Here is a 130,386-nt window from a genome sequence, read left to right as displayed (position 1 = left end):
CTCGGCAAAATGTAACTTGATGTCAAGTTTTGGACATGTTTGATAATGACCTAGTTGCCACACTTGGGATTATGGTTGCTCACTGTTGTTTCAAGCGTTGCTCACCGACTTTGTGCTAACGCTCAGACCGGTGAAAAATGACAGGGAACATTAGTGTTTAGACTTGCCTACCAGCCCCACACTGTTTATCAGCATCTCGCCTAGCTTCCCCTCTCCCCTCCCGCCGTAAACAACGCGAGCGATGCGCGGTCTCGCCGAACATTTTACGAAATGACGCGTTTGAGCGGCACGTCGGCGCGCGCCTCTTTGATTCATTCCCTTTAATGACTTTGCTGATGTAGACTGTCATGCTGTAATGAAAAGGTAAAGACGAGCAAGCGGCGGCCTCGTAAATAAGTCTCGGCCGCATGAGGAATAATGACAGGAGTTTAATGTCCAATTAGATTAAAAGGCTCTCCGACAGGAAAAAAACCCGGGATGCTGAGTGCACTGCTCAATGAGCCCGCGCCAGACATTGATTAACGCTAAACAGATCTATTATTCCCGCGCTAGGCAGTGAACAACAGCTCTACCTGCCACCCGTCCACACCTCGTAAAACGCCGGCCCGGCGGGTTTGATAAAGATTAACCGGGCATTGTTCGGACATGCCAAGGACGTCCCGCGTAGAACGCGGACCCCGTGTTTCTCCTTTCGGCTAAAGTTTCCGGTAAACGCTCCCGCGGGAAATCTCGGCGGTTACAGGTCGTTTGGTCTTACGGAGGAAAACAGCGTGCCGAACTCTACGGTATCGTCGGCGACTTTCACGCCTCGCTCTGCCCACGTTTGACGGCGTTAGCCAGTGGTCGCCAAACTACGGCCCGCGGGCCGGATGCGGCCCGCCTGCAAATTTGGTCCGGCCCCTTGAACAATACCAGAAAGCATTTTGATTTTTTTTTTCATATATGTGTATTTGTATTTGATAATAAAGTTGGACTTTTGCAATAAAATGTTCCTTAGTTATGAACTATTTTCATAGATAGATAGATAGATAGATAGATAGATTGATAGATAGATAGATGGATAAATAGATTCATAGATGAATAGATACATGGATAAATGAATGAAAGAATAAATGAATGAATGAATGAATTTAATTCAAATAGATGAATAGATAAATGCATAGATAAACAGATCGATAGATCGATAGATCGATCGATAGATATATAGATAGATAGATAAATGCATAGATAGATAGATAGATAGATAGATAGATAGATAGATGATCAATAGATAGATAGATAGATAGATAGATAGATAGATAGATAGATAGATAGATAGATAGATAGATAGATAGATAGATAGATAGATAGATAGATAGATGGATAAATAGATTCATAGATGAATAGATACATGGATAAATGAATGAAAGAATAAATGAATGAATGAATGAATTTAATTCAAATAGATGAATAGATAAATGCATAGATAAACAGATCGATAGATCGATAGATCGATCGATAGATATATAGATAGATAGATAAATGCATAGATAGATAGATAGATAGATAGATAGATAGATAGATGATCAATAGATAGATAGATAGATAGATAGATAGATAGATAGATAGATAGATAGATAGATAGATAGATAGATAGATAGATAGATAGATAGATAGATAGATAGATAGATGGATAAATAGATTCATAGATGAATAGATACATGGATAAATGAATGAAAGAATAAATGAATGAATGAATGAATTTAATTCAAATAGATGAATAGATAAATGCATAGATAAACAGATCGATAGATCGATAGATCGATAGATAGATAGATACTTTATTCACCCCCGTAGGGAAATTCACACTTCCAGCAGTCTACCCCGTTGTTTATTAACAGATGAACATGATGCCCTAGGGGTGCTTGTAGCGGAGTGGATGACGTCACGCCAGTCCAAAAGTTCGACATCCCTGCGGCAGATGGAAATCTTTTTTTTGTGAAAATCCAGGGATACACCAACTCGTGTTGGCAAGTCCGCCTCCTCTCCCTAAAATGAAGACTCACAACACGTGGTAAGCTTTCTCTCCTGGCTTTGATCTCTTTGATCTCCGGCAAAACTAACATAAAATGCAACAGAAACAAAATGAAAATCAATCCAAACAGCTTGCCGACATAGTTTTTGCCGTTCCATGTATTCCGTTACTCCCCAAGCCTGCACAAAATTGAGTCATTTTATTCATATTTAGTTTCTTTATTCTTTTATTAGCATATTTGGTATTGGAGTCATCCAAAAGTAATTGAAAGTAATCCAGTTAAAGTAACCCTATCCAACCCTGCCCGCGTATAACGCGGACCCCGTGTTTCTCGTTTCGGCTATAGTTTCCGGTAAAAGCTCCCGCGGGAAATCTCGTCGGTTACAGGTCGTTTGGTCTTACGGAGGAAAACAGCGTGCCGAACTCTACGGTATTATCGGCGACTTTCACGCCTCGCTCTGCCCACGTTTGATGGCGTTAGCGAAAAACTCGGGGAGTTAGCCGGTGCTCAAAATGGCTGACTTTGTTTGATGCAGGGGTCTCAAACTCAGTCGGGGGCCGCCGAAGCTAGCGTCCGGGTAAGGTTGGGCCGAATGGGATTTTCCACACGGCGCTAAGAAAAAAATTTCGTTGTTGTCAGGACCAGGACAGGAAGCAGGAAGCAGAACCCACTCGTGTAACGTACTCACAGTTCATTGGGGAGAAGAGAAATGAGAGCCCACTCAATCCGGGGAAGTAGATTGCTCTGAACCAGGAAGTGGTCAAAGTCAAAGATATCGGGGCGAGAACAAAACAGGAGCAAACCACAGGCAAAAACCCAGATTCTCAGGGCTTGGCAAAACAAGAGCAAAAACACAGGAAAAATGGGGATTCACAGGGTTCGGCAAAACAAGAGAAAAAACACAGGAAAAACGGAGATTCTCAGGGCTTGACGTGTCAAAACAGAGTTTCGCAGACGCTCCGACAAAAAGCGACTCACAAGACAGCGTTTAAGTAGTGACAGGGAGCAATCTGTCAACGCGTTTCAGCTGGTGTCCATGGGCGGGGCCAATTGGGCGCCGTGGCAACCGTGACAGAACCTGGCAGGGACCAATTGGGTGCCATAGCAACAGTGACAGCTGTTGTAAAAGAGACAGTGTTATATAGTTGTCCACTAGATGTCGCTGTGATACGTGCAACCAAAAATGAGTCCAAGGAAGACTACAAACTACGGAGACTGGAAGTGAGCAAAAAGGACCCTGTATTTTCCAATTTTCACACAGCCTTTCTAAAAAAAAAAGACAAATATAACCCAATAGCGTTTGTTTAACTCAGTTTTATTGAAAAAGAGAGCAGCGCTTGCATCCACGATACGATGATCGTCAGACACAGGTAGTTGATGACAGCACTTCCTGTCGAGCGGGGATAGTCGTGGGTGGCAGGAAAGCTGGTCGGTAGCCGAGACAGAAGGACAGGGCAGAAACGGGTCCAAAAACAGGTCGGCAACAGGTAATCAGGAATGAGAAAACAGAGCAGGAGATTGTCAGAGGGTACGGTGCTTGCCTAGCAAAAGCGTAGGTTCGCAAGACGGTCTGACGCCAGTAGCAGGGAGCCAGGGGGTTTAAAAAGTGGCAAGGAGCCAATCAGCAACCAGGGCTGTAAGGCGCCAACGGGGCAGCCGCAGGTGCCCCGAATCAGTAATCATGAGAATTTCGGGTTCCAGTTTTATTTTCCGTTTTTTGTCCTGTTTATAATTTTCTCCAGTTTTTGTTCCTGTCTAGTTCCTCCTGTTAATTTTTGATATGCTGATTTGTTATCTATCCTGTCTGTTTCCTTGCCCTGTCTGATATCGGACTCCAGTCTCCAGTATCGGGTATTGTTTCCGTCTATCTCGTCCTGTTTAATATCTGACTCCAGTCTCCTGGCTTCCGGTCTTTCCACGCCAGACCGGCTACCTAACGTGCATGACTCCCCATTTCCCATAAAATAAAGGCTTTATTTATTTATTATTATTCAGCCAGTGTCAACCATCAACATGATATCTACCGGAAATCATTTTGTCACGCGAAGCTATCGACGTGACTCGTCGCCTTCGAACGGCGCCGGGTTTTTAGACCCAACTGCTGTGTTGGGAGTCATTAGGTGACCAAACCCCCCAATTCCAACCCTTAATGCCGAGCGCCTAGCAGGGAGGCAACGGGTACCAATGTTGTAAGTCTTAGGTATGACTCGGCCGAGGCTTGAACCAGCGTCCTCCCAGTCTCGGAGCAGGCGCCCTACCATCTAGGCTACCGAGCTGGTCTTGTGTGAGAACGTCACGCGATTGGGTCCTGTATCTGTTCTGGTTCTGTCATACGCCTATTAGACATTTAAAGTAGAAGCCTGTTTCATGCCTAATTGGAGTTTTATTCCATCGAATTTTCAGTGAGATTTACAGTACACACTTAAAAGACGACGTCTGAAGTTCTCTTATACCTAGCCACTCCTTCGCACATCTGTTCTCCTCTGCACTATCGTACTCCAGTGTTATTGTTATTGTATAGTGACTTGTTTACCTGACTGCCCATTTTGCACATCTGGTTAGCTGCTCCTCTTGCACTCTTTGCACTACTGTATAATACTATACATGTCAGGAAACGGACTGGTATATGCGTAGACGATCTTTCACTTTAATTTAGGAAAGAAAAGTTGTCCAACACACAAACGGACCAAAAACAAAACAAAACAGGTTCAAAGGCAATCAAAATGACAAACTAGGCATTACTCGGATCAAACAGGCATGAACAGGTCTTCAATAAGGTAAAGCAATGGTCTGGCCACGGGCAGTCTCAAGTTTAAGTTTAAGACGGAGCAAAAGAAAAAGGCTGCCAGTCGGGTCTGGCTAAGAAGGCGACTACACAGACCAGCGCTCCCAAGCATGCTCCTAACCAACGCCAGATCCATCGTTCACAATGAGAAAATTTGAGCTGCGGATCGCCACCAACAATGTCCGGAATTGGAATTGGAGTATTGGCTTTCCCGACGCCGCATTACAACTAGCAGGACGCTAGCTTCACCGGCACGAACGAGACGGAGACTCTGGTAAAAACAGGGGTTGGAGACTACGCGCTACAATAACAGCCGAATCATTGACACACACTGCTCACTCGATATGGAGTTTCTAGCAGTATTGTGCGGACACTTCTATGTACCGGGAGAGCTGGCTGTGGTCATAGTGCTTGCTGTTTATGCTAACGTTAGCATAGCGCTAAATCTCCTGCCCGCTGCTATCAATAAACAGCAGCTTGCACACCCCAACGGATCTTTTATCGTCGCCGGCGACTTTAATCGGGCATGTTTATGGACTGTACTCCCCAAATCCATTCAATACGTGGACTGAGCAATTCGGGAAAATACACTGGACTGTGTGTACCGTAAGATCAAACATCCAGTTCGATCCACCATTTCTGTTTGTCCCTCACCCCCCTCATCACCTCCCCTCCGGCGGAAGCAGAGCCTATTTACAACAAAGACAACAAAGACAGTTAAAACATGTTCTTTGTTCCTTTATCTCTTTGTTTCATTATCTTCACTGTAAAATGTGGACCTGGAGTCGTCCAATTTCGTTGTTACAATATATCCCATGTTGTAACAATGACAATAAAGGCATATTCTATTCTATTCTATTCTATTAAGTACTCCAAAAGCAAACTGGCCAATGCATCTCAGCCGGTGTCAAGGGGCGGGGCCAGCTGGGCGCCATGACAACCATGCTGGACATGACAATACATAGCTATAATTATTTAGTATATTATTAGTACTTCAATACTCCAACTCAATACAACATTTTATTTATTTCTGTACATCCAAGGAAACTGTGCGGGTCAGATGTATCGACATTTCGTTCTGTATACACGTGTACAAGAATGACAATAAAGTAGATCTGAATCTGAATCTGAAGTCTTCGCAGTTAAACGCATCTCATCAAACCCGATGTTTTTTTCTTTCCCCCCGACGTTAAGACTCGTGAGCCTGTTGTGAAAGAGTTGCTTCCTATTTCACCACAACAATGGCTCCGCGTTCCGCGCAAACAAAAGGTATAATGAGGTGAAAAAAAACTGCATCTCATTCACTGTGAGCAGAATTAGAAGAGAAACTTGCCAACTGTAACGGAAGAAAGGGGAAGGGTAAAAAAAAAGAAAAAAAAAGTTAATTAACTAGGTGAGCCTTGGGGGGGCTACAAAAACGCATCCCCAAGCAACGGCAAAGAGCCAGAATGACCCCCGGCAACATCAGACCTGCTTACTGATACAGAAAATGTGATTGCTTTTCATATTTCCGACATGATTTTTTTTTTTCTTTCTCCCTCTTGGGAGTCAGTCACTCAGAACGTATTACAATAGGTCACATTTCAAAAAGGGGAAGAAGAAAAAAGAGGAAAGGAAATAGGGTGCATGCGGGGATGGAGCTAGAAATATGAATGTTAATATAATAGCATATGGTTCTGAAGTTTCGGTTTTTCGGTTATCTACGCAGGACAGCGGCCATCTGTATGGACGAAATTGTGAGTAATTATGCTACTGAAGAAAGGAAATCGGGCAGCACGGCGGCGCAGTGGTTAGCGCTTGTGCGGTACAGTTCATGTCATGGGAACCTGTCGTGGGTTCAAATCCAGCTCCAGACTTCCTGTGCGGAGTTTGTATGTTCTCCCCGTGCTTGCGTGGGTTTCCTCCGGGCACTCCGGTTTCCTCCCACGTTCCAAAAACATGCATTTTAGGTGAATTGGCCGGTCCAAATTGTCCCTAGGTGAGAATGGGCGAGTGAGTTGTCTGTCCCTGTGTGCCCTGCGATTGGCTGGCAACCAGTTCAGGGTGTCCCCTGCCCACTGCCCGATGATTGCTGGGATGGGCTCCAGCCCCCGCGACCCTAATGAGGATAAGCGGTACGGCTAATGAGATGAGAAAGGAAATCTTCAACTGTGCTCCAACGATAGAACCATCGGTCTCATCAGCCATGCAAGTCAAGTTATGCTAAATGTCCTACCGAAACCACAGGCTGAAAACATCCTAGCCCAAGGACAAGCAGGTGCTAGAAGGAAGGGAAGGACGCCACAGAACAGATTTTTAATTTACGCATCCTATGTGAGAAGTTATAACCAAACCAGAGAAACCACTATCATGTTTCGGTTGATTTTAAGAAGGCTATGGCAAGCCGCTTCATGGGCCACCATGGGGAAGTACTGTCAGAACCAGAACAGGAGGAGGACCCAGATGCGTAATGTTTTCACACAACCTTTATTTTACAGAAATGGGGCAGTCATGCGCGTGAACACAAACGCTGGGCGAAAAGAAGAAAGGCAGAAGTCCGGCGTGGAAAAAACGTGAAGCCAGAGGCCGACAAGATCGATACCAGATGCAAGAGCAGATACCGGACAGACGGGACAGCCAGGATCGATACCAGATACACGAGCAGATAAAAGACAGGAATGGGACGGACAGGATCGATACCAGACACTGGAGACTGGAGTCAGATATCAGACAGGACGAGATAGACGGGATCGATACCCGATACTGGAGTCAGATATCAGAAAGGACGAGACAGATGGGATCGATACTAGACACTGAGGACTGGAGTCAGATATCAGACAGGACGAGACAGACAGGATCAATACTGGATACTGGAGACTGGCGCAGGATATCGGACAGGATGAGACAGGCAGAATCGATACCGGATACCAGAGACTGTAGCAAGATATCAGACAGGACGAGACAGACGGGATAGATACCAGACACCGGATACTAGAGTCAGGTATCAAACAGGATGAGATAGACGGGATTGATACCCGATACTGGAGACTAGAGTCAGATATCAGACAGGACGAGACATACGGGATCGATATCGGATACTCGATATCAGCCCTGGCCGCTGATTGGCTCCTTGCCACTTTTTAAACCCCCCGGCTCCCTGTTACCGGCGTCAGACCGTCCTGTGATCCTACGCTTTTGCCAGGCAAGCACCGTACCCTCCGACAATCTCCTGCTCTGTTTTCTCCTGCCTGTTACCCGTTACCGACCTGTTTCTGGACCCATTTCTGCTCTTCCGTCCCGGCCATCGACCTGTTTTGCCCTGTTTCCTGCCTGACACTTGTTGCCGACCTTTTTTCTGGACTCGATTACCGCCCTTGCTCTCCTGTCCTGGCTACCGACCAGCTTTCCTGCCACCCACGACGATCCCCGCTCGAAGCGCAAGTGCCACTTCCGCGTTCCTGCCTTCAGCTACCCGTGTCCGACGATCATCAGATCGTGGAAGCAAGCACTGCTCTCTTTCTCAATAAAACTGAGTAAAAACGAACACTATAGGGTCCTGTGTCCGTCTCTGGCTTGTGACAGAACCCATCGTTATAAAAAATCCATCACCTCCTTGGGACAATTCTCCTAATTACAAACTTACAAAACTGCTGCGCCTTCCCCAAAAATCCAAACAAGATTAAACATCTCTGTCGGGTATATATCCATATATATATATACTATATATACATGCTAGGAGCTCCCCAAAGGGGTACAGTCGCCATTATTATTAATAATATTCCTATGATGTACATTTGGGTGGTACGTCCGGGAAGACTCTCCCGTCGGAAGACGAGCTAATGAGGACATTTGTCTGACGGAACGACTCGGAATACGTCTGGCATCGCTAACAGGAACCCGGGTGCCCTCTTCACCCTCGCCAGCGAGTGTTTGTTACTTTGTACGATGTGTGTCCGTCACCTTGTTAGGACGACAGTAGAGGATAACAATCAGCAGAAGACAAATGATGTGTTCGCCGTCGCCCTGCTGGCTGAACTTTAACCTTTCTGTCTTGTGATGTTCTGCCTGACACAGAAAATGGCAGGAAAATAAACATGGCATTCGTTAGGCGAAAAACAAGGTACAAATATGTTTATTATTTATAGAATAATATACACATAAAGAAAGTTGTTACGCTGTATGCCGTAGTTGATATTTATGCATGTATTTCATATTATATTTTATATTGTTGTGCAATTACACTGAAAGCACAAGATTCTTCTTTTCTATTTATTTTATAATTTGAAAAAAAACATTATTTTATCTATGATATTGTCAGAACCAGAACAGGAGGAGGACCCAGATGCGTAACGTTTTCACACAAGCTTTATTTTACGGGAATGGGGCAGTCATGGACGTGAACACAAACGCCAGTGATTAAGCAGTCGCTGGGCGGAAGAAGTAAGACAGAAGTCCAGCGTGGAAAAACAGGAAGCCAGAGACAGACGAAATCGATACCAGATACTGGACCAACGGTACAGACAGGATCGATACCAGATACAGGAGACTGGAGTCAGGTATCAAACAGGACGAGATAGACAGGGACAACACCCGATACTAGGGACTGGAGTCCGTTATAAGACAAGGCGAGACAGACGGGATCGATACCGGAAACTGGAGACTGGCGCAAGATGTCGGACAGGATGAGACAGGCAGGATCGATACCAGATACCGGAGATTGTAGCAAGGTATCAAACAGGACAAGATAGACGGGAACAATACCTGATACTGGAGACTGGAGTCCGTTATCAGACAGGGCGAGACAGACGGGATCGATACCGAAACTGGAGACTGGCGCAAGATGTCGGACAGGATGAGGCAAGTGGGATCAATACCGGATACCGGAGATTGTAGCAAGGTATCAAACAGGACAAGATAGACGGGAACAATACCTGATACTGGAGACTGGAGTCCGATATTAGACAGGGCGAGACAGACAGGATCGATACCGGAAACTGGAGACTGGCGCAAGATATCGGACAGGATGAGACAGGCAGGATCGATACCGGATACCGGAGATTGTAGCAAGGTATCGAACAGGACAAGATAGACGGGAACAATACCTGATACTGGAGACTGGAGTCCGATATTAGACAGGGCGAGACAGACGGGATCGATACCGGAAACTGGAGACTGGCGCAAGATATCGGACAGGATGAGACAGGCAGGATCGATATCGGATACCGGAGATTGTAGCAAGGTATCAAACAGGACAAGACAGACAGGAACAATACCTCATACTGGAGACTGGATTCCGATATCAGACAGGGTGAGACAGATTGGATCGATACCAGACACTGGAGACCGATATTAAACAGGACGAGATAGACAGGATCGATACTGGACAGGATACACAATCAGGTTACCGGACAGAGTCAATACACACGTCGTTTTATAAGCAAAGTAAAAAGGTTTATTATTTAAAAAGTTGATAAGCGTAAAGTTAATGCATTGGATTTTTATGGGGAAGCAATATATATATATATATATATATATATATATATATATATATATATATATATATATATATATTCGGGGCGTGACACATGAGGTGGGTAGAATGGGGGTGGAGGGGTGGCGGAGAGTTACATCCTGCTTGCCTCTTTTTTGCGTTTATTTGTTAATGGAGGATGAAAATGGTGAAAGTCAGAAAAGGCCTGAATCAGGTATAGTCCAAATGCCAACCATTAACACCAAGAAAGATGAGAAAAAAAGAATGGAAATATGACACAAGCGAGGAGATGGTGGCAGCAAGATGATTTTACCCCTTTACTAATGATTTTTTTGTGTATGTCAGTTTCATTATCGATTGGACTTGCATATTTGAGAAGTTTGCACGTCCACCTGGATAGTTTCACTCTACTTTAAAATATTGAGCAAAATTTTGTGCAGAAATTGGAAATTCAGGGTGTTCGAGACAGAGGATTTCACATTTTCTAAGTCGATTCTTTTTTAGGAAATCTTTACAAATTGTGCTTCAGAGATCCGGAGAACAAGATCTGGTCTTCACGGCCTCACATTAGCAGAAGGTATGTCATCTTCTGTGTCCTGGGCTTGAGACACATGAGGCGTGTCCTCTTGGTAGTGTCCTCTCACATCGAGAGAAGGGTACTAAAAAAAAAAAAAAGTATTGGGTTGTGAGTGCCGCGCTGTTAATGACCATCTGTTCCAAGTGCACTCTTTTAATGAAGATGGATGAGTAGGGGGGGACATATCGGGGGTCTCTAGCCTGGGTTCTAATAACACACCGTGTCCATCCATGTCAATTTGAACCTTTGAGGAAAGTTTAAGACACAGGGATGATAAGTGAACGTATTTCTCCGAGGAGTTAGCTTAAAACCTCTGTGACTTGAGTACTTTTTCAACTGTGGACTGAAAAACTTGAATTTTGTCATTACCTGACGATGACTTGAAGTATTTTAGAGGTTAGATTTTAGATGGATAGATAGAGAGAGAAAGAAAGAGAGAGAGAGATGTCTAGATAGATAGATAGATAGTTAGATAGACCCACAAGGACAGACATCGCGACGCCCTTCGGCGAGGAGGTGGTGAACCCCAGGGGGGGCTTCCCTGGCACGCCCATGGGAGGAGCCGTCACACCAGCTTGCGGAAAACCGTGGGCCGAAAGAAGAAAGCGAGAGAGCGAGAGAGGAGGCTTGACAGAGACTCGAGCGACACTAATTCGGCCAATTCAGCCATATTCGATGGAGTTCACTTAGTTAAATTGTTTAAGAAATTAAATCTCCCCTGTGTGGAAATGCCGGTCTCTTGTCCATCTTTTCCATCAAAAAACGAGCTCGCATTGTTAGGTGAATGTAGGTTGTTTTTGGTTAATAGAGTCAGATAACTAATTCGAACAATTTGGTAAACGCCACATTTTGATATTTATCATTCAATACGTGGACTGAGCAATTAGGGAAAAAACACTGGACCGTGTGTACAGTAAGATCAAACATCTAGTTGGATCCGGCCATCTCTGTCTGTCCCTCGCCCCCTCATCCACCCCCCTCCGGAGGAAAACAAAGCCTAAGCAATCAAGGACAGTACAAACATCTTCTTTGTTTCTTTATTTGTTTTCTTTATCCTCATTGTGTCGTGTCCAGCATGGTCGCCGTGGCAACCGGCTGGCCCCACCCCCTGGGAAACAGCTGAAGCAGATCGCTCAACTTGCGCGTTTGCTTCTTAAGGGGGGTTTTGGGTTTTGCGGGTGGCTGGCTCATTGCATTTTCTGCTTGCATTTTCTGTCTGCATTTCCCGTTCTGTTTTGCTCTGTCCTGTTTTGTTTGAGTCGGAAGAAACCTGTGTTTGCACGTTTTTAGTTAAAGCCTGTTTGTTCTGTCTTGTCCCTGAGTTTTGGACGACTTTTATTTTACCAAATAAAAGTTTTGATCGTCAACGCAATTGAGTTCTCCCTTCCTGCCTCCACCCTCCGTTCTGGTCCGGTCTCCCTGTGACACACTGTAAAATGTGGAACCTGGAGTGCCACGTCCTATTTCGTTGTCACAATATATGACAATAATGGTATATTCTATTCCACAGGTGTCAAAAAGGCGGCCCGCGGGCCAGATCAGGCCCGCTAAGGGATTGAATCTGGCCCGCGAGACAACACTCAGAGAAGCGCAAGAGAAAAACAAATGGGTCAATTTGATGTTGCCAGTGCCAGGTGCCTCTTACAGAGACACTGTACTTGTATTTCTCTCTCTCTCTCTCTCTCTCTCTCCCTCTCTCTCTCTCTCTCTCTCTCTCTTTCTCTCTCTTTCTTTTCCACCCATTTTTTCCCACTCTGTCTCTGTCTCTTTCACTCTCTGTATCTCTCTTTTTCTCTTCCTTTGTTGCTCTTTGTCTCTTTCTCTCTCTGTGTCCTTTAACCTCTTTTCTCTAACTTCCTTTTTTCCTTTTCTCTCTTTTCTCTTTCTCTCTTCATACCCTTTGCGCTTTCTTTTCTCTTTTCTCTCCTGTCTTTCTATTTCTCTTTGGATTTCTTTCTTCCTCTCCCTTTCTTTTCCCCCTCTCTCACGACTTTTTATCTTTTGTTTCTCACGCTCACTCCCTCTCTCTCTTTTTTTTTCTTTGTCCAGCCCTCTCTCCTTTTCCTTCACTCTTTCTCTTATTTCTTTATCTCTCTTTTTCTTTCTCTTTCATCTCCTAGTCCGGCCCCCGACAGAATGTTTGTTCTATCTTGTGGCCCCCGAGTTCAAATGAGTTTGACACCCCTATTCTATTCTATTCTATTCTATTTTAATTCCCAACAGTGACTTGCTCATTTTCTGCTATGATTTTTATTCTAACATGATTGGAAAGCAAAAAATAAACGAGAAAATACAAATACAAAACGGAGAAACACTCACCAAACACACATTCGATAGTCCTTTGCTGACTTTGTCCAGGAGGGAAAAACCACCGGAACCGGACACTCGTTACGAAGAGGGATGAGGCCGATACGCTGACGTCTCCCACACTTAGCGCAACCCTTTTAAAAGGATTGACTCGGCCCTCACTGACTTTGCGTTATTAGCAAATCAAAAGCAGATTAATGAATCACCGCGTATGCGCGTACATTACCCTAAGTGACTCCGGCAGTAGAACTTGTGAAGAAACAGGTTCGTCCCGACGCCTGAGGGAGTGCCCATACCGTCACCCTAAAAGGATCCTGTGAGTGCCGGAGAGTCTATTAGTGCATTAATTCCGCCGCGGAGCTCTTAACTCTTATGAATCATCTCCCTTTTACTCCCGACATATTGTACTTTTATGCGAAGAAAGAAAGGTGAAAAGAGGGAAAGGGGGCGGGGGAGGTACAGTGAAGTCTCGGTTATGGCGGTTAATGGGGACCGAGACCAGCCGCGAAAACTGAAAATCCGCAAAGTAGCGGCGCCCCTTCAAAAATGCTTAAAAAAACGTACCGTGAATTCCGGACTATAGAGCGCACCTGATTATAAGCCGCACCCACCACATTTTAAGAGGAAAACCGATTTTGTACGTACACAAGCCGCACCTGTATATAAGCCGCATGCGCCCACATTTAACACAAACACAAAATGAACCCAAACCCGACTTTAAGTCCCGCGATTGAAACTGAATGTCCTTCATTAAAGTACACAGTCCAAAAATCACAGCCGGCAAAATGAACGGAAAATGATACAGGTACTTAAGGTTTGATGCAGACCTGCAGAGTCTGGGTCCCGTTGAAAGTAATCCAAGGAAAAAGGTGTATATTTCCAAAGGTAAGGGTGGGAAAATATATATCCACTATTGTCCGCCGCGTCCACAAACAGGTCTTTACCGGTCCCCACTTCCCGTCACCCCGCGTTTGTTCCGCCCCTTCTTTTTCATTCGCCCGTGCAAAACATATCACAATAAGTGTCTAAAATAAATACAAATAAATACGTTACAAAAATATACAGTTGCAAATACATATTATACATGGGTTACACATATTTTAAAAGAAAGCTGGTACACGGAGAGAGTTTTCAAAGCTTTAATAAAAATAATATAACTTTCATCCCAAACCGTGCCTGTGACAGGGCAGTTAATGGTAGCAACACGCTAGCAACACGCTCGCAACACAGTAAACGGGTCTGGTAAAAAAGCATACCATACTTGTAAAAATCCCAGTAAACCGTCTTCATCTTCTTCATGTGCTGCGTCATGTGCCTTTCTTTTTGCATTTTGCATGATGAGGGTATGTTTACGCTAATTTAATTTATGCACAAGCTAAGAAGTTGCAGTCTTCCTCGGCGCATATATTCCAGCGGTCTAAATCTTACCTTTTGTACTCGAGCGCCGCTTTTATTGAGAAAATTACATAAATTGTCCGCATCACTGAATAAGCCGCAGGGTTGAAAGTTTGGGAAAAAAGTAGCGGCTTATAGTCCGAAATTTGTATACAGTACACCATATAGAATACGGGTAGAGAGAGAGTGAAATTCATGTTATAACAAAAAAAAACAACTGTAAAATATGCAGTCTGTTTACAATAACAATTGAGGGTCTAGAACACTGTTCTACCGAACAATTTACTTACGAACAACCAATTATCGTGATCAGCTTTCAAAAACAAGCAAACACTACAATTAGTTAACATAATTAGTCCGTCGTTTTGCGCAACAAATTAACATTTAACAAATCCAGCTCCCGGCCTAACTGTGCGGAGTTTGTATGTTCTCCCCGTGCTTGCGTGGGTTTCCTCCGGGCACTCCGGTTTCCGCCCACATTCCAAAGACATGCATTTCAGGTGAATTGGCCGGTCCAAATTGTCCCTAGGTGTGAATGAGCGAATGAGTTGTCTGTCCCTGTGTGCCCTGCGATTGGCTGGCAACCAGTTCAGGGTGTCCCCTGCCCACTGCCCGATGATTGCTGGGATGGGCTCCAGCACCCCCGCGACCCTACTGAGGATAAGCGGTGCAGCTAATGAGATGAGATGAGATAATAATATGGACTGATGGGCATCGGGAGAAGCGTGGGCTACTGTAGTGAATGGGCCAATGGGGAGACGAGTATTCAGCGAGTGCTGGCCAATCAGCTTGCGTTTATGCCTGTGATGCTTAGCGCATACATTTCTTTGTGTTTTAAAATTTTGTAAAATGATGCAATCACTAATTGTAATTGAATATTTTGTTTTCAAATTTTGTAAAATAATGTAATTTCTAACTTTCATTTGATATTTTTCATTATTATGAATTTTTTAGTATTTTTTGATATACCGTATTTTCCGCACTATAAGGCGCACCTAAAAGCCTTTATTTTTTTCAAAAGCTGACCATGCGCCTTATAATACAGTGCGCCTTATATATGGATCAATATTAAGTCGCAAAGTCTTGCAACTAACTTGCAGCTGCCGACTCGATTTTCCCCCGAACGCCAAGTAGTCCGCGGTGTATGCTGGGACTTATTTACCGGCGTTTCATTGGCTAACCAATGTGTCAATCATCATTTGAATGGATCACTATTGGCTAAAGTTGTTCGGAGGTCAAGGGGAGGATCCTTTTTATCATTTACAGGCTGGCATTGGCTTAAACGCCAAAACAAAGCCTGCAATTGGCCGAAAAAGATGAATGCTTATAGCACGTGGCTGACGGCATACAGAAAGCATTTTTTTACTATTTTGTATTTGTAAATATTTTATTCTCCTGGATTTACTAAACTTACGGATATAAGAGGACCACGGCTGCACATTATTATGAACACAACGACTTCGGTGAGCTACTTCGGCTATATATTTTCCCTGTATCTTGTTTCAGACTGAACTCGATGTTTCTGTGATAAGCGGTGCAGATAATGGATGGAATGGAGTGTCTATTTTTAAATTAAACTCAATTCCAAGTGTTTATTGTCATATGCACAGTAAAGTTGCGAGCGAAAATAGAAACTAAATAATGGTTGGCATTTCTTGAATCCAAAGACTTTAACCTTCCGAATGATATTTGGAACGATGCATTTGAGTGACATCGTACGGATACCGCATCCGCACGTGTTCTCGACACGTATTTGCGTCTTTGCAAGCTTTGGGAATGTTAAGGGGGTAATCAGTTGGACTGAACCATCTGACTGTTTTGTCCACGTACCCATTGTAGCGCCTTATAATCCGGTGCGCCTTATGTATGTCAAAAACAGGACCAAAAACTATTTTTTCGGGGTGCGCCCTATAACCCGGTGCGCCTTATGGTGCGGAAAATACGGTACCTAATTTTTGAATATTTTTTAGACCCGCGAAGTGGAACCGCGAACTAGCGAAAAACACAGCACTTGGCTTGTCTGGGCTGCAGGCCTTTGGATGTGGACCGGAGGAGATGTTCTTCTCCCGAGCTATTCCCCGCTGTTCTTCTCTGACATTTGGAAAACAACTCGCTTTGGAGGAGGGAGGGAAGCCAAGAAGGGATTTTTCTGGTGTGAAGACGACGGCTCTGTCGCACAAATGTGTTCGCTTCATCTATCTGGATGTTGTACTTAATACGTGGGATGGTGGCTGTGACGACTGGACCTTCTGAAAGGTCCCATGCTATGTCTAAAATTACCTATGTAGTTTGTCAGTGCTGCTAGAGAAATATTACCACAAAAATACGAGGTTTACAACAGAAATACTGCAAATGACACCTATAGCCATACTGCAAAAATTGTACAATGGAAATATCACAAAAATTCTGCAAAAGTACAGAAACACTGCACTACAAAAATACTACTGAAATACGACAGGTATATAACAAACATTATTATATGTAAATGCTAGAAAATACAACAGAGAAACTACTAAAAAATAATAATACTACAGTAATATTACTACCACTGTAATAATATGAAATGAAATGAAATGATCTGCATTTATATAGCGCTTTTCAAGTCAAGACTTCCCAAAGCGCTTTACAGTGTGCTTCACATTTCCCAATAGCGGCCGTGCAGCCATGTAAGGCGCTAACCTGCATATTGGGGGTATTAGGGGTTCAGTGTCTTACCCAAGGACACTTCGACATGTAACACGGAGGAGCCGGGATTCGAACTGAGATCTTTTGATCCCAAGACGAGCACTCTACCTCCTGAGCCACTGCCGCCCTAATAATAATACAAAAATACAACAAAAGTACTACACAATTACTACAAAACTAAATATCAAATATAGAGCTTAAAAACAGGGACCTCATATATTATTTTGCTTTCATTCTGAAAATAAATAGTATAGAAATCTGACAAAAATACTACTGCTGTAATACTATGTCAAAAAATACTACTACAGAATTATTTACTTTAAAAATACTACTATGAAAATACTACAAGAATTCATGAAATGAAATGAAATGAAATGATCTGCATTTATATAGCGCTTTTCAAGTCAATGACTTCCCAAAGCGCTTTACATTGTGCTTCACATTTCCCAATAGCGGCCGTGATCTGTGCAGCCATGTAAGGCACTAACCTGCTTATTGGGGGTATTGGGGGTTCAGTGTCTTACCCAAGGACACTTCGACATGTAACACGGACAAGCCGGGATTCGAACTGGGATCCCTTAATCCTAAAACGATCGCTCTACCTCCTGAGCTACTGCCGCCCGCAAAATTACTACTAAAATACTGCTTTGGAAATACATCAATTATACCGCTACTGAAATACTACAAATATACCAATACATAATACTATAATATTAAAATCGACTAGATAAATATTACACCAGAATATTCTTACTGGGGGTGTACAACAGAAATACTGCAAATGACACCTATAGCCATACTGCAAAGATTCTACAATGGAAATATCACAAAAATATTCCAAAAGTACAGAAACACTGTACTACAAAAATTCCACAGAAATACGACAGATATATGACAAACATTCTTATATGGAAATGCTTCAAAACACAACAGAGAAAATACTAAAAAATAATAATACTACAGTAATATTACTACCACTGTAATAATACAAAAATACAACAAAAGTACTACTACAAAACTGAATATCAAATATAATGCTTAAAAACAGGGACCTCATTTATTATTTTGCCGCTACAGGAGATCCACTTCCGTTTTCGGATCACAATCCGATTGCGAGAGGGACTTTCTTCCTCCGTCTAGCGAGCACCGGATCGTGGGCGCTTGTGAGAAACGTTACGCGATTGGGTCCTGACAAATATACTTCTGAAGGGTCCAATGCCACGTCTGAAATTACCTATGTAGTCCGTCAGTGATCATTTGGGTCGTAAATGGCCACTATGCCCTTTCTCAAACTGCTTTTTTGAACTGTGAAAAAGGTAAAAATGTCACAAACCAGAACCGGAAACAGGAAGCCGAACCCAATCGCGTAACGTTACTCCCAGTTTATTGGGGAGAAGAAGAATGAGCGCGCACTCGATCCGGGGATCGTCGGTCGCGGAAGTGGATTGATCGGAACGAGGAAGTGGTCAAAATCAAACAGAACGGGGCGAGAACAAAACAAGAGCAAAACACAGGAAAAACGAGGATTCACAGGGTTTGGCAAAACAAGAGCAAAAAACACGGGCAAAAATGGGGATTCACTGGGTTTGGCAAAACAAGAGCAAAAACGGAGGCAAAAAAGTTTGCATATGATCATTTGGATGATACAGAGGAGTCATGGGAGAAGGTTTTGTGGTCAGATGAGACCAAAATAGAACTGTTTGGTCATAATTCCACTTAGCGTGTTCAAAGGAAGAAGAATGAAGAGCTACTGTAAAGCATGGGGGTGGTAGCATCATGCTTAGGGGGTGTTTTTCTGCACATGGGACAGAACGAGTGCACTGTGTATTGTGAGATTTTGGGAAAAACCTCCTTCACTCAGTCAGAGCATTTAAGATGGGTCATGGCTGGGTCTTCCAAAACAACAACAACCCGAAGCACACAGCCAGGAAAACCGAATGGTTGTTCCGTAAGAAGCTTATCAAGGTTCTAGCAAGGCCCAGCCAGTCTCCAGACCTGAACCCAATCGAATATCTTTGGAGGGAGCTCAAACTACATGTTTCTCAGAGACAGCCCAGAAACCTGACTGATCTAGAGAAGATCTGTGTGGAGGAATGAGCCAAAACCCCTCCTGCAATGTGTGCAAACCTGGGTAAAAACTACAGGAAACGTTTAACCTCTGTAATAGCAAACAGAGGCTACTGTACCAAATATTAACATTCTTTTTTTTCAGGTGTTGTACTTATTTTCTCCACTGTATATTTTACTTTATATTACCGTATCTGAGCAATGATTGTGCAACGATTTATCGAAACGACACACATCCCGAACCTCCATCGCTAAATATTGTATGCAACGGAAAACGATCGGTTTTGTGTTATCTAAGATCTGATTCTGCCTCTTTCTTGCTTTGCTGCCATTGTGTGCAGAGGGACTGAATACCCTGGAAATACTACATCAAATTACTTCAGAAATACTCCAAAATACTACAAAAATAGTCCAAAAATTAAACCACAGTTACACTACTAAAAACTACAGAACTTCAATAGAAATTGGACATCAGAAATATTGGGGGGAAAAAACTAAAAAAAACTACAGTACATAACAAATGAAGTACTTAAAACAGAGACCCAGTATACAAGTTAATGAAACTAAATCGATTTGAAAAGAAGTATAACTTGTCACATGCGGCCCCCGACTCCAAATAGAGGCGCACCCCGGGACTAGAACATGGAATAAGTACTAATAAGTATGCAAATTACCAAGTAATAGGGGGCCTCATATCTCATTTTGCTTAGGGCCCCATGAAGGCTTGGGCCGGCTGGTCCTGAATTGTGTGATCTTCTAACATAATATATAACATCCATCCATTATCTGCACCGCTTATCCTCAGTAGGGTCGCGGGGGTGCTGGAGCCCATCCCAGCCATCCTCAGGCAGTGGGCAGGGGACACCTTGAACTGGTTGCCAGTACTATATAACATCCATCCATCCATTTTCTGTACCGCTTATCCTCAGTAGGGTCGCGGGGGTGCTAGAGCCCATCCCAGCTATCTTCGGGCAGTGGGCAGGGGACACAGAGACAGACCACTCACTCTCTCATCCATACCTAAGGACAATTTGGACCGGTCAATTAACCTGACATGCATGTTTTTGGGATGTGGGAGGAAACCGGAGTGCCCGGAGGAAATCCACGCAAGCACAGGGAGAACATGCAAACTCCACATAGGAAGGTTCGATCTCATGACCTCAGAACTGTGCCGCACACGTGCTAACCACTGCCCCGCCGTGCTGCCCTACTATATAACAATATAGGTTTATTCCATCCATCCATCCATCCATTATCTGCACCGCTTATCCTCAGTAGGGCCGCGGGGATGCTGGAGCCCATCCCAGCTATCTTCAGGCAGTGGGCAGAGGACACCCCAAACTGGTTACCAGGGACAGACAATTCACTCTCTCATCCACACCTAGGGACAATTTGGACCGGTCAATTAACCTGGCATGCATGTTTTTGGGATGTGGGAGGAAACCGGAGTGCCCGGAGGAAATCCAAGCAAACAGAAGGAGAACATGCAAACTCCACACAGGAATGTTCGATCTCATGACCTCAGAACTGTCATGAAACGGACCGGGAATCAAGAAGTTGGAACTCATTTGCGTAGACAATCTGTCACTTTAATTGAGAAAGAAAAGTTGTCCAACACACAAAGGGACCAAAACCAAAACAAAGCAGGCTCAAATGCAGGCAAAACTACAGACTAAGCATTTAACGGGATTAAACAAAACTTGCAGGAATCTTTCAGAATGTTACACCGAAGTGCAACAAAGTCCAACAAGAATAAACAGGTATCAAACAGGCATGAACAGGTTTTCAACAAGGGTAAACAACGATCTGGCCAAGGGCAGTTCCAAAAGGCAGTTTAAATACCCATAGGAGTAATCAGGAAATGCAGGTCAGCCGGTGTCAAGGGGCGGGGCCAGCTGGGCGCCATGACAACCGTGCATCATGACAATATTAGTTCCCCGTTTTAAGCACATCATTTGTTATATACTGTAGTTTTATTTTTATTGAAGTTCTGTCATTTTTCTGTTATGACTGTGGTTTTATTTTGGAAGTATTTTGGTAGGAAGTAATTTCATGTAGTATTTTCACAATATAAGTGTATTTCATTATTTTACATTATTGTTCACTTCACATTTTACATATTTATATTTACCTTTTTAATGTATTATAATGTATCTGTATTTATTATTGAATCTTTTTGTGATTTTTATGTGTGTGCTCTTTTTTCAGTTGGGTATTTGCACACTTGAAGACTATATCTGCTTCTTTTATGCGTGTTAAATTTGTGTTTTGGCAATTTATTTGTGGTGAGCAGTGTTCCCTCTAAGCTGCGCGCGTGCGCAATGGCGCACTGCTCGCACATTCTCAGCGCACAAGAAAATCTAGCCCAATAAGAAGCAAATTAAGTCAAAGTTACAGTGCATGAAGGTAAAAATACACAGGTTCCCCTGATGTTGTGTCCTAAATGCGCTATTTTGAAGTCGAGTCGAAGTAAAACGAAGTTGAGTAAAGTTAGTAGAGTTTGTGAGAACCGGCTTCTTTGGCTCGGCTCACTAAAAGGAACCGGCTCTTTCTGGTCCCTAACGGCTCTTCGGGTTGTTTTAGCTTCTTTAATCCCAACATGACCAAATATTATGTAAAATGATGCACAAAATGACTTGAAGGAAGGGGTGAATACAAGACAAAAATACCAAAATGAAAAAGTAGTGAAAAGCTGAGAAAAAAAGAAAACAAAAGGAAGAGAAAAAAAGAAGGAAAGGTTTGAAAAAAAATCCAGAAAAAAAGAAAAGAAAAAAATGTAGGAAAAAAGTAAATAGAGAACAAAAAGAAAAAAGGAACGGCTCGGAAAAAATAAACACAATGAGATTTTTTTTAAAGGAATTAAAAAAATAGAAAAAACAGGGGAAAAGAAGAAGTTTTTGTTGCATTCAAATAATTTCCAATGATATCAAGTAAATTTTGTTGCCAACATTCTACTTCCTCTAAAAAATGTGACTAAGTACAGTTCTGTATCTTACAACCGACTAAATAAGCCCCCAAAAATGTGAATATTATGCGACAAAATATATCAGGAAAAAAAGAAATGGATATCTTGTGAAAGAATTGTAAGAAGAAACGACGTTTGTAGGCCGTACAACCTTTGCAATCGTACATGAGTCAATTCATTCAAAAGAGAAAAATCATTTTGCATTGCCGGAAAATGCAAAATGTAACTCGATGTCAAGTTTTGGACATGTTTGACAATGAATTATCTTGCCACACTTGGGATTATGGTTGCTCACTGTTGTTTCAAGCGTTGCTCACCGACTTTGCGTGAACGCTCAGACCCGGAAGGAAAATGACAGGAAACATTGGTGGTGAGTTATTTCTTAGTGTAGTTTTTTATTTCAAAATGTCGTTTTTTATTGAACCCTCGTATTTAATGACGTCATAGTTGCGTGCCACTGCTGACTACAAGCACAATAACAAGCATATTGTTCATTAATAATAATGAATAGTAAGTCATTCATAATTATCATTTAATAGTAAGTAATTTGTTAATATTGTTAACCTCTCTGACTGCCGTATTGGATCTCATCACAACGCTTGGAGGGATTTCTCCATCATCCGAATGCCAATACTGCCCCCTGCAGGCGGAAAAGGAGCAGCGATAGGAAAGCTGATTAAACATGGCGGGATTTCCAAATGAGGTCGAATAAATAAAAAGGGCGGGGAAAATGTATATACGATACACCAGGGAGGGCCTTAAAGGGACAGTATGTATTATTCACGCCTCCTGGTGGTAAAAATAAAAACAGGAAAACACGATTCATTTAAATGATAAGCAAAAATGTATTAACTATTATGTAAACATGCATTTTTTATAATGCTAGAGAAATTAGCATGATACTCACATAGAGGGAGCGGACATGTTTGGGCGCCATCTTGCTAAGAAGGCTACCCTCAAAACCTGTTCTTTTCTGTTTGTTTTTGTGGATGATTTTAATTATTTCCTTCTTTCACACGCCCCCCAAAAATGAGAACATAGTAAGAAGAAATGTTCCACTGTTAGATAATTTTTGATTTAAGTATAGTTTTTTTGTTATTTTTCTTTGATTCTAGTTTTTATTCATTATTATTTCATTTTCTGCAAATTATTTCTTTGTTCCTTTTTTTTACTTTTTCTCTTTTCCTTTTTTTTCCTCTTTTTCCTAGATTTTCTCTTTCACTTCTTTTTATTTAAATTTTTATCATATTTTACCCCATTCATTTTTCTTCTTCCCTTTTTCTTATTCGTCTTGGTTTGATCTTTTTTCCACTTTTTCTTTTAGTTTTTCCATGTTTCTCCTTTTCCCTTTTATCCACTCTTTCTCTTTTTTTCTTTTTTCCTCATTTACCTTGATTTTTTTCTCTTTCACTTTTCATTTTTATCATATTTTACCCCATTCATTTTTCTTCTTCCCTTTTTCTTTTTCGTCTTATTTTGATCTTTTTCCCACTTTTTCTTTTAGTTTTTCCATGTTTCTCCTTTTTCCCTTTTATCCACTCTTTCTCTTTTTTTCTTTTTTCCTCTTTTACCTTGCTTTTTTTCTCTTTCACTTTTCATTTTTATCATATTTCACCCCATTAATTTTTCTTCATTTCTTTCCTTTTTCGTCTTATTTTGATCTTGGTTTCCACTTTTTCTTTTAGTTTTTTCATGTTTCTCCATTTTCCCTTTTATCCACTCTTTCTCTTTTTTTCTTTTTTCCTCTTTTACCTTGCTTTTTTTCTCTTTCACTTTTCATTTTTATCATATTTCACCCCATTAATTTTTCTTCATTTCTTTCCTTTTTCGTCTTATTTTGATCTTGGTTTCCACTTTTTCTTTTAGTTTTTTCATGTTTCTCCATTTTCTCTTTTATCCACTTTTCTCTTTCCTTTTTCTCTTTGTTTTCGTCTTTTTCCTTGCCTTTTTTCTCTTTCACTTTTCATTTCTATCATATTTACCCCATTCATTTTTCTTCTTCATTTTTTTCCTTTTTTATCTTATTTTGATCTTTTTTTCCCACTTTTTCTTTTTAGTTTCTGCTTTCACCCTTTTATCCATCTCTTTCCTTTTTTACGGGTCGAAGCCGGGAAACAGACGGGAGCAAAAACAGGTGGGAGTCAGGGTCGAAAAAGCTTGCCTAGAGTACCCTGAGCTTCGCAGACAGACTGACAACAGGTCACAGGACCCACTTGCGCTACATTTCTCTCAATTTTATTGGAAAGAAAGGAAAGGATTGCACCCACGATCCGGTGATCGCTGGACGCGGGAAGCAGGTTGCTCATAACACGGAAGTCGGACTTCCATGGCGAGCGATGGCAGTGTCGGGAACTGAAAAAACAGGTCAGTAGCCGGGACAGGAGAGCAAAAAAACGTGGTCGGGATTGGAAACGGGTCGAAAGCCAGGAGACGTGAGTAGACGTGTTCAGGGACAAAAAAGTCGAAAGCCGGGACGGGAGAGTAGACGTGGTCAGGATCAAAAATGGGCCGAAACCAGGAGAACAGACGGGAGCAAAAACAGGTCTGAGTCAGGGTCGAAAAAGCTTGCCTAGAGTACACTGAGCTTTGCAGACGGACTGACAACAGGTGACAGAAAGACGTGGGTTTAATTAGTGACAGGGAGCCAATCAGAGTCCGAGGCAGTTGGCGCCAAAGGAGCGTGTGCATCACATCGGCAATCGTAACACATCAAACTAGTTAACCTTTTGCGCGCGTTACCAAAAAGTAGGCAATTGCTTTGAAAAGATTGCTAAAAAAACCTTATTACTTAAGTGCACTGCCAATCAAAACCGACCCTATTGTTCTCGTAGCAAGAAAGAATAAATAAAGTCCGTCATTTGCCCGGGTAACATTATAAATGTCCATCATCACATGCTGCAGTAACTGTGTGTTTCCATGGCAACAACATCCACACGGCGATAGAAACTAGAATCCAACATACGATTTAAATTGAGAAACAAGAGTAAGGGTTCAAGTACCGTACTTGTCAGGGACCAGAAACGGAAACAGGACCCACTCGCGTAACGTTACTCACAGTTTTATCGGGGAAAGGAGAACGGAGCGCACACTCGACCCGGAGATCGTAGGTTGCTCAGCCGCGGAAGTGGAACTTCTGTGGCGAGGACGGAAAAAAGTCTAAATCAAACAGAAATTATTGTTGGAATTAAATATCAAAAAGTACCGTTTACCAAATTGTTCGAATGAGTTATCTGACTCCATTAACCAAACACAGCTTTCTCCTATTGGCCATCTTCTCCCCACATAATGTTGTCGGCTCCTCCCATGGGCGTGCCAAGGAAGCCCAACGTGGGCTTCACAATCTCATAGACGAGCGTCTTGATGTCTGGAACATTCTGTGTCAGCACACTAACGTGTCCTGTTATCAACTAGACCAGGGGTGTCATAGTAATTTGAAGTCGTGAGAGAGGGGGGAAAGAAAGGGAGAGGAAGAAAGAAATCTGAAGAGAAATAGAAAGACAGAAGGAGAGAAAAGAGAACAGAAAGCGCGAGGGGTAGGAAAAGAGAAAGAGAAAAGAGAGAAAAGGAAAAAAGGAAGTTAGAGCAAAAGAAGTTAAAAAGTCACAGAGAGAGAAAGAGACAAAGAGCCAAAAAGCTAGAGAAAAAGAGAGACACAGAGAGTGAAAGAGACAGAGACAGAGAGTGGGAGAAAAGGGGTGGAAAAGAGAGAATGAGAGAGAGAGTGAGTGAGAGAGAGAGAGAGAGAGAGAGAGAGGGAGAGAAAAAGAGAGAGAGAGGGAGAGAGGGAGAGAGAGAGAGGGAAAGAAATACAAGTATAGTGTCTTTGTTCGAGGCACCTTTCTTTGGCAACATCATGTTGACATATTTCAACCTGCAGCTTGTTTTTCTCTTGCGCTTCTCTGACTGATGTCTCGCGGGCTGGATTCACACCCTTAGCGGGCCTCATCTGACACCTGAGAACTAGACAAAATATTATGCATTTGGAACAGCCTGCCCTGTCATTGAACAAAAGCCCACCCTGTGAAAATCTTCATTGCTTTAGGAGTCAATCTTATAAAATCCTTTATAGTCAAATGTATAAAATCCTTCAGTAGCCGGAGAAAAACAGGGGCAAAAACACAGGACTGGCAAAAAAGGGCTTGCTCTGCAAGAACAGAGATTTGCAGACGGACCAACAAAAGGTCCCTGACAGGACAGCGTTTAAATACTGACAGAAGGCCAATCTGTCAACTAGCTTCAGCTGGCGCCCATGGGCGGGGCCAATTGGGCGCCATGGCAACTTTAACAGGACTATAACATTCGTTCACATATAGAAAATAAATCCTTATTGCTTGTACTTTAAATGGGAAAAAAGTTTTTGGAAACTGAAGATTGAGGCTGAGATTTTCGCACCCACCCATTCTGATACTGTTCAATTCTGCCTCGGCTCACTTTGCACTCAGATAAGTCGCCTATCGGTGTCAGAACCAGAACAGAAACAGGAACAGGACCCAATCGAGCGACGTTCTCACACAAGCCATTATTTTACAGGGAATGGGGAGTCATGCACGTTAGGTAGCCGATCTGGCGTGGAAAGACCGGAAGCCAGAGACCGACGAGATCGACACCAATTGCCCGAGCAGGTATCGGACAGATGGGGTCGATACCAGACAGGAAGTGACAGACATGATAGATAACGGAACAGGATATCGAAAATGAACAGAAGAAACTAGACAGGAACGAAAACTGGAGAAAATAATAAACAGGACAAAAACAGACGGAAACTAAACTGGAACCCCAAATTAAACAGGACAACAATAAACGTGAATACTGGACTGGAGATATTACAGGAACACAGGACCGAGTCAGAACCCATGTCTTGTGGGGCAGAAGTTCGTTTGACGGGCTGACACTGAAGCAAGAGAGCGATGAGCACCACACGGGCGAGGCCAATTGGGCACCATGGCAACCATAACACACACGGGCGGGGTCAATTGGGTGCCATGGCAACCATGATAAAAAGAGAGAAACAGAAAGAGAGAGAGATAGAAATAGAGAGAGAGAGAGAGAGAGAGTAAGAGAAAAAGGAAGGAAGGAAGGAAGAAAGAGTGTGAACGAGAGAGAGTGGATGCAGGAGAGAGAGAGAGAAAGAGAGAGAGTAAGAGAAAAAGGAAGGAAGGAAGGAAGGAAGGAAGGAAGAGTGTGAATGAAAGAGAGTGGATGAGGGAGAGAGAGAAAGTGTGAGAGAGAAGGAAATCCAAAGAGAAATAGAAAGAGAGAAGGGGTGTTTTGATCACTCCCTATTTGGTCTTCTCCCGTTGTGGTTTAAGCACTCGTTTTCGGTGGTACGACAGAAAACGGCCACTCTAGTGGGAAATCAATACACACTGTCCCTTTAACTTTTGAAACCGCTGCAGTTACTTTTCTATTCAAGAAAAACAGTTGCCGTAGGAGAACACAGAAATAATGGGTGGATGCAGATGGGGCATTGAGACAGGTTTGTACAAAATGTAGCTCAGGAGGTAGAGCGCTCGTCCTGGGATCTTGGGATCGCAGGTTTGATTCCCGGCTCCTCCGTGTCATATGTCGAAGTGTCCTTGGGCAAGACACTGAATCCCTAATGCCCCCAATAAGCAGGTAGGCGTCTTTGGTGTGTGAGTGTTTGTGTGAATGGGTAAGTGTGAAGCACCCCTAAGGAAGGAACAATAACATTAAAGCAAAAGCTCAGCTAATTCGTCCTGACATGCCTGTGTCTGTAAAAATAAAGTTTTTTGATTAAGAGGTAGCGTAAAAAGTGTAGTTCACTTGTTTTAGAGAAGCCCGTTCAGGTGGAGACTGATCTATTAGCTCTTATCATAACATCAGTTCATCAATCAAGCGTGTGTTTTTGTGGTTGAGAGTATAAAAATCAGGTTAAAGTGGAAGGCTGAGTGATTAGCTATTACCATAACATTTGTTCATCAATCTGGCTCCAAAACAGGAATTTTCAAACTCTCCATTGCACTTTTTTTTACGTTGATTTAATTTATGTTTTTATTCATTTTAAAAAATAATCAGGGAGCTATTTAAGTTTTTATGTTCCTATATAAGTTGTTGCTAAGAATAATTGTATTTCCTGCAAAATGTTATTGGTCTAAGCGAAATTGTGTTGAAATTTGAATGTATTTGCCGTTAAAGGTTTCAGAGAGCTATCAAAGTTATACCAAATATTCTTTGTTTCTTTTTGCATTATTAAAATCGTCTTACGCCAAATGAATATCTGTTATCGGCCTCTTATAGAGGTCACAGGTTCGATTCCCGGCTCCTCCGTGTTATATGTCGAAGTGTCCTTGGGCAAGACACTGAATCCCTAATGCCCCCAATAAGTAGGTAGTTGCCTTGCATGGCTGACTCCTTATTGGTGTGTGAGTGTGTGTGTGTGAACGGGTAAGTGTGAAGCACTTTGGTCTTCATTGACTTGAAAATCGCTCTATAAATGCAGACCATTTACCGTTTAACTTCCAATTACAAGGATTGTCACGTCCTCAGAAGATTTAGTCATTTTAGCTATTATCACCTTCAGGCTACCCTGCAAACGAATGAGGTCACAAAGCATCATAGAATACATATGAATAGATCCAAAAGACAACCGATTTATGTGACAGGTAGGACCCAAAAGCAGGGCAGATCCGCATGAAATTCCTCTGAACGCCATGAGCGGAGAAAGCTGCCAGCTCTCGGTGTCGCCATGCGGCGTGTCCCCATCTCCGGGGGAGACTAGAGGGCATGGTTCCCAGACTGTCCCAGTTCCAGGGAACTGGAACAGAGGGAACAGCAGGAAGCAGCACGACGGCTCAGTGACCCCGCCGAGTCGGAGCCTCCGCGGGAAAGTGTTAACAAATAGGAAGCAGGACGTCCAGCCGTTCAGGACAGACGGATACACTTCCGAAATAGGTAACCGCGGGGCAGAACTGCTCCAAAATTCCGAATGTTGACAGTAATGCCGGCTATCAGGCCAAGTACAGTATTTTCTGGACTCCAAGGTGCTCCGGATTATAAATTGCACTGGTTAAACAGATTAAATCCAGGGTATCAGACATTCTGACTACTGTATTGTCTGGAATATAAGTCATAGTATAAGTCTGTAATGATTACCGATATGCTTCACCCACTTGCGTACTATTCTAGGCAAGCTTTTCGACCCTGACTCACTCCTGTTTTGGCTCCCGTCTGTCCCCCGGCTTCGACCCGTTTTTTGATCTTGACCACGTCTACTCTCCTCTCCTGGCTTTCAAGTCGTTGCTGATCCCGACCACGTTTTTTTGCTCTGCCGTCCCGGCTACTGACCCGTTTTTTCCGCTCCAGACACCGCCATCACTCGCAACGGAAGTGCCACTTCCGGGCTCAGAGCAACCTGCTTCCCGCGACCAGCGATCACTGGATCGTGGGTGCAATCCTTTTCTTTCTTCCCAATAAAACTGAGAGAAACGTACGCAAGTGGGTCCAGTCTCCGTTCTGGTCTTGACAAAGTCACATTTTTGGGGGGAAATTCATTTGGTAGAATCCAACGGCAAAAACATACATGCCATCTTGGAAGGACATTTAAAATCAAAATAAAATAGAGAACAACAGGCTGTATAAGGTTAAGGTTAGGAGTTGGGATTAGAGCTAGGATTAGAATAGAATAGAATAGAATAGAATATACCTGTATTGTCATTGTTACAACAATGGTTGAATATATTGTGACAACGAAATTGGACGTGGCACTCCAGTTCCACATTTTACAGTGAGGATAAAGAAAACAAAGAAATAAAGGAACAAAGATGTTTGTACTGTCCTTGATTGCATAGGCTTTGTTTTCCTCCGCAGGGGGATGTATGAGGGGGTGAGGGACAGACAGAGATGGCCGGATCCAGCTAGATGTTTGATCTTACACACACGGTCCAGTGTTTTTTCCCTAATTGCTCAGTCCACGTATTGAACTAATTTGGGAAGTACAGTCCTTGAGCATGCCCGATTAAAGTCGCCAGCGACGATAAAAGCTCTTTTTTTTAGATTAGGTTAGTTTAGGGTGAGAATTAGGGTTAGGGGTTAGGGTTAAAGGGTTAGGGTAAGGGTTAGAGGGTTAGGGCCGGAATTAGTGTTAGGGGTTATAGTTAGAGGGTTGTGTCATCATTGCTGATTCGGGGCACCTGCGAATGCCCCATTGGCGCCAACAGCCCTGGTCGCTGATTGGGTCCCTCACTCTTAAAGCCCCGGCTTCCAAAAGGAAGCTGTCAGACCGTCCTGTAAACCTACGCTTTTGCTAGGCAAGCTCTGTACCTTCCGACAATCTCCTGCCTGTTACCTGTTGCCGACCTGTTTATGGACCCGTTTCTGCCCTGCTCTCCCGTCCCGTCCATCGACCTGTTTTGCCCCGTTTCCTGCCTGATACTTGTTGCCGACCTTTTTTCTGGACTCGTTAGCACCCTTGCTCCCCCGTCCCGGCTATCGACCAGATTTCCTGCCGCTTTCCTGAAGCCCAAACCAGCCCAGGTCTGATAAATTAAATGGTGTCATACTTATTAAACTGATTAATCATTATACCGTATTTTCCGCACTATAAGGCGCACCTAAAAGCCTTTATTTTTTTCAAAAACTGACCATGCGCCTTATAATACAGTGCGCCTTATATACGGATCAATATTAAGCCGCAAGGTCTCGCAACAAAGGCAAGCAGCCACAGACTAGATTTTTCCTCGTAGGCGATGTGGTCCACGGTGTATGCTGGGATACATATGCCGGCGTTTCATTTCCCAGCCAATGTGTTAATCATCATTTGAATCGATCACTATTGGCTAAAGTTATTCGGAGGTAAAGGGGGCGGATCCTTTTTATCATTTACAGGCTCGCATAGGCTAAAGGGGCAAAACAAAGCCTGCAAATGGCCGAAAAAGATGAATGTGAATAGCAAGTTTGGTTGTCTACGGCATAGAGGAAACATGTTTTACCATTCTGTATTCTGATTTACTACACTCACGGATATAAGAGGACCATGGTTGCACATTATTATTGAACGCAACGACTTCGGTGAGCTACTCCGGCTATATATTTTCCCAGTATCTGGTTTCAGAGTGATCTCGATGTTTGTGTGATGGGTCTTTTTTTTAAATTAATCTCAATTCCATGTGTTTATTGTCATATGCACAGTAAAGTTGCGAGCAAAAAAGAAAATAGAAACTAAGGAATGGTTGGCATTTCTTGAATCCCGAGACTTTAACCTTCCGAATGATATTTGGAACGATGCATTTGAGTGACATCGTACGGACACCTATCTGACTGTTTTGTCGACGTTCCCATTGTAGTGCCTTATAATCCGGTGCGCTTTATCTATAGAAGATATAGGACCAAAAACTATTTTTTGGGGGTGCGCCCTATAACCCGGTGCGCCCTATAGTGCGGAAAATACGGTAAGTATTATAGTCTGGTGCGCTTTAATAAATCACTGTTGAAGTATTTTCAGAAGCGGTCCTTGGGCTTCTCGGGTCTTGGGGCTGCCTAGTGCCTGTGGGTATATCTTGCAACTAGGTACTTAATTGATTTACTAAAAACAATACTTTCTTTAAAGGCTCTTGTAAAGTGTTCAAAATCATCCGTTATAGTTACTGTATAGCAGTTCCTCAAGTGGATAGTTCAGAATCCAAGACCAAATTCTTTTCTGAGAAGACTTTCAAATAAATATAAATCCTACGTGTTTGTTTTTAGCTACGGAATTTCCCTTGACGACGTAGACACCTTCAGCTCTGTTAATCACTAATGAGCAGTTCAGCTCGTTCTACCTTCCCCCTCCTCGTTTCAAACATACTTTCAGGAGCGGTTTCACGTTTTAGTTCATTATCGGTAAAAGACTTAGAAGTTGCACGAGATGACCGCATGGGAGAGGTGAGGAGTGGGTGGCGGGTGATTACGGATTTCAATTTAGCTTCCGAAGAGAGGAGACTTCAGGTGAGGTGAGGACGATTGAGAACTGTTACCTTACACGACAGTAGATGAGTGATGAGTTCCCCTCACAGTTCACACCAGGTTCAATTCTAACAGCTAGCCTCTCTGTGTGGAGTATCAATCTTCTCTTGACTCCAGGCTCTTCCGGGTTCTCCCGCTGTCATGATTACTGATTCGGCAATGTCCAGTCAAGTCCATCATAAAAACTTCTGGATTCTGCTCTCGAGTACCGTAAATTCCGGACTATAAGCCGCTACTTTTTTCCCAAATGTTCAGCCCTGCGGCTTATCTGGTGAAGCGGCCAATTTATGTAATTTTTCTAATGGCAGCTTATGACGAGGAAGACTTCAACTCCTTAGATTAGGCAAAACTGCCTATATGACAAAGGTTCTTTCAACTGGCGAGGAGATGCCTTTTATAGCGACAGTTATAGAGAGGAAGATGAGGATGGTCTACCGTAAATTTAACAATTACGGTATGCTTCTTAAACAGATACGTTTGATATGTTGCGTGCCTGTTCATAGTAGCGTGTTGGTACCTTTCACAGGCACGATTTGGGATGAAAGTTAAATTATTATTATTAAAGCTTTGAAAACTCTCTCGGTGTACCGTCTTTCTTTGTAAATATGTGTAACCATGTATAATATGTATTTGCAACTGTATATTTTTGTAATGTATTTGTTTGTATTTATAGACACTTATGCTGATTTTCACGAGCGAATAAGAAGGGGCGGAGCAAACGCGGGCTGATGGGAACTGGGGACGGGTAAAGGTGAGTGTTTGCTAACGCAGGAGACAATAGTGGATATATATTTTTCCCACCCTTACCTTTGGAAATATACACTTTTTTTTCCTTGGATTACTTTCAACGGGTAATGATGATAAGTAGCTTGCTCTGTTCACTCCACGTATCGGCCCGGTGTTGTACCACCTGGATCGATGCAATAGACTGTGGTTTTAAAATTGTGTACAGGATTGCGTACTGTCTATGAAACCATGATCATGACTGTCAACAATTGATTTTTACAATTGGGAGATGGAATAAGAGCTTGCTCTGTCCACTCCACGCATCGGCCCGGTATTGCAGTACCTTCGGGAACGGTGCATTCGCACTGATCGCTGCTTGGCCCTGTGGCTAGGACCTTGACTCAGCCTCTTGGCTGGGAGCAAGTGTCTCGGCCTCTTGGCTTTGTAGTGTATTATGATTTGACCGATAACGGTTAATGGATAATTGATAAAGAATATAGAACAATAAACCTCTACAAAAAAAAAAAAAAAAATAGCTCTGATAGTGTCTTGGCCCTTTGGCTAGGACCTTGATTCAGTTCCTTGACTGGGAGCAAGTGTCTCGGCCTATTTGCTTTAAAATGTATCATGAATTGACTAATAATAGATAGTGGACGATTGATAAACAATATATAATAATTTCCTTTGTATTGTCATTCTTTGTAACAATGTACACAGAACGAAATGTCGATACACCTGACCCGTTGTAGCGAGTCGATGCAGCCGCAGCCAACAGAGGGCGCCGCCATTATACCAATTAGGTATGTATCAATAAGCTTAAGCGAAATCCACCCGTCAACAGAATAGTTCATTCAAAAAAATCCATTAAATAATGTGGGCGTATGCGGCTAATATACCGGTGCGGCTTGTTCAGGTGCGCCTTATAGTCCGGAATTTACGGTATGTCAGCACTTCCTCCCAAAACCAACTTCCAAGTTCATTGAACCAATGGCATCTTTCCGGTACGCTACATATTTCTCCTGGATATTTTCTCCATCGTGCCAAGAAACATCTCCCGCCCACTCTGCATTCCTTTCTCCTCGCTCCCTCTCGCTGGTAAATTACATAGGACTCTGACAAATAGGGCACAACTCTGGCCAAGACACGCTTCATGTGTCCGCCATCAAGAAGTCAATTATTAACAGCGTACATAGCATCTGGCGACCTTTTGTGAGAGAATGTTCCCTTTTCGCTCCAAGCTGCCGTTGCTAGGAGCCATGTGCAAATTTCGACTGTTTGATTTGCATTTTAACTCGGTATGGAGGCCCGAGAGCGCCAAAATGCATTGAATAGAAACGGCCTTTCGAAAAAAGCAATATTTAGCAAAAAGGTCGAAAGCCGGGACGGGAGAGTAGATGTGGTCAGGATCAAAAACGGGTCGAAGCCGGGGGACGGACGGGAGCAAGAAACAGATGGGAGTCAGGGTGGAGAAAGGCTTGCCTAGTGTTAACTGAGGTTCGCAGACGGACTGACAAAGGGGGACGGATAGGAGTGGGTTTGAATAGGGACAGGGAGCCAATCAGAGTCCTAGGCACAGGTGATTCACATCGGTAATCATGACACCTAGGATAGATATAAATGACTTTAATATTTTGCGGAAAATACAATTAATAGCGAGATTTCATAAATTTACCTACATTCTAATTAAGTTATTTTAAAAAGGTGCTGTCCGTAATTGACATTTCTTCTACTCTCCGCCGCCATCTCCTGGCTTAAAGTCATGGTCGCAGCTTCAGTCAGCTCATTTCATAAGTACTAATAAACTCTTCCTTTTTCATGTTTTTGGGAGTTTGGCCTGGTAGTTGGAGTGTATTTGAAACACATCTTTTTTTTTCAGGCTACACGAACAAAAACAACGAGGACGAGCATGAAATCACTCTCCACCTTCCCTCTCCCTTTTTCTGCTTCCTAATGTTGCGATTCCCTAATCAGCAATGCTAAAAGAAAGATAAAAGCTGATAGGTGCGGTGGAAAAAATATTATAAAGCCCCTTTGAACTCAGTTGGGCATTGTTAACACAAATATTCTACTTTTTTAAGGACACATTAAACGACGCACCCCATCTTTAAATACAGGCCGACTTTTCTCAGCATTCTGTGACGAATTGTTTTTAAACAAATGACCAAAATATTTTCTAAACATGCAGCAAACGAAGATTAGTGAATAACAAATGAGTCGACCGTGAGAGTATGTGCGAGGAACAGGGTTGGGTAGGGTTACTTTAACTTGATTACTTTCAATGACTTTTGGATTACTCCAATACCAAATATGCTAATAAAAGACAAAAGAAACTAAATATGAATAAAATGACTAAAATTTTGTGCAGGCTTGGGGAGTAACGGAATACACGGAACGGCAAAAATGATGTTGGCAAGCTGTTTGGATTTATTTTCATTTTGTTTTTGTCGCATTTTATGTTCGTTTTGCCGAAGATCAGAGAGATCAAAGCCAGGATAGAAAGCTTACCACGTGTTGTGAGTCATCATTCTATTCAAATTTAGTTTCTTTTGTCTTTTATTAGCATATTTGGTATTGGAGTCATCCAAAAGTAATTTAAAGTAATCAAGTTAAAGGAACCCTACGCAACCCTGGCAAGGAATCCCCGCAATAAAAAAATAAGACACGCTCTGTGTAGTTTCTTAACAGGGGGGACATTCCAACACTTCCTTGAAGAAGACAACAGAGTAAACGTCTGGCCTTGGAATTTACTTTGCTGAGTTTGCATAGTCCAGCAACGCACTTTCTCTTTGAGCTGATACAAAAGCGCAGAAAAAATTATCAGAATCGTGTGCTTCTCTCTGAAACTGAAAAATCCCTTGTGTATAAACACCGCTCTCTACTGGTAGGTAGCACTTGGTTGGTTGACAAGGATTGTAGGGGCCCCTGTGTCGTGTCTTGGGCAAGTACAGCCTGGTGGCCCCCATCCCTTTCCAGTGATTACTAGGTTTAAAAGGTCAGGCAGGGGCGCTTACCGTAAATTCCGGACTATAGAGCGCATCTGATTATAAGCCACACCCACCACATTTTAAGAGGGAAAACGATTTTATACTTACACAAGCCGCACCTGTATGTAGGCCGCTTGCGCCCACATTAAAAAATGTAACACAAACACAAAATTAACCCAAACCCGACTTTAAGTCCCGCGATTGAAACTAAATGTCCTTCATTGAAGTACACAGTGCAAAAATCACAGCCGGCAAAATTAACGGAAAATGATACCAGTACTTAAGGTTTGATGCAGACTTGCAGAGTCCGGGTCCCGTTGAAAGTGCCAAAGGGCAACTGCCATCATCTGGCGAAATGGTGAATTATTTTATTCTGCAAATTTGTTTTATACTGCAGCTAACACTACTGGCGGGCCACATATTATTAATTTCAGGCTACTTAAAACGTCAAAATCCTTCTAAGCGAATCACTGGTTTCTGCTACTTTGTTGATTCCAATGTCATGAGAATTTCCTTTTCAGTAAGCATGAAGACAGTGAGCTTCTTAGCCTAGTTTTTGCACGTTTTAAAGCACAGAAGCTCTGCTCACATGCAACCTCAGTACAGGAAAAGATCAACAGGAACTTATATGCTAGCCCAATGTCATGGTAGGCATGTGTAAGGATGTTATCTAGTGAGAGGACCTGCTTTTTTTTTTTTTAATTATATTTTTTAGTTTTTTTTCTTTTGTTTCTTTTTCACAAAGTTTTTCATCATTTTTTCTTCTTATTTTCTCCTGCTTTTCCTTCCTTTTTCTCATTTTCCTTGTATTTTTTGATTCTTCTAGCCTTTTACTTCATTTATCCCATTGTTATTGTCCCTTCTTTTTTTCTCTCTTTTAGCCTTTATTTTTTCCTGTTGTTTTTTTAATCATCTGTGTCTTCTTTGGGTTTTTTTTGCTTTTTTTTGTCCCCCAAAAGTATTTTTTTTTTTGCGGCATTGTGTTTAATCAAAGTAAAAGTACGTAAAACAACTTAAATTAAGTCAGTCCCTATTTAATTGCAATTTTTTTGTTTTAATATGCTAATTTTAAGTAAAATCTATTCTTTTTTTTTAGTTCTCGCAATTTTAGGGTGTCTGTCATAGATTTTACAATATATAAAAAATAAGAGAGAATTATGAGAAAATTCAGTGACATCACAGGTAAAAAGTTTGAATTATCATTTTAGAATGTACATTATGTACACTACATATATATATATATATATATATCTCATCTCATCAGCTGCACCGCTTATCCTCAGTAGGGTTGCGGGGGTGCTGGAGCCCATCCCAGCAATCATCGGGCAGTGGGCAGGGGACACCCTGAACTGGTTGCCAGCCAATCACAGGGCACACGGGGACAGACAACTCACTCGCTCATTCACACCTAGGGACAATTTGGACCGGCCAATTGACCTGAAATGCATGTTTTTGGAATGTGGGAGGAAACCGGAGTGCCCGGAGGAAACCCACGCAAGCACGGGGAGAACATACAAACTCCGCACAGGAAATCTGGAGCTGGATTTGAACCCACGCAGGAGGTTCCCATGACATGAACTGTGCCGCACAAGCGCTAACCACTGAAATTACCATTCATTTACAAAATTTGGAGCACTCCAATTTATTATGTAAAGTCCATGGTGTCATTCTACATTTGACCACTGATACTTAAATAGTGATTGCATTTTTAAGGGACATTGATAAAGGCCAACATCATATTTTACAATATATGAATGCAAATCAATAAACGCATTTGCACTCCTAATCAACAAATACTAACTCCGCTACATCATAATTAAGCCTTTGAAAAATATTTTTAAACCATTTAAGAAAATTTGGAGCGCTCTAATTTGTTACGCTGACATTCTGCACTCGACCACTAGACAGCAGCGTGTCCCAACTAATACATAACAGTGAAAAACACTTCCCCCGATCCCCGTCGATGTGATGAGTCATTTAATGAGGTATTATGTCGATTTTTTTAATAGATCACCTCATCTTGCGAGTCGTGAAAGCGGAAACTCATGAAAACAGGCAAACAGGTTATGAAACATTCATTTGAGAATAATAACTCGAGCAACGACAATGCGAGAAAATATACAATTTCACCTTTTGAAGCTTTTCTTCCCTTTTTTCCATCAAATCTTAATCATTTGCATTTTCACCCACACATCAAGGCCAAGCAGGCTCCGTTATTTTTTTTTTAATTCCAGCGAGCACGCTCAAAGCTTTCACTTCCTCTCAAAAGAGGACAAAAGGCTGCTGTCCTTCTCCGTGAAACTTTCTTGATTAAAAAAGAAGAAGAAATACAGCACCGTGACTAAAGTGCGGCTCACCCCTCTCATTCTTTTCCCTCGCGGTTCAAGGGCTGCAAAAAGGCCTCAAAATCCACCTGCGGAGCCACACAGGGGGAAAACCGTATCCGTGCCAGCATCCGGGATGCTTCAAGGCCTTCAGCAACTCTAGCGACCAATGGACCCACCTGCATACGGTGAGTCGAGCGTTTCTGGTGACCTGCGCTCCCTTAAAACCTTACCGTCGGTTTCCTGGGGCATTCAGAAGCCGTACGGGTGCCGAGTGCCGGGTTGTGCAAAAGCGCTACACGGATCCCAGCTCCTTGAGGAAGCACGTCAAGTCCCACTCCATGCCGGAGAGACACCTCCTGTTGGGAATCAAATATTAAAATGTATCGTTTACCAAATAGTTCGAATTAGTTATATGACTCCATTAACCGAACACGACCTACATTCACCCAACAATGTATGCGCGCTCGTTTCTTGGCGGAAGAGATGAACAGGAAAGCCGACATTTCCACATGGGCGCATATTTAGATAGATAGATAGATGGATACTTTATTCATCCCCATAGGGAAATTCACACTTCCAGCAGTCTACCCTGTTGTTTATTAACAGATTAACATGATGCCCTAGGGGTGCTTGTAGCGGAGTGGATGACGTCACGCCAGTCCAAAAGTTCGACATCCCTGCGGCAGATGGAAAAACTTTTCTTTGTGAAAATCCAGGGATACACCACCTCGTGTTAGCAAGTCCGTTAATTTCATTAATAGAATAGAATAATTATTGTAGAATTAGAATTATTGTCATTGTTACAAAATGGGTTAACATATTGTGACAACGAAATTGGGCATGACACTCCAGTATCACACATTCACAGTGAGGTAAAGAGCCAAGAAGATAAAGGAACAGAGAAGATAAGGTTATAAAACAAGGAGGATAAGGCTATAGTTATAATTTACATGATGTTTACACAAGAAATGTCGGCATGTAGGATGTTACATACAGTTGGTATCGTAAGGGTTGTGCAATTTTGCATTTGGTGCAAAAGTCATCATAGTGCAAAAAAAAAAAAAAAAAAAAAAAAAAAAAAAAAATTGTCAACATATGCATTGGTGCAAACATAGTCATCATAGTGCAGAAAAAAAAATGGCCCACATCGTGCAACAATTTAACTAAGTGTACTCCATCGAAAACGGACGGATTCGTGTCGTTGGAGTCTCTTCTGAAGTCCTTTAGCTTTCTTTTTATTGGCCCACGTCTCCCCGCAATATGGTGTGCCGACTCCTCCCATGGGCGCGCCAATGAAGCCCAACGTGGGGCTTCTTAAAACCACGCCGAGCGTTTCTCAAAACAACGCCTGCCTCCTCCGTCTGTTATCAACAGAACTAGACAAAAATATTCTGCATTTGGAACAGCCTGACCTGTCATTGAACTAAAGCCTACTCAGTGAAAAAACTTCATTGCATTATGAGTCAATCGTATAAAATCCTTTATAGTCAAATATATAAAATCTTTTATAGTCAAATGTATAAAATCCTTCACTACCAAAAGAGGTAGAATTATGAAATGGCCAAAACACAGAGAAAAGACGATTTTAACTGCCTATTTGATCCATCAGTAGGGTCGCGGGGGTGCTGGAGCCCATCCCAGCTATCCTCGGGCAGTGGGCAGGGGACACCCTGAACTGGCAGGGCACACAGAGACCTACAACTCACTCGATCATTCATACCAAGGGTCAATTTGGACCAGCCAATGACATGCATGTTTTTGGAATGTGGGAGGAAACCAAAGTGTCAGAGTAGACACACACAGGCACAGGGAGAACATGCAAACTCCACAATATATGGAAACTACTTATAACAGGGTTCGTGAACCATTTCCATGGCTAAATTCAAGCAGTTTTGAAGACACTGTGTAATATCTGAACACAAGATGGCACTGTATTGTCTAATGTGAACGAAAACCGGTGCCAGGAGCACAGCATTTCAGCAGGATGTCAGACAAACATGGCGGCAACTTCTAGGTAGGGATTCCACTCTGTAAAAGAAATACAAATTTCTCGACCTATGATTTTTTTTTTTAGAAGGATTTACATCTGTACGATAGTTCGTGTATTTTTGCCTGGTATTCAAATAGGAATAAATAAATGGTCTGCATTTACATCACGCTTTTCAAGTCACTGAAGATCTCCCAGAGCTATTTACAATGTGCTTCACACTTACCCACGTAAGTACACGTCTGTCTGTCTCGGTGGCGGACTGTGCATTAGTGTCGTTCGTGAACAAAATGTCTTAACTAGCATTTTGGTTGCCTGAAGTTGACATTAAAGTTGCTTGGAGTAAAAAAGTTCAACGTTTAAATGAGTTACACAACAGAGCGACATCTTGTGGTAGAGTGAAAAAACACATGCTGCTGTTGCCCATCGTTGTGTCACGGTTGCCATGGCGCCCAATTGGTCCCCGCCGTGTGGCGCCAGGTTCTGTCATGGTTGCCACGGCGCCCAATTGGCCCCGCCCATGGACACCAGCTGAAAACGCGTTGACAGATTGCTCCCTGACCACTTAAACGCTGTCCTTTGAGTAGTTTGTTGTCGGAGCGTCTGCGAAACTCTTGAAAAACTCTGTCGAGATACGTGCCTGTGTTTTTGCTCTTGTTTTGCCAAGCCCTGTGAATCCCCGTTTTGCCTGTGTTTTTGCTCCTGTCGCCCCGATTTATTTGATTTTGACCACTTCCTCGTTCCGATCAATCTACTTCCGCGACCAACGATCCCCGGATCGAGTGTGCGCTCATTCCTCTTCTCCCCAATAAACTGTGAGTACTGTTACGCAAGTGGGTTCTGCTTCCTGTTTTCTGTCCTGGTCCTGACACGTTGTTCCAAGAGAAGCTCACAGTCTTTGAACCCTAGAAGGAATATTAGCTGCAACCTCTTGGTCCCGAGGCAAGTGCTCTACCTCTTGAACCGCCCCGGGCAATATATACTTTTACGACCTAACATTTGCACAGGGGTGTGAGACTTTATAGCCCTACGTCGTTTTACTAACGGCATGGCACTGAAATGATCTATTCCATTATGTTTCATTTCCTTAGATATATCCCACATGTGATTTCAAGCTGGAAACCCTGAGAGACTGTTTAACCATTCATCATTTTCACCCGGCCAGGAAAAAAAAAACGTAATTGCTGCAGCTCTCGAGAGCTGTACCCAAGTATGTCAAAAGAATTTTTACCCCCAAGCGGCTATTTATACGTCCATTAGACTTACGCTGAGTCTATTATGTCCATCTCTTCCTCTCAAAGATGCTCCTCAAAGAGCTCCGGTGTGTCCCCTGCAAGACGATAACAGGTACTTCAACAAAATAATATTTTTTTAAATGTACATTATAATATAGTATATAATATTCTAAGAATTATAATATTACATATTATAATGGTATATTGTTTTATAACATTTTATTACCACAACTGTTAGAAAAACAATCATAGTAAATCTGGACGATATGACAGAAAATGTGAATAATATCATGTATTTATTTAAAGGAATAGTCCAAGTTTGTTGGAAATAGAAAGCATCTTTCTCTCTTATTCATTTAAGGTTTGTTTAGAATCAAATCCTCTATTCATTTTTTTAATATTGTCGTCTTTTGAGATCCGTGTAAAAAACTGACCTGATTTAGAAATAAAAATAAAAACACATATCAAAATAAATATGACCAAATTAGAATAACACTTTGTGAGTTACTTAAAGGCGGCACAGCAGATGAGTGGTTAGCGCGTCCACGGCAGAGTTCTGAGGTCATGTGTTCAAATCCAGCTACCAGCCTTCCTGTGCGGAGTTTGCATGTTCTCCCTGTGCTTGCATGAGTTTTTTCAGGGCACTCCGGTTTCCTCCAACATTCCAAAAACATGTATGTCAGGTGAATTGGCCGGTCCAAATTGTCCCTAGGTGTGAATGAGCGAGTGAGTTGTCTGTCTCTATGTGCCCTGCGACTGTTTGGCAACCAGTTCAGGGTGTCCCCTGCCCACTGCCCGAAGATAGCTGAGACGGGCTCCAGTACCCCCACGACCCTAGTGAGGATAAGTGGCGTAGATATTGAATGGATGGATGGAGTTAGTTGAAAAAAAATCTACAAATTCCATTGAAGTACTTGAGAAATGTGATAATGTCCTGATTGGCTCCCGGTCACTATGTAAACCCCCGTCTTTCTGTCACCTGTTGTCAGTCCGTCTGCAAACCTCAGTTAACGCGAGGCAAGCTTTTCGACCCTGACTCACTCCTGTTTTGGCCCCCGTCCGTTTCCCGGCTTCTACCCATTTTCTGATCTAGACCACGTTTTTTGCTCTCCTGTCCCGGCTACTGACCTGTTTTTTCCCGCTCCCGACACCGCCCTCGCTCGCCACGGAAATACCATGACCGAGCAACCTGCTCCCCGTAAGCAGCGATCTCCGGATCATGTGTACAATCCTTTCCCTTCTTCCTAATAAAACTAAGAGAAACGTACATAAGTGGTTTCTGTCTCCGTTCTGGTCCTGACAGATGTTTTAGAAAATAGGTTTATTTCTACCTAAAAATATCCACAAATTAGTTAATCGAAAAGTGTAATCAATATTTTAGAGAGGAAATTTAACTTAACAGCATACATATTTTAGGTATTTTTAAAAATAAATTGGGGGGACTCCTTGAAAGCCCAGAAAGTTGAGTCAAATTGAGCAAAAAAGCAGATTGGTCTGCATTTTTTCGGCATTTTTTACACATCTCTTAAAAAGTGTAGGTGTATTTGTATGCTTTTTTTAATCATTTCGAAAAAACGGATCTCCATTTTTGAGCTTTTTAAAAAATTTAAAAATGGTATTTTTTTTTAAAAACATTGTAAACATTCTATAAATGCAAATATGTAAATAGTTTTTTTGAAAATGCAGCAAAAATATTGTGCTTCTCATTCTCATACTTTCACAAATCCTACTTTAATCATCTAAACACATTTATGAATAACAGTAGCCCAAATTATTTTGTTTTCCAAGCATTTATAAAGCTGCGATAAAAGATTTGAGGGCAGCCAGATGCTTGAAGGCTCCTCGCTGACTCTGATTGTTCTCCGATCAGCGGTAGGCCTAGACCTTGCACTGCAGGATTCTGGGTAGACAATCAGCCCGTGAAAGCAGAGCTGGCCTCGCCTCATTGGTCTAGTCCGGGCATCGTTAATGGATGCTATAGTAACTGGCTGGAGCAGCTTAGGAATTTGATAAGTGAATCATAAAATGCAAAAGAAAAGAAATACCAATCAAGCTCCAGTGAGAGAGTGAGGCCGAAATGAAAAGTCAAGTCATGTTTATTTGTCTAGCCGTTCATCGCAAGAAGTCTCGAAGGGTTGCACAGACTATAGATTACCATTAAACCATTCCCTGATCTGAAACATACAGGGGGGCAAGGAAAACCTCTAAAACATCAGCATGAGGAGGATGAAGAAACCTTGAAAAGGGCCCGGACTTGAGATAATCCCTGATCCAGGATCACTAGGCTGCATATAGATACACTGTAGCAAGGAAATCAACAGACAATACACAGACATCATGCAGCAGGTTCTAGAACAGGGGTGTCAAACTCTTTTTAACTCAGGGGCCACACGATAGAACAAACATTCTGTCGGGGGCCGGACAAGTAGATTAAAGAGAAAGGAAAAGAGAGATAAAGAAGTAAGAGAAAGAGGGAGGGAAAAGGAGAGGGGGCGGGACAAAGAATGAAAAAGAGAGAGGGAGAGAGTGCGAGAAGTGAAAGATAAAAAGTTGTGAGAGAGGGGGAAAAGAAAGGGGGAGGAAGAAAGAAATCCAAAGAGAAATTGAAAGACAGAAGGAGAAAAGAAAAGCACAAAGGGTATGAAGACAGAAAGAGAAAAGGAAAAAAGGGGGTTAGAGCAAAAGAGGTTAAAAGACACAGAGAGAGAAAGAGACAGAGACAGAATGGGAGAGAAGGGGTAAAAAAGAAAGAGAGAGAAAGAGAGGAATAAATACAAGTACAGTGTCTTTGTTCGAGGCACCTGGCTTTGGCAACATCAAGTTGACATATTTCAACCTGCAGCTTGTTTTTCTCTTGCGCTTCTCTGAGTGTTGTCTCGCGGGCCGGATTCAATCCCTTAGCGGGCCTGATCTGGCCCGCGGGCCACCTCTTTGACACCTGTATTCTAGAAGCTAGATCAGGGATCAGCAACCTTTTTGGTGTGGAGTGCCACTTTCAAATTTTTTCGCTGAAGGAACTGTCATTATTCATTCATTTATTTATCACGCGGCGGTGTTTCTGTGGCTGGGTCAAAACACGGATTTCTCCTCTTCTAGGAGTCGCTGTGCAGACACACACTCGTACACGGAGTAGAAAAGGCGCACAACTGGAAATGTCTAAATTTCAGGTAAAAATGCGCATTTAAAAAAAAAAAATCATTATTATTTTGCCGTGCACTCGCATGCCACTGGTTAACTCCTCGCGTGCCAGTAGTGTCATGGGTTGCCGACCCCTGATCTAGATGATGGCGTAGATGATGGCTCAAAATGCATGCAACGACTAGGCTCATTCTTTTCCTCAAGACAAGAGGTCAATGTCATTCATCAGCTATTGAATATAAGTGTGTTTTAAACCAAAGATTTAAACACTTCCACTGAAGTTGCGGATCGAATCTCAGAGGGCAGAGCATTTCACAGCACCGGGGCCCGAATGGAGAACGCTCTTAAACATGTAGATTTCTTCTTGGCTCTTGGAATCGCTAGTAGACCACTGTTTTCAAAGCGAATGCTCCGAGCAGGATCATATGGGGAATTAAGTCAGAGAGATATTAGGGAAAAAGTCCATGTAAAATTTTGTAGAATACCAGCAAAATCTCAAAAGTACTTCTTAGACCAGGGACAGGCAAACTTCAGCTCACAGGCAACATATGCCCCGTCAGGCTTTTCAAACCGGCCTTCTGAGCAGGGTTTAAAATTTGATTCCTTCATAAATATTTACATCCACAACACGGTCAAATTTCAGGTTTGTCGATCCTCCCCTTTGCCAGGTCTTCTCCCCCACTCCAATAAAACCTGGATGGACCTCGGAATCAGCACGGCGGCGCAGTGGTTAGCGCGTGTGCGGCACAGTTCTAAGGTCTTGGGAACCTCCTGTGTGGGTTCAAATCCAGCTACCGGACTTATTGTGCGGAGTTTGTATGTTTTCCCCGTGCTTGCGTGGGTTTCCTCCGGGAACTCCGGTTTCCTCCCACATTCCAAAGACATGCATTTCAGGTGGATTGGCCGGTCCAAATTGTCCCTAGGTGTGAATGAGCGAGAGAGTTGTCTGTCCCTGTGTGCCCTGCGATTGGCTGGCAACCAGTTCAGGGTGTCCCCTGCCCACTGCCCGATGATTGCTGGAATGGGCTCCAGCACCCCCGCAACCCTACTGAGGGTAAGCGGTGCAGCTAATGAGATGAGATGAGATTACGCAAGTGGGTCCTGTCTTCGTTCTGGTCCTGACAAGGGATGGTGTAACCCAAGGGTCAACTGTACTTTTGGGCGCTCGCCACTGATCTTTGAAAACAAGACGATGGCGCGCTGCCAGAGAAAAAAAAAGGTTACAGAGCAAGTTTGGCATGTAAAGCGCTCATTAGCCAATGCGTGGGCGACACTTTGACAATCTGCTTTTAAGGAGATTACGGCGCTCGTCTTAACGATGATTGTGAAGTGAGCCAGATGGACGGCGGGCATCTGAGAATAGTTTCTCGCTCCCGTGCACCTTTAAATTGACAACATCCTCTGCCGTGCAGCACAGGTGTAAAAGAAAAAAGAAGCAAGTTACTATTTTGTGACACCGATGTGAGCTGTGTTAGATAGGAAGCGTTTGTATCACAATATCTAATTAGAGCTGTGAAATGAAGATGCCATCATTTCAAGTTTAGCTGTTTTCTTTGTCGTACTTGTTACAATCTATCTATCTACCCTGGTCATATCACTCAAGAGGGGTGACTGACAGCAAGACAAACACACATACAAAAACAAGGATAAAAAAAAAAACAAAAAAAAATTGATCATGGCCAACCCAAATGCCCAAATACCCAAAAGAACTAAGGACCTAGGCACCAGTGTTCCCTCTAAGCTGCCCACGTGCGCAATTGCGCACTGCTCGCACATTCTCAGCGCACAAGAAAATCTAGCCAGCGCACAAAAATCAGGGCTCGAAATTACTAATTAAGAAGCGACTTCAAAGTTACAGTGCATGAAGGTCAAAATACACGTGTTCCCCCGACGTTGTGTCATAAATGCGGTATTTTGAAGTCGAGTCAAAGGAGAACGAAGTTGAGTAAAGTTAGTAGAGTTTGTCGGGGAACCGGCTTCTTCGGCTCGGCTCACTAAAAGGAACCGGCTCTTTCGGGTCCTAGGCAGCTCTTCGGGTTGTTTTTGCTTCTTTCATCCCAACATGACCAAATATTCTGTAAGATTATGCACAAAATGACTTAAAGGAAGGGGGAATAGAACAAAAAAGAAAAAAATACCAAAACGAAAAAGTAGTGAAAAGCTGAGAAAAAAAAGACATAAAAGGAAGAGAAAAGAGAAGGAAAAATTTTGAAAAAAGCCAGAAAAAAGAAAAGAAAAAATGTAGGAAAAAAGTAAATAGAGAACAAAAAGAAAAAAGTACCTGCTCGGAAAAATGAACACAATGAGATTTTTTTTAAAGGAATTAAAAAATAAATAGAAAAAAAAACAGAAAAAAGAAGAAAAAGTTTGTGTTGCATTCAAATGATTTCCAATTAAATCAAGTGAATCTTGTTGCCAACATTGTACTTCCACTGAAAAATGTGATTAAGTACAGTTCTGTATCTTACAACCGACTCAATAAGCCCCCAAAAATGTTAATATTATGCGACAAAATATATCAGGAAACAAAAAGAAATGGATATCTTGTAAAAGAATTGTTGTAAAAACAAACGACGTTTGTAGGCCGTACAACCTTTGCAATAGTACATGAGTCAATTCATTCAAAAGAGAAAAATCATTTCGCATTGCCGGAAACTCAGCAAAATGTAACTTGATGTCAAGTTTTGGACATGTTTGATCATTAATTATCTTGCCACACTTGGGATTATGGTGGCTCACTGTTGTTTCAAGCGCTGCTCACCGACTTTGTGTGAACGCTCAGACCCGTAAGGAAAATTAGAGGGAACATTGCAAAGCACCCAAGTTGGTCATGCTTTCGTCCCTCCATATGAAACGGGACACCAGAAAGTGGCCGTGTCACTCGAGTCAGGGTGACACAACACACTCTTGTTCAACAGCAGAGCCCGACAGCTTTCACTGGTTTACCCCTCCCGCATCATACGGGTGCCCTGCCCATCCCTTAGAACGCGTCCTGACGAAAAATAAACCACTCCCTCTCTCGGTTTGGAATCCATCCAGAACGGACATAAGTTCTTGTCTGCCATCATCATGTAGAATTAAACTATATACATGTATTTTATCTGTGCAAATATAGCCACTAAATAGTCTTAATAATGTCAATCCCTGATAAATTCCTCTTCAACATTTGCTCCTCATCCATCCTCTCCATGTGTCCAAACCAACCGAGTACTCTCTTATCCACACACTTGCTCGGTTCCACTACTACTCCAGTTGTGGCTCTCACAATTTCATTTCTCAATTTCTCATTTCTCTTTTGGGAGGTGTGAGAATTCTCCCACCGTGGTCCGCTGCGTGTCACAAGCAGGGTTGGGTAGGGTTACTTTAACTTGATTACTTTCAATTACTTTTGGATTATTGATAAAAGACAAAATAAACCAAATATGAATAAAATGACTAAATTGTGTGCAGGCTTGGGGAGTAACGGAATACATGGAACGGCAAAAATGATGTTTGGATTTTTTTTCATTTTGTTTCTGTCGCATTTTATGTTAGTTTTGCCGGAGATCAAAGAGATCAAAGCCAGGAGAGAAAGCTTACCACGTGTTGTGAGTCATAATTTTGGCAATTTGTTTTACATACGAGTTTATAATAGACTCAAATGGTTTTGATGCACAGGTAGAAAAGAAGCTGAGGGACTGTTGAGCCAATCAGAATGCACTATGCAAATCAGTGAATTGGTGAAACCATAAATAGGAAACAGCGTTAGAACAGGGGTTCGCTGTATCTTCTTACCACATGCACTTGATGATGTTCCTTGCTTCCAAAATTATTATATGATGAGTTCTGAACCTTTTTAATCGAAGTTTTTGACATTGTATTACTTAAAATACTTTATCAAATCATTTGCTAAAGCCATGGCCACTATAAATATACTTTTGAATGCTTCTTTTATGCTTGTTCCTTTGGTAAATAAAACATGTTCAATGAATGTGTCATTGTGACCCACTGAGCTTTTAGCCATAATTGTTTGTTCTGTACCGAGCATCCCTTTTAACTAAAAATGATTATGTTGCATCCAGCAACTGGGAACGTAAAAAATTCAATATTGCCTCGACATTTCGCGATTTGACTTCAGTATCCTTATGAATCAAGATTTTCATTCGCATTTTATGTCATAAAGACATTAAAGACAATGTATTTGCAACGCCGGTGTACAGTGTTTATTAAAGAAGTTAATAAAGAAGCTCAACCGGATACAATAAAATATGTACAGACGCGATGCCCGATCTACGAACTAAATAGGTTCCGGACGATTGTTTGTAAGTTGAATTTGTTTGTAAGTTGCTTCAGTGTCATGATTACTGATGTGACTCAGCTGTGCCCGCTCTTTTGGCGCCAACTGCCGCGAGTTCTGATTGGCTCCCTATCAGTATTTGAACCCAGTCGTGTCTGTCCTCTTTTGTCAGTCCGTCTGCGAACGTCAGTGAACGCAAGGCAAGCCTTTTTCGACCCTGACTCCCACCTGTCCCGTTTTTTGCTCCCGTCTATCGACCCGTTTTGATCCTGACCACGTCTGCTCTCCCGTCCTGGCTTCCGACCCGCTTCCGATCCCCACCACGCCTTGACCGTCCCTGACACCGCCATCGCTCGCTATGGAAGATCCACTTCCGCGTTCGGAGCACAATCCGAGTACCAGAGCGACTTGTTTCCCGTGTCCAGTGACCACCGGATCATGGGCGCAGCCCTTCCTCTTTCTTACAATAAATCTTGAGAGAAACGTAACGCAAGTAGGTCCTGTTTTCGTTCTGGTCTTGACATTCAGTGCTATATTTTGTATGTTTATGGTTTGTATACGTATGTTTAAGGCTTGTATAAGTAATCTATATTGTTTTGTACAAAAAAATAAAGATTTAATAAAATAATACGCTCTATAAAGATAAATAAAGTGAGGTTTTACTTGCGTGTCAAGAGGTCCTCCTCAGTGGTAAAAAGTGGCCGAAAAAAAGCGTTCTGACAATTTTCTCAACCATATCAAGCTTTCTTATTCCACTTTCGTTTTAAAAGAAACGGCTCGCCTCTCCCTTACACTTTACACCAACCACGAGATATTAAACAGTAAAAATGTCACTGTTCTTAGCGCGCTAGCGATACAGTACACGTTGTTATGATTACACACGAACCAGGAAGTAGAAGCCGGATTTCTTCTTTGGTGTAGATGCTGGGTGACCACTCACAGCGCCACACACCGGTAGTGGCGGAAAGAAGCACTACAGTCATGTCCTGTACTCGGAAAAAGGTGCACACAAAACAAAATTTTACTTACAGCAATGTCCGGATATTTTTCGACATCCCAAAAGAAATGATCGTATCTACCGTTTTGCGTAAGTCGAATGTTCGTAAGTAGGGGAGTGTCTGTATGGACAAAAAGGATAAGTCTATGCATGTTGTTTTTTTTTTACAATTAATAGGGTCCACTGATAAATACATACTTCTACGGGTTCACCTTACACCTCTCAAACCAATCGGAGAGCTGTCTTTCGTTTCCTGGGTGCTGATTGGCGCAATCCTCGATTATTTTGATACTTGATAGATGAGAAGTTCTGCTCGAACATGACTTGCCAGAACCATGGACTTACACTATATATTGATGGATATAAAAGTCGCAATTTCAAGGTAGGGGCAGAAATAAAAGCAAAATAAAAAAAACGGAAATTCACTTTCTACGGGTGATTACTGAGCATATTCACCGCAAAAATCAAAGAAATACTGTATGCACAAATATTGTTGCAATATTCAAGGATTGCATTTGTTTTTTCGAATATGCAACATCCTCAAACCCAATCCGTAACGATTCATGAACTTTGCAGTTCCAGAGAAAGGGTTGCGCCCACGATCCGGTGATTGCTGGACGCTGGAAGCAGGTCGCTCTGAACGCGGAAGTGGATCTTCCATGGCAGTGTCAGAAACGGAAAACGGGTCAGTAGCTGGGACAGGAGAGCAAAATCGTGGTCGGGGTCGTAAGCGAGTCGTAAGCCAGGAAAGGAGCGTAGACATGGTCGAGGACAAAAGAGGTCGAAAGTCGGAACGGAAGAGTAGACGTGGTCAGGATCAAAAACGGGTCGAAACCGGGGGACAGACAGGAGCAAAAACGGGACAGGTGGGAGTCAGGGTCGAAAAAAGGCTTGCCTAGGGTTAACTGAGGTCCGCAGACGGACTGACGACAGGGGACAGTGGGTTTAAATAGGAACGGGGAGCCAATCCGTAACGATTCATGAACTTTTCAGTTCCAGACTTGCACAGTAAACGGAAACAAACCCTTATGGGTCCAAAAGTATTTGAAAGTGCAATACTTTAGTCCGTACATTTAGTGGAACTGTCCACCTCCTCCCTAATGAGACTTACATTAGTAACTATAGTAATGAGAAAGACCTATCATTTTCACTGCTCCCCTCCGATATTCCATGATCGGAGGGGGGCGGAGAATTTCAATGAAGAAACTATAGTTTTTGGGTCTGTACTGAAAGCCTGTTTTTCATATTTTTAGAGGATAGGTCACCCACCATTTTGAAGCTACCAGTTTGATATGCATTTCTAAAAATAATACTATGTTGGTACAAAGTTGTTATCATGTTATTGCCAGTTCTTCATTATTAGAAGTAGGGCTAAAAGAGGCTCAGTGAACCAATAAAATATCAAGGCTAACAGTACAACTCCCACTTTTGTGGACAGGGAAAAAATGGCGGTAAAACATGGAATTGTGTGACAAGGCACCTCTGGGTTAAAGCAGGTCTGTCGATCCGACGGGCATCCCTCGTCACATTTCTTGTTTCTTCATCTGCACACAAGAAGCAAATAACACAGTTTGACTTAAAGAGTCAACAAGCAAAAGAGAGTCCTGATTTAGTCAGGAGTTTGTTGCTTAGCAACTACTCCTTCCCCTAAAAAGCATTTGCTTGGATAACAATTTTGGGTTTGTTTTGTGACCATTTTATGATTTGTTATTACTGCAAGCAGCGTTTTTTTTTCCCCAGACGCACATCGAGTTAAAAACGTCCGCACGCTAGGATAGAGTGTCTCTCTGCGATGGCAATTTTAAATTGTACGTGAGTAATTAGAAGAGACTGTAGAAGTCGCATTAAAAACAACAGGACTTATTGACGTTACATTAGGAACACAGTTTGTGGACATGAAGTTATATCCAAACTTTGAAATTAAATTTGAGTGCATGTTTTAAAAAAGCTTCATGGGGTGGCTAATTTGCGGCCTGCGAGCTAATAGTGGCCCGATGACTGTTTTTAGCAGTTCTTGAGGTTTTGGAGTTTTTCTTTACCCTCATGTAAGTTTTTGATTAGGGGATGGTGTCATAATAATCTGTGCTTTGCAATAAAACATTGGAGAGACAAATTAAAGCAAATGTACATTATGGAAAAAAAAACACTGCAAGACTTCAACTGAAACTAGATCAATTTGGGAAAAAAAAGTTTATCGCAAAATTTTTACTTGATGTCTAAACACTTCACCTTTTACATTACCGTAAATTCCGGACGATAAGCCGCTACTTTTTACCCAAACTTTCAACCCTGCGGCTTATTCAGTGATGCGGCCAATTTGTGTAATTTTTCTAACGGCCGCCAGCGGCGCTCCAGTACGAAAGGTAAGATTTAGACTGCAACTTCTTAGCTTGTGCACAAATTAAATTAGCGTAGACATATCCTCATCATGCAAATTGCAAAAAGAAAGGCACATGACTCAACTTTCAAGCTAAAAGCAATCGAGCAGTCCGATATAGAAGGAGACAGAGCTACTGCACGTAAACTTTACTTTGCGAGCGTGTTGCTAGCGTGTTTTTGAAAAAAGGAGCGTGGGACGACGTCTATATGACAAAGTCTCTTTCCCATACTGAAGGAAGACGACTTTGATGACGTCAGTTGTAAGGAGGAAGAAGAGGACGGTTTACCGTAGTTTCTACATGTACTGTATGTGTTTTTTAACAGGCCCGTTTGCTGTGTCGCGAGCGTGTTTCTAGTAGCGTTTTGCTACCCTTCACAGGCACGGTTTGGGATGAAAGTTATAATATTATTATTAAAGCTTTGAAAACTCTCTCGGTGTACCGTCTTTCTTTGTAAATATGTGTAACCATGTATAATATGTATTTGCAACTGTATATTTTTGTAATGTATTTTTTTTAGAAACTTATTCTGATATGTTTTGAACGAGCAAATGAGAAAGAAGGGGCGGGGCAAACGCGGGCTGACGGGAAGTGGAGTAAAGGTGAGACGTGTTTGTGGACACAGCCGACAATAGTGGATATATATTTTTCCCACCCTTACCTTTGGAAATATACACTTTTTTCCTTGGATTACTTTCAACGGGCACCCGGACTCTGCAGGTCTGCATTACATTTTAAGTACTCGTAACATTTTCCGTTCACTTTGCCGGCTGTGTTTTTTGGACTGTATCGGGTATGGGTTAGTAAAGTGTAGGTGGTTGTTCAAACCTCACATTAAAGCTAGGACCTTAACTTTGCCTTTTGACTTAAGGCTTTGATGCTAGGTCCTTGGCTTGGCCTTTTAAGTCCTTAGCTTGGCCTTTTGTGTACTTTCTATGAAGTCACTATCTTTGATTTTTGCATTTCGGAGATGGAATATGAGCTTGCTCCGTCCACTCCACGCATCGGCCCGGTATTGCAGTACCTCCGGGAACGGTGCATTCGCAATGATCGCAGCAAGGCTTTAGGGCTAGGACCTTAGCTTGGCCTTTCGGCTGAGAGTAAGTGTCCCGGCTCCTAGGCTTTGTAGCGTATTATGAACTGACCGATATCGGATAATGGATAATGAATAACGAAGATAGATCAATAACCCTTAAAAAAACCCCTAATTTCGTGTTTCTAATGGGTATTTTCAATGTGGGCGCATGCGGCTAATATGCAGGTGCGGCTTGTGTATGTACAAAATCGGTTTTCCTCCCGAAATGTGGTGGGTGCGGCTTATAATCAGGTGCGGTCTATAGTCCGGAATTTACAGTATTTCTTCTCTTGACATTTTTTGTTGTTGTTTCTTTTGTTATTTATGGGAATGTCAATTGTATATATTTTTTGTTTGTGTTGTTGTATGATGGGTGACCCAACCCTCTGTCAAATTGTGTGTGAGAAATAAAAAGTTTATTAAAAAAAAAAAAAAAGAAGCTAAATACTAAAAAAAAAATTGAATAGTATCAAATATATAAGTATAAATATAAGTATTAAAAAAATGTTTACCTAAACATTGATAATTATTCAATGATGTAGATAATGAAAATGTATATACTGGTAAAAAGCCGAAATATAACTTTTTTTAACCATATACTCTATCTATCTATCTATCTATCTACTTGGGTAGGGTTACTTTAACTGGATTACTTTCAATTACTTTTGGATTACTCCAATATCAAATATGCTAATAAAAGACAAAAGAAACTAAATATGAATACAATGACTACATTTGGTGCAGGCTTGGGGAGTAACGGAATACATGGAACAGCAAAAATGATGTTGGCAAGCTGTTTGGATTTATTTTCATTTTGTTTCTGTCGCATTTCCTGTTTGTTTTGCCGGAGATCAGAGATCAAAGCCAGGAGAGAAAGCTTACCACGTGTTGTGAGTCATCATTTTATTGATATTTAGTTTATTTTGTCTTTTATTAGCATATTTTGGTATTGGAGTAAACTGTAATCCAAAAGGAATTGAAAGTAATCAAGTTAAAGTAAGCCTACCCAACCCTGCATATACTGTACCTTCCGGCAGTGCTTCAATGGCATACACTTGTGCACCCTTTTCATATTTCGCAATCATTTCCTTCCTCGACTCAATCGTTGCTGTCACTGTTTTCCATTTTTCCTTCCCCTTATCACTAAACTTCTTGAGACCCATTATTTTGAGCAGAAAAGGGAAATAAAATGGACAAAATCACAACAGGGGCGATTTTAGGTTTAGTGCTTTGGGAGTGTTGAGCACCCAGAGGATCTAGCTGGGTGAAAACATTTTGTCAATTTTATTTAAAGTGATATAACATGCTAAATTCAATATGATAACATTTTAATTAAAATATTTTGCTAAAGGCTTTTTTTATTTTGAAGTCAAGTCATGTTTATTTGTATAGCCCTTAACCACAAGAAGTTTCAACCAGCTGCACAGACCAATGGACCAGTTGTCACGACCAGAACGGAATTGGGACCCAAATGTGTAACCACAAGTTTATTGAGATAAAGAGGAAAGGCTGGACGCGGGAAGCAAGCCGCTCACAGAATTGGAACGTGTTCCGAATGTGGAAGTGGATCTTTCGGAGCGGGAGATCGTAGTGTCGTAGACGGAAAAACAGGTCCATAGCCCACCCGGGAGAGCAAAACGTGGTCGGGATCAAAAAAAGAGTCGTAAGCCGGGACGGGAGATCAAAACGTGGTCGGGGTCAATAACAGGTCGTAGCCGGAGACAAACGGGGAAATCAGGAAAGGACGGGTGGAAAATGGGTGAAAAAAGCGGGACCGACGGGAGTCAGAGTCAGAATGTTTGCCTTGTAGAAACAGAGGTTTGCTGACGGACTGACAACAGGCGAGTGAAAGGACTGAGCTTAAGTAGGATGGGGAACCAATCAGGAAGCCAGCAGCGGCTGGCGCCAAATGAGCAGGTGCGAATGGAGAACGCTCAAACTTGTGGATCTCTTCTTGGTTCTTGGGATCACTAGCAGACCAGCCTTTACCGAGCAAAAGCTTTAACCTTGAGGCTGTTTACGATTTTTAGTCATGTTTTATCCTAAATTCCGTCTATTTGACACCCCTGCTATATGTATTTCATGATTAACACGATATTCAGACTTGTCTGCGTACTTTTATCATTCCCAAATTTGAAAGGCCATTTGTATCAATTTGATTGTTCGTTTTAAGGCTGTTTTTTATTTAATAGTGATAGTTAATTGATTTATGGCACTCTTGGGCTTCACTATGAAGGATTTTATACATTTGACTATAAAGGATTTTATACGATTGACTCCTAATGCAATAAAGATTTTCACTGAGTAGGCTTTAGTTCAATGACAGGTCAGGCTGTTCCAAATGCAAAATATTTTGTCTAGTTCTGTTGATAACAGGACTCTGACGGAGGACGGCAAGCGTTGTTTTGAGAAACGCTCAGCGTTGTTTTGAGTATTCCAGACATCGCGACGATCTTCGACGAGATGGTGAAGCCCAGGGGGGGGGGCTTCCTTGGCACGCCCATGGGAGGAGTCGGCACGCCATTGTGCGGGGAGAAGATGGCCAATAGGAGCTAAAGGACTTCAGAAGAAGGCTTCCCAGAAACTCCAACGTCGCTAATTCGGCCGTTTTCAATGGAGTATACTTAGTTAAATTGTTAATGAAATTAAATCTGCCCCCGTGTGAAAATGTCGGCTTTCCTGTTTATCTTTTCCCTCAAGAAACGAGCGCGCATAAATTGTTGGGTGAATGTAGGTTGTGTTTGGTTAATGGAGTCAGATAACTAATCCGAACAATTTGGTAAACGCTACATTTTGATATCTAATTCCCAACAACTAATAACATACTCTCCCCGTAACACACCGGAGTCTTCACAGACTCCGCCGCTAAGCCGCAAGTGACACTAGCCGAGCGAAAGGGGAGCCTTAATGGGAATGAGAGCAGTGCTAGGAATCAAATGGTCTGAACCATATCAAGGCAATGCAGTATTTCCCACGCTGCTTTGTTCACATTTTTGTTTTGCTTTTTTTATATATCTAAACCTCTCCTGTCCTTGAATTAGGGAAATAAGAGTTATGAAATGCTATGATTTTTGGGGCTGCTTAGGTTAAATTTGGCAACCAAAACGGGCTGGTTTGTCCATGAATGATGATAAAATGAGATGTGGTCCCTCTCAAACACAACGGCAGGGATTGAACAGGTAAAAATTAGAGAGGGCATTATCTCAATTTATTGTTGGGAACTGTTTAAATCTCGGCTTAAAACACATTTCTATTCTATAGCATATAAAAAACCTATACTTTATGTTTTATGTGTACTATTTATTATTCCAACATCCGTTGCAGCCTGGTCATCCTGGGGATTACTTCATGTGCAGTTCCTTTTCAAGGTTTCTTTGTTTTCCTCATGTTGAGGTTTTTGAGGTTTTCCTTGCCCTCGTGTAGGTTCTAGATCAGGGGTGGTGTAATAACAGTCTGTGCAGCCCTTTGAGACTCTTTGTGATTAAGGGTGTCACAAATAAGCATGACTTGACTTGAGGTTTTTGAGTTTTTCCTTGCCCTCATGTAGGTTCTAGATCAGGGGATTGTGGAATAGTAATCTGTGGCTTGCAATAATTTGCAGTCTGTGCAGCCCTTTGAGACTCTTTGTGTTTAAGAGCGTCACAAATAAGCATGACTTGACTTGAGGTTTTTGAGTTTTTCCCTTGCCCTCATGTAGGTTCTAGATCAGGGGATTGTGGAATAGACTGTGGCTTGCAATAATGTGTGGTCTCTGCAGCCCTTTGGGACTCTTTGTGATTAAGGGCGTCACAAATAAAAATTCCTTGAGGTTTTTGATTCTTTCCTTGCCCGCATGTAGGTTCTAGATCAGGGGATTGTGGAATAATAGTATGTGGCTTGCAATAATGTGCGGTCTGTGCAGCCCTTTGAGATTCTGTGATTAAGGGCGTCACAAATAAACATGACTTGACTTGAGGTTTTTCCTTGCCCTAATGTAGGTTCTAGATCAGGGGATTGTGGAATAATAGTCTGTGGCTTGCAATAATGTGCAGCCCTTTGGGACACTTTGTGATTAAGGGAGTCACAAATAAACATGACTTGACTCAATTGACCCTCTCTCTGCTACCCACTCTTGTGTCGCGACCCACCAGTTGAGAACGCTGCTTTATAGCCATGTCGCCATGGTTGAAAATACAGCGGTTTTATCTTTACATTTCAAAGATTAGCTTCGAAAGAAACGATCGTATTTCATGTTTATTTCTAAAAACACTTCCCCGGGTGTCACATTTATTTCCACGTTACCGATTTTCAACACCATTCGCTCGACTTAAGCGATACATTAGAAACGCTGCACAGCGTCTAATAAACACCGAACTAAAATTAAAAGGCGTGATTTGACATTATTATTGTTATTTCCGCGTAAGCGAAGAGCGAGTTAATCTCCTTTCAGCTCGCGGGGAGTTTTCTAGCAACAGTTGCCCGGTGAGGCAGCGCCATAGCCACCGTAGTCGTGGCGACTGTAACCCACCAACAACAAGCTCTCGCTTCATCATTTCCCACCTCCGCCACCATCCTCATACTCACCCGCCGCTCCACAAGCAGGTTCGGAAACCATCTTTTCATATTACACACCCTTCAGTCTCCTCTTTTGTGTTCTTTCGTTGCGCTTTAGGGTTGTTTTGTTGTTGTTGTTTTTTTCGTTTTCCCTCGGCTGGGTAGCAGTTTTTTTTTAGCTAGCGAGGGGTGCTTCTTTGTAACGTGTTAGCTTCTCTTGCTAACGTCGCTTCGGTTCTTTAGTTTTCTCTCTCGCTGTTTGTCCGTAATGGCGATAGTCACCGAACCGGCTACCGAACTGTTCGGTTTGTATTGTTTAGGTTTTGTATTGTTTGGTTTAAAAGTCGAGAATCAGGTGCTAGCTGTGTATTAGCCACCCCCCCCCCCCTTCTTTTCCTCCAACTCCGTGATGCTAGCTAGTCAGCTGGAGCAGGTGTTTCCCTACCCCCCCCCCCCCCCTTTTTTTTCTTCCTCTTTTTCGAATTTGTCCTTCAAACTCAACGAAAAACACTTTCGCTTCTTCTTGCTGTTTGACTTCTTCCTCTTTTTTTTCCCCCCTCCGATCATGGCTTAGCCATTACTTTCCCTTTTGTCCTTAAAGGCGACTCGCTAGCATCTCCCACCTGCCTGCCCCCATTTGCGGTTTCGGGAGCGCCGATAAGCTTAAGGATAACGCAAATAATATTGTGTTTTTTTGTTTGAAGAAGGGGGAGTTTTGTGTTATGAGGAGCAACACCTGTGCGTTCTCCGTTTAATGGCGGCGTGGCGTTCACGTGCGCGCGCGATCTGGATTTGATGTAAATGTAAATGGTTTGGATTTATAAACAGGGTTGGGTAGGGTTACTTTAACTTGATTACTTTCAAGTACTTTTGGATGACTCCAATATCAAATATGCTAATAAAAAACAAAATAAACCAAATATGAATAAAATAATGACTCACAACACATGGTAAGCTTTCTCTCCTGGCTTTGATCTCCGGCAAAACTAACATAAAATGCGACAGAAACGAAATGAAAATAAATCCAAACATCATTTTTGCCGTTCCATGTATTCCGTTACTCCCCAAGCCTGCATAAAACATAGTCATTTTATTCATATTCAGTTTCTTTTGTCTTATATTAGCATCTTTGGTATTGGAGTCATCCAAAAGTAATTGAAAGTAATCAAGTTAAAGTAACCCTATCCAACCCTGTTTATAGAGCGCTTTTCGAGTCAATGAAGACCTCCCAAAGCGCTTTACAATGTGCTTCACACTTACCCATTCACACACCGATAGCAGTGTCAGCCATGCAAGGCAACTACCTTCAAACCAGGAGCTTTAGGGATTTAGTGTCTTGCCCAAGGCGACTGCTGCCATAAATATAATCAAAATGTGTCCAAATTAGGATCATTTTTCCTACTTTGACTCCTTTTTTAAATTCCGTTAATTACTGTACTTGTGTAATGACTCATTGTTTTAGAAATCTTCGCTAAAATATGGATGCAACAGAAATCGAACCCGGGTCACGGCAGTATGAGCAACTACCTGCTTATCGTTGAACGATACAAGACCCATTTTAGTGGGTTATTTTGAACAAACAACAAAGTATATTTGTTTTAGGGAAAAATTGAGATATTTTTTGTGTTTCAACAAACCAACATTTTAAGTAATAGCCAATTTTGAAGCGAGGGTTTTTCAGTGTTCATTTTACCTCTGAAAAGTGATGGGTACTGGGGACTCGCATGCTCAAAAATCTATGGGTCCCAACAGAGATCTATGGCTCCCCAAAATTTAGTGTGCTCCATGCCCTTATAAACTGTCGTATTTTCCTTTACAAAATACAAAAAATCTTTTTTTTTTTTTTTTTTTCTCAAACATGTTTATTTAAGTAGTTTAACATGTTATATTGTACATGTGTTTCGTTATATCATGTATATTGTTAATTAACATTTTGTTGTGAGATATTGAGTTGCTCGACATGAATGAGGTTTATTATAAAAGTTCAAAAATGAATTAGCTTGGACGTTCACTGTAGAAGGAAAAAATACATGCAAATATAAATAAGTACATTTTCTTATTCAAATTATTAATTCATTTTCTGCATTAAATTATTGTTGGTAATGTACTGATTAAAGGGATAACCACAAACCTGTCTTTTTTTCATTTTCTCCTTTTTCTACCTTTTTTTCTTAACTTCTTTATACAACATCATAATTCGTAATATAATGCATCAAAGCAAGAGAGCCGGTGTTATGCCGAGAAATGCATCCCCGCTGAGATTTGCATCCCCTAGCTACTATAACCACTTTTACCTCATTTTATCTCACTTTTATATCACTTCTCAGAAATGTAATGGCGAACATATTACCAAAACCACTTCGTCTTGCATTTGTATACAAATCACTTTTGAGAACTGTTGTGCACTCTACCGTAAAGCTTATTATGCTGTAATAAGCTTAATGGTAGAGTGCATAACAGTTTCAATACGAGCGATTTGAATAGAAAAAAGGCAAAATAAACATGTTACCTGCTCAAAAGTGATTTGTATACGGTGTGCATTACCGTTCGATTACATTCACAACAAATACAAAGACGGAACGGTTTAAGTTGTATTACATTCCAAACAAATGCAAGACGAAGTGGTTTTGGTTATATGTTCGCCATTACATTCCCGAAAAGTAAGATAAAAGTGAGATAAGACGAGGTAAAAGTGGTTATAGCAGCTAGGGGATGCAAATCTCGGCAGGGATGCATTTCTCGGCATAACACCGGCTTCCTTTAATGAGTTGAACCGAAAAAGCCGGTTCGCTAAAAAGAGACGGACTTCCTTTCACTACACAACTACCACGGAATGATGCATGATGGGAAATCCCCAGGGCAGCAGACGCATGCGCACAGTAGCATCAAACTGCTCGCTTCGTTTGCAACGAAAAAAACGATACAGAGATAGAGGCTACCGCGGTAAACTCGTTTGACTTGATTGATTTGCCGTTTCGTCATAATCTATGTTTACTGGATGGTACCCATAATTGACAAATTTGTGTTTTTCCGTACAGGTTTTCTTGTACATTGTACACGTCTTAAAATGCATCATAAACGTACTTTGTATGGGAACCTTTTTGACTCATTAAGTCATGAAAGCAAATTTTTATTGTTTTTATTTAGCAGGCCACACTATACGTACATCTTAACCCAGGGGTGTCAAACAGGTGCCTTGCAGGGCAAAATCAGGCCCGCTAAGGGATTAAATCTGGCCTGCGAGACAACGCTGAAGGAAGCGCAAGAGAGAAACAAGCTGCAGGTTGAAATATGTCTACTCGATTTTGTCAAAGCCTGGTGCCCCTCATAAAGACGCTTTAGTTGTATTTCTTTCTCTCTTGCTCATTCACTCTCTCTGTCTCTTATTCTCTTTCTTTGTCTCTTTTTACATTATTTTGCTCTCTTCCTTGTTTCTTTTTTTCTCTTTATCTCTCTTTCTCTTGCTCTACCCTTCTCTCTTGCTCTCCCCTTCTCTTTATCTCCCCCTCTCTTTTTCTCCTTCTCTTTTCTCTCCTTTCTCTCTTTCTATTTCTCTTTGGATTTCCTTCTCTCACACTTTCTCTCTCTCCCTCATCCACTCTTTCATTCACACTCTTCCTTCCTTCCTTCCTTCCTTCCTTCCATTTTCTCTTACTCTCTCTTTCTCTCTCTCTCTCTCCTGCATCCACTCTCTCTCCTTCACACTCTTTCTTCCTTCCTTCCTTCCTTCCTTCCTTCCTTTTTCTCTTACTCTCTCTCTCTTTCTCTCTCTCTCTCTCTCTCTCTCCTGCATCCACTCTCTCTCGTTCACACTCTTCCTTCCTTCCTTCCTTTTTCTCTTACTCTCTCTCTTTCTCTCTCTCTCTCTCTCTCTCTCTCTCTCTCTCTCTCTCTCTCTCTCTCTCTCTCTCTCTCTCTCTCTCTCTCTCTCCTGCATCCACTCTCTCTCGTTCACACTCTTTCTTCCTTCCTTCCTTCCTTTTTCTCTTACTCTCTCTCTCTCTCTCTCTCTCTCTCTCTCTCTATCTCTCTCTCTCTCTCTCCTGCATCCACTCTCTCTCGTTCACACTCTTCCTTCCTTCCTTCCTTTTTCTCTTACTCTCTATCTCTCTCTCGTCCACTCTCTTTTTCTCTTTCTTTGTCTCTTTCTCTCTGTGTCTTTTTACATTATTATTCTCTCTTCTTTTTTTCCTTTTCCCTCTACCTCTCTCTTGCTCTCCCCTTCTCTCCTTCTTTTTTCTGTCCTTCTCTTTCAATTTCTCTTTGGATTTCTTTCTTTCCCTCTCTCTCACTATTTCTCTTTTTATCTCTTGTTTCTCACATTCTCTCTCTCTTTCTCCCTTTCTGTCTTCCTTTGTTCCACCCTCTCTCTTTTTCTCTCCCTCCCCTTCTGTTATTGCTCTATATCTCTTTTTCTTCCTCTGTAATCTACTAGTCTGTCCCCCGAGGGAACGTTGGTTCTATCGTGTAGAGCCTAAGTTAAAATGAGTTTGACACCCCTATCTTAACCCCTTAACGTTCCTATAAAATTCCCCTAAAAACCTAATCCAAAGAAAATTAAATGCTGATTTAGAACTGATTAGAGAATATAAACGGTTTTTGGTCTCTTTTGATCACAATCTGTAAACTAAACATTGTATTTTGTCAATTTTAAAAGTGGCCATTTGTAAACGGCCAGCTTCCAACACTAAAACCTTTGCTACTGTACATTTTACTTTGGCCAATTTTTAGATATTTTGAAAGACTTCTCAATGTTTAACTCCTCTTTCTAAAAGTCAATCAATTATTACGCACACTCGCGCGTAATAATGGTAAAGATGAATAATGAATAGCATTACGCATTTTTATTTGGGAGTCTAATTTTAATACACAGTGAATATCTGCATATTGTTTGGTTCAGAATTTTGTTGCCAAACCAAATGTGTCAATCATCATTTGAATTGGTTAATACTGATAAAGATATTTGATAGGCGGTCTGGCTTTTATCAATATAGGGCCTTTAGTCTTATGCGGGCTGTGAACCGTGTAAAAATGTTGTTATTTTATTTTCATTTATTTTGCTATTTCTTTTGTAAACTGAAATTACGTGGCGAAATAAACGGATTGCAACAAGGAACGTCCAACCTTGCAGAAACGATTTTTTTTTTACATTTGTCGGCATGTGTTATGAAGTAAATATTTTACACGGTTGGATTCACTGGACGATTCTAGATGTAACGACTCCTTATAATCAGCTTACTATCATGGGACTTATTGGTGACCTATCATGGCTTTATAGATTTTGGGTATCTTTTTTTAGACTTATCTGGATGTTTTTTATGATGAGTACATTTTGTGGCATGAGGTATTTCAGTGACTGGGGACATCGTACAGACACTAAAATAATATAATTTGATCAAATTGATGAAATAATATTAATGTTGCCACAGCCTGTGTCCCATATCAACAAATACACCACTTAAAAAGTGTCTCTCTCCAACAGTTGAGATGGTTAAGGATAATTTTGACCGTCATTTTCATCGTACATAATAGTTTCAGAACAAAAGTGCGAGCAGAGTTAGTAAAAATGTCACAAAATACTGCATAAGAGAATGATATGGATGTTTTTAGTGGAGTGCCGCTATGTGTGCGGAGATACGCTTACCTAATCATATTGCTCTGGGTGGTAGGCTGGATTTTTCAGGTGTTAATAGTTTGTTCTGTGGATTTTCACGAAAAAGTGTCTCAACAGCAAACATAGATGGTTTATTGAGCTTCCATATAAAGGATTCTGAGAGACATCCACCCAAAATGGGGTCTGTTGGTGTAACACCGCAAGTGCAAACTGTAGTTGAAACTGGCCTGTATATTTTGGACTGAACAATTAGATTTCTGTGGTGCTTTGGCTTACCATACACTAGAATCGGGATGTTTCGGTGAAGATTATTATGGTACTTGATCTCCAAGCTCTTGAAAAAAGCCATCTCTGGACCCCTGCTATAATGTATGTGATACCACAATGATACCGGATTTTACCTCTGATGGACAGTTCTAATTATACCTGGTAATATTTTTGTCTTTTATACTGTAAAGTCTTTGGTGTAACACTAGAATATACTTAGTCCCATAGATGATACTAGCCTTTCGGTATGATATCGATATGTATTGTGTCGGTTCTTTTTTTGTTTTCTTGATCACGGCATGGAAGTTCTTGCAAGTTTTTAAGAATAAATACAGTATTTAAATTTTGATTGTTATACTTGATTATCAAATGGATTTGCGGATGTGTTCTTAATTTCCCCCTATGTTCCGGTCCGGAGCCTTCGCTCTGAAAATGATGGTCTACTAGTGATCCCAAGAGCCAAGAAGAGATCGGCAGGTTCAAGAGCGTTCTCCATTCGGGCCCCGATGCTGGGGGATGCTCTTCCCCCTGAGATTCGATCTGCAACCTCGGTGGAACTATTCTATAGCATATGAATAGGTTTTTGAGTTTTTCCTTGCCCTTATGTAGGTTTTGGATCAGGGGATGATGTCATAATAGTCTATGGTTTGCAATAATCTGTGGTCTGTGCAGCCATTGGAGACTTGCCGTGATTAAGGGCTATACAAATAAACATGACTTGACTAGGAGCAGATTTTGATGATGACATCGTCATGTGTTTTACTGATATAGTGTCGATTGTTGCAAACTGAGGGATGTTTAATCGTTTTATTTAACAGACTTTTTACAAAATTCAAAGACTAGGTTCTCTGGAGGCAGATTTTGGTCAGGTTCACGACCTAACTTCCGCAACTTGATCTCATGTTAGTGTCCACAAATTCACGCGGCCTTCAAAACGTGGCCTTCCGTTTCCATGGAAGCAGGATGTGAGCGAAGGCTGCTTCACACTTTTGTGGCTTAAACCAGCGAATCTCAACTGATGGGTTGGGACGCAAAAGTGGGTCGCGGGCCTTTGCCTTGGCAAAATAATGTTAAGGAGGAGAACAAAACGGAGAGTCTACTACACTGTTTAACGGTCAGTGCTGGGCATGTTACTTTAAAACAGTAATTAGTTAAAGTTACTCTCTACTTCTTCCTAAAAGTCACTGAGTTAGTAACTGAAAAACTATCGTAAGAGTAACCAGTTACCTTGGAAAGTAACTACTTCCATTACTTTAAAAAAGAAGTTGTATGTCAAAAAAATTGATATTTTCTGAGCAAATACGAAACACTGCGGTGATATCTTTACTTGAAGAGATGGGAATTCCAACTGTTTTTAGAGAACGTTTTATTCGGCTCAGATCACTAAAAAGAGTCGGCTGTTTCAGGGCCCAAACTGCTCTTCAGGTTGTCTTTGTTGCTTTATACCTACATTAACAATTATTCTGTAACATTTTGCACGGAATGACATAAAACGGGAGAAAAATGAAGAAAGAAAATGAGGAAAAAAAGAAACAAAATAAAAAATACAGAAACAAAAGGAAAATAGAGGTAATAGAATAAAAAAGAATGGACTTTACATTTTTAACAATGAAAAACAGAGAAAATATGATAACAATATTTATATATCTACCAAATATATAGTCCATCCATCCTCTGCACCGCTTATCTACAGTAGGGTCCCTGAGGTGCTGGAGCCCATCTCAGCTATCTTCAGGCAGTGGGCAGGGGACACCCGGAACTGGTTGCAGGGCTCACATAGACAGACAACCATTCACTCGCTCAAATCAACCTGCCATGAATGTTTTTGGCATGTGGGAGGAAGCCTAAGTGCCTGGAAGAAACCCATGCAAGCATGGGGAGAACATGCAAACTCTGCACAGGAACGCTGGTAGCTGGATTCGATCCCATGACCTCATCCGCTGTGCCGCCCACAAAAAATATAATATAAAAACAATTTTAACCTTTTCTATGCTAAACAAATTTAAAGCCCACAACACAGAATCCCAAACAATGTATATTGACCAATCACAAGAGGGAAAAAACGGCTGTTGATTGGTAGGGAGCCAGCTCCCTTTCGTACACTTCCAAGAGCCGGCACATAGAGACGTTTCTTCCGCAAACAAGAGTCGAGTGCTGTCAAATATCGGGTTCACATTTTTTGCAATTCCTTTTTTTCGGCGCATTAGTCGATACTAGACTGGTTGGCAACCAGTTCATGGTGACACCTGCCCACTGCCCGAAGATGGCTGGGATGGGCTCCAAGACCCCTGCGACCCTACTGAGGATAAGCGGTACAGATAATGGATGGATGGTTCGTAGATACTATATTCACAATCGCTATCTAACTATATAGTAGTCGCTATTTTAAGTGGTGACATGATCCGAAAAGACGTGACGTAAACAACTGTGAAAACCGTATCAGGGGTGCGGGGCGGGGACACCCTACAGTTGATGTTCTGCAGCCAAAGTAACACACTGCTTTTGACAGTCAGTAATAGCAACGGTGGTAAAAAAATAATTAGATTACCCTAATACTGAAAAATTAACACCATTATTCCCAAGACTGTGTTAACAGTAGATGGCAATAATGCCCTGCTTGATCCCTTCTCCTGGTCAATCAGCACATTTGAAAGGGATCAAATCTCATTTTATTATGATTTTGTTGTTTTCATTTACAAAGATGAAGTCAAATACAAAACGATTGCAAAACACGAAAATGGTATACGAGTGACTTGCCATTCTAGCGCTGCTGGAACGTACAGTAAATGGTTAAAATAAATTTACATTTTTAAATTTTTACCAGTATATTCATCTTTATTACTACAAAGTTAAATTATGATGAATGTTTGTTTAGGTACACTTTTGATTGATTTTTTGATTTTTTTTTGTATGTGGCTATATCAAAACTGTTTCAGGGAGTTGCTTATATGTTTGCTTGCACTTTAAGTTGTTTTGGTTTTGTTAGTCACTTTTTGGGGGGAGTGAGGAGGTGACTATCATCTACTATCTCTGGTTTAAACTACACAATCTTTTCATTTGAGGAATGGAAGTTTTGTCTTGATTTGGGTCTCAGCTTGTCTTGTCTACATAGTACCTATTTTTTTTGTTGATGTTCGCTATCTTTTGTGTATTGTTACCCGATGCAAAATCTATTACCCTGGTCATTCTGGAAGGTGGATTACCACTTGTGAGGCCCCTTTTCAGGGTTTCTCATTTTCCTCATGCTGAGGTTTTTGAGTTTTTCCTTGCCTGCCTGTTGGTTTAAGATCAGTGCGGTCCTTTGAGACATCTTAAGGGCGTCACAAATAAATTGGACTTGACTTGAATGGTGGGTCCTGAAGTTAAACCAGTTGACAACCACTGGCTTCCAGGTCTGGATACTTCTTCTACATTGACGTTTAGTTAAGCCCCTCCCCCACCTGACCCTGGATGCTGATTGGTCATTTGTGAGAACTAGCAAGTGAGCGACAGATTCCGCATTTGCTCCTGAATGGGGGAGGCTTGTATAAGTTTGCCACAGCTGATTTAAGTTCATTTTTCTAGTAAACTCTTTAGTTTATATGTTGGGCATTATTCCAATTAAATTTTCTTTCTTGTCCCCTTGTGCTTTGCCCTTATTTTCAAAGCGTCCAGAGATTGTATTTTCCACACTGGAATACAAGGCGCATGCCCCAAAAATGTCTTTTGTGATATAGTTTTCATAATATAAAGCGCACCGGACGATAAGGTGCATGGGATTGAAATTACAGTAAGAGCTACGGTTGCATAACAAGTAAAACATTCAAGTTAGAACAATTTTAGTAGATACATTAATATGACATCTGCTTTCACCACTCAAATTAGTTGTAGCAACAACACAAGACCACTCCATATGTTTCTTATAGGCAGAACAGTTACCATATGCAGTATTATTTATTTGTAACCATGCATTTCCAATTTTATCCACCTCATTTTCCAGTGCAGAAAGCGCACCGGATTATAAGGTGAACTTTTACTTTTCTGGCCATTTTGGGGTTTTTAGGTGCTTTTTATAGTTTGGAAAATACGGCATTTTGATTCCTAACAACCCAGAATTCAAACTATTTGTATTTTTAAACGAGATCCACAAATGTATTGATTTCTAACGATGCCTTTATACTGACTTTGCGATTTCCCCCAGTCGTTTTGGGTCTCCTATACCAGCTGCTGCCCAACAAGGGAGATGGAGGTGAGGGAGGGGGTCGGGGGCTTGGTGTCTGCGACAGGTGCTCCCTCGTTGATGCTCTTAAACGCATCTCCAAAAGACTTGCAAGATCTGCCAAAAGATCAGTTTTGAGTAGCACGATCGTAAACATCATTCACATATTAATATGTAAGCATTGAAGAAGGGCTGCAACAACTAATCGACATCATCGATTAAAAACGACTTAAAAAAAGTTGGCAACTAAATGATCATGGATTCGTTGTATTTCGTGATGTATGAGCCACTAAGTACATTTAAAGAATGCAAATAAAAGTGCACTCTCAGAGTTGTAGTACCACATGTGTCCGGCGCCGAGACTGTTTTAATAAAAAAAGATATCATTTTTTTAACCTTTTTTTAATTTACCATTGCATGATTACAAACATAATTGGCACGAAAGTTTCAACTTACTTTTTTGTTTTGTATGATAAGTCCAAACGTAATATGATCTTTTAGATAAGGTGGAGACATCTGTATGTATTTTTGTTTATTGTCAAGTTGTCCACTTGGATTTTTCAAATGTTCTGTATTACAGTACCAGGGTTGGGTAGGGTTACTTTAACTGGATTACTTTCAATTACTTTTGGATTACTCCAAAACCAAATATGCTAATAAAAGTCAAAAGAAACTAAATATGAATAAAATGACAAAATTTTGTGCAGGCTTGGGGAGTAACGGATTACGTGGAACGGCAAAAATGATGTCGGCAAGCTGTTTGGATTTATCTTCATTTTGTTTCTGTCGCATTTTATGTTCGTTTTGCCGGAGATCAAAGAGATCAAAGCCAGGAGAGAAAGCTTACTACGTGTTGTGAGTCATAATTTTATTCATATTTACTTTCTTTTGTCTTTTATTAGCATATATGGTATTGGAGTAATCTAAAAGTAATTGAAAGTAATCAAGTTAAAGTAACCCTACCCAACCCTGAGTATAGCGTATTCTGTTGTGCACTTTTTTTCTATCTGTCCAAAACTTCAATATTTGAATAAATAGAAGGAATTTCAAAATGTCTTTAAGAGATCCGATTGATCGATTTATCGATTATGAACATAATCGTTAGTTGCAGCCCTACTTAGAAGTAAAACCGGGTCAAGATAGGACACCACCCTCCACTACCCACAGTCCCTTCAGTGAATGCTCATATTACCTCTTACCTGTCATCTGGCAAGGCAGGACTAGTGTTGTACCACCTGCTGCCCGGATCCTGTTGCATTTCCAATCACTAAAAGACAAGGGGGGGTGATTAATTCAATGATGCAGCCATCCATTTTCACGGTTCAGTAGAACCCAAATTGAGTTCCGTACGTTTCCTTCCCCAATCCGAGAATGAAGACATGCTGGGTTACCGGTTATGGTTCGAAGCAACTTCTGCCAGTTTAAGATTACTAGGATCTATTGACCACATGAGTTAAGATATTTATTTTTCTGTCTCTTTTATGTTAAAAGCAAACTCTTACATTAGGAATAATTGATATGGCAAAACTATTATTTTTAAAGTGGGGTGTGTCGTTTGAGGCTTTCATTTTACTTTTAGCAAAGCTGTTTGGGGCGAAACACATTAGGTAGTAGGAATGGAGGGTACAATGATGAGGTGAAAACCAACTATATGTTTGTGCCCACGGTGTGCTTCTTTTTTATAGGCGGCATTAGCTCAGAAGGTAGAGCTCGTCTTGGGATCAAGGTTCGATTCCCGGCTCCTCTGTGTTATATGGCGAAGTGTCCTTGGGCAAGACACTGAATCCCTGTTAGCAGGTAGTTGCCTTACATGGCTGACGCTGCTATCGGTTAGTTGGTGTGTAAAAGGAAAAAGTGTGAAGCGCTTTGGGAGGTCTTCATTGACGTGAAAAGCGCTGTAAAAAAGCAGTCCATTTATGGAAATGGTGAAAGTAAGAAAATACCTGTTACAAGTACAGTCCAAACGACAAACCATAACCCAAGAAAGAATGAAGAGCCTTATTAAATGCATCTATGAAATGCATGTACTTACACGTGCAACAAAGGAGCTTTACAGAGTCTGCCATGATGACTCAAGCAAGGAATGTCTGTAAAAAAGTTCCTAACTCCGTACAGCTCCCTTTGAAGAAAAATTATCACGGTTTGATTAAGATTACACACACAAAAATTGCGGCGACTAATTTGTTTTTGTTTTGTTTTTTAATTTACTTTGAATGTTTTATTTTAAAAAAATCTGTGTATTGCCTGGATGGGGTTTACCGTATTTTCCGCACTATAAGGCGCACCTAAAAGCCTTTATTTTTTTCAAAAGCTGACCATGCGCCTTATATATGGATCAATATTAAGTCGCTAAGTCTAGCCTAGATTTTCCCCCGAAGGCGAAGTCGTCCGTGGTGTATGCTGGGATTTATTTACCGGCGTTTCATTTCCTAACCAATGTGTCAATCATCATTTGAATCAGTCACTATTGGCTAAAGTTATTCGGAGGTAAAGGGGGCGGATCCTTTTTATCATTTACAGGCTCGCATAGGCTAAAGGGGCAAAACAAAGCCTGCAATTGGTCAAAAAAGATGAATGCGAATCACACGTTGGGTTGCACTACGGCATGGAGAAAATATTTTTTACTATTCTGTATTTGTAAATATTTTACTCTCCTGGATTTACTACACTCACAGTTGTAAGAAGACCATGGTTACGTATCATTATTGAACGTGATGGCTGCAAGAGAACTTAGGTGAGCTATGCGGCTTTATATTTTCCCGGTATCTTGTTTTAGAACGATCTCGATGCTTCTGTGATGAGTCTATTTTTAAACTAAATTCAATTCAAAGTGTTTGTCATATGCACAGTAAAGAACCCCGTTTCCCTGCACAATAAAATTCTTACTTTGCTGTCCACACAGTTGCCAGCAAAAAATAAAATGGAAACTAAGAAATGTTTGGCATTTCTTGAATCCCAAGACGAATGATATTTGAAACGATGCATTTGAGTGATTGGTGACATTGTACAGACACTGTTTCCGTACATGTCTGAGACACGTATTTGCTTCTTTGCAAGCTTTCGGAATGTTAAGGGGGTAATAAGTTTGACTGAATTATCTGACTGTTTTGTCGCCGTTCCCATTGTAGCGCCTTATAATCCGGTGCGCCTTATGTATGGAAAATATAGGACCAAAAACTATTTTTGGGGGGTGCGCCCTATAACCCGGTGCGCCTTATAGTGCGGAAAATACGGTAGTTAAGAGGATTTCCTTTTAAATCCAAATTTGCATGGTGTAACATGTATTGCATAGGGTTTAGCATTAATGCTGATGGACATGTCCACATTGCTAGCATTAGTAGTAAAGGTTTGTAACACTAATCACAATTTTATTTCTTCAAAATAAAATCACTGTGCATTACACACGAATGAATACGGTATATTTTTCCATTTAAAATCCTTGGATGCTCTCCTTTTTGTTGTTTTGTTGTCTTTTTTCACTAAATTGCTCTCGGCAGTTCCCCACTTTGCCTTAGGCTTCAAGTTATTCAACTGTGCTAAAAAAGTCCTGACTCAGTCCAGCTTTCTTGGAAGGGAAAAAAAGTACATAGGTGAGCATTTTACTCTAAGGGGGAACCTCGCACCGGTCGTCATTGTCACATTAGCGAGAGGAATTGAATCGGGCAGGGAAAAAAAATGTTGCCCTCCTCGCTCTCTTTTGTTCCCGTGTGTCTTTGTCGGGCTTGCTCTTGCTCAGCGGAGCACAACGTTTAAGTGGACCACAAGGGAATGCGACTGAATGGGGAGGCAGAAAGGTGTATGTGTGAAGGGGGTTGGGGTAAGGCAACCGGGGAATTTTCCTGTGTGATAAGGGGGATCTCTTATTTTTTTTAGACGTTATTTGAGGGGGCTGCCTTGAGCTATCAGGTTCGAAAATTCCATATCAATATTTGTGCTTATAAAAATGGATTGAAATTGGTTAGTGCACGCATTTGTGTATACCGCACAATTTTTTTCTCAGAACTCAAAGATTAGGTGCGCGTTATACACAAAATTATACGGTAGAACATTATGGATGGATGGTCTGCATTTATATAGTGCTTTTCAAGTCACTGAAGACCTCCCAAAGCGCTTGACAATTTACTTCACACTTACCCATTCACACACACTCATACACCAGAAGAAGCGTCAGCCATGCAAGGCAACTACCTTCTAACCAGGAGTATTAGGGATTCAGTGCCCAAAGCAACTGCTGCCATCAATATAATCAATATGTGTCCAAATTAGGATCATTTTCCTACTTTGACTCCTTTTTTAAATTCCCTTAATTACTGTACTTTGTTTAATGACTGATTGTTTGAGAAATATTTGCTTAATAATGGATGCAACAGAAAACGAACCCGGGTCACGGCGGTAAGAGTGCTAGATCCGATCCACTGACCACCAGTGATATAAATGACATACAAAAAGGCTTTAGGGTTATTATCATTATGACACGATTCTTAGTCACGGTAGCAGAGACAAATGTTAGAGAATGGAAAAACAGTTGTCCTCAATGTTATATAATATATATATATATATATATATATATATAGGTGTCCCCTGCCCACTGCCCGGAGATGGCTGGGATGGGCTCCAGCCCCCCCGCGACCCTAATAAGGATAAGCGGTACGGCTGATGGGATGAGATGAGAGATATATATATATATATATATATATATATATATGCAAAAAATCACAACGATGTAAGCAACTTTTCATGTATCTAATGATGAAGTGGAGTTTGAAAGACGTTAAATGCTTTGTAAATTCAATGTTGGAAAACTAATGTGTGATGATGAGCTTGTATGTAATGCCTATTCACACGTCATCTATAACATTACAAATTCTAATAATAATCATTGTCACAATAATGAAAAGTCTTTCCAGATTTAACGTTACCTTGAACATCATTAGCCTTAGTTTTGTAGTCCTTGTGTCTCTTAGCTCTTCAAACGTGACAATTGTCAGTATTTTACCTCCTCTTGTGGCAATTTGATTATTTCTAGTTTGATAATAACCATATTTATGTATTGCACCCTTTTTTTTATCCCTGAAAAAGAACTCAAAGTTTGAGTGTGCTGTCTACTGTGTGTTAGCGATGTTTGGTTGTAGCGGATTCCAGCTCAGATCGCAGAAAAGAGTGCACCAAACTCTAACCACTGGACAACGAGTGGTATAAACAACATTGGGTTTTATGTCATTATCACAAAATATTTAGTCATGGTACCAGAGACAAATGTTACTTTTGTTTTGCAGTTTGCATGTTACAATACCAGTTATTTAGTCACTTACAATGCTTAGAATAGAATGGAAGAATAGAAGAATAGAATACAACATAGGTCTCCAAAGTGCTGCCTGCATTAAAAATAGCTTACCAGTCTTGTCTTGTCTTGTTCTAGTATAATTTTTTTTCAGCGTTTGACCGAGTCAATCTAACCCTGATTCCAATATTTAATCTGGTAGTAATATAATAACAACATAGTAATAACATAATAAGTTATTTTAAAAATGCTCTTAGTGCTAATTGGTAACAAAAGTAGCTCTCAGCCTCCAAAAGGTTGGCAACCCCTGGAATATATAATTTATTGTTTCACCGCCGCAACCCTGGTTTGATTCCTGTTGTATCCAACTGCAATATTTGAGGTAAGAGAAATTGAAACAAAATGTTATACATATCTAATCAAACATTAGAATAGAATAGAATATACCTTTTATTGTCATTGTTACAAAATGGGTTAACATATTGTGACAACGAAATTGGGCATGACACTCCAGGTTCACACATTCACAGTGAGGTAAAAAAGCCAAGAAGATAAAGGAACAGAGAAGATAAGGTTATAAAACAAGGAGGATAAGGTTATAGTTATAATTTACACAAGAAATGTAGGATGTTACATACAGTTTGGTATCGAAATACAGTTTGGTATCGTAAGGGTTTGTGCAATTATACATTCGGTGCAAAATAGTCATCATAGTGCAAAAAATAGTCAACATATGCATTTGGTGCAAAAAATAGTCATCATAGTGCAAAAAAATAGTCAACATTGTGCAAGGTGAGCAGTAAACATAGTCCTGTCAACATGTGCAGTGAGTTTTTCAGTTTTTTGTGCGGTGTCTGTTTAGGTTGGTAATGGCTCTGGGGAAGAAACTGTCTCTGAGTCTGTTTGTTTTTGTTTTGTGTGACCTGTAGCGCTTGCCGGAAGGCAGCAGGTCGAAGAGGTGGTGAGAAAAGTCCTCGATGATGTTTTCTGCTCTGCTGAGGTAGCGAGAGCAGGCAATGTCCTCCAGACTGGGCAGAGAGCAACCGACGATTTTCTGGGCTGTTCTGATGACCCTCTGGAGCGTTTTCCTGTCTGCTGCTGTGCACCCAGCGTACCACACCGTAATGCAGTAAAAAAAAATAGTGGTGCACGTTACACATGAAAAAATATGGAAAATCAACAGCTTTCACTGTCGTGACGATACATTAAAGAAGCAGTTTTTTAATCCGGGAATGGACCCTCGCTTTTCTTTATTTAATTCTAACTTGGAGGTCAGCGCTACAAGTAGAAGCTCAAAAAAACGGCCACAGAAAAAGGCCCAGTGTGATACGCCAGATAAATGGAAGAAGCAGGCAGTCCTCGGAGGGGAGGAAGCTGTAAGGAAACCTGACTTAATTAACCAAGAGAGGTTTGTACATGGAAACTGTGATTGGGAGGAGTTCCTCCTCTCCTACATCCCCAAGGGGTTGATGCCTATTCTATAGTCTTGCTCCAAAATACTATTTCTAACCCGCAGTTACAATTCTTCGGCGAGTTTTGTTTTTACACCGAAACTACAGAGCCGGGCGGCCTTTTAGCGTGTCCTCTCACAGGTTGACAAAGCAACGAGGAGCAGCCTCTATTTAGAGTTTGTTACATATTAACCGCTTTATGGCCGCTGACCTGGAGACGGGACCATGTGCCGCTCGGTACATCGAGTCTCACGCGGCACAGAACAGGTGCCATCGATTCCGCGGAGACGGGTGAGCCCGTCATGTGGCATTTAAGCAAATTATTCACAAACTGAGTAGGTATTTTTTGCCCAAGTAACCGGTGTTAACTTTACAATAAAACGGATTCAAAACTAGTTATTGTAGTCCAAACATCTCTGCAGTGTTTCTTTTAGTAATGTGTGTTTGCTGGGCTCTATTGTTAAAAATCAATTCAAATCGTAAATGTCCAGATACCGTTAAAATCGAGATTTCGTTTATCGACCAAGTGAATAGTGACAAAAAAACGTGAGGAGGGAGATGATGATGCAGAAGTCGGTGTAGTCTAAGGAACAGCTTTCTGTGGCCAACAAAGATTGACTTCTTGACCTGCTAAACTTGCCCTGAAGCCGAGTGCGGCTCTTGGGTGCTCCTAAATGGCTCCTTAGCGCTTTTTGAAAAATGTTTGATAATGGAAAAATATGTTGTTTTTTTTACATGGATTACAAACGATACACATTCTTAACTTTTTTCAATCAATATAAATAGACACAGTATGCGTGTCCTTCCTAATAAGGCTTTTAATTATTTGCGCCTACAGAATTTTTTTATTTTTTTTGTCCAACACGGCTCTTTCAACATTTTGGTTTGTCGACCAAGAAAGTAAAGGCAATTTTCTGTCATGTCCAAATGATGGTGACAAAGTATCATGTGAACTAAAGGCGCATGGTGTCCTGAAATCAAGAGAATATTTTTAAAATTGTCAATTGAAAGTACATAAGTTATTTGTAAAAAAAAAAAAAAAAAAAGAAACAAAACAATGTTTTAATTCGTCCGGGGAGTTGCTTCATAACCACTAAACTTCGTAAATATTCATCTCCCATTATAATAATAATAATAATAATAATTTCCTTGTATTGTCATTCTGTGTAACAATGTACACAGAACGAAATGTCGATTGCACCTGACCCGTTGTAGCGAGCCGATGCAGCCGCAGCCAACAGAGGGCGCCGCCGACCACTTTTTAAGTCTTAGGAATGACTCGGCCGGGGCGCGAACCACCGACCTCCCAGTCTCAAAGCGGGCGCCTTACCATCTAGGCTACTGAGCCTCGTGTTCTTGAAAAACTGATCCAATAACGTCTACCTTTCCCGGCTTTTGACAATCTGTCGGAAATGCACGAGGCAGACATCATAATGAAAGATAGCCCGACTTGTCAACACTTTTCCGGGTAATTCCTTTCCAAATATTCCTTGACCTCATGGAGTTTTGCTATATATGCTATAATGTCTTGAATTTGGGCTGATTGAATGCTAGCTGCGTCCCCCTCCCCGCTATCTTGCCAGAAGCCATCCTCCTTGATGTTTCTTAACTCTGAACTGTGACAGTGACACAGAGAGCATGCTGGGACACATGCATGCACATGGGGTGGCCAGGCAGATTTTAAGATGAGCCAGTTTGTTTACGTTCGGGAAACTCTGGGAGCGGCTAATAGGAACACACACTGTACTGTAGTTTTGACTTTTTATCGTGAAACGCCTTTTGTAACTAGAGGCTTTATTTTTTTCTGATTAGGTACTTTGTAACCTAAAACTTTGGTATTTGTAAATAGAGGTACCACTGTACTTTTATTCGTTAAACAAATGTTTTTGTATTTTCTTTGGTGTCAATGTATATAATGTTTTATAGATAAATCAAGGGGCAGCACGGCGGCGCAGTGGTTAGCGCGTGTGCGGCACAATTCTGAGGTCATGAGATCGAACCTCTTGTGTGGAGTTTGCATGTTCTCCCCATGCTTGTGTGTGTTTCCACCGGGCACTTTGGTTTCCTCCCACATTCCAAAAACATGCATGTCAGGTTAATTGGCCAGTCCAAATTGTCCCTAGGTGTAAATGAGCGAGCCAATTGTCTGTTTGTGTGCCCTGCGCCTGGCTGGCAATCAGTTCAGGGTGTCCCCTGCCCACTGCCCGGAGATAGCTGGGATGGGCTCCAGCACCCCCGCGACCCTACTGAGGTTAAGCGGTGCAGATAATGGATGGGTGGATAGATAAATCAAGTTTTCTACTTAGCAGATTTTGACTATCACGGGACCTTTTGGGATCACAATCCTCGTGGAAAATGAGGGATTACCGTTAAATGACTTATGGACATTCCACCCCAAAAATGTTAAAAAAAAATTTCTATTTTAGGCGCCATGCAGACCCCCGAAGCAGGCGCTGACTCCACCTCCACCGTCCCAATTCAAACCACTGTGCCTGCACAGCCAGCCAGCTCCACCCAACTGCCGGTCCAGCAACAGGTAAGCGTGCCCGACGGCCGAGCTGGCCAGCGCCCATGGTTCCTAACACGTTTCTCGGCGCTGTGGCATTCCAGACGCAGACAGTTCAACAGGTCCAGCATGTTTACCCAGCGCAGGTGCAGTACGTGGAAGAAAACAGTGGCGTCTACACCAACGGCAACATGTGAGTCAGGCCGACGCCCCTGCTCAATCAAAAGTCTTCCCTCCCCACTATTCATGTCACCAGCACATGGTTTTGTCACCTGAACATGACCACAAGTCTGGCTGTAGTGTTTTTTTGTTTCTGTTTTTGTAAGGGCTGTGGTTAATATACAGTCCCCCCCATAAGGAGACATTGGCACAAAAACAGCTCCTGGTCATTTAAGTACTGTGCCTAGAAGCATTGTCTGAAATAACGTCTTCCCGGACGCCCGGGGCGTGCATCTTTTACGTCGGGCGTACAACTTACAAAACGTCTCCGCCCGAGTGGCTGAAAACTTTTTCAAGAAGAATAAAGAAATAAAAAAATAAAAACGAAAGATTTTCTTTTCAAATCAAACGTTTGCTTTATTCCGATTTTGAAATCTTCGTTCGGTTTGGACATTTCGGAATTTCGGTTCGTTTGGCAATTTGGATACTCGGCAGCCAATCAGAAGCCTGCATCGATTAACTTCCTGCATCTGGACTTTCCTAAGCGTTATAAGGTCGTGCATTTGCAAATCATTTTCCAAAGTAGACGCACAGAGAACACAAGAAAAATGAAGAAGTGGTTAGGAATCGAGCCAAAATCTCAGCCCTATAATGACGATTCAAAAGAAGCGAACAAAATTGATGACGCTACAATAGGTAAACGTACATTAAAAGCATCGTGGAAAGAGGAGTTCACGTGGCCTGTAGCAAACCTCGCATGAATGAAGGTGAGTAAATACAAGTACATACTGATGGCAGATGGAAAACAGCAATGTCATATCCATGCAATGAATGTTATAAGTAGATTTATAATAAACTAAATTTTAAAGTGTTGTTCTGTTATGTATTCTGATTATTAATCCTTAATACTTTGCAACAATGTGTTTTTTTCTGTTTTTTTGTTTTTTTGCGATTAGTTGTTTTATTGTGTTTCAAGTTTTGAAAAATGGGGCAGGCAACTTTATGGCTGGGCAAGCAACTTTTCAGAGTCGTCTGCCCTGGTGTCCTGTAACTTTTTGTCATGAGTTTCAGACACTGCTAGGAGTTTAAAATATACTGTATTTTCCGCATTATAAGGCCCACCGGTTTATAAGGCAAACCCGAAATATATTTTTTTTGTCATATATTTTTCAAACATAAGGCTGCAGTCCTGACCAGACCATAAGGTGGAAGATATTAAGACCACCTAAGAGCTACTGTGTTTATCTGTGTATAACCGTTGGGCTCTTTATATACACTTATGGCATATAATGCAATGATTAATCAGTCGATAAGTATCGCTGATTTAAATTTCATAACATTTCAAACCCGGATCCTGGCGGTGAGGGCGTAAACACTTGACCACTGTAGAACCAGAGGTACAGATGACATACTAAAAGGCACTAGAGGTTATTTCAGCATCACACCATTTTACTCACTGAGCCAGCACCACTGATTTTCATAGTGCATTCTGGTAGTCTCTCCACCTATGTGTCAAACAAGTTGCAAAAGATAATTTTTCAACAAAATACTATGCAAGCCATTTGAATTACCGTATTTTCCGCACTATAAGGCGCACCGGGTTATAGGACGCACCCCGAAAAAATAGTTTTTGGTCCTATTTTTGACATAGATAAGACGCACCGGATTGTAAGGCGCTACAATGAGAACGTGGACAAAACAGTCAGATAGTTCAGTCAAACTTATTACCCCCTGAACATTCCCAAAGCTTGCAAAGACGCAAATACGTGTCAAGAACACGTGCGGATGCGGTGTCCGTACGATGTCACTCAAATGCATCGTTCCATTATTCGGTTAAAGTCTTGGGATTCAAGAAATGCCAACCATTCTTTCGTATATATTTTCTTTTTCGCTCGCAACTTTATTGTGCATATGACGATAAACACTTGGAATTGAGTTTAATTTAAAAATAGACACTCAATTCCATCCGTTATCTGCACCGCTTATCACAGAAACATCGAGTTCGGTCTGAAACAAGATACAGAGACAATATAAAACCTGAAGTAACTCACCGAAGTCGTTGTGTTCATAATAATGTGCAGCCAATGTCCTCTTATATCCGTGAGGGTAGTAAATCCAGGAGAATAAAATATTTTCAAATACAGAATAGAAAAAAAATGCTTCCTCTATGCCGTCAGCCACGTGCCATAAACATTCATCTTTTTCGGCCAATTGCAGGCTTTGTGTCGCCGTTTAAGCCAATGGCAGCCTGTAAATGATAAAAAGGATCCGCCTCTTGACCTCCGAATAACTCTAACCAATAGTGATCGACTCAACTGATGATTGACACATCTTTTTCGGCCAATTGCAGGCTTTGTGTCGCCGTTCAAACCAATGGCAGCCTGTAAATGATAAAAAGGATCCGCCCCTTGACCTCCGAATAACTTTAGCCAATAGCGATCGATTCAAATGATGATTGACACATTGGTTAGCCAATGAAACGCCGGTAAATAAATCCCAGCATACACCGCGTACTACTTGGTGTTCGGGGGAAAATCTAGTCGGCGGCTGCAAGTTAGTTGGAAAACTTAATGTTGATCCATAAATAAGGCGCACTGTGTTATAAGGCGCATGGTCAGCTTTTGAAAAAAATAAAGGCTTTTAGGTGCGCCTTATAGTGCGGAAAATACGGTATGTTTACTTATTAAAACAAGAGGTTATTGACACATAGAAAAAGAAAACGTTTAATCTATCGGAATGCACTATGCAAAAAAGTGTTTCCGAAACCTTGAGTGAAAATAGTATGGTAATGCCTTCTTGTAAGAGGTAATATCAGGCTTTAAAGATGCTTTTCAATACTTATTGACTGATTAATCCTTAAAAGCCTTATACGCTTGAAGTATAAAAAAATATGACAGACTATTTTGTGGAAATGCGCCTTATAATCTGGTGCACTTTATAGTACGGAAACTAGGGTAAATCACTCAGTTCTTTTAAACAAGGCGGATGTTTCAATGGATGACTGATCTTAATCCAACGCTATTTACCGTAAATTCCGGACTATAAGCCGCTACTTTTTTCACAAACTTTCAACCCTGCGGCTTATTCAGTGATGCGGCCAATTTATGTAATTTTCTAACGGCTGCCAGCGGCGCTCGAGTACAAAAGGTAAGATTTGGACTGCAACTTCTCAGCTTGTGCACAAATTAAATTAGCGTAGACATGTCCTCATCATGCAAATTGCAAAAATAAAGGCACATGACGCAACTTTAAAGCTAAACGCAACCAAGCAGTCCGATGTAGAAGAAAACAGAGCTAACGCACGTAAACTTTACTTGCCGTGATGCTAGCGTGTTTTTGAATAAAGGAGCGTGGGACGACGTCTATATGACAAAGTCTTTCCCATATTGAAGGAAGACGACTTTGATGACATCAGTTATAAGAAGGAAGATGAGGACGGCTTACCGTGCTTACTAGAAGTGCGTTATGTTTTTTTTAACAGAGCTGTTCACTGTGTTGCTAGTAGCGTTTTGCTACCCTTCACAGACACGGTTTGGGATGAAAGTTATAATATTATTATTAAAACTTTGAAAACTCTATCGGTGTACCGTCTTTCTTTGTAAAGATGTGTAACCGTGTATAATATGTATTTGCAACTGTATATTTTTGTAATGAATTTATTTTAGAAACTTGTTCTAATATGTTTTGTACGAGTAAATGAGAAAGAAGGGGCGGGGCAAACGCGGGCTGACGGCAAGTGCAGTAAAGGTGAGATGTGTTTGTGGACGCGGCCGACAATAGTGGATATATATTTTTCCCACCCTTACATTTGGAAATATAGTACCAGTATCATTTTCCATTCATTTTGCCGGCTGTGTATTTTGGACTGTATCGGGTATGGGTTAATTTTGTGTTTGTATTGCGTTTTTCAATGTGGGCGCATGCGGCTAATATACAGGTACGGCTTGTGTATATACAATATCGGTTTTCCTCTTAAAATGTGTCGGGTGCGGCTTATAATCAGGTGCGCTCTATAGTCCGGAATTTACGGTAGTGATGATATAATAATAACATCATAGTAATAACATGATGACTAATCTTGGGAAAGGCATTTCAGACCGATAGCCCTTCATGCTAATAAGCAACAAATAAGGAGATCTCTGAAGACTGCACTAAACCCTACAAAGACATTCAAGTTCCACGTTTTGCCTTTGAATTTTTGTTTACACAATGTGATTCTAAAAATGACGTCTGCAGAAGAACCTACTCGTACTCGGAGCCACAGCTGTACAGCCAGAACAGCGGCGGCAACTACTTCGACACGCAAGGGAGCTCGTCCCAAGTGTCCTCCGGGGTCACTTCCCACGGCATGGCTAACAACGGCAGCGGGAGCAACGGCGGCATGAGCATGGGCCTAGCGGGCGGACAAGTGGTTGTGGGCGCTTCTGGGGCCTACCTCATGGACAGCCCCGGCACCCATCCGGCCGCCCAAACTGCACGGGCCTCCCCAGCTACTGTGAGTTCCAAAATGCCCCAATGTAGGCGTGTCAAACATACAGGCCTGCCATAAATTTCAGAGGTTGTCAAAAAATAAGAGAGTCTCTACGTTATTTCTGTCAAAAGTTATGATTTTTTTGTACAAAAATGCAAACCAAATGCTCTCTCTGGATGCTAGTTTTTATAGCGTGGTGTGTTGGTTTAGGTGTAAAACTGCATTTACTCAATTGTTAAACCAGTGCCGAATGCCAGACATGATAAGATTGTTCCCTATTGTTTGTGAGTAAATGCATACATGACAATCTCTAATATTAAAAAGCGGTGGATTTTGTATTTACATGCGAAACACAATCCGTCTCCAGTATATATTAAAAAAAATGCTTGTTTTAAACCTGAAGTGGCAACCTTAAACCAAAACTGAAATATAATGTGATTGTTGGAGTAGTTTATTCACGCACAAGGACTTAGGGCGCTTCAAAACCAAGCAGCCGCAGACTAAAATACTTTTTCTTTTTCTGTTGTTTAAATTTTAAAAGTGGCAAAAAAAATGTTTTTAAAGTGGTAGTCATAACACATAAAGCAATAGTGTTGGCAGGTATGTATGATCCGTGATTATATGTAGGGTAGTTTACTAATGATAAAACATAATATTATAAAAATAAAAATATGGAGTTGACATCCTTTTCAGTCATGAGTATTTATTTAAGACGCCCTTAATCCCAAAGAGTCTCAAAGGGCTGCACAAACCATAGATTATTGCAAACCACAGACTATTATGACACCATCCCCTGATCTAAAACCTACATGAGGGCTAGGAAAAACTCAAAAACCTCAAGTCAAGCCATGTTTATTTGTGACTCCCTTAATCACAAGGAGTCTCAAAGGCCTGCACAGACCACAGACTATTTTGAGACCATCCCCTTATCTAAAACCTACATGAGGGCAAGGAAAAACTCAAAAACCTCAACATGAGGAAAATGAAGAAACCTTTAGAAGGGACCATAAATGAGGTCATCCCCCTTCCGGGATGACTAGGCTGCAATGGATGTTGCAATAACAAAAAATACACAGATATTGTCAACATAAAATATAGGTTATTCATATGCTATAGAATAGAAGTGTGTTTTAAGCTTAGATATAAACATTTCCACTGAGGTTGCAGATCGAATCTCAGGGGTAAGAGCATTCCACAGCACCGGGGCCCAAATTTTACCGATCGGACTTGCCTCAGAACGAAATGGCTGGATCCGGCCCCAGAGCCAAAATGAGGTGGTCATCCCTGCCCCAGTGCATAATTCTTCCGTCGTTACAATTATACAAACAGTAAATCAAGATTGAAAAAAAAAGCTTTTAAGAAATAAGACATCAATTTCCGGTTTTACAATTTGTTAAATATGTTTTTGTATTGTGCTTGTCAACATTGTAATTAACGTGTCATAATGGAATGTGGAACATTTGGTCTTTCTATTATTACCTTACCAATTGCATCCTTTTCAACTTCCCTTTTTGTCTTAGCAAATCTATGAATAGGAGCTATATTTTATTTGACATAAACCACTGACATTAGGGGTGAGAAATATGGCAAAAATATTTTATTTGAAAAATAAGATCACAAACCTGACTTTATAATGATCCAAGGTTTTTTTTCTTCTTTTTTTTTTTAATTGTTTTTTTTTTAGCTAATTGGGAAATTTGCCCTATTTTATCTTTTTTATTATTATTATAAGAAAAAAATGTATGTTCTTTCAGGACAGGGTTTAATTTAAATTGTGCAAGTTTTCATTACAATTTGCATGATTTTGAATCAGGTTATGAAGCTAGCATAAGCAGCTATCAATTGTGCCCACAATGCAAGCATTTTTTAAAAAAAAATCAAAATAAAATTGGGGTTCTTACTTGATTTAATTAAGAATTATTCACTTTTACCTAACAAATCAGTATATTTATAATATATTATAATCTGGAATTTTAGGAAATATATGTTCTTTCTGGACAGGGTTTAATTTAAATAGTGTAAGTTTTTATAAGAAATTAGCATGATTCAACCTTGGGCATTAAAGCAAAGATGCTAGAATCAGCAGCTATCAACCTTGTCCACAATGCTAGCAATAACTAAGGTAAGTAGCTTTAGCTGCTATATGTTTTAGCGGTGATGCTAGTAGCTAAAAAGAAATGAACCACAAGCAATGGGATTTGATGAATGTGGCTAGCGGCTGGTTTAGCAAAATAAGTGCTAAATCCATGCTAGAGACGATATAAGCCAGGGGTTTCAAACAGGCGTGCCGGATATGGCCCACTAAGGGATTGAAGCCGGCCCGCGAGACAACGCTCAGAGCAGCGCAAGAGAAAAACGAGCTGCAGGTTGAAATTTATCCACTTGATGTTGCCAAAGCCAGGTGCCCCTCACAAATGCTGTACTTGTATTTCTTTCTTTCTTTATAATAATAATAATAATAATAATTTCCTTGTATTGTCATTCTGTGTAACAATGTACACAGAACGAAATGTCGATTGCACCTGACCCGTTGTAGCGAGCCGATGCAGCCGCAGCCAACAGAGGGCGCCGCCGACCACTTTTTAAGTCTTATCTCATTCTCCCCTTTTTCTCACTCTCTATCGCTCTCTCTTTCACTCTGTGTCTCTTTTTCTCTTTCTTTGTTCCTCTTTGTCTCTCTCTGTGTCTTTTTACCTTCTTTTGCCCTCTCTTCCTTTTTTCTTTTCTCTCTTTTTCTTTTTCTTGGTTTCTCCTCTTTTTCTTCCCTTCTATCTCTTCTCCTTCTCTTTTCTCTCCTTCTCTCTTTCACCATTTCTCTTCTTATCTCTTTTGTTTCTCATGCTCTTTTTTTATGTCTCTTTCTATGTCTTTTTACCTTCTTTTGCTCTCTATTCCTTTTTTCATGTTCTCTCTTCCATATCTATCCCGCTCTCTCTTGACTTCTCTCTTTCTCCCTACCCCTTCTCTTTTTCTCGTTCTCTTTCTCTCTATTTCTCTTTGGTTTTTGTTCTTCCTCCTTCTTTCTTTACCCCCTCTCACTATTTCTCTTTTTATCTCTTTTGTTCCTTACGATCTCTATCTCCCTTTCTCTTTTTCTTTGTCCCACCCTCTCGCCTTTTCCCTCCCTCTCTTGCTCTTATTTCTTTCTCTCTTTTTTTTCCTTCTCTCAAATCTACTAGTCCGCCCCCCAAGAGACGGTTCTATCGTGTGGCCCCCGAGTTAAAATGAGTTTGTAACCCCTTTATTCTTGGGGTAAATCATGATCTTGTTGAATGGCTTCAAGATTTAATATCGTCATATTGCCCACAACCTCTAACTGACATACATGTATATACTTATAGTGTGATCTACCTTTTGTATTTATTGCACCAGAATTTATTTTGAGTTCTGTTTTGCTTGGGTTTAACAACGCTTGCTCTTTGGTCATTGCAATTATTATTATTATTATTTTACCTGTCAGCTATGGACTTTTTATTTATTGGTTTCACTTTCCTGTCTTATTTTTTTTTTAGTTTGTTTCCTCTTCTCTCACATTTTTGTTGTCAGATTGAAATGGCGATTGAGACGCTCCAAAAATCTGAGGGTTTATCCAGTCAGAGAAGCTCGCTGCTCAACAGCCATGTAAGTTGCAAAGCGGCGCATTCCGCTTGGACTTTGACCTCTTCTCCTCTCTTTTGCTTTTCTGCCAATCTGGTTTGGTTTTCCTCTTGTGCTTTCTTGCAATTTTTGATCTCAGTTTGCTGGTTTACCTTCTGTTTTGATTTGGGCTGAAAGTGTTTTGAGTTACTTAAACAAGGATGATTTCATGTTATAATTCAAAATACAGGAGACCCCTGGGACGGGACATGAATCTATTCAAAGGTGGGGATCGTAAAGTGAAATTGTCATATGGAGGGGTGATAGAAACCCTATGAGAGTTGGCTAATGCGTTCCGAACCCCCAGTACCACAGGAAAAAACATACAAATTTTATATACATATTAAACAAGAGCAACAAAATAGTGTAGAGTAATTACTGCTCTTATGAAATAAACTTGTACATGACTAAGTAACATCATAAATAAATATACTGTAGATGTAAAGGAAAAATTACATCTTATTTGCCTTTGGTGTGACATTATTTGAGCTGGTAGAGTGGAGTAAGTGGGTAGATGTAGAGGGGAGAAGGAGACAGCAGATTACAAATTAAATTGATCTTATAACTTCCCCTAGTGAAGTTGTTAATGCTCTTAGAAGACCTAATTGCTTTAATCACCTTCTTATTCTTAATAATTGTCCTGATTCTTAATTGGCTACGGGCATATTCTTTAGCGCAAAGGTATGGTTTTCCTTTTTTCTCTATTATCTCAAGCCTCATCTCCAATGTTTTTTATGTTTTGCTTCTCCCTTTAGCATCACTGCAAGTCACGGAACCCATAGCTTGGGAGTTCAGTAGAATATCGGCATCTTTATGATGTTGTGAAGCAAACCAATAGCAGGCCAGCATCTTATTTGACCAACACCGACCTAAAGCAAAGGGGCGTTTTAAAGGGATTATAAAATGGCCTTTTTTTCAATTAGGCACAGAATGTGAAAGGGTTCCTCCCCACAATCGTCAAGATGTTCCAAAAATGTTTACGTGCCATGGATCTCGAGAAATCAATTTTCAAAGTAGACAGTTTGACCTCATATCCCCTAGAAGTGTGACGTCACCGGATGATTACGAGCAGCAAAACAAACGGGACGTCCCGTTGAAAAACAGACAGGGATTGTAGTAATCAGCGAATGCATAGGGCTCATTTCAGCTTGTAACAATTGGAACTTTGCTTATCGTATCGCTGGAGGACCTCTGACTGTTTTGTCCTAGGCGTGTGCTTCGATCTTCAAAAGCTGCCTGGGGTAAGTTTACCTGCCGTTGTGTCCAGCGTGCGTTCCCTTTTTTACTTCGCCTCATTTTAGGTATGTGATTGTGACTTGTCTTGCACTTAACTAACCAATGTGTCAATCATCATTTGAATCGATCGCTATTGGCTAAAGTTATTCGGAGCCTCGGATAGGCTAGAGGGCCGAAACAAACCCTGCAATTGGCCGATGGTTCCCCATTAGCGTGCAGGCTCCCGAAGGCTTCCAGTTTTGTTTGGTCTCTAGGTAAGCCCTGTTAGCAGTCGGCTAGCTGGCCAGCCTGCCGTGTTCATTGTTTTTTCTCCCGACTGGTTTCGTGTTTGTTACTGCCATGGCTCACAGTTATCCTGCTTATTGCATATGTTTGGTCAGCCAGCCACCCATTTTCTTCCCACCGATCGGTCCCGGTTCGTCTTCAATAGCAGCCGGCTAGCCTGACATGTCCCAGCTAGTTTAGCCCATGTTGGCTCTCTGTATGTTATTTTTCGCCCAATTTTGGCTGCTTGCCATTTGTTGTACCGCTGCTGCACCCATCTGTGACACAACGCCTAGCCAATCTCTATAAAAACTACCAAAACTTGGCTTAAAACACTTAAAACATTAGTTTTAGTAGTTAGTAGTTAACATGCAAATCAACAGGGTGACTGGCTTTCTAAGGTGCTGGTGTGCTTCACATCACGTCAGAGCTCAGGAAGTCAAAGACGAGACAGATCGTTTTTAAATTGCATTATTTCTGAAAATAATTGGAATGTAACAATGACATATATATATATATATATATATATTACGCAAAAAAACGTATACTATTTCCTTACATTTTGTATGTTTTAGAATTTGGAAATCCCTTTAAAGACTTTTGAGTAACATAATTCACTGTCATGTGCACAAACGCAAAGATTGTTTTTATGTTTGTTGGCACTCAAAAAAAAAATCTGTTGCTGTCGCGTGGTGGGGACAATAACCTAATACGGGGCCAAAAAACATAGTCGTCCACATCGTAACGCGAAAATATCGTAATCTTGGGACAATGCAACCCAGGGGTCTACTGTATTTTTCAAGCAAATATTCCTGGTATCGGGATGTTTTAAGCCACTACTGTAAATCAATATCTGTTTTATTTCCCCGCAGCTGCAATGGCTGCTGGACAACTACGAAACAGCAGAGGGTGTGAGTCTCCCGCGATCCACCCTCTACAATCACTACCTGCGCCACTGCCAGGAGCAGAAGTTGGACCCCGTCAATGCGGCCTCTTTCGGCAAACTCATCCGCTCCATCTTCATGGGACTTCGCACCAGGCGCCTTGGGACCAGGTTGGGATCATGACAACTGGGGCTGCAATTAACTATTATTTTAATAGTCAACTCGTCACTGACTATTGATTCAGATTCAGATTCAGATCTACTTTATTGTCATTCTAGTACACGTGTATACAGAACGAAATGTCGATGCATCTGACCCCCACAGTTTCCTTGAATGTACAGATATAAATAAAGTTGTATTGTATTTTGGCTACGTATAGTATTTTACCATAGTGCCGATAGTGCAAGAAGAGTAGCTAACCAGATGTGCAAAATGGGCAGTCAGGTTAACAAGTAAGGTACACAGTAACATTAACACTGTAACAATAACGCTGTAATTACAATAGTGCAGAGAGCAATGTGCAATGAGTGGCAAGCTATAAAAAACTGCCAGTAGTGCAAAAAGTCAGATTAGCAGCCGTTTAGATTTAAGTTAACTATATGTTGGATTGACCATTTAACAGTCTAATGGCCAGGGGGACTAGACTATTGCGGAGCCTGGTGGTCCTGCACCGCACACTGCAGAACCTCTTCCCAGAGGCTAGCAGAGTGAACAGTCCATGATGGGGGTGAGAGGGGTCCCCGGTAATGTTCTTAGCATGGGATAGGCAGCGCTTTTGGCCAATGTCCTGAATGGAGGGAAGTGTAGTCCCGATTATTTTCTCTGCTGTCCTCGTTACCCTCCTCACACTACCCCAGTCGGTAGCGCTGCAGCCTCCACACCACACAGAGATACAGCTGGTCAGGATACTCTCTATGGTGCCCCTGTAGAATGTGATGAGGGAGGGTGGGGGCAGGTGGGCTCTCCTCATCCTCCGCAGGAAGTACAGGCGCTGCTGTGCCCTCTTAACCAGTGATGCAGTGTTCACGGACCAGGTGAGTTTGTGGGTCGGGTTGGAACGATTAGTCGAATAATCATATATATATATATGTCATATGTAACTGCGGTGTACCCATCCCACCAAGGATCCACATTCAGGCTGGACTGGATGATGAGGCTTTTATTTCAGTTACGTTAGCAGCGCGCTGGAGACTGCAATGAGGGACACAACATACACACACCATGTGGTTAGCACCTCCGCTGGTTCTCAACATCGTTAGCAGCGCACTGGAGACTGCTAACAATAAAAACAAATAGTTTTATTTTCAGTTGACATAGAATACAGTTCAGAAAGTCAACCACTACAATAATTTTTACATACATTTTAACAAGATACTTTTAACAAATGATCGTATAGTGGTTTTAACTTTTACAATGAATTCAACTCGACATCATCCTTTTTATATATTTGTGAAAACAGAAATAATGACAATAACAAGTGTAAAAACGGGAACAATTTACCTGCAATGAGCGACACAACATACACACACCATGTGGTTAGCACCTCCGCTGGTTCTCAACATCTATGAGGGAAATTAGCCTTTCAGTAAAGTGCAACGTACGGCAAAACGAACATAAATCCAAACAGCTTGACAACATCCATTACATTACGGTGTATGTTGCAAGATTTGTCAGTTGTGGTTTTAATGTTGTTAATAAACTTTTTGCGGAGCACTAAAAGATCGTGGCTTACTGATAGCAGCGCACTGGAGACTGCTAACAATATCCGCCTTCCGGTCATAAAATCAGAGGCTAAACTAAATCTTACCCCATACCAACAGGTGGCACTGTTGGACTCGTCATTGTAGGACACTGATACACAAACTACACACGCATATTTCATCAGGAATTTCAACAAAACAAAAGTTAATATTCCACCCGTTACATTTATATAATATGTATACATATTTCTTCATTTATGTGGCAAAAGACAAACACACAAGAAATGGGTACACTGAAAATTACACCTTTTATTGAACATATATATAAAACTAATCAGGCATTACGCTCGGAAATGGAAAAACGTAAATAAACCTCCGTCCATTTTTTAGGGACAGGCTTAAGGGGAATACATTAAAATCATGTCAACATGTTTTATCCCTGTAAATTAATAACAGGCACCATAGCAGCAGTAGAACAATAAATAAAACAAATACAGTACGTCCATTTTGTGAAGGACATTCCGTGGTCAACCCCAATGTCTGTAAAAAGAAAAAAGTCACTTACAATTCTCGACAGTTTGGAATCCAATGCTTTTAACAACTGTCCTTTGTCGTTTTTTAAGTATTTAACTACTGACGTACCTTCTGACTGCATGCATTTAATTTCAAAAATGTTTGTCAGCCATAGTCTAGTCCTTTTTGGTGAAATATATTTGTATAAAATGTATGAGGTCATCAAAAACTGCATTGGCTTGAATGTTACGTCTGTTTTGCTTAACTGTCCGACTTGCTCTTAAAATGTTAGTGCTTTACCGATCTACCGCCATGATACGCATGGTCTGGTTTTCAAACTATGCAAGTAGTCTTTATATTCGTTGTATCCAGGCTCAAATGCTCCAACACTTTAGTAGTTTTGGGACGCATATTTAAAGTTGATGCCGCCATTTCTGTATGTTTATGTTACTGCTCGAGACAGAGACGTTATTGTAGAGATGCTTTACTTTGTTCGAAAAATGTACGACAATGAAATTAATTTTGGGCTGTTTCTATCATCGATATTTGTAGACAATGTTGACTAATCGTTGCAGCCCTAATGACGACCCACCGGGTCTTCTTTTTCTTCTCTTTTGGGGATGTTCTATGAATGTGGCACAGGGGGAATTCCAAATATCATTATTACGGAATACGGGTGAAGCCCGACTCGCCGCTTAACCGACTCCAGGAGGACATGCAGTACATGGCGCTGAGACAACAGCCCGTTCAGCAGAAACAGAGGTAAGAAGTCTTCTTTCAGTATTTTTCAAAGACTGATGCGTGCTATGTGGTCTCAGGTTCAAAGCGGTGCAGAAGTTTGACACCAGCCCCACAGAGAACTACTCTGGAGGAGGCCACAACCAACCCGGGGTGGCAGAGCAGACTGTCATTGCACAGAGTCAGCACCACCAGCAGTTCTTAGGTCAGCCGCCGTATTGAACTGATATCAAATCCTCCAAACTGTGCCCCATTAAAGCTGTTTATTTGACGCTATGGCAACAGACGCATCAAGGGCACTGCCAGACTTTGCCGAACTGGACCTGGGGCCGAGCAATCCGGAGAACATCGGCAAGGAGGACATCAAGGCCCTCCAATCACTTTACAGGGAGCACTGTGAGGTACAGTTGACTTTTTTTAATATCCTGACTGCATTACTGTCATCGTGATCATTGATGAATGATAAAACCTTGTTTCTGGAGACCGATAACTGATAACTTTCTTTTTTTTTTTTTAACTGCATTTAGAACGTTTGTACGTGTCTTTATTTTTGTTTACAATTACAATAACATTATACTGCTTTGATACACGTCTCCCAATATTAGTGCCGAAGAGACTAAAACTTTACTTTATCAATCAATCAATACTTATTGTTTGACAGTAATTACTATATTTACAAGCATCGTTTTGAGCATTATAAGACTGTTTAATATACTGGACTGTCTCAGAAAATTAGAATATTGTGATAAAGTTCTTTATTTTCTGTAATGCAATTAAAAAAACAAAAATGTCATACATTCTGGATTCATTACACATCAACTGAACTATTTCAAGCCTTTTGTTATTTTAATATTGCTGAATTTGGCTTACAGCTTAAGAAAACTCAAAAATCCTATCTCAAAATATTAGAATATCATGAAAAAGTATACAAGTAGGCTATTCAACTAATCACCTGAATCATCTAATTAACTCGAAAAACCTTGCAAGATTTCCTGAGCCTTAAAAACACTCAGCTTGGTTCAGTAAACTAAATCACAAGTATGGGAAGGACTGCTGATCTGACTGCTGTCCAGAGGACCATCATTGATACCCTCCATCAGGAGGGTAAGACACAAAAAGAAATTTCTCAAAGAGCAGGCTGTTCACAGAGTGCAGTTTCAAAGCATATCCACAAAAAGTCTGTTGGAAGGGAAAAATGTGGCCGGAAACGCTGCACAACCAAGAGAGATGACCGCAGCCTTAACAAAATTGTGAAGAAGAGCCGCTTCCAGAATTTGGGGGAGCTTCAAAGACAGTGGGCTGAAGCTGGAGTCCAGGTATCAAAAGCCACAGTTCACAGACGTGTCCGGGAAATGGGCTACAATAGCCGTATTCCCACGGTCAAGCCACTTCTGAACTCAAGACAACGGAAGAAGCGTCTGACTTGGGCTATGGAGAAGAAGCACTGGACAGTTGCAGAGTGGTCCAAAGTCCTCTTTTCAGACGAAAGCAAGTTTTCATTTCATTTGGAAGTCAAGGCGCCAGAGTCTGGAGAAAGGCTGGAGAGGAGCAAAATCCAAGTTGCTTGAAATCCAGTGTGAAGTTCCCACAGTCAGCAATGGTTTGGGGAGCCATGTCAGCTGCTGGTGTTGGTCCACTGTGTTTCATCAAGTCCAGAGTAAATGCAACTGTGTACCAAGAGATTTTAGAGCACTACATGCTTCCATCTGCTGAAAAACTCTATGGAGATGAGGATTTCATTATCCAGCATGATCTGGCACCTGCCCACAGTGCCAAAACCACCAGTAACTGGTGCACTGACCATGGCATCACTGTCCTTGATTGGCCTGCTAATTCCCCTGACCTGAACCCCATCGAGAATTTGTGGGGTATAGTTAAGAAGAAGATGAAAGACACCAGACCTGCAAATGCAAATGAGCTGAAGGCCGCTATCGAAGCATCCTGGGCATCAATAATCCGGCGTGGCATTGCCTCCATGCCACGCCGGATTGATGCAGTAATCCGTGCAAAAGGATTCCCAACCAAGTACTGAGTGCATCAATGGACATTTTCAAATGTTTGATTTAGTTTTGCTGTTATAAAATTATTTTTTTTACTTGGTCTGAGGAAGTATTCTAATATTTTGAGATAGGATTTTTGAGTTTTTTTCAGCTGTAAGCCAAAATCAGCAATATTCAAATAATAAAAGGCTTGAAATAGTTCAGTTGATGTGTAATGAATCCAGAATGTATGACATTTTTGTTTTTTTAATTGCATTACAGAAAATAAAGAACTTTATCACAATATTCTAATTTTCTGAGACAGTCCAGTATATTGCAGAGTGCATGATTATGAGTTTGTGCATTAGGTTAATTATACAATCAAAATATCACGAGTGCTTAAAGGGACAGTTTTCAATATTTAGTGCCTCCTATTGGTACAAAACATTTAATTCAGTAAAAACATTGATTTGAATACTAGGCAAAAACACGTGTACCAATTGTAATAATAAAATTGGATCGAGAAATGTGTATTTTCCTTACATAAGGGAATCCCTACCTAAGGTCCCCCTCATATTTGTTTAGCATCGTACTGCTAAGCTGTACTCTTGGCACTGGTTTTTGTTGGCATTAGTGAATCAAATATTAGTCAAATATTACTCACTGGGGCATAAAATATGGATTGTCACACAAATTTAGGAATAAGTAGAGTTAAAAGATGACCAATTTGTGCTTCTATATAGGTAGAAAATCCCCAAAAATCACATTTTCGATTTTTTTATTTTAATTACTACAGAAAACATTACTTTGGATAAAAATGTTAAAATTTTTAGTGACTGAGAACGAAAATATTCAATTTATATACAATTATAAAATATGTATTTATATTTTATATAGTTGATCAATAAAGAGACTCTGATATTTTACAGAAGCAACATTTTCCTTTTTTAGTGATATCATCAAGCCATGTATTTTCCAGACTTTATTGTGAGTCAGATTATTTCTCCAAGGCAAAATGATGGCAAAATATGACTTTGGTTTTCAGCAACACGACCAACTGAATGCAAAAAAATCAAAGTACATTTTGAAATCCTCAGTTCAAGAAGAAACGTGTATATGATATGTAATGATAGTAAAATTACAACAATGGCCGATACTGACCAGTTCACAATTATTATTTAGAGTAGAAAATTGTCATTTGTTGGTGCAATTTTAAAGAAGGACATTTGTTTTATTTGAATACATAATTGAAAAAAGTTGGTTTTGAGGGCATTCGTTTGTGACTCAAGCATATTTTTGAACTAATGCGGTGAAGCTGTAGACTCTGAAAAGCGTTTTGTGAGTTTATTGGAATTTTTCTCCAAATGCCAACCGCTGGCATTTAGCGTTTTCTTATCATAAAGTCGTTGCTTCGAGTATGTGAAAATAACGATTGGGTTATTGAGTATGCTCTGTATTTATAAACCAACGCTCTTATAGGAGGAGTGGGCAAACTACGACCCATCAGGCTTTTTAATCTGGCCCGCTAAATGAAAACGGTGATATAGTGTCACCATAATCATTCTTATTTATAGAGCATTAAAGTGGACTGCTTCAACATTCACATCATTTCTGGTTTAGTTATTCTTTTACCCTTATATGTATATCATTTATCAAGATAACTGTTAAATGTTGTGCAAAAAGGACATTTTAAAAAAGCATTGAGCTAGCCCTGATGCATTTCGAGTTATTAAATTCATACAGGTATTGTATTTGTATTACCTCTATTTAATTGTCTGCTACTGCCCTTGCAACATCCAATGCAGACTGGTCATCCTTGAAGAGGTATTACCTCATGTGCTGCCCCATCTCAAGGGTTCTTTGAGTTTTTTCCTTGCCCCCATGTAGGTTCCAGATCAGGAGATGTTGTAATGTTGAGACATATTACTTTGCCCTAGTTGTAATTCGCTTGGGTGTCTAGCTTTGGCCACCAGCATCACTTCAGTAGCGAAATAATTTAGCAGCTAATGCTAGTATCACAGACTCTAACTAATGAAGCTAACATATGGGAATGGTTGATGGCTGCTAATGTCTCTACTTAAAAAAGGTCAATTAATAAGTGAATATGAATTTACATGCAGAGTGCTGCATTTGTATTATTCATAAATGCGAATGAGATCAAATGGATTGGCCTAAATAATTTTTTCTTCCTCATACATTGCTGAGGTCTCGGCAGTTAGAAAAAAAATTACATCAATCAGTTTTTCTCCAGGCCAAGACTCACCGCCAATTTATTTTGCAACCATTGACTACAAGAAAATGCCCACCCGTACCCTAAATCCAGCCATTCTTTAGCTTGTAACAGGGTCTGTACCGGTGCGTGAAATCATTGAAAATGTTTGAGGTTTAATGTTGTGGTTTCAAAGTTTGAAAACTACTTGAATTTTGGGTGAAGTGCTTGTATATCCTTGAAATTCTTGCCATGTTCCTCTGCAGTCTGACTAGATAGACCAGTGTTTTTCAACCTTTTTTGAGCCAGGGCATGTTTTTTCCTTTGGAAAAGTTTTGCGGCACTGCGCTAACCGAAAATGTTATAAAATGACACCGAACGGTATGTTTCATTACAATATATTTTATAATACCCCCACTTTTTACAGCACAGACACTTGACAATTACATAATATTTGTAGAAAATTATTCATAAATGTTTTTTAAAATTATAAAATTTAAAAAGTGACATTGGATAATTTCTCACGGCACACTAGTGTGTCGTGGCACAGTGGTTGAAATATTACTGAGATAGACCATGCATCCAATAAAGACATGAAACAAGTCTGCTTAAAGCCCCACTGTGTAATATTTGACCACTAGATGGCACAGCGTTGTCTGGTGCGAGCGAGGGACAGTCCACAGCGTGGCGGCATCTATCCAGACAAACATGGCGGAGACCTAAGTGTGGATTCCTCTGTGCAAAGCAAATACAAATTTTCCCTCCTATGCTTTTTTTTTTAATTAAAAATTAACATTGGTATAATAGGTGATGTATTTTTGCTTAGTATTCACATGAATGTTTATTTTTTACTGAAACGTTTGTACCACTGGAAGGAACTAAATATTACACACTGTCCCTTTAAATATGAAGCCGACCCTACTCTCTGGTGGCTTTGCTTTTAATTGAATTTCTTCTTACCTCGTCATTAACGTCAGCTGGCATTAGTTTGTATGGCTTCGTCATGTGAAGGCTCATTACCCCTACAGGTGGCGCCCAAGAAGGCAGGTTGCATGTTACAACTAAACAGGGCACTATGAAATGTGTAATAATGCAAGGTTTACGTATCAGCTATGGGCATTTATTATGGGCCATGCCAAAAACTAAGGTAGTGTTTCCCAGTGGAAATTTTTAATGGGGGGAACTTGAAAATGAAAGATGCATATTACCGTCATTTTTACCCAACACCTATCTGGGGAGAGATTTGTTTCAAAAATATATGTTTGAATGCAAAATGTTAATTTGTAACTTACAGATACAATTGTGAACCTGCAAAATACATAATTTTATAATTGTACTGGATAAATTGTCTTGTGTTTGAATTTGTTCATGAATACAGTTTTCGACCCCTGTGTTAAGTTGTCGGTTTGTCTTCCCAATTCGGTTTTTAGGCCATCCTGGACGTCGTCATCAACCTGCAGTTTAGCCTCATCGAGAAGCTGTGGCAAACATTTTGGCGTTATGCTCCACCCGACTCTGTAGAGGGCGCCACAATAACAGAAAACAGGTAAGGTCTAGGATGGCGGCGTTGGAAACTGTTGCTGGAAATTGTCTCCCTCCCGGCAAGCAGCGGCGTGAGCGAGATCGAAGCCCGGCTTCCACGCTCGCGGCTGTTAGCGCTGTGCAGACACGACAGCGTGCTGAAGTGGATGAGCACCTGCGACCATCTGATGTACCAGGCTCTCGTTGAGATCCTCATCCCCGATGTCCTCAGACCTATTCCCAGTGAGTGACAAATCCCTGAACATAACTCGTCTTGACATTTTTCAGTGGTAATGTCATAAAACTCTTTCCTCTTTTTTTTCCTGGTTTCTGTTTGACTCAACAGGTGCCTTGACTCAAGCCATTCGCAATTTTGCCAAAAGCCTAGAAAGTTGGCTTAATAACGCCATGAATGCGATTCCGCAAAGGATGATACAAACCAAGGTAGAGTAATGATGTAACGTTTCCGTATACAGTGGTACCTGTTCTTAAAAGCTTAATTCGAACACATTTTACTGATATAAAATAATTAAATCTAATGAGTGTGCTCCCAAAGGATTCCAAGTGAACAGCTTTAAAACAAATCTTCCTGAACTCTAAAAAATTAAACATAAAAGAATACAGTAATAAGATAAATAATCGAATATTAACGAGATAAAAGGCAAGTTTATTATGAGCGACGTAACAAAACTTTATGCTTCCTGCTGAGGAAAGGGCTGATATTTTCCCAATATTTTATGCAATTTTTGGATCATTTCACATTGTGTACACATCAATTTTTGGGAAAAAATATTTTAAGAAGACAGATTTCTTGCCCATTTTGTTTCTAATCCGGAACGTCTTTATCACTGGTTGCAGACGACAACTTCATCGTAGATTGTTAATATTCCTGTGATATTCTACATATTGAATAGGTGCCGCGTTGTGTTTTTTAAGGTTTATTTTTGCTTAATAAGGAGGATTTGAAATCCTTAATAGGAGGATGAATTGGCTTAGGTTGACAGGGATCAAAAAACTGTTGATGATAAGTAACAATTCACTCTACACTTAAAATTCAAGTTACTGTAACTTTAAATGAATGTACAACCTTTTTTTTTTTTTTTTTTTTTAAATCTTTTGCCGGTGTCTGAAACTCATGACAAAAAGTTACCGGACACCAGGGCAGCCATAAAGTTGCCTGCCCCATTTTTCACAACTTGAAACACAACAAGATGACTAAGCGCAAAAAAAAACCCGTTTTTGCAAAGTATTAACGATTGATGATCAGAATATATAACAGAACAATACTTTAAAATTAAGTTTATTCTAAATCTACTTATAACATTCATTGCATGGATATGACATCGCTGTTTTCCATCTGCCATCAGTATGTACCTGTATTTACTCCTCTTCATTTATGCAATGTTTGCTTTGCGTCATCTGCTACAAGCCACGTGAACTCCTCTTTCCACCATGCTTTTAATGTACGTTTACGTTTTGGAGCGTCATAAATCTTGTTAGCTTCTTTTGAATATTTCTTCGGAGGCTGAGGTTTTGGCTCGATTCCTAACCACTTCTACATTTTTCTTGTGTTCTCTGTGCGTCTACATTGGAAAATGATATGCAAATGCGCGATCTTATAACGCTAGGGAAAGTCCGGAAGCAGGAAGTTATTCGATGCAGGCTTCCTATTGGCTGCCGAGTACGCAAATTGCCTAACGAACCGAAATCGGAATAAAGCAAACGTTTGATTTAAAAATATATATATATTCTTTTTTTTTTTTTTTTTTTCTCCTTGAAAAAATTGTCGGTCACCCGGGCGGAGCCGTTTTGTAAGTTGTACGCCCGACGTAAAAGATGCACGCCCCGGGTGTCCGGACAGACGTTATTTCAGACACTACTTTCGCCTGTGGAAGTTTTCATGAACAAACTGGCGGTGAAGTCTCTACTCGTTGCCTCCGGGAACTGGATTCTCCTACATATAGCAAGCAAGATATTTATCAGAAGAAAAAAAATGTCTTTACCAGAATTCCCGTGTCTAGAGGTGCTTGTATAAAGTCGTACCACTGTATTGAAAAAAAGAAAAACATCTGAATGTCAATCCACCTTTTTGTTTTTCTTATTAGGTTGCCGCTGTTAGTGCCTTTGCGCAAACACTACGCAGATACACTTCTCTGAACCATTTGGCTCAGGCGGCACGCGCCGTGCTGCAGAACACATCGCAGATCAACCAAATGCTCAGCGACCTCAACCGCGTCGACTTTGCCAACGTGCAGGTCGGCTTCCTGCTTGGATATTCTTCTTTTGGCTTTCTTTTCACCTTGATTTTGTTATTGTTATTGTTCTTGACAATTCATAGATTCTTTAAATAATTAGGTCGAGAAAAGAAGTACTTACGAATTAGATAGATAGATAGATACTTTATTCATCCCCGTAGGGAAATTTAAACTTCCAGCAGTATACTTGTGTTGATTATTAACAGGATGGCCTCAGGGTGCTGTGTTGTAGAATGCTCCGTTGATGGCTCCAGTTGTCTAAAATCAATTTTATCAAGGAGCTTTAAATGAATTTTATGTGATACACATATTGATCAGTCTTAAAAATTTCTTGTTGCGCTACAACAGCTAATATTTTAATTATATTTTGGGTATCTAGTAGCCAGATGTGGTAGTTTCAGTATATTGGAAAATGTAGTCCTTTTTTGAAAGTGGACCGATTTTAAATAAAATAAAACTAATGATTTGACTTTGGGAAAACAATTGCATTTTCGCCAGTTATACCGAGGTTACGGACTAAATTTTAAATGCCGAATTAGTTTAAAAACAAAAAAACTCATCTAAGATTCATCCATTGTTTAAAGACAGTGAGTTTATTAAAGAAATCCTCAGTTAAAGCCGTAAAACAGGTATTTGTCTAGTAAAAGATGACGCGAAGTAGGAAAATAAATACATTTAAAGTTGAAATAAGATGGGGACTAAAAAAAAAGCCAGTCTTACCCAGGCAGACCAAATAACTTGTTTTGCTGGGCCACCCTGAAGCAAACCCGAAATTTCACATTTTTTTTGGGAGGACTTGGGAGGAGGAGAGGTGATTTATGATAACCAATTAAAGCCTGTCTTTTGTAATGAAATATTAAGTTAAACAATGTCCATCCATTAAAGATTTTTTCAGGGTTTGAAGGAAAAAATTTAAGGCAGTCAGTCATTTTGATGGGTTGAAAATTGGGTCATGAACCAAGGGGCAGTTAATCCTTAAGAATCTAGAGCGGGTATTTGAAACAAAGAAGAACAATGACTGATGGACAATAGACAGAGATAGGAGTTTTTTTATTTTATTTTTTTTAATATTTTTTTGTTTTGTTTGTTTCTTTAAACATTGTTTTAGTGTACATATATAATCTTGATAAACATATATTTATTTAAAAAGTCAATGGAAGAAAAGTCCGAGCCGAAACCTCTGATTGCCGGTATGAACAGGAGCAAGCGTCATGGGTGTGCCAGTGTGAGGAGGGCACAGTCCAGCACTTGGAGCAGGACTTCAAGGCCACGCTGCAACAGCAAAGCTCTTTGGAACAGTGGGCAGCCTGGTTGGACAACGTGGTCACGACAGTCCTCAAGCCGTACGAACAGCGCCCCAGTTTCCCGAAGGCGGCTCGGCAGTTCCTCCTCAAGTGGTCCTTCTACAGGTGAGAGAACGCAGCCACAGGGGCCCGGAAGGAAGTCGCCTATTTTATTTTTTTCCTCCAGTTCCATGGTCATCAGGGACTTGACCCTGCGCAGTGCCGCCAGTTTCGGTTCTTTTCATCTCATCCGACTGCTGTACGACGAGTACATGTTCTACCTGGTGGAGCATCGGGTTGCCCAAGCTACCGGAGAGACTCCGATTGGCGTCATGGGCGAGGTAACCCGAACACATGCTTGACTTAGTAAAACGACTGCATTTATATCTACTGGGGTATGAAAAGTTTCTGAACCTTTCCTCAACATTTCTGTATTACCGTCAAATGTCAAATGAGCTTTGTCTGTGTTTGCTGTAACTAAAAACATCTAAACATTTGCAGGTTTCCATATTTCAATGATGACATACACACAGTGACAAATGGAGAGGAATAACTGAACGTTCACTTTTAATATTTGGTGGCCCAACTCTTTTGCAGTAATGAACTCAATGAGATGCTGCCTGTAGCTTTAGATCAGTTCTGACACAACTATCAAAACTGATTCTCGCCCATTTATCTTTCTCCTTTTGCAATGTGATTAGACGGTTCCTGAGAGACCAATCCATTTTTCCAACCGTTCTAGTAAGGTATTATGGTCCAGTGTCAAAGGCAGCACTAAGGTCCAGCAGCAGCAAGAGTGATGAAGCACCGGAGTCCATTGCCAGTCGAAGACCATTGGTTACCTTAATCAGGGCTGTCTCAGTAGAGTGGTTAGCCCCTGATTGCATAGATTCAAAAAGATTGTTCTCAGATATAAAATCATTCAGCTGCTGTGCCACAACTTTTTCAAGTACTTTAGAAAGAAATGGTAGGTTTGACACAGGTCTATAGTTACATAAGCTTTCTGGATCAAGGTTGGGTCGTTTCAGTCTAAGCTTAATAACCGCGGACTTAAAAGCCGCTGGAACTACACCTGAGGAGAGTGATATGTTTATAATATTTAGAACTGAAGGTCCAAGGACCCCAAAAAGACCTTTAATCAGCGAATCCGGAAGTGGGTCAAACAGGCAAGTCGTCGGTTTGGCCGTATTCACCACCTGTTTAAGATTATCGAGTGAAAGATCACTAAATTGGGAAAAAAAATCCCTGGACAGCCACCATGTCTCTATAAATTTCAGACCTTTAATAAGTGATGTATTTACATGGTCTTTAGAAATCTCTTCCCGTATGCGTGGAATCTTCATATTAAAGAAGACAATATTTGTGTATTATTTGCCCTCATGTCAGTTTTAGATCTGGGGATTTGTCATAATAGTCTGTAGTTTGCAATAATCTGTGGTCTGTGCAGCCCTTTAAGGGCTGTATAAATAAACATGACTTGACTTGTTTTTCTGTTTCAGTTTGACAGCCTGAACAACCTGTCGCTTACACACATCGATAAAGGTAGGCACTCCCAGATCAGTTGGCTGAAATACCGTAAACCCCCCCGGTATAGAACATTTCTCCTTTTTCAGGTGGCGATCATGAAGTCAATTTGCCGTATAGCAGGGGATTAAAATCTATTGTAATGTGCTTTTCCCTTTTCGCCTCACTGCAGTCTTTAGAAATCATAGCGATAAATACAGTAAAAAATATATTATTGTATTGACAAGCTTGCAGTCTTTACGAGGCAAGCTATATTCTGAACTAAAAAAAATAGACAAGAACTTTATATGATGTCGACTAATTGCGGACAGGCATCTTAGAGATGTAACTTGCCATACACACAAACACTGCCGAGGTTTTTTTTTTTTTTTTTTTTTTTTTTTTGGGCTGGAAATAATAGTTTTTTTATGTCAATTTGTAGTTGGAGAAAATGCCAAAATGTTTCCGGTTCACTTTCCATTTCCTACCTCCTCGACCTGAGTTTGCCTTCGATACTATATCTTGCCTCATCCACAGTAGACTCTCCTCAATTCAATAATAATAATAATAATAATTTCCTTGTATTGTCATTCTGTGTAACAATGTACACAGAACGAAATGTCGATTGCACCTGACCCGTTGTAGCGAGCCGATGCAGCCGCAGCCAACAGAGGGCGCCGCCGACCACTTTTTAAGTCTTAGGAATGACTCGGCCGGGGCGCGAACCACCGACCTCCCAGTCTCAAAGCGGGCGCCTTACCATCTAGGCTACTGAGCTGGTACAAACCAACACACCAACAGCAAGAAACCCTTTAGTCGCTATTCCTGATACCTTAGCTGTATCATTTCATCCTCATTATACAAACTTCTCCAAAATCAGTAGAAAAGAGTCTCAATTATTATATAGAGAGTTATATCCATGCCGCCAAGGTGTCCAAAGACGCTAACCTTGTAAGGGTGGATGCAAAATGTTGGCCATCTACAGGGGGGTCAGAAGCCCCGTACTATGTACACTTAAAGACTCTTTCTGAAAATGTTAAGCAGGGTTCAAACACTTTATTGTTTTCTCTTCTAACAGACTATCATGAGTTTTAGATATGTCACCTTACTATTATTTCTTGGCCCATCTAATGCTGACTGAACAAACCCATTTCGGAAATTGTTAAGGCGTGTCCAGGTTTCTATTTCATTGTAATATACATCAATAACGTGGCAGGGAGGAGCTACACGTCATGCGGTGAGGCTGATAAAATGCTGTGTTTTAACTGGCCAAACATGACTATACTTATTTTTTGTTCTTTTTAACAGTTACTGTTGAAAAAATAACTTTGTTCCGGTTCCCATCAATCGTCTCCACGTTGATATGATCGTGAGGGCGCCTGCATGCCTTTATCCATTTCAAACACTTCTTCAAATTAGTTTTCGGCTGAGTAAAACGGACAAACTTCATCCCCTATCAATCGTTATGGATACGTTACTATTGCCCCAGACACATCGCCGAATCATATTGATACAAAACACTTCTTATAAATGTTTCAGGTTACAAAGCTAGAATGAAATAGATTCATATGTAGAGGTACCACTGTACTAGTGTGTGGATCACTAAATCGGCAGCAACCGGCTGTCGTCTGACTCACACACTGATTGGCTGAGAACAAGCGCTGTCGGATCTATGAATTGGCATAACCCTTTTCACCCCCTCCAATGGTTCCAATCCTACCTCAAAAACTACACTCAATTTGTACAATTCAAGTTCTTCTCCCAAAACCCCTCTCCGGTGTGCCCCCAGGGCTTTTTCCTTGGGCCCCATGCTTTCATATCCTACCTCTTCCTGCTAGGCCATATTCTCCATAAATTTAACATTTCTTTCCTCTGCTATGCAGATTATACCCAACTCTACCTTTCCTGCGAACCCATGTTTTTTTTTTTTTTTTTTTTTTTTTTTTTTTATAGATAAAACTGTTTTACATTCTGTGTACAGCAAACTTGGGTGTCCTGAAAGACTCTTAGAAATAAAATGTATTGTTATTATATTATTAACAAAAGGGGACAACATTAGGTGGCTGATTTATAGGGACTGTTTGATCATTTGTGTCAGGTACTCTAGTGGGGCTCTAACCACCCAACATCTCTCCCTCCCCAGATGAGACGAGCGGCATGGACAGCGATTTAGATGATGAGCCTGAGGAATCCGGGGAGCCCTTGCCCAAGCGCGAGAAGTCTGAGCAGGAGATAATCCAGGTGATCCAGGTGGGCGACCCGGTGGTGGGCGTGGTCCAGTCCAGCGTCCTGCACCCACTGCCGCCACAGGACCACTCCCAGCACATATTGACGCCCTCTGCACCCACCTCCGCTATCCGCCACTGCGGCCCCGCGGGCAACACCTACGGCTCCGTTTGACCGTCTCGTGCTGTATTTCCACCCGCCTGTCCGTCAGTTTGGTCAAAATCGGGTTCTGTCATTGTTTTTCTCCAAGTCTGTCCCAAATGCTGCGTCCTCCTGGGAGTTTTGATCCCAGAGGAATTTGAATCACAGGGTTCTGACAAATCGATTTTTTTTTTTTCCACTGCGAGCTGGAAGCCGGTATGTGTAAATAGATCGACTTTTAAGTAGTACAACCCAAAAACTCATGGTGCTATCATTGTGTTCTGTCAACTTGGAAAACTGAACTCGGAGTTTCCCAATTTTAAGAAGATGTGCGCTACTCATCGAAGGTTCGGGATACTCTGCCGGAAGAACCGAAAACTGGGAACTGCCACTGACAGTTATAATGTCAAATATCTAGATGAACAGGGTTTCCTGGAAATGGCTTCATTTGAGTTACGAGTTGAATCACTTTGAGTTACTTTGCCCATATTTCCTGTGATTGTTTTATCTCCTGCATTGAGTAGTGTAGATCTTCTCACAAAATTCCCCTACAAAAAAAATAGAAATTTTACGGATGGATTGTATTGTAGCTGTAATTGATGGGGGAGGTTAACCGGCCGCAGCCTTTGTTCACTTGCTGCATCGTAATTTACAGATTTTTGACAGATTCGCGCAATGCTGCTACTCTTGTACATAAAAACGATACAGTTCATATGACCCGGCTAGACCTGTCCCACCACCATCCACTCCCCTTTGACACTAGCCTATTATGCACTCAGAACGTAACGTTTGCCTTGTCCACGTAATCACTAAATCAGCTGACAGGACACATCAAATCCCTTTTTTCCTCTTTTCTCCTTTTTTTGTTTTAAGCATTCTGTCTAAATTTCTCAAAGGACCAAAAAAAAAACCAAGGCGGCTGAGGGCGAGCCTATAGTTGTGCCATGTTACAGTGCAGAAGGAATGTCAGGGATTTCATGTACCTCGGCTTTATCACAGTGCCTTAACCATACATGCAGTTCTTCGAGGGGTCCCAGTTTTTATTTTCTTAAAACGGTATGCATGCTTTTTTTTGGGTCGACTTAGGCTTTTGGACTTAGGCTTTTGGGACTCCCTGCCTCCACAGATGCGCCCTTTTGCTTTTGGTCCAGATTAGCAGCGCTAAGCTTTTAAATTCTCTCAATCGAAGCCCCACTATTCGCCTCTCACTCCAATACCGACTCCTTTTGCCAGACCCTGCTCCAGTTTATGTGCTTGTCTGTTTTTCGTATTTCCTCTTGGTAACTACTACCAATTATCTTTGTGTTCAATCACTATGGTGATAATCATTAAATTATCTGTATTTAAAAAAAGAGACGGTACATAGCACGAATTGATTTGTTTTGTTATGTATAGTCTTAAAATTTCTCCCAGCACCCTCCCAAAAAATCTTTTTATAGAAATATAATCTGTCAATACTGTATTCCCTCGCCGGACCTCATTTTGACTTTCGCATCCTTGGCGCATCGCAATTTCTTTCTGAGCCTAAGTTCCACGGATAAATACGTATATCGAATAATTACGGCATCACTTTACAAGCGCCTTTATACTCAAACCAATCGGAAACTGCCTTTTGTTTCCTGGGCACTAATGGAAGCAATACAAGTGAATCGTTGGCATTTCTATTGAAAAACTAATTGAATAACCTGTATGCTAGAAATCCGATCAAACACGACCACGGTCATTTCGCAAGAAGATCTCGTATCCGCATTTAACTTTTGAGATTAAATAACTGGTGATTTCGCTCATGTCACTCACCAAAACAATGAAGTACCGTGCTCTTTTTGCTCTCGCTTTAAAAGTGCTCCCTTGCTGCGTCCTGTTTACAAGTTGTGCTTGTAGGTGGATCGATAGAAGCATGGACTTACACTATTTATGGATGGATACAACTGTGGCGTTTTTGCCATGGGGTCAAAATTAAAATGGAAATGTCTTGAAGATATCAGCCAATCTAGATGTCTTTTGGGACGAGTAAACCGGAGTTAGAGTGAATCATTCGTCTCTGTACTACAAGTCCCACAGTGCTTTGCGGCTTAAAACATCTTATGTGGAACTGTAAAGTGCCCAGGTAAAGGGATTAATTGTGTTATAGGACAGAGTATACATATGGTTCCTACTTTGTGGAAATTCACTAAATACATGCAGTTAACAGCAAAATTCGAGGGAATACGGTATATTATGAATACAATTCGAAAACATTGACAGTTTTTAGTTCTTTTCATACTTCCTCCTGTGTCTTACTGTTGCCTTTTCCATTTAAAACGTAGGACATGCAACAAATGTTTTGTTTTCTCCACTCAGACATTCCATCAGTCACCCTACCTCAAGCCAGTGGTGCCGGCCCCCTTACGCCAACCGATCCCTTACCCCTTAAACACCCGCAGCACAGTCTACCCAAACCCTATTGCACACACACAAAAACATCGCACAGAGGAAAAAAAAGAACTGCTTTTACCATTCTCATTCCCATTCATTCAACCCTTTGGTCATCTTTGTACAGTGAGGACCAAAAGAAGTTATTTTCTGATATTCAAAGATATATATGAATATAGATCTATATGTACAGCATATATTCTCAAACTCTTGATTTTCCTTTGGCGTTTTGATTGTGGCGGTAGCTGTGTGAGGTGGACTGAAAAGAGGGATGAAAAAAACAACAAAAAAAGGCCCGTGGACTGTACCATCTATACTTGAACTGTTGTGGATGCTACCATACAGAGTGGAAAATCACCATTTTTGCTGTATGATGTTTATTATTTATTCATATTTATCGCGTTGGACTCAGAACCGGAATAGAAAGACGCAATGAAGTGACTTTCGTTCACTTATATAGTCGGGAGCTGAAGAGGGTGGGTGGGACTTTTTGTTTTCTTTGCCTTAGCGAAAGGGATTTCAGTGCTTTCAATGTGAATCGCAACTCCCTTGTTGTATAAATCCGCAGCACGTCGATGGTAACTTGTATTTGTGCCTGACATTAGAGGAAAAAAACGGCTTTGCTTTTTTTAAACCGTGCTTTAGGAACATCAAGTGCTTTCTTGTCTGTGCTGCTAGAAATGTTCTGTTCACTTTTTTTGTACTTTTATTTATAGGCTCTAGTGCCAGATGATGATTTTTAACTCACTAACGCTGCCAACGGAAATATTTCAGAAAAAAAACAAACTGAGAACAGGCAGCTTCTCTTGACCCTCAGCAAGACTCCAGTGCCTTTAACTTGGCCCCGGACGCCATTTCGTCACGACGACTAGGGGACAAGGCAGCGTGGGATTATTATTATTTATTCATCATGATAATTCATGGGTGTGGTAAGTGACGCTTCTTTTGAATGAATTGTACAGAACTACGTTTGTTTACTTATTTCCAATGGCGGTTGCTCTTTGTTTAATTTCCTGGGGTGGTGGGCGGTATGTGGCTGTGATTTTGTATTTGTTTCCAAGTGCCATCGTGAGTTCACCTGTAGCACGCTCAAATGCAAGCACAAGCATCTTTGGCTTTTGGTTTCAATTCTTCTCTTAACGAAGCCAAGATTAGAAAGAAAATGTAAATATTCCCATGTGAAATTAGGAGATTCTTTACTCTTTTTTTTTTTTTTTATGATGTAAGATATCTAATATATATCCATACGATTTCCATGTCTTTCTTTCTCCGTGCTGTTTGCCCCCCCCTCATATCTTTTCAATTTGGCGAGCGTGTAGGGTGAATTTGTACCTATGTATTTTGAATAAAAACAGGACAACCGAGGGACTTTTATATTTATAAAAACGATTTAGTGTGTCGTATTGCTGACTATAGAAACTAATTTAAAACAAAAAGAACAAAAAAAAAAAGAGAGAGAGAGAGACGTAGTTTGTTTTTCTGAATATTTCAGATCTCCGCTCAGGCTAGCTTACTTAGTGTGGTTGTTTTTTTCCCCCTCCCTCGCCTTTAAATTTTGTGACTTTGTCTTTTGCGGTAATAAACGTTTTCTTGTCTAAAGCACGTCTCCTGTGTGTACAAAGCAGAATCTTGGCACAAGGCTGTTTGTTGTGCCATGAAATTGTATTCATGCATTTTGTTCATTTCAATCTCTTGATATCTAACTTTTTTTCAAGCAAAATATCCAAGTGGTAAGAAAAAATGAATGGAGGATCATTCCAAACGGCCATACTTGCCGTTATAGCATCCCTTAGAATTAAATCCATCCATCCATTATCTATACCGCTTATCCTCAGTAGGGTCGCGGGGGTGCTGGAGCCCATCCCAGCCATCTCCGGGTAGTGGGCAGGGGGCACCCTGAACTGGTTGCCAGCCAGTCGCAGGGCACACAGGGACAGACAATTCGCTCGCTCATTCACACCAAAGGACAATTGGGACCGGCCAATTTACCTAACAAGCATGTGCCCGGAGGAAACCATGCAAATTCCACACAGGAGGTTCAATCTCATGACCTCAGAACTGTGCCGCACACGCGCGAACCACTGCGCCGCCGTGCTGCCCTAGCATTAAATTATTTTCATATTTATGCAACAAATTCAGGCTTGGAACTCGGAGTACACTTGACCCCGACGCCTTATGACATTTTTACTTAACGGTGTAGAATGAGATGTTTTTTTTTAACCCCTGTACTGCATTTTCGCCACCATACAGCATTTACAAATTATTTCTCATGCCCAATAACGTATGCAATTACAACTCTTGTGCGAGTGACGATGCCTGACTGCTATTGGTCGACATCATATAAGATGCTGGTCTGCTATTTGGTTTACATCACGTCATCATGAAGGGGTCGATACCCTATTAGCGCAACAATGCCTTTCTCTCTTTTGGTCCAGGTTAGAATCTTAAGTAAAAAAAATAATTTATTTTTTGCTACGGGTCCCAAGTCTTGGCTAAAGGGAGAAGCAAAAACATAACCAATCACCTGTGCCCACTCCTTTGGGGCCAACTGCCTCGGACTCTGATTGGCTCCCGGTCCCTATTTAAACCCACTTCTGTCTGTCCCCTTTGTGTCAGTCCACCTGCGAACCTCTGTTTTTACACGGCAAGCCTTTTTTTTATCCTGACTCCCGCTTGTCCCGTTTTTGCTCCCGTTTGTCTCCGACCCGTTTTGATTCCGACCACGTCTGCTCTCCCGCCCTGACTTACGACTCGTTTCCGACCACGTCTTGCTCTCCCAGTCCCAGCTACCGACCCGTTTTCCACCCCTGACACCGCCATTGCTCGCTACGGAAAATCCACTTCCGTGTTCGGATCACAAGCCGAGTACAAGAGCGAACACCGGATCGTGGGCGCACTCCTTCCTCGTTCCTTCAATAAAACTTGTGGTAAACATTACGCGAGAGGGTCCTGTTTCCGTTCTGGTCCTGACAAAAGCTTGAGATGATAAAAAAATTCACGTTCCAGAAAATTGTTAAGAATAAGGAGATAATTAAAGCAACAAAGTCTACTAAGGGCATGACAATCCTTGCAAGTAAAAGTTTTAATATCAATTTTAGTTGTGATAAGTTTTTTCTGACGGGCAGCACGGCGGCGCAGTGGTTAGCGCGTGTGCGGCACAGTTCTGAGGTCGTGGGAACCTCCTGCGTGGGTTCAAATCCAGCTCCCGGCCTTACTGTGCGGAGTTTGTATGTTCTCCCCGTGCTTGCGTGGGTTTCCTCCGAGCACTCCGGTTTCCCCCCACATTCCAAAAACATGCATTTTAGGTGAATTGGCCGGTCCAAATTGTCCCTAGGTGTGACTGAGCGAGTGAGTTGTCTGTCCCTGTGTGCCCTGCGATTGGCTGGCAACCAGTTCAGGGTGTCCCCTGCCCACTGCCCGATGATTGCTGGGATGGGCTCCAGCACCCCCGCGACCCTACTGAGGATAAGCGGTGCAGCTGATGAGATGAGAAGTTTTTTCTGTTTTTAATCATGGACACCTTCAAAGGATATTTCCTAGGATGCCAGCTCGTTGTTTTGACTATTACTAATCTCTACCAGCCAATTATGTTCCTGTTCTTTGATACCCACACCCTTTAGAGCGGGTCTGCTTTCGTAACATAGGAGGTCTGATCAAAAGAAAGTTCTGTGTGGCCTTTACAAAACATAATACTTTCTTACCCGATGGTTTCTCTCCCTGTCCTCCTTGCAAGTTCGAAATACATTGAAGTCTTCTCTCCTTATTTCAAGTGTCTACTAAACTCCAAGCATATGAAGTTTTAATCCTCAGTCTCATCTTTGAATGAGCACAAAAAATACTGAACCAATTATGAAGATGCCAATACTATAATGGCTCAACTCCCTCCCTCGATACCTTTTTTTTCTGTTTAAAATCTCAAGTAACAAAACTTTGTTGTTTTGCTACGGGTCCGCAGACTTACAGTGATGCTAAATGGGGAAGCAAAAACATGATAACCATAGTAATAAAGCTTGAGTTGATACAGAAATACACATGCATCGTTAGGGTTAGGAAAATGGCAGTGATTAATCAATGATCAAGACAATTATTAAGCAACAAAGTCCACGAAGGGGCATGACAGTCCCTGCAAGTACAAGTTTTGAAATGTAGTCTATTTTTGTGCTTTTTTTTTCTGTTTTTAATATTGGACATGTGTGTTATTTTGACTACTCATGTGGACTGTTGCTCGTTGTTTTGAGAGTGACAATGATGTCACAATTGGCCAATCGTGTTGCTGTTTAGTGTGGATCTGCTTTTGTAATCCAGATGATTTAACAAAAAGAAAGGGTCCAGAAGAGGATCTTTAGAACAGGTTGGACTTTCTTATCTGAAGGCTTTTCTCTCTGTCCTCTGTGCAAGTTCAAACTCCAAAAAGGTTTTCTTTCCATATTTTGAGTGTCTACTAAACAACAAACGATAAGTTTTAATCAGTTATCTCAACTTTTAATGAGTGCATGAAATACTAATGAAATGAAATGATCTGCATTTATATAGCACTTTTCAAGTCAATGACTTCCCAAAGCGCTTTACAATGTGCTCCACATTTCCCAATAGTAGCCTTGCCGCCATGTAAGGCGCTAACCTTCTTATTGAGGGTATTAGGGGTTCAGTGTCTTACCCAAGGACACTTCGACATGTAACACGGACGAGCCGGGATTCGAACTGGGATCCCTTGATCCAAAGACAAGCGCTCTACCTCCTGAGCTACTATCCAATAACAAAATTCAATTCAAACAAGTGACACCTGGCGAATAATTTTATACATTTGACTATAAAGAATTTTATTCATTTGACTATAAAGGATTTTATACGATTGACTCATAATGCAATGAAGATTTTCACTGAGTAGGCTTTAGTTCAATGACAGGTCAGGCTGTTCCAAATGCAGAATATTTTGTCTAGTTCTGTTGATAACGACTCTGACGGAGGGCGGCAGGCGTTGTTTTGAGAAACGTTCGCCATTGTTTTGAGTACTATAGACATCGGGACGCTCTTCTACCAGATGGTCAAGCCCAGGGGGCTTCCTTGGCGCGCCCATGGGAGGAGTCGGCACGCCATTATGCGGGGAGAAGATGGCCAATAGGAAAAAGCAAAAGGACTTGAGAAAAAGGCTTCCCAGAGGCTCCAACGTCACTCATTTGGCCGTTTTCGATTGGAGTGCATTTAGTTAAATTGTTAATGAAATTACATCTGCCCCCGTGTGGAAATGTCTGCTTCCTGTTCATCTTTTCCCTCAAGAAAAGTGCGTGCATAAATTGTTGTGTGAAGGTAGGTTGTGTTAGGTTAATGGAGTCAGATAACTTATCCGAACAATTTGGTAAACGCTACATTTTGATAGATTAATTTCAACACTGGGCATAGAAGTGATCTTTGAAAGGGTGAAAACAACAGAATGTAAATCAAGGCCAAGACAATCATAGCTGACATTGACATCCAGCTGACACTACTGAGAGGAGTTAATATTTCTCCGTTGCTGTTATCAGTTTCCGGCTGTTGACAGCCAGCAGTTAAGTGATGATGCACTGTGTATTATTTGTACAGTTGCCAGGGGCCTCAGTAAGGTCAGGCAGAGCACAGGGTTGAGAAAGAGAAAAAGTGCTGTGTTTTTCTCCGGACCCCTTAGTACAGTTTTAAACAGGGTTGGCTAGGGTTACTTGAACTGGATTACTTTCAATTACTTTTGGATTACTCCAATACCAAATACGCTAATAAGAGACAAAAGAAACTAAATATGAATAAAATGATGACTCACAGCACGTGGTAAGCTTTCTCTCCTGGCTTTGATCTCTTTGATCTTCGGCCAAACGAACATAAAATGCGACAGAAACAAAATGAAAATAAATCCAAACAGCTTTCCAACATCATTTTTGCCGTTCCATGTATTCCGTTACTCCCCAAACCTGCACAAAATTTAGTCATTTTATTCATATTTAGTTTATTTTGCCTTTTTTTAGCATATTTGGTATTGGAGTCATCCAAAAGTAATTGAAAGTAATCCAGTTAAAGTAACCCTACCCAACCCTGGTTTCAAATTATATTAGACTCTCGGGAAATGACCTGAATCAGTTCTGATTTGGGGATCGCTAGGTGAAATAGTTGTAGGAGGAAAGAGATCTGGTGTTCAAATCCCAGCAACCCCAGGTAAAAACATAAAAATTGTATGTACATGTTTAATATTAGAAAGCTTAAATAAAGTGCAGGAAATTAAAGACATATACCTTTGCCTTTACTATGTCACAGAGGACATAATATCATCATTGCTGAGGTCAGGCTCATCTCTGAAGAGCAAGATAATGCTGTACACCGAAAAACAACAGTGACCAGATGATGAAGGTGCTGTATCTGAGTCAGATCACTAAACTTCTCCTGCTATAAGTAACCATGGAAACCAGTACTGTTTCATGTGGGGGGAGCAAACCCCAACCTAAAAAAAAACGTCCTGGAGAGGGATGGGCGCTTCCAGGCTGTACTTGCCCAAGACGCACCACAGGAAATGGCGTCCTGGTGACCCTGGCGGTAAAAGGGATCTGTGAGGCGTGAACAACATAGTGTACAGTAAGTACTAATTTAAAGTCAATATGTGTATATGATTAATTAAAATTATAAATAAATGTAAAAGGATTGTATTTACTTATCCTGGTACAGTGGAGTTAGTGGGTGGATGCAGAAGGGGGGGGGGGGTTCATGGCGGTTTTAAACTAAAACTTGTTTTTAAAACTTGCAAGGATTGACAGGAGTTTAGAAGATTTCCTATGTTTAATTGCCTCCTTATTCTTGTCTCGATTGTCGGCTAGTCACAGTCATATTCCTCAGCGGGGCTAAAAAAAATTGTGACTTTTTTGTCTTTATCATCTCAAGCTTCATTTCCATGGTTATGATGTATTTGGTTCTTCCTATTGCATCACTGCAAGCCTCGGGAACGCTTTGTTTTTTGTTTTATTCAGCATCCTCAAAAAGGAGTGGTCTCAAAGATATGTTGTAACAATGGTGTAAAAAAACACTTGGGGCTTTATTTACACAAACTGAAAATGTTTCCATTTGTTGACACCAAAACCTTTGGACTAAAGCATTGTTCTATAGCACAGATCACTCAGAGAAGCACAAGAGAAAGACAAGCTGCAGGTTGAAACATGTCAACTTGATGTTGCCAAAGCCAGGTGCCTCGAACAAAGACACTGTACTTGTATTTATTTTTCTCTCTCTCTTTTCTCCCACTCTGTCTCTGTCTCTTTCACTCTCCGTGTCTCTCTTTTTCTCTTCCTTTGTTGCTCTTTGTTTCTTTCTCTCTCTGTGTCTTTTTAATTTCTTTGGCTCTAACTTCGTTTTTTTCCTTTTCTCTCTTTTCTCTTTCTCTCTTCCTACCCTTCGCACTCTCGTCTCTTTTCTTTCCTTCTGTCTTTCTATTACTCTTTGGATTTCTTTCTTCCTCTCCCTTTCTTTTTCCCCTCTCTCACGACTTTTTATCTCTTTTGTTTCACACGCTCTCTCCCTCTCTCTCTTTTTCTTTCTCTGTCGCGCCCTCTCTCCTTTTCCCTCCCTGTTTCTCTTATTTCTTTGTGTCTCTTTTTCTTTCTCTTTAATATACTAGTCTGGCCCCCAGACAGAATGTTTGTTCTATCGTGTGGCCCCAGAGTTAAAATGAGTTTGACACCCCTGTTCTATAGAGTTGCTGCGCTCAGAGTTCTTATGAGTGCTGGAAATCTTTGAAAATGTTAGAATTTTTATCTTGTCTTCAAGGTTTGAAAATGAATGCATGAATTTTGGGCGAAGTGCATGCAAATGCTTAAGTGGTGCCATGCTTCTCGGCACATTTAATATTTAAAAAAAACAAATATGCTTAAAAAAATGATACCAACACGCCTACACTGGTGGCTTCACTTTGCCATTAAATTACTTCCCTTTTGATTAACGGAAGCTGGCATTAGTTTGTATTTGGTGTGTTCAGGTGAAGCGCCATTGCCCAACAGGTGCAAGATATCGAGATGGTGCCGTTTTAATGAACAATGGCTAGAAAACGGGAAATACAAACGATGGCTAAAACGTGGAACAAATCCACGCACAGCATTCTGAAAAATAGGTAAAAAAAAACAGAACTCCAACTCTTTACAACGGGGGAGTCAGTAATCCACGGAGGTGACTAGCTTAACTATGATTTATTTTGCCTACTATGAAATTATTAAATGTTTACTAGTGCAAGGATTACATATCAATTATTGACATTTATTATGAGCCATCGAGATCATACTAATATTTTTTTCCTGCAGTCCAAATTATTAAAATGAGATGATTTAGTACAATTTTTCACTGCACTACTGCTATTAAAGGTCAACAAAAACATAGTGCCAGAAAACATCCATAAATTATTCATTCGGAAAGAGGGAAATTATAACTTAAGCGGCTGTAGTGAATTCATAATCCCAAAGGTGAGAACCACCAGGAAAAGTATGTTTGTGTCTGTGTGTGGAGTCAAACTTTGGAACAATTTACAAAACGAGATCAAGCAATGTCCAACTATATACCGTATTTTCCGCACTATAAGGCGCACCTAAAAGTCTTATTTTTTTTCAAAAGCTGAACATGCGCCTTATAATACAGTGCGAATTATTTATGGATCAATATTAAATTTGCAAGGTCTCGCAACTTACGCAACAGCCGCCGACTCGATTTTCCCCCGAACGTGGAGTAGTCCGCGGTGTATGCTGGGATTTATACACCGGCGTTTCATTGGTCAACCAATGTGTCAATCATTATTTGAATCGATCGCTATTGGCTAAAGTTATTCGGAGCCTCGGATTGGCTAGAGGGCCAAAACAAAGCCTGCAATTGGCCGAAAAAGATGTGTCAATCATCCGTTACATCGATCGCTATTGGCTGAAGTTATTCGGAGCCTCGGATACGCTAGAGGGCCAAAACAAACCCTGCAATTGGCCGAAAAAGATGACTGAATAGCAAGCTTGCTAAACTTCGCCATGAAGAAACATGTTTCATTAGTCTGTATTTGAAAACATTTTACTCTCCTGGATTTACTACACTCACGGTTGTAAGAAGACCATGATTGCGTATCATTATTGAACGTGAGAACTTAGGTGAGTTATGCGGCTTTATATTTTTCCGGTATCTTGTTTTAGAACGATCTTGATGTTCCTGTGATGAGTTGAGTGAATTCAACTCAATTCCAAGTGTTTATTGTCATATGCACAGTAAAGTTGCGAGCGAAAAAGAAAATAGAAACTAAGGAATGGTTGGCATTTCTTGAATTCCAAGACTTTAACCTTCTGAATGATATATATATTTGCTTCTTTGCAAGCTTTGGGAATGTTAAGGGGGTAATCAGTTGGACTGAATCATCTGACTGTTTTGTCCACGTTCCCATTGTAGCGCCTTATAATCCGGTGCGTCTTATGTATGTCAAAAATAGGACCAAAAACTATTTTTGGGGGGTGCGCCCTATAACCCGGTGCGCCCTATAGTGCGGAAAATACGGTACTTGTTCAAATTTAAATAGAAAAAAACATTACTGGCGGAATACAGAGATGAGGAGGCTGGGGTACGAGTGGTGCGGGAGATTGGGAATAGTTAACTTTGTGGTATTGTTGCTATTCTTATATCGTAACTGTTATTATTAATATTATTACTATTATCATTGGTGTATTTAAGAGGGAATATGAAGGGGCAGGGAATATAAGCATTTGCTTCTTACTACCCCTTTTCGAACATATTATGTAACATTATTTTGTTGTTGAGTTATTGTTTTTGTTCTGTTTTTATTTCGATGTTCGAATAAAGTTTTCATTCATTCCTAATGGGAAGAACTTCCTGCAACTGAAAATGTAAGCTGAATAGTGTCATTATTACCGACTATTTAGAGAGAGTTGTGTCTCGAAAACAAATATTTTTGCGATTTACTCAAGATTTAAAAATTAAGGCTTGATAAATGCACTTGCAAGATTTAACACTGTATATGTCAATCGCCGATATATTCTTGTCTTATAAATAAATGGCAGTCCTTAAAAAAGTGCTTGAAATTGGCTATGGATATTCATTGACTTCTCCTGCAAGGCCTGTTGTTGCGTTATATCCCGCGTTATTTTTCCGTTCGTACATTCGGGGGCGCTCCGATAAGGTCGGAACGGCACGCGGGGCCCCGGAAAAAACTAAGTGCTAGGACCCCGGGGTCAACCCGAGCGCGCCGGCGTCGGGCAGCAGGAATCTGACACCCCTCTCTCCCGAACGTGGCCACTTGGAGCGGCATCCCGGCCTGAGTGACGGCCCACGAGACTCCAGGTCCGACACCTCCTTATCGCCGTGGCATGGCGGTGGGCAGAGAGGCCGGCCAGGCGTGTGACGCAGGGCGGATGAAACTTATTGATCGAATCTATTCACAGTATATCTTTATTTTTCCACGTTCGGTGTTAAATAATGGAACGGCTCCAGTTCGCGAAACAAAGATGGCGCCATACTTGACGTCCTATTAAATAACAGCAACGACCGTAGATTTGTATTTGTACAATTTACACAACGTGCAGTAGACCCCTGAGATTCGACCTGAAAGCTAATTGTCCTTTCACAAGGGATAGAAACCAATAGTCATTAACAGGGGTCTCAAATTCGCGGGGCCCCAGGATGATCATTCGAAGCCCCTGCCCTAATTTGAAAGTTAAAGGGACAATGAAATGAAATGATCTGCATTTATAGCGCTTTTCAAGTCAATGACTTCCCAAAGCGCTTTACAATGTGCTCCACATTTCCCAATAGCGGCCTTGCAGCCATGTAAGGCGCTAACCTGCTTATTGGGGGTATTAGGGGTTCAGTGTCTTACCCAAGGACACTTCGACATGTAACACAGACGAGCCGGGATTCGAACTGGGATCCCTTGATCCCAAGACGAGCTCTCTACCTCCTGAGCCTCTGCCACTGTTCATTACTCTCACACTGGATATTACTGTATTGCGTCAAGCATCAAAAACAAGTGCTAAAAGCATGATGGAAGACGAAATGGGGAGACTCAAAGTAAACAGAACGCGGCAGTGGCTCAGGAGGTAGAGCGCTCGTCTTAGGATCAAGAGATTGCAGGTCGAATCCCGGCTCCTCCGTGTTACATGTCGAAGTGTCCTTGGGTAAGACACTGAACCCCTAATGCCCCCAATAAGCAGGTTAGCGCCTTACATGGCTGCACGGCCGCTATTGGGAAATGTGAAGCACACTGTAAAGCGATTTGGGAAGTCTTGACTTCAAAAGCGCTATATAAATGCAGATCATTTCATTTCACCTTCTTATTTTGAAAGGAAAAGAAGCCGGAAAAATGAAATAAAAATAAATAATTCAACAAGTAAAACTCAAGGAAAAAAAAAATAAAAGGCCAAAATAAACTAAAAAGAAAAATGCATTTCTTCAATTCCTTTTTGTCTTTTTCTCTTTAAATCCATTATTTTCTTTCTTTCTCCATTTCCTTATTATGCTTATTTTTCCCCTACTTTTCTCTTTGATCCCATTTTCCTTATTTGCCTCTTTTCCTTATTTCCTTTTCTCTATTTTTTATTCCTTTTTTGGAAAAATCGTTTGCCCTTCTTGTCTTTCTTTGAGAAAGGCTGTGTCAAAATATGAAGAAAAGGGGTTCTCTTTGCTTACTTCCAGTCTCCATAGTTTGTAGTCTTATTTGGACTCATTTTCGAGTGCACTACACATGTCAGTGCCATCTAGTGGACAACTATAAGACATCGTCTCTTTAGGAAAAGTAAATTTTTTCATCGCTGTATTTGTGGAAAACCCCTTACTCAATTCACTTACTCATTTAATTATTTAGGTAAATAAAATGCTTACCAAACTATCAGTTTTACTCAAAATAACTAAATCTAAATAAATATTCCTCCTCCTGTCAGGGTGAAAGACACGCGGCTTCCTCCTACCACCTCCCTTACGTCAGACGTCATTTCTGCTTCTCGCCATTAGCTTACAAGCTTTATAAACTTACTTTCTGCCTTTTGGCCACATATTTCACTATTTTCTGCTTGTATACTGCAGAATATGATTTTCTTTTCAGTTCCATTTTGTTCAGTTTCACTTTTGTTCACGGCACGTTGCCGAGATGCACACTTCGACGCTAAACCGTTCACTTAGGTGCTGCAGGTGGCACTGAAGTTCACTACGTGTTTAAAACTTCAGGTTTATTTCGGGCTCGGTTATCAAACCGAGAATCCATCGGGTTCTGGTGGGTTCGGGTTTATATACATTCTGGTCGGGCTGAATTTTTCTAGGCCTGATCTTACCTCAAACGCATTGTCACCAAGGTTGGGTCGGGTTACTTTAACTGGATTACTTTCAATTACTTTTGGATTACTCCAATACCAAATACGCTAATAAAAGACAAAAGAAACTATATATGAATAAAATTACGAAATTTTGTGCAGGCTTGGGGAGTAACGGAATACATGGAACGCCAAAATGATGTTGGCAAGCTGTTTAGATTTATTTTCATTTTGTTTCTGTGGCATTTTATGTTCGTTTTGCCGGAGATCAAAGAGATCAAAGCCAGGAGAGAAAGCTTACCACGTGTTGTGAGTCATCATTTTATTCATATTTAGTTTCTTTTGTCTTTTATTAGCATATTTGGTGTTGGAGTCATCCAAAAGTAATTGAAAGTAATCCAGTTAAAGTAACTCTACCTAACCGGTGGTTCGCGCCCCGGCCGAGTCATTCCTAAGACTTAAAAAGTGGTCGGCGGCGCCCTCTGTTGGCTGCGGCTGCATCGGCTCGCTACAACGAGTCAGGTGCAATTGACATTTCGTTCTGTGTACATTGTTACACAGAATGACAATACAAGGAAATTATTATTATTATTATTATTATTATTATGTGGTGTACCCCAGGGTTCTATATTAAGCCCAGTTATTTTGATCATGGAGAGTTGCTGCACTAAAGTGACATCATCAAGATATTAAAAACAAATGAATAATAATGAGACCTGTACTAAGGAAACAACAATTTCCACGGTTGGGTAGGGTTACTTTAACTTGATTACTTTCAATTACTTTTGGATTACTTCAATACCAAATATGCTAATAAAAGACAAAAGAAACTAAATATGAATCAAATGACTACATTTTGTGCACGCTTGGGGAGTAACGAAATACATGGAACGGCAAGCTGTTTGGATTGATTTTCATTTTGTTTCTGTCGCATTTGATGTTCGTTTCGCCGGAGATCAAAGCCAGGAGAGAAAGCTTACCACGTGTTGTGAGTCATCATTTTATTCATATTTACTTTCTTTTGTCTTTTATTAGCATATTTGGTATTGGAGTCATCCAAAAGTCCCAAAAGTCATTGAAAGTAATCCAGTTAAAGTAACCCTACCTAACCCTGAATGTGGTGTACCCCAGGGTTCTATATTAAGCCCAGTTATTTTGATCATGGAGAGTTGCTGCACTAAAGTGACATCATCAAGATATTAAAAACAAATGAATAATAATGAGACCTGTACTAAGGAAACAACAATTTCCACAGTTGGGTAGGGTTACTTTAACTTGATTACTTTTGGATTACTCCAATACCAAATATGCTAGTAAAAGACAAAAGAAACTAAATATGAATAAAATGACTAAATTTTGTGCAGGCTTGGGGAGTAATGGAACACGTGGAAGGGCAAAAACGATGTCGGCAAGCTGTTTGGATTGATTTTCATTTTGTTTCTGTCGCATTTGATGTTGGTTTTGCCGGAGATCAAAGCCAGGAGAGAAAGCTTACCACGTGTTGTGAGCCATCATTTTATTCATATTTACTTTCTTTTGTCTTTTTTTAGCATATTTGGTATTGGAGTCATCCAAAAGTCATTGAAAGTAATCAAGTTAAAGTAACCCTACCCAACCCTGATTGTCACCGATAGCCAATTAGAATGCAGAACACAACGCACAATGAAAATCTGCAAAGTAGTGAAACCACAAAGTCAACCATAGCAAGGAGGAGGTGAAAAGACTTGGTAACGTGAAAACATAGAAAGTTAGAGACGCCGTAACCCAGGGGTCTACTGCAATTTCTCAATATTAAGATGTGACTATTAGTGGATACAACAGGATATGCTAGAATCCATGGGTGCATAGTCTTTATCTCTTGGAGAGAAGGTGCTTGTCAGTATATGCGTCACTATCTACAGCCACACTCTGCCACCACCATGCCCTCGTATTTGTGGTTGAAGGTGATCACCCCGTTATCGTAGAAAAGGAGCGAAATGGGCTCCAGCTTAGTGGGTACACAGCAGGCACGCGATGCCCTCTCAGGACTATTAACGCTGAGAAGTGTCTGCACCATGGCATGTTTGGTGGGCGAGACCTCGGACGTCATGGGCAGGCCGCACACTCCCTTGCACATGTAGGCCTCGTAGCCCACCGGCTGGATGATCCAAGTGTCCCAGCCGATGTCCTTAAAATCCACAAACATCGGCGTCCTTTTACAGCTCTCGCCCTTGACGGCCCGTCGGATCCGGGAAGGCGATTGGTAGAACAGGGTCAGCTCGTCCCGTTTGAGGTCGGCAAAAGGCTCCAAGTGATTCAGCTCCGTGTTGTCGACGGCGTCCTTTTCAGGCTCGTCTGAGAAGACAACCATCACGGCGTTGTGTTTCCCCTCCGGGTTTCTCTCAATGTCAAACAAAATGGTGTCCTCGGGGCTCAAAATGGCCACGTGGACCTCTAACTGGTGGGTCGCTTGGCCGTACTTCCGCCAGAGTGCAACCGCGTGAGTTAGGTCCAAGGACACCCAGCTTTTATCCTTGGCATAGATGTGCTTGGTCACCAGTTCCTCCAGATCCTTGGAGTCCTCCCCTTGACCCCGCCTCTTCACTTCTTTCCCGACCTCCCTGGTCCAAACGACGCCATTGTGCACTTTGTAAACGGTCACCTGGCACTCGAGGCTGGCAAAGGGTCTTAGGGCTTTCTGGACCAGGGTGAATAGGCGAAGTTCAGCTACGGTGATGCGCTCGTTGTGAGGAACTGAGATGTTGAATAGCAACGGATGTGTTCTTACACCTCTGTCACTCACTCCGTGGGGAAAGGGATCTGAAAATTGAGAAAAAAAAATCAAGTACATGCCACTTTCGGGTTTTCAACTTGCCGATGGGATCTTATCACTAATTGTGGCACTTTATCTTCTTGAAACGATAACTTTTCCTATTAAGACCTGGGCTCAATGTGCCTTAAAAAGTACCGTAAATTCCGGACTATAGAGCGCACCTGATTATAAGCCGCACCCACCACATTTTAAGAGGAAAACTGTTTTTGTACTTACACAAGCCGCACCTGTATATAAGCCGCATGCACCCACATTAAATATGTAACACAAACACAAAATTAACCCAAATCCGACTTTAAGTCCCGCAATTGAAACTGAATGTCCTTCATTAAAGTACACAGTCCAAGATTCACAGCCGGCAAAATGAACGGAATATGATACCGGTACTTAAGGTTTGATGCAGACCTGCAGAGTCCGGGTCCGGTTGACAGTAATCCAAGGAAAAAAGTGTATATTTCCAAAGGTAAGGGTGGGAAAAATATATATCCACTATTGTCCGCCGCGTCCAAAAACACATCTCACGTTTACTCCACTTCCCGTCAGCCCCTGTTGTTTTCGCCCCTACTTTTTTATTCGCCCGTACAAAACATATCAGAATAAGTCTCTAAATTAATACATTACAAAAATATACAGTTGCAAATACATATACATGGTTACACATATTTCCAAAGAAAGACGGTACACCGAGAGAGTTTTCAAAGCTTTAATAATAATAATATAACTTTCATCCCAAACGGTGCCTGTGACAGGTAGCAACACGCTAGCAACACGGGTCTGTTAAAAAAACATACCGTACTTGTAAAAATCACGGTAAACCGTCCTCATCTTCCTCCTTAGAACTGAAGCCATCAAAGTCGTCTTCCTCAGTGTCGGAAAGAAACGTTATATAGATGTCATCCCAAGCTCCCATCCACTCCTGATTCTGTGCCCTCCTCTCCGACCAGCTTTTCGGAATTGTGGTGATGGTGGATTATTTTATGTTGCCCCACGCTGTCAGGATCCACTGGCAGACTTGCAAAAAAATTGCCTTTCGCGTCCAGCCAGTTTTAGTGAAAGATTTCTCGCCGCTAGTCAAGCCAAGAAGTTGCAGTCTTCCTCGGCGCATATATTCCCCCGGTCTAAATCTTACCTTTTGTACTCGAGCGCCGCTGGCGGACGTTAAAAAAATGACATAAATTGGCCGCATCACTGAATAAGCCGCAGGGTTGAATGTTTGGGAAAAAGGTAGCGGCTTATAGTCCGGAATTTACGGTATAATGACTTCTTCACCTCCCTCACAGCAATAACCAAAGATACCAGCTAACCTAACCACTACGTAACCTGAGTAGGATGTTTGCCATTTTTAGTTTTACATCTTGGAGACCTACTTTGGGGAAAACTGTGACGTTTATAGTCAAAACTCTAAAAAATTTCAGTGACTATTTAAAGAGAAAGCTGACTTTCAGATCAAGTTGGCTAAAATCTGTAGTTCCTCAACAACTGGTCAATCAATCTTAAAGAACTAAGACTAAATTCTATTGGAAAACCTCGAAGAACCTTGCTTGGTCCAGACCCTAGGAAACTCTCAGACACCAGACATTGTAGGAACATGCAAACTTCAGCTAATCTAGATATACTTCAAGACTTAGAGCTGCTTTTTGTTACTGGGTAGTTCGGCGGGCTACCGTTTGATATTCAGTCCTAAAATAACTTACCATGTTATAACTATGTTATTACTGTGTTATTATGGTTTTACCAAGTTGTAATTATTATATGTTAGGTCAAAATATGCTCACTTAAACATCTGCCTTGTATAAGAGCACTGAGTGACTTTAAATTATAGGCTAATTTGAAAAATACTTTTGAAAGAATTGAATGAAAGACACTGATTAGGCCAATAATTCTCATGCTGGAAATCAAATTTCCTAGAAAACCACAATGACCCTCCACTGATGAGTTATTTTCAGAAAGATCTGTGGGCAAGGCAGGTGTTCTTTGGAGTTACCTGGTGCCTGTGGGCCCTGCGTTCGTGACCTGTTTTAGAAGGCTGTACCTTAATGGACAGAAAGTCTGGAATTTTAGCATGCTCAGAAGTGTTCATCAGATTTGAGTATCCAGTTTTCATAATGACCATAATCCTTGAATTTTGAAGCTCGGTAACCAACCCATCAGCTCAAAGAACCCTTGATCTCTCGGGTACAGGTGAAACGCAGGGTCCAATCGTGCATCCTTAATGATAGATGTTTCAGTAATCCAGCATAGCTCCACTCCGATTGAGATTGACCGTCATGTTTAGCTTCTTCCATTTTCTAATGATTGCTCCAACAGTGGACCTTTTTTCACCAACCTGCTTGGTAATTACTTTGTAGCCCTTTCCAGCCTTGTGGAGGTGTACAATTCTGTCTCTGGTGTCTTTGGATAGCTCTTTGGTCTTCGCCACGTAACAAGTTAAAGTATTACTGATTGTATGGAGTGGACAGGTTTCTATATGGAGCTAATGACCTCAAACAGGAGCATCAGATTCAGGATGATACATGGAGTACAGGTAGACTTCTAATAGGATGACTAACAGGTCTTTCAGGGTCAGAATTCTAGATGATACAGTGTTCAAATACTTATTTGCAGCTGTATCACAAAAATTTTATAGATTTATGCATTGGGTCACAGTCTTGTACCACGGACAGACTGAGGAGATCTTTTCTTCCTCATGCCATGAGGCTCTTTAACTCCACCCGGCAGAGTAAAGGCCCACATTAAACCACACCCCCCAAATTGCATATTACCGTATTTTTATTGCAGTGTGTATTCTGTGTACTACTATCTAGATACTCTATATAATACGCTACATTGGGTATTAACACGTCACTTTGGGTATTTGTGTATTGTATTCTTTTTGCTCTATTATTGTTTTGTTCTTCAGCGCAGGGATGCTGCTGGAAGTGTGAATTTCTCTGCGGGGATGAATAAAGTATCTATCTACCTATCTATCATTGTGATTTCCGGATTTTTCTTTTTAGTTTATCTCTCTCACAGTGGACATGCAACTATGTTTCAGACCCCTCCATGATTTCTAAGTGGGAGAAATAGCAAATAGCAGTTACATATGGTTGACACGCCCTGAAGTACTTACCTCCTAGGATTCCTGTAGAAAACATATGTCTACCGTAAATTCCGGACTATAAGCCGCTACTTTTTCCCCTAACTTTCAACCCTGCGGCTTATTCAGTGATGCGGCCAATTTATGTCATTTTTCTAGAGTGTTGCTACCTTTAACTGCCCTGTCAAAGCTATAGTATTATTATTAAAGCTTTGAAAACTCTCTCGGTGTACCGTCTTTCTTTGTAAATATGTGTAACACATGTATAATATGTATTTGCAACTGTATATTTTAGTAATGTATTTATTTGTGTTTATTTTAGACACTTATTCTGATATGTTTTGCACGGGTGAACGAAAAATGAGGGGCGGAACAAACGCGGGGTGCAGAGTTTAAGTGGGGACCGCTAAAGGTGAGGGACAGACAAGGAAAGAAGAGGGGGGGGAAAAGTTGGTTAAAGAAAATGGAGTTGCGTGAGTAAATGTGTTATATATTTTTCCCACCCTTACCTTTGGAAATATACACTTTTTTCCTTGGATTACTTTCAACGGGACCTGGACTCTGCAGGTCTGCATCAAACCTTAAGCACCGGTATCATTTTCCGTTCATTATGCCGGCTGTGATTTTTGGACTGTGGACTTTAAAGAAGGACATTTAGTTTCAATCGCTGGACTTGAAGTCGGGTTTGGGTTAATTTTGTGTTACATGTTTAAATGTGGGCGCATGCGGCTTATATACAGGTGCGGCTTGTGTATGTACAAAATTGGTTTTCCTCTTAAAATGTGGTGGGTGCGCTCTATACTCTGGAATTTACGGTACTCTTTTTTTTTTAAGTGCCGCATTAAAACATTTCCAATGTGAGAGCGTACCTTCGTTCTTGAAGCTACGGACAATGTTGGCATAGGGAACAGCTGTGCGGTCGTTGGCAAATCGCTCAAAGAGTTCCAGCATGTACTCTGGCGGTTCCTTCAGGAGGGCCACGGGCCTCGGCTCCGGCGGCCTCTGCCTCGTCATATTCAAGGTGGATAAAAACTGGCTGAGAAAGTCTCGCGCGTCGAGCAACGCGTCGTCCGGAGAAGTCCTCCTGGGACGGCTATCAGGCGGCCTGACCGGACTGCTTGAGCTTAACGTGACGAAGAAGACGGTCAAGGAGAAGATCACACGCTCGAGGGTCATGGTGGGAGATTATCCGAAGTGTAGCGGGAGACGAGATGCGCAGGGGAAGGACTCTACCGGACGGTTTTGCGTGGAGGCCGAGACAAAAACGGCGTTGCCCTTGTGGACGGTGTACTTTGCTTCTGAGGGCAGGGCAGCTTCGTCCAATGCGTGTTGCTCACATGTTTGGAGATGTCATTAAGGTCCTGCTCGGCCCACCTCTAAAATGGTCAAACCCACCCACTGCCGGGCACTCACGCCAATCCAACTCTTACATTCCAGGTCTTTACATACTAACAAACCTGTCCAATCGCAGATAAGTACTTCCATTGTTGGAACTACCAAAGGAGAATTTCAGGTATCTTCGGCAGTTTTGCAGGTGGACCCAAATATAAGGAAGCAGGAACTGAGGCACGCATGCTCAAATGAGGATGATATTTAATAACGGAACTGGGTGTAAAGTACCGTATTTTCCGCACTATAAGGCGCACGGGGTTATAGGGCGCACCCCGAAAAAATAGTTTTTGGTCCTATTTTTGACATACATAAGACGCACCGGATTATAAGGCGCTACAATGGGAACGTGGACAAAACAGTCAGATGGTTCAGTCCAACTTATTACCCCCTTAACATTCCCAAAGCTTGCAAAGAAGCAAATACGTGTCGAGAACACGTGCGGATGCGGTGTCCGTAAGATGTCACTCAAATGCATCGTTCCATCATTCGGAAGGTTAAAAACTTGGGATTCAAGAAATGCCAACCATTCCTTAGTTTCTATTTTCTTTTTTGCTCGCAACTTTACTGTGCATATGACAATAAACACTTGGAATTGAGTTTACCGTATTTTCCGCACTATAAGGCGCACCAGGTTATAGGGCGCACCCCGAAAAAATAGTTTTTGGTCCTATTTTTGAGATATATAAGACGCACCGGATTATAAGGCGCTACAATGGGAACGTGGACAAAACAGTCAGATGGTTCAGTCCAACTTATTACCCCCTTAACATTCCCAAAGCTTGAAAAGACGCAAATACGTGTCGAGAACACATGCGAATGCGGTGTCCGTACGATGTCACTCAAATGCATCGTTCCATCATTCAGAAGGTTAAAGTCTTGGGATTCAAGAAATGCCAACCATTCCTTAGTTTCTATTTTCTTTTTCGCTCGCAACTTTACTGTGCATATGACAATAAACACTTGGAATTGAGTTTACCGTATTTTCCGCACTATAAGGCGCACCAGGTTATAGGGCGCACCCCGAAAAAATAGTTTTTGGTCCTATTTTTGAGATATATAAGACGCACCGGATTATAAGGCGCTACAATGGGAACGTGGACAAAACAGTCAGATGGTTCAGTCCAACTTATTACCCCCTTAACATTCCCAAAGCTTGAAAAGACGCAAATACGTGTCGAGAACACATGCGAATGCGGTGTCCGTACGATGTCACTCAAATGCATCGTTCCATCATTCAGAAGGTTAAAGTCTTGGGATTCAAGAAATGCCAACCATTCCTTAGTTTCTATTTTCTTTTTCGCTCGCAACTTTACTGTGCATATGACAATAAACACTTGGAATTGAGTTTAATTTAAAAATAGACACTCCATTCCATCCATTATCTGCACCGCTTATCACAGAAACATCGAGTTCAGTCTGAAACAAGATACAGGGAAAATATATAGCCGGAGTAGCTCACCGAAGTCGTTGTGTTCAATAATAATGTGCACCCGTGGTCCTCTTATATCCGTGAGTGTAGTAAATCCAGGAGAATAAAATATTTACAAATACAAAATAGTAAAAAAATGTTTTCTGTATGCCGTCAGCCACGTGCTATACGCATTCATCTTTTTTGGCCAATTGCAGGCTTTGTTTTGCCGTTCAAGCCAATGCCAGCCTGTAAATGATAAAAAGGATCCTCCCCTTGACCTCCGAATAACTTTAGCCAATAGTGATCGATTCAAATGATGATTGACACATTGGTGAGCCAATGAAACGCCGGTAAATAAATCCCAGCATACACCGCGGACTACTTGGCGTTCGGGGGAAAATCTAGTCGGCAGCTGCTGCATTAGTTGCAAGACTTTGCGAATTAATATTGATCCATAAATAAGGCGCACTGTCTTATAAGGCGCATGGTCAGCTTTTGAAAAAAATAAAGGCTTTTAGGTGCGCCTTATAGTGCGGAAAATACGGTAACTAACAAACCAGTGATCTCAAAACAACTAAGAAAATGTCCAAACTGGAACAAAGAAACCAAACAAACTTGGCAAGGCAATTACCCTGAACAGTCACTATAGGGTTGAGGTCTGGGGATATTGGGCGCAGGTGTGCATAGTGAAGCCACTTGTCAGCTCAAGTCACATTCATTTGTATAGGCCACAATTACAACGTCCCCTGATCTGAAACCAACATGCAGGCAGGGAAAATTTCAAAAACCTGAGGAAAATAAGAAACCTTAAAAGTGGGCCACACAAGGCAAGACTTCTCTACAAGTTTGCGCCCTCCGAGAGAAGATGGCGTGTCCGATCATGACAGTCCTTATCTATTGTTTTCATGAAAGAGAAAAAATGACATTACCCCTGCCTTTCGTTATTAGAGTATACCATCAGTAGTTCGGAATGCTAAATGCTAACATAAAGACAAAGGAGACATATATAATAAGCTAAAAATCAGGTAGATTTGGGGTCCTCACTCTTAATCTACAAACATATTTGCATATCCTTTAGGTCAAGGGTCACCATCAATTAAAGGTGTCTTAAAACATGCCTGTGTTGAATAGAACACGATTAACAAATTGACCACTAGAGGATGCTCTTATTCAGGGAAGACGAAAATGGTGCCTGCGGGTAAGTTAGCATTTAGCATTCACATATCTTCTTAAGCTGTTTTATGTATGTTGTATGTGTTAGGATCCAGCATGATACTGTCTTGAATATTTAAGGACTGTGCCATCAGCACTAGCTGTTTGATCGTTGTTTTCCCTTGATGTTTATGTACTTCCTGAACTCTGCCAGCTGTGTTTTACCAGACTGTGTTTTTTGTCAACTCATTTTCTCCACTGAAGGATTTTATACATTTGACTAAAGGATTTTATACGATTGAATACAAGTTACATTTATTTTATGTATGTTGTATGTGTTAGGATCCAGCATGATACTGTCTTGAATATTTAAGGACTGTGCCATCAGCACTAGCTGTTTGATCGTTGTTTTCCCTTGATGTTTATGTACTTCCTGAACTCTGCCAGCTGTGTTTTCTAGACTGTGTTTTTGGTCAACTCGTTTTCTCCACTAAAGGATTTTATACGATTGAATACAAGTTACATTTATTGAGTGTAATGAAGATTTTCACCGAGTAGGCTTTAATTATGACAGGTCACGCCGTTCCGAATGCAGAATATTTTGTCTAGTTCTGTTGAAAAACAGTGCTCTGACGGAGGACGGCAGGCATTGTTTGGAGAAACGTTCTCCGATGTTTTGGTTGGTCCAGACATCGCGGCGCTCTTCTCAGAGAGGAGGAGTGGAGCCCAGGGGGCTTCGTTGGCACGCCCATTTTGATAACAGGAGTCTGACGGAGGACGGCAGGCGATGTTTTGAGAACAAGGCCCTGATTATGTAGAAACGCTCGGTGTTGCTTTGAGTATTCCAGATATCGCGACGCCCAGGGGGGGCTTCCTTGGCACGCCCAAGGGAGGAGTCGAGACGTCATCTTGCGGGGAGACATGGGCCGAGAGGAGAAAGCTAGAGGACTTCAGAGAAGGCTTGCCAGAGACTCCGACGACACTAATTCGACTAATTCCGCCATTTTCGATGGAGTTCACTTAGCCAAATGATTAATGAAATTAAATCTGCCCCCGTGTGAAAATGTCGGCTATTCATGTTCATCTTTTCCATCAAGAAACGAACGTGCATTGTTGGATGAATGTAGGTTGTGTTAAGGGTTGGGTAGGGATACTTTTACTGGATTACTTTCAATTACTTTTGGATGACTCCAATACCAAATATGCTAATAAAAGACAAAAAAAAACTAAATATGAATAAAATTACAAAATTTTGCGCAGGCTTGGGGAGTAACGGAATACACGGAACGGCAAAAATTATGTTGGCAAGCTGTTTGGATTGATTTTCATTGTATGTTAGTTTTGCTGGAGATCAAAGAAATCAAAGCCAGGAGAGAAAGCTTACCACGTGTTGTGAGTCATAATTTTATTCATATTTAGTTTCTTTTGTCTTTTATTAGCATATTTGAAATGAAATGAAATGATCTGCATTTCTATAGCGCTTTTCAAGTCAATGACTTCCCAAAGCGCTTTACAATGTGCTCTATATTTTCCAATAGCGGCCGTGCAGCCATATAAGGCACTCACCTGCTTATTGGTGGCATTATGGGTTCAGTGTCATACCCAAGGACACTTCGACATGTAACACGGAGGAGCCGGGATTCGAACTGCGATCTCTTGATCCCAAGACGAGCGCTCTACCTCCTGAGCCACTGCCTCCCGACATGGTATTGGAGTAATCCAAAAGTAATTGAAAGTAATCCAGTTAAAGTAACCCTACCCAACCCTGGTTTGGTTAATGGAGTCAGATAACTAATTCGAACAATTTGGTAAACGATGCATTTTAATATTTAATTCCCAACACCACCCTCCTACTGTTTGTGTGGAGCACCTTTTGTTAATCCCTTTTCCCCCCTAATAAACTCCTGTGAAGGCATACAGCTCGTTAAAT

General features: G+C 41.2%; 2 protein-coding genes and 2 pseudogenes across 2 annotated transcripts; 3 read left to right on the top strand and 1 right to left on the bottom strand.

Moving 5' to 3' along the window:
• The first annotated feature begins 33,219 nt into the window (after positions 1-33,219).
• On the top strand, positions 33,220-33,310 carry LOC148350108 (U2 spliceosomal RNA; annotated as a pseudogene).
• A 19,873-nt stretch (positions 33,311-53,183) lies between these two features.
• On the top strand, positions 53,184-53,320 carry LOC148350107 (U2 spliceosomal RNA; annotated as a pseudogene).
• A 4,476-nt stretch (positions 53,321-57,796) lies between these two features.
• rfx3 (regulatory factor X, 3 (influences HLA class II expression)) lies at positions 57,797-107,928 on the top strand. The gene is made up of 17 exons (XM_088356225.1): positions 57,797-57,930; positions 77,120-77,229; positions 77,304-77,392; positions 81,595-81,853; positions 85,376-85,450; positions 87,838-88,019; positions 90,705-90,824; positions 90,881-91,005; positions 91,086-91,201; positions 96,419-96,534; positions 96,598-96,752; positions 96,856-96,953; positions 98,615-98,764; positions 99,965-100,173; positions 100,235-100,388; positions 101,547-101,589; positions 103,694-107,928. The coding sequence occupies exons 2-17, from the start codon at positions 77,125-77,127 to the stop codon at positions 103,948-103,950; spliced, it is 2,253 nt and encodes a 750-aa protein (XP_088212351.1). The 5' UTR covers positions 57,797-57,930; positions 77,120-77,124; the 3' UTR covers positions 103,951-107,928.
• A 12,576-nt stretch (positions 107,929-120,504) lies between these two features.
• Positions 120,505-125,677, bottom strand: bmp10l (bone morphogenetic protein 10, like). The gene is made up of 2 exons (XM_088356281.1): positions 125,371-125,677; positions 120,505-121,412 (listed from the first exon to the last, which is right to left on the bottom strand). Exons 1-2 carry the CDS (start codon positions 125,675-125,677, stop codon positions 120,505-120,507), a joined length of 1,215 nt encoding a protein of 404 aa, XP_088212407.1.
• Between the last annotated feature and the right edge of the window lie 4,709 nt (positions 125,678-130,386).

This window comes from Urocampus carinirostris, chromosome 16, assembly GCF_059441175.1.
Source record: "Urocampus carinirostris isolate Australia breed hairy pipefish chromosome 16, RoL_Ucar_1.0, whole genome shotgun sequence".
Lineage (NCBI taxonomy): Eukaryota > Metazoa > Chordata > Actinopteri > Syngnathiformes > Syngnathidae > Urocampus > Urocampus carinirostris.
This window is presented reverse-complemented; position numbering and strand designations above follow the sequence as displayed.

Coding starts and splice junctions, on each gene's coding strand:
- rfx3 (XM_088356225.1), top strand. CDS start 77,125: ATGCAGACCCCCGAAGCAGGCGCTGACTCCACCTCCACCGTCCCAATT. Junction 90,825..90,880: donor CCCGTTCAGCAGAAACAGAG/GTAAGAAGTCTT, acceptor ATGTGGTCTCAG/GTTCAAAGCGGTGCAGAAGT. Junction 96,954..98,614: donor AAAGGATGATACAAACCAAG/GTAGAGTAATGA, acceptor TTTTCTTATTAG/GTTGCCGCTGTTAGTGCCTT.
- bmp10l (XM_088356281.1), bottom strand. CDS start 125,677: ATGACCCTCGAGCGTGTGATCTTCTCCTTGACCGTCTTCTTCGTCACG. Junction 121,413..125,370: donor CCGTAGCTTCAAGAACGAAG/GTACGCTCTCAC, acceptor CTCAATTTTCAG/ATCCCTTTCCCCACGGAGTG.